At 39.1% G+C, this 144,179-nt stretch overlaps 2 protein-coding genes across 7 annotated transcripts; one reads left to right on the forward strand and one right to left on the reverse strand.

The window, feature by feature from the left end:
* Nucleotides 1–27,322: 27,322 nt before the first annotated feature.
* On the reverse strand, nucleotides 27,323–65,142 carry TMEM63B (transmembrane protein 63B). The gene is made up of 24 exons (XM_012549082.3): nucleotides 64,980–65,142; nucleotides 56,936–57,109; nucleotides 56,469–56,548; nucleotides 56,095–56,133; nucleotides 53,240–53,330; nucleotides 43,136–43,173; nucleotides 40,107–40,249; nucleotides 39,812–39,863; nucleotides 38,339–38,447; nucleotides 37,686–37,756; nucleotides 37,438–37,518; nucleotides 36,890–37,013; nucleotides 36,158–36,291; nucleotides 35,749–35,886; nucleotides 35,347–35,500; nucleotides 34,308–34,414; nucleotides 33,691–33,777; nucleotides 33,366–33,431; nucleotides 31,676–31,838; nucleotides 30,854–30,959; nucleotides 29,067–29,234; nucleotides 28,559–28,674; nucleotides 28,272–28,343; nucleotides 27,323–27,605 (listed from the first exon to the last, which is right to left on the reverse strand). Exons 1-24 carry the CDS (start codon nucleotides 65,094–65,096, stop codon nucleotides 27,336–27,338), a joined length of 2,700 nt encoding a protein of 899 aa, XP_012404536.2. The 5' UTR covers nucleotides 65,097–65,142; the 3' UTR covers nucleotides 27,323–27,335.
* MRPL14 (mitochondrial ribosomal protein L14) lies at nucleotides 64,005–106,045 on the forward strand. Of its 6 annotated transcripts, XM_031964773.1 has the most exons (4): nucleotides 64,273–64,362; nucleotides 67,385–67,477; nucleotides 86,513–86,606; nucleotides 105,503–106,045. In XM_031964773.1, exons 3-4 carry the CDS (start codon nucleotides 86,533–86,535, stop codon nucleotides 105,867–105,869), a joined length of 441 nt encoding a protein of 146 aa, XP_031820633.1. In that variant the 5' UTR covers nucleotides 64,273–64,362; nucleotides 67,385–67,477; nucleotides 86,513–86,532; the 3' UTR covers nucleotides 105,870–106,045. The 6 variants fall into 6 exon arrangements, with proteins under 6 accessions (XP_031820634.1, XP_031820632.1, XP_031820631.1 ...); XM_031964774.1 differs by lacking the exons at nucleotides 64,273–64,362; nucleotides 67,385–67,477 and adding an exon at nucleotides 64,005–64,169; XM_031964772.1 differs by lacking the exon at nucleotides 67,385–67,477 and having other exon boundaries at nucleotides 64,257–64,353.
* The last annotated feature ends 38,134 nt before the right edge of the window (nucleotides 106,046–144,179 follow it).

The raw sequence follows: 144,179 nt of genomic DNA on the forward strand, positions 1-144,179 counted from the left end.
TAGGACATCTAGTGCCTAACCCACTTTCAGTAAACATTGTTTTTCCTCCCTATTTCCTTCCACCTTGAAACTCTACTTTATACTTTCCTTCAGTAAGCATTCCCTGATTAACCTAATCTGTTCTGACACTTTTCTCCCCAGAACTAGTATATACGAAGTTTAGAAAGTGAGCAGCAAGACTTTGATTGGCCCAGAGAACTACTCTACAGTTGAGGGAGAGGGAGGAATGTGGGCAGAAAGACAACGAAACAAAATACTTTTGGACTATTATTCCTGATTTTTGAGGCTTAAAATTTTTTTCTCCCAAAGACTTTGTGAAAACCTAAGTAATGTGGAAATATGTTTACGTGATTGCACATGTGTCACTTATATCAGATTTCTTGCCATCTTGGGGGATAGGTGGGATGGAGATTAAAAGAAAAAAAATCTGAAACTCAAAATCTTATTAAAAATGAATGTTAAAACTATCTTTGCATATGCCTGGAAAAAAAATACTAAATCTCCCCAAACCCCAAACCAAAAAAACCCCCAAAACACAACTACCAGAAATAATAACGCATTACCAAAAATAAAAAACCAATGACTTTTTGCAATAGAGAATTCCAATATTATTTTCTCCATTCAGTTTGAAACGATTTCTGTACTTTATGCAGGTACATAATCCTTTTTCTCTTCCTTCTCTTGTTTCCTATAACACAGACAGTTCCTATCTCCTTGCATAGGAGCCCTAAAATACCTGCTACAGAAAATGAGGGAGAGGGACAACCAAAGATAGATGTGGAGAGTTCAGGCTACAGGATCAAATGCATAATTAACCCAAATTAGACTCAAGTTCACAAAATCTTAGATTTAGAGTTGATTGGGGCTTCAAAGACCAGCTAGTTCAGCATCTGAATTTTATAAATAAGGAAACTGAAGCCCAGAGAGGTTAAGTGGCACATGTATATCAGAGCCAGTTCACACCCTGAACTGTGGACTCCAAATTCAGTGGGTTTTTCACTATAACATGAAGCCTTTCATTCATTCAATTAATCATTCAGTTCCATTCAATCATTCAACAATTAAGTAGAGAATTCTATAGTATCCTCAGCTAGTATAGCATCAGATCTCCAAAACCAATTTTCTGTCTCTGGTGACATGGACCCCTCCCTCATGCCCTAAACCAAAACCCACCCTGCATCTTTAAACTAGTGTATACATCATTGAAAGAGGAATCTTTTTATCTTATTTATTAATTTATTTATTTTTAAAAGTTTTTTATTTTCAAAATATATGTATAGATAGTTTTCAACATTCACCCTTGCAAAATCTTGTGTAAGGTGAAATCTTTTTAATATCCAGTTCTTTTCAAATTACTCTCCTGGTCAAAAAAAAATGTTGTCTTTTTTGTCTATAGGATTATAAACAAATTCCTTAGCCTGACCTTCAAAGCTCCTCAAAATCTGTATATTCAACTTAATTTTCCAACCTTATCTTTCACTTCTTGAACACCATCCAGCCTCAAAGGCTCACCATTCCCAGAGTTCCTGCTGTCTATAGTCAAATTGTTCTTTGTCCCTAGAATGTCTTTCTCACCTCCACTGTACAATCTTAGCCACCTTAAGTTCTACCCATTTGTTAAGACCAAGTTCAGATGTCACCTTGTCCATAGAGCTTTCCCTGATGACCCAATCAGACTTTCCTCCTAGAATCTCTGGTTGTACAAAGTTCCCATTTTTCATATATGTATATTGTGTTCTATTTTGTATTAGAGTTATTCATGTGGGTGCCTCATCTTCCTGCCAATCAAAGTCATAAAATCCATGGAGGACAGGAAACCAATTTTATTTGTCTACATTTCCCTCAATAGTCAGCATACTATTCTTCACATAGTAGGTACTTAACAAATCGCTCTTAGTAGTCTGCACACAGTGGTGTGCTTAATAAATGATTCTTATATAAATGGACCTTAAATTGAAGCTCTTCCTAAGTATATAAAGTGTAGCAGATCCAAACAATTAATCAATCCTTATTAAGAACTTATTATGTGTTTACTCTGCTAAACCCTGGGGATACAAATAAAGGCAAAAGCCAGTCCCTTCCCTCAGAGAACTCACAGATTAGTCCAATTCTCTGATGATCATAGCCCATGCTAAGCCATATGATACAGTCTTTGACCCTAGTCCCTCACTCATCCCTGCCTATTGTTCCAGGTCCCTCCTCACCTCTGAGTAAAGTTCTGAAGAATCAGTTTCTGGCTCACTCCTCCCTTTCTGGGTCCTCTGCTGCAGACACAAAGGTAACCGCTCAGGACACCCAACCAACTATGCCCTGCCCTTTTTATTCTCTAATCTGCCACACTTGGCAAAGACCAGCTCCCTCTGATTGGCTGCCTCTTTGCCCTCTTTGTCCTACCCACCTTGGGCACCTTCTGTTACTACTTCTCGTTCCCCCAATCTGGTGGAGGAGCCAGTCCCTGGGCAAAGAAGGCGAATATTGTTGGTAGAGCAAGAGGAACTTTATATGAAATGAAGTAGTCAGGCTTGGTCTCAGAACAGGAGATGGAAGCCACAGGTGTAGGTTTTGGCTGGAATATGAGGAACAAACTATTCAAAAGTGGAATAGTCTATCTCCAAAGACAGTGGGTTTCTCCTGATTAGAAATCTTAAAGCAGAGGCTGAATCATGCTAGTGAAAATAATAACAGTAGTTATATCATTCCGAGCAAATCACTTAACTTCTGCCTCAGTTTCCTCATTTGCAAAATGAGGACAATAATAAATAATACCTATCAGGGTTGTTGTGAGGATCAAATGAGATCATAATTGTAAAGTTCTTAGCCCACTGACAAACATACTAAATGCTATATAAATATCAGCTAATATTATTATTATGGAATAGCACTTTAGGGTTTGCAGAGGGCTCTACATAAATTTTTATGTGATCTTCACAATAGTCCTGTAAAGAAATACTATAATTATCCCTCTTTTACACATAGGGAAATTGAAGCTGAGAAAGGTAAAGTGACAAGACCTGTACATGGCACGTCCTTTCAGAAATAGAAGCATCGAATGGGATTTATTTCCAGTATAATTTCTGAACCTCCATAGTAGTAGTATCCCTATCTCTCATAAGGAAGTGCAGATGTCTCTTGGTTCAGTGCTGATGGTGGAGAAGGCGCCTCTATTTAGATGATTCATTTTAGATTTACCATAACTTTCAAAAGGACATTGATCTGCTTTTGGATGGGGAGCACCTATCCTATGTGGTTCTTCCCCAAAATAATATGAAATAAATATTATATATACATATGTATTTACAAAGTACACATATATATTTAATATTTATAAATATGTATTTATATTTATAATGTTTGTATATATATTTCATATTCAATATTCAATAGATCAATAAATTTGTTGTGACTTATAGTTTTAAAAAAAAGAAAAAAAGAAAATGTGGTTCTTCCAAAGTGTCAAATTATTGTTCCAGGCATGGTAGGTTTTGGAACTGGAAGCAAAGAAACAGTTGTGATACAGGGGAAGGGCTGCTGACTGGAGAGTCAGAGGATCTGGTTTATCTGTGTCACCTAGGGATCTCAGTTTACCTCTCTGTAATGTTAGGGGATTTGATTAGATAACGTCTCAGATTCTTAGGTCATAGGATCATCATAAAATCAGAAGGACCTGAGAAGCCCCTCCATTTACATATGAGGAAATTAAACTTGGAATAAATGTAACTTGCCTAAGATCATCTAAAATCAGAATCAAATCCAGTTCCTTTTATTCTAAATCCAGCTAATTTTTCACTATATTATGTTTCTTGAAGGTTACTAAACTTTCTCTGAAGTTTGGAGTCATGCTACTAATTGTGTGACCTGAGGGAAATCATGTGACTATGCTGGGTTTTACCTTCCTCACTTGTTTTTTTTTTTTTTTTTTTTTTTTAAAGAGGGGAGATTGGACTCTATCAAGTACTGCCCAGCTCTAGAAGGTCTATTCTTCCTGAGTCTGTACAAAACATTAAGCAAATATCTTCTGACTGAAGGGACACCAGCGTTTTATGCCAGAATCTAAACGCATTTTCTTCAAAATCTAGTTTGGATTATTTTCTCATCAATGATCTACCTTTACTCATCCATGCTGAGACTCACCTGCCACCCTTTGTCTCCTTCCCCAATAAGCCCATCCAGTCAGCCTTCCTAGCCCTCTCAAGACTTGAAACCTTGCACATCACTGTCAGCTTTCAGGCTTGTCCAGGTTTACTATCCCTTCCTGACTCTGTATAAAAGATTAGCTGAAAAAAACTGGAGACTGAGTAAATGCCAAATAGTTGGAGAATGACTGAATAAGTTATGGTGTATGAATGTTATGGAATATTATTGTTCTGTAAGAAACAATCAGCAGAATGATTTCAAAGAAGCCTAGAGAGACTTACATAAATTGATGCTGAATGAAATGAGCAGAACCAGGAGATCATCATACACAGCAACAGCAAGATTATACAAGGATCAATTCTGATGGATGTGGTGCTTTTCAACAATGAGATTATTCAGGCCAGTTGCAATGATCTTGTGATGAAGAGAACCATCTACACCCAGGGAGAGGACTGTGGAAACTGAGGGTGGATCACAACATAGCATTTTGTTATAGTTTGCTTGAATTTTATTTTCTTTCTCATTTTTTTAAACTTTTTGATCTGATTTTTTCCTGTGCAGCAAGATAATTATATTAGTATGTATGCTTATATTAGATTTAACACATTTTTACCATGCTTAATATATATTAGATTATGTGCCATCTAGGGGAGGGGGTGTAGGGAAGAAGGGGAAAATGGGAACACAAGGTTTTTCAAGGGTCAATGTTGAAAAATTATCCCTGCATATGTTTTGAAAATAAAAAACTTCAATAAAAACAAAACAAAACAAAACAAAAAAGAAGGGGAAAATATTAGCTGAGTCTTGGGCCAGGATGTCCCTAACCCATCTATGTCAAAATCTGGTGTTGCCTTTTGGGTCCACAGCCCATGTCCACTAGTGATGTAATCTCTGCCTGGCCTTTGTCTGGCTCTTGACTCCACATGTCAACATTCTATTTGCCCTGCCTGAGGTCAGATTCTTGGGACTGTTTAGCCTCCCATCCCTTTTATTAATTTCTTGTACAAACCCTTCCTAAAAGAGGCTTTTGCTCCTATTTATTCACCCCAACATAATTACAGACTAATATTAATTGTCCCTGCCTAAGTGATATTTGTGTTCTGATCTTTCTTCCTTTTTTTCCCCTCTCTTCATGAATGGATTTTCTTGCTCTCTCATGTCTTCTTTTTTTTTTAAATTTTCTGGATCTTGCCTGATAACAAAAGAACAATTATTAAAGTTTGCATTTCTGTGTTGCTTTAAAGCTTATACAGTTATTTCTTCCCAATACTTTGTGAATGGGATACTGTAGTAGAGGCAACATGATGCCCATTTTGCAGATAAGGAAACTGATGTGCAAGAGGTTGTTAGTTGACTTAACCCACACGCACATAGCTGATTCTAATTCAGACCTATTGAACCCCAGCTAATTGAAGACTCCTTCTGCTGCACTTTGCTGTCTTCTATAACTAATGGATGATGGAAGAGTAGAAAAACTACAGTAGGCAAAAAGGCTCATGTACTCAACAGGAATTTTGGGAAGACACATTATGGGCAGAGCATGTACTTGGGACAGGAAAGTGAAATTTGTGAAATTATTCGTGAAATTATAAACAGCTCTTGCTGTAGGAATAATGGGGAGGAAGAAATCATCATGTCTGGGGAGCTAAGGTGGTCAGAGATCCTTCTAGAAGAGATACAAGTTCTTAGAAGAGAGGGTAATATAAGAATGAGAATTCTTAATGAATGAACAATGGTAGGGCAGGGCCAAAAGTGAGTCATGGGTGGAGGATGGTATAGAGTTGATGTGGTCAACTAAAGATTTAAGAATGTGGAAAGAAAGTGAGATGAGAACAGGGAGAATAGGAAGGAATAGAAGGTGAGGCTGTTACAGTGAGGAGGAAGAATAATTTTAAGAGGAGTGAGTGGGGAGGACAGCAGAGGAATTTCAAAGTTCAGGAAAAAGAGGCAGTAATTATGGTCCAGGTGTAAGGTATGAGCATCCTGATAGATGGCTGAAGTAGATACAAATGAGAGGTCAGAATGTTAGAGGAGGCACAGAGTCCTCAAGGATAAGATTGGAGACAAACATAGTGAGCTGAGTCCAGAAATCTTTGAGAAAGGAAAAAGAGTGCCAGTAGATCCTAGTAATAAGGGTTTGGATGACAAGAAGATTATATAATGATCAATTGTGATGGACTTGGCTCTTCTCAACAATGTGGTGATCCAAGGCAATTCCAATAGACTCAGGATGGAAAATGCCATCCACATTCAGAGAGAGAACTATGGAGAATGAATGTAGATGAAGCATAGTATTTTTACTTTTTTTGTTTGTGTCCTCTCTCCTCTTTTTTTCTCTTTTGATCTGATTTTTCTTACACAACATGACAAATATGAAAATATGTTTAAAACGATTGCACATACTTAACCAATATCAGATTGCTTGCTGTCTCGGAGAGGGGGGAGTTAAGGGAGAGAGGAAGAAAAATCTGGAACACAAAGTCTTACAAAAAGGAATGTTGAAAACAAAGGTCTGGATGGATGATTAAAAAAATGAATGAGTCAAACTCAAGGGAAGAGAGATTGATACGTGATGATGGCAAAGGAAGAATATGAAAGTAGTTGTGGAGAACAAAAAGTTCCCTATGATCCCATTGTGTAAGGGACATGAGTAAAGAAGCAACCAGCACTGGAGAGGGAGTTTAGAAGGCAGAGAATTCTGAGAGATAGATGGACAGGATGTTTAGACCTTAATTTGCAGGAAGATTTTATGTCCCTGGGCTTAGGTATTAAAATTGATACTTAAGACTTTGTATCTATCACAAGGAAGAGTTATGGTCAATATCCTCCCATCCATGTTCTTTCCCATGTTGTGGACATATGCCAATAGGAAAGGACTTCAGGGCTCAAAAAGGCAGCTAAATATCCTATTAAAAAGAATCAAAGGGAGCTGGATTTTCATGTGACACCATGGGACTAAAGTACATGAGCAACACAGAAAAGAAAAGGATTTATGGGAAGAGGAGCCATGAAAAGGCATTTGAATGACTGCAGAAATGATTTGTAATTTAGAACTGGCTCCTTAAGGCAAGCATGCCTCAAGTAGAGTGATGAATAATTCCTGTGCTCAGCTGGAGATGTGGGCAGCAGGGTAATCTGGAGGTGCTATGAAGAGTATAGGGCTGAGAGATGGGTACAGACCATGTATATGAATATCAGAGAAGATATTTCCCTTGCTTTCCATCCCATCCCATAACCCCATCTGGTGAAGCAGGCAAGCAACAAGATGTGTACATTATCTTTGTGAAGATCTCCAACTCCATCCATGTTTCTTTGGAAATAGGGAATAGGGAAAAGGGGATCGTACTCTCATTTTGCTGTTATTCTTTTAGTTGTGTCCCACTCTCTGTGACCCTATTTGGGGTTTTCCTGACAAAGATACTGGAGTTATTTGCCATTTCCCTTTGCACATGTAAAATGATGCATAAAATGTAAAATGTAAAATTTTACAGATAAGGAAAGTGAAACAGAGGTTAAGTGACTTGTCTAAGATCTGATTTGAATTTAGGTCTTCTTGACTCCAGGCCCCAACACTCTATTTACTGGACTTGTTGACATATTAGTATGTTTTCCATATTAAAGAGGTACTATACTTATTAAGTCAGAGTGACTCTACAGGTAACCAAGGTTGGTGGGATAGATCATAAGGAAGAATTTTCCTAATTAATAACTCAAATACAAGTCACTTGGTGTTTTTGTTGGTCTAAATAGAGCCTGCATAATATTTGATGTCTTGTTAGCCTGAAAGTCTAAGTGGAAGCTGCAGACTCTTTAGGGAGAAAAACAAACCATATTTAGCAATGCCCAAAGGAAATCCTTTTTATTGAAGAATTTCAGAGCTGAAAACGATCGTAGTAGCCATATTCCCTCAAAAAATTCTCAGTAGAATATACCTGAAAAGAGGCTATTCAGCTTCAATTTAAAGACCTCCAGTAACAAGCACTCACTACTTCTTGAGACAGCTTATTCCACTTATGAATAATTCTAATCATTAGGAAGCTTTTCCTTTATTCAAGTCTAAATTTGTATTTTGGTAACTTTCATCCATTACTCCCAATTCTGACCTCTGAAGTAAAACAGAACAAGCTCTTCAGCTTCTTGAGGAGAGTGATTACATTCCTGATGAGCCTTCTCTTCTTCCAGCCAAGAATCCTATTCTTTCTCTTATGTTCCTTCCTCTTAAGCCATGATCTCAAGTTCCTTTCACCATGCTGCTTATTCTTCTCAAGGTCTTTCCAGTTTAGCATCATCTTTCCTCACTATATTGTCTAGAATTAAACATAGTATTATGGATGTGATATTACCAGGACAAAGTATGGCAGAACTATTCATTTCTTATTCAATCAATCAATCAATCAATATTTATTAAGATCCTACTATGTGTACTGCCAAAGTTTAACATATAGTATACACTGATATATACAAATTGTTGTTAATTTATATCCAGTTCTTTGTGTTCCTATTTGGACTTTTCTTGGCAAAGACAGTAGAATGGTTTGCCATTTCTTTCTCCAGCTCATTTTACAGGTGAGTAAATTGAGGCAACAGGGTAAAGTCCTCAAGATCACATAGCTAGTTAGTGTCTGAGGTTAAATATGAAATCAAGAAAATGAACTTTCTTGAGTCCAGTATCCACTATGCAATCTGGTTGCCCACATATGGTGGGAATATAATAAATGTTTATTTCATTGAACTGAATTGAACTATAGGAAACCAAAGAAGTGAGTGAGCAAAGTTGAGAAGGGAGCATTTCAGGCTGAAGGGGGAATCCAGAGAAAATGCTACACAGTAATGTCTCTATTATAATAATAATATAACTCCTATTATTATTATATTAACATAACTCAGATTATTATATTAATATAACTCAGATTAAACATTCAGAATATTAAAATCCAGATCATTTTCATATAAATGAGCTGCCTAGCCATGCATCTCCTATTGTGTATTTACAAACCTGATGCTATATTTTCCCCTATTAAATATCATCCTGTTAGATTTAGTTCAATGTTTTAGCTTGCCAGGTTTTTTTTTGGATCCTGATTTTGGGTTAGCTAACCCTTTTAGCCGTGTCATTTGTAAATGTGATGAGTGAACCATCTCTGCCTTTATCTACATCATTGCTAACATTGTTAAACAGCACAGGACAAAGCACAAATCCCTAAAACATTTTCCTGGCAACCCACTTTCAAGAAGACCTGGAACCAGGAATGATTACTCTTTGCCACTGACTATTCAACCAGTTCCAAATATATAACATTGCCATCCTGCCATCTTTTCTCCAAAAATAGCGTGAAAGATTTTTTTAAACACTTAAATATAAGTAAAATCTATGTCAATCTCCTCTTTCATAAGTTTAGTAACTGTGAAAAAAAGGCAATAAAGTTGGCTTGAAATATTCTTGACAAAGGCATGTTAGCTTCTTGGGAATCACTACTTCCTTATCCCTTATCATCTTTAACAATGCATTCTAGGATTGTCCCAGGAATGGAAGTCAAGCTTATTGGCCTATGTGAACTGCAGATTCCATTCTCTTCTCTTTTTTGAAAATTAGGACATTAATCTTCATCTAGTGGTATTACATTTATTCTCCATGATAAGACAGATATTTATGAGATATACCCTTAAGATGGATCTCAACCTGCAGTATCAGGTCTTGGAACCAATTAACCAACAGGTTATATAATTATTTATGTTTGCATCTTTGTCAATCAAAAAAACCCTCTCTTTTTTCTTTTATACTTTTTTAGAAAAATTGGGGTTTTTGAGGGGAAGCAGAGATATGTTGATATTTTAAAATGTTTTTAATATGTTTTATTAGTGTTTTTTGTATCATCATAGATACCTAAGTGTCTCTGTTCTCTCTCCCAGAGTGTCATTTCATATAACAAATGACTTTTTTATGGAATAAAGAATTTTGTTTTTTAAATTAATATTTTAATTTTCCAAATACATGTAAAGATAGTTTTCAACAAACATTTTTGTAAAACTTTATATTCCAAATTTTTTTCTCTCTTTCCCTTATCTCTCCCTTGCTCAAGACAGCAAGCAATCTGATATAGGTTAAATATGTGCAATCCTTTTAAATATATTTTTCTATTTGTCATATTGTGCAAGAAAAATCAGACCAAAAGGAAAAAAAAACCTTGAGAAAGAACAAACAAAAAGGTGAAAATACTATCCTTTGATATATATTCAATCTTCATAACTCTCTCTCTGGATGTGATTGGCTTTTTCTATCCCAAGTGATTGCCTTGAGTGATTGCCTTAAATCACTGCATTATTGAGAAAAGCCAAGTCCATCACACTGATCATTACATAATCTTATTGTTACTGTGTACCATGTTCTTATAGTTCTGCTTATTTTACTCAGCATCAATTGGTGCAGACCTTTCCATGCTTCTCTGTGTTATCACATATATCATTTCCTCCTCTTTCTTTGCAACTATTTACATTTAAATAATGAATTTCAATGCAGATGTCATTACTTTTCAGTCATTTCAGTCAGGACTCTAATTGTCCATTCTTTTTATATTAAGTATATTCCATTTTTCTAGTTTTGCTTTTTATAGTTTCAATTATTTCATAAAGGCCTATTCATATTTCTATTTTGCTCATATTTGTCAGGCTTAATATCATTATAATATTTCATCAAACAATGTAATACAATGTACTTAACCACTTCCCTATTGTCAAACTTTAGGTTGCTTCCATTTTTTAAAAATAATTTCCAAATATTCTACTATGAAAATCTTTGACAATTTTGGGTAATATTTTTAGGGTATATTCCCAACCACAGATTATGATTCAAACGTATTATTACTTCTGTAACTTTTCATGTGAACTGACAGATTGCTTTCCCCCCAAAAAATTCTACTAGGTGAACAGTATGAATTCAGACAGGTGGTCTCGAGTTTAAATATTATCTAACTTGAGCAAATAAAGTCACCTTAGGTCATTTTCCTCTAATCTTTTATTTGTAACAAGAAGTTTCTGAAGCTTATTTTGCTAAATAACATTTGAGTGGACTTACTAGAGAAATAGCGGTAAATGGTAGTGGAAAATATTAAATCTGGAGTCAGGAAGACCTGGATTCAAATCCTCCCCACTTTTATTGTTTTGTGATGGACAAATAAAATCTCTGGGTCTAGGCTTCCTCATTTGTAAAATACATAAATATCTGTAGTAATTGCCTCCCAGGTTTGTTTTGAAGCTCAAATGAAATAATGACACATCATTTTGATTGTGATCCACTACATTTATGGATCATAATTTGGCTATTCCTCATTTATTGTACATCAACTTTGTTTCCAATTCTTTGTTATAGCAAAAAGTATTGCTATTGATATTTTGGAGCATATGGGGATTTTTTTTCTTATCAATGGGTGTAAGCTTGGGGTGTAAGCTCAATAATGGAGTCTCTGTTTCAAAAGGTTATAAATATTTCAGTTACTTTATTTACATGATGCCAAATTGCTTTCCAAAATGGTTGTATAACTTTTTATAACTTTACCAACAATGTATTACTGTGCCTATCATTCCACAAACCCCTTAATATTGAGTATTTTATATTTTTCTCATCATTTTTGCCAATTTGTAGGGTGTGAAATAAAATCTCAGGATAGTTTTGATATGCATTTTCTTATTCTTACTGATTGGTAGTATTCTTTTAGGTGGTCACAAATACTTTGCAATTCCTCTTGAGAACTGTTTGTACAAGTCCTTTGATCACTTATTTATTGGAGAATGATTATTAATCTGAAATATTATTACTAATTGTTTCTATATTTTGGGTATTAAATCCTTTTCAGAGAAATATGATTCAAAGTTTTTTTTTTCCCATTTCACCACTTTTCTTCTTATTTTGGATGCATTAGATTTGTCTGGGCAGAAGTTTCTCACAAAATTAAAATTTTTCTATTTTACCTTTTTGTAACTCCCTTTATCTCTAGTTTGATACAGCTCCTACCCATAGCAATGAGAGATCCATTCTTTTCTATTTTTTATAGTATTAACTTTAATATTAAGATTACAATCCATTTGGAATGTATTGTGGAATTTGGTAGAAAATAAGCCTAATTTCTGCCAGCCTGCTTCCCAGTTTTCCCTACAGTTTTTTTTTTTTTTTTGATCAAATAAGGATTTGTTTTTTTTTCCCTAGGTAATTTATGTTTTCTTATTTATCAAATATTGGGATATTGAATTCCATTTCCTCCCCTCTGATGCTCTTGCAAACTGTTCCATTGCACTCTCTCTCTATTTATTTATTTATCAATAATAGGTGGCTTTTGTGGGAAAACATTATTGCATTATTTGAACTCTAGCTCAAACAATGAGCAAGGCTGAGTAACCAGACTGGTTTCTTAGAGACCAGATTTGTTTAATGCTTAACTCAAGACTCAGGATATGCTCACCTGACACCTTTTAGAACTAAAGATTGATGTGCAGAGTTTCCTCCCACTAAGTATCTCCAACCATTCAAATGACCTATTAATTGGCAGTTACTAGCCTCCTTCTTTGTTTGAATCTTATATAATGTGTATCTTACAGACACTTTGGTAAGAGCAGACTACTCCTTTTTTTGGTTCTCCCCTTCTGCCAGATGACTTAATAAACTTTTTTAAAAAATTGTTTCTGGATTTTGTTTTTTCCTTCCACATAATTTTGATGATTACTGTTTTATAATAATATAGTTTAAGGTCTGGAAGTGTGAGTTCTCCTTCTTCCCTATTTCTTCTCATCTTTTCTTAATATTCTAGGTCTTTTGTTTTTCTGATTGAATTGTATTATCATTTTAACAAGTTCTAGAAAGTGTCCCCTTGGTAATTTGGTATAGCATTAAAAGTATAGAATTACTTTAGTAGTATTGCCATTTTAATTATTTAGTATAACCATGAGGACTGACTATTTCTCCAGATATTTAAGTTGCTTGCCATTTCTTTAAAGGACACTTTGTTATTGAAACTTTTCAAGTCTTTGTGTGCTTCAGTAGCTTGATCCCCAATATTTTATGCATTTTGTAGTTATTTGAAATGAATTTCCCTTTCTATTTTTCTTTGTGTAGTTTATTAGTATGATAAAGAAATACTATTGATTTTTGAAGGTATATTTTGCAATCTGCAACTTTGTTAAAACTATAGAAATTGTCTCAATTAGTATCTTTGCTGACTCACTTGAATTTTCCAAGTAAACCATTATATTGTCAGCAAATAGGTTTTGTTTCCTTTTACAAATCTTTATTCCTTTAACTTTCTTTTTCTTGTTTTATTGCTATTTCTAGCAACTGCAACACTATATCAAATAATTCTGGGGAGTGTGGGGATCTTTGCTTCATTTATTTATTAGAGAAGGTTTGATATATCCCCTTTTCATATACTGCTTGTTTTTGATTTTAGATAGATAATTTTTTTGATATTAAAAAAAAATCCTTATGGCTATATTTTGTCAGTTTTTTAGCATTAAAAATGCTATATTTTCTCAAAGGCTTTTTCTGCTTCTGTTGAGATGATTTTGTGGGTTTGGATGTTTTGATTTTTTTCTTTTTTTCTTTTGCTGAGGTAATTAAAATTAAATGACTTGCCCAAGGTCACACAGCTAGGAGGTGTTAAGTGTCTGAGATCACATTTGAACTCAGATCCTCCTGACTTCAGGACTGGTGCTCTATCCACTTCACCATCTAATTGCCCTGGATGTTTTGATTTTTAATATGATTAATTATGTTGTTTATTTTCCTAATATTCAGCCTAACTTTGTATCCCTGGTATAAATTGCACCTGGTCATAATGAATGATTTCTTGGATAAATCTTTGTAGTTTGACAGGATTTTGTTTAAAATTTTCAAGTCAATACTCATTAATGATTTTATTCTGTAGTCTTCTTTCTGTGTTTTTTCTTTCCTTGGCTTAAATATTAGGTTCATATTTATTTCATAAAGGGATTTTTGTAGGGTGCTTTTTTTTCTCAATTTTTGAGGATAATTTCTCAAATGTTGGTTTAATAAAATCCTCCTGTGAATACTTCAGGACCAAGAGTTTCTTTCTTTCTTTCTTTTTTTTTTTTTTTTTTGGTGGTTCTTTAGTTTGTTAGCATTGTTAGCAACTGATAGTTGTTAGCAACTGTGCATTGCATGCTTCGATTATTCTTTTTCTTTCTTCTTGTTTTGTTGTGATTTCACCCTGTTTGTTTACTATTTTATTTGTTTGTTTTTCTACTCTCTTCTTTTTTTTTTTTTTGTGGGGAGTGGTAATGGAGAGAAGGCTCTGAGAGACACAATGGATAGAATGCTAGATCTGGAGTGAGGAAGATTCATCTTCTTGAGTTCAAATTCAGCCTCACACACTAACTAGCTGTGTGACTGGGCAAATCACTTAATTCTGTTTAGCTCAGTTTCCTCATCTGTAAAAGTGAACTGGAAAAGGAAATGGCAAATGATTTATGAATCTTTACCAAGAAAACTTCCAGCTGGGTTGGATACAACTGAAATGACCCAATAATAACCAAAAAATATAATAATAAAGACAAAAAAAATCTTCAGGCTCTGCTCTGAAGGAATTTATATTCTAAGGCCCTGTGTTAAGGTCTCCTATGTCTCACAACTAATCTGCTTCTGGAGCAAAGTTTCATATTTATGTTGGTTATTTGTCTATGGTTCCTTTCACCATAATGTAGTTTCCTTGTTGACCTTTTTAATCTTTTGAATGTTTGTTTTTGCTTTGCTAGATAGTATGATTGCAATTCTTGCTTTTCTTGTATTCACTTGATGATATATAATAACCTTTTTCCTATTCCTTCAGTTTTATTTTTGGTTTTTGAATGTTTTTTGTTTCTTTTAAGCAATAGATTATAGGGTTTTGCTTTCTTATCCAAGCTGTCAATCATTTTCATTTTATTATTTTATCCATTTATATTTAAAGTTATGAGAGATATACTTATATTTTTTTCTATTTGTCTCTAATAGCTTTCTGTTCTTTGTATTCCTTATAGAATCAAAACTTTCAAGGAATCCATGATAAACTCTTCCCTCTAGATATTTTCTATCACTGCTTTGTTGAGCTTGTCTTGTACATTCTCTTTTTTTATTGTTCCTTGCTGCTAAAACAATATCAATCTTTGCAGATGACATAGAGATCACTCCATGGCAGGTGTGTTAAGCTTTATTTAAAAGCCAGACTCGTGTCTTGCCCCTTTCCCTCTGTCCCTCCACTTACCTGCAGAGATCTTTTGTAGGATAGGGTGTTGTAGCATAAGATATTTTGGCCTCAGCAAATTGTAAGAGCTTAGAGCTCAGATCTCCATGATCCTAGAATGACAGAAAGGGGGAAGGGTCAAGGTATGGGGCTGGGATTTGGTATAAAATTGTGGATTAGTTCCTTGGATTGGATAGTGTGGCTTTTCTCCCTGTGGTAGGAGGTGCTAATTAAGCTCAGGTTAATATTAGTGGTTTAAAAAATTTCTTTTGGGTTCCTAATGTTCTAGATCATGGAAAACAAGTGAATTTGCTTTATCTTTGGTGCATAGTTTCTGTTTTGGAAAAATTTGGAAGGTCATGGGGATCATAGAAAATGTTTAATCCTGCATCTTTTTTTGTCACACAGCCAGAAGAACATTGTACATGTGTACAATGCGTACATGTGTATATGTATATATGTATGTCTATGTATACATATATATATACGTGTAAAACCATGTGATGTATACTTCCATTTATCTTTGGGAATGGATACTTCCATCGTGTGTCCTTTGTAGTTGATTTGAGTATTTACTACACTCAGAATAACTTAATCATTCACTAGTTATTTATTTAACAATACTGCTGTCATTGTATACAATGTTATCTTGGTTCTGCTTATTTAATTCTTCATTATTTCATGCAAGTCTTTCCATGCTTTTCTAAAATCAACAAGGTCATCATTTTCTATAACACAATAGTATTACATCACAATCATATACCACAACTTCTTCAGCCATTTCCTAATTGATGGACATTCCCTCAATTTTTAGTTCTTTATTACCACAAAGAGACCTGCTACAAATACTTTGGAATATGTAGGCTCTTTCCCTTTCCTCCTGATCACCTTGGGAAGCAGACCTAATAGTGATATTGCTGGGTATACATAGTTTTATAACTCTGGGCATTATTCTAGATTGCTTTCCAAAATGGTTGGTTCGGTCCCAGCTCTACCAACAGTGTATTAATGCTCCAGTTCTCTCACATCTTTTGCAAAATTTGTCATTTTCTCCTTCTCTCATTTTAGCCAATCTGATTGGTGTAAGATGAGATCTCAAAGTTGTTTTAATTTGTATTTCTCTAATCAGTAATGATTTATAGAATTTATTTTATGTAATTATATATAGTTTTGATTTCTTCATTGAAAAACTGTTCATTGCCTTTGGAAATTTATCAATTGAGAAATAACTCATATTCTTACAAATCTGATAAAACTCTCTATATATTTGAGATATGAGACTTTTATAGCAGAATCTGCTTATAGTCCTTCCTGATTCCCACATCTCCTTTCATTTTAATTTTGGCTACATTGGTTTTATTTGTACAAAGCCTTTTAAATTGAATATAATCAAAATTATCTGATTTACATCTCATGATGCTATCTCTTGTTTATTCATAAATTCTTTTCTTATTCATAAGACTTATAGGTAACATGTTCCATGTTCTTCTAATTTTCTTATGATATCTCCCTTTATATTTAGGTTATGTATTCATTTTGACCTTATCTTGGTATAAATAATGTAAGATAGGTCAAGATCCAATTTCTGCCAAACTGCTTTCTAGTTTTTTCATCATTTTTTTAAACCAAATAGTAGATTCTTATCCCTCAAAATTAAACCTTTACATCTATGAAATACAAGATTACTATAATCATTTGCTATTATGTGTTGTACGTATACTCTATTCTACATTTCTATTTCTAGGTAGTTTTAATGCCTTATATTGTTTAAGATCTACTACTGTTAAATTTCCTTCTTTATATTTTCCTCATCAATTCTTTTGATATTCTTGACTTTTTGTTCTCCAAATGAATTTTGCTATTTTTTCCTAGCTCAATAAACTTCTTTTTGTTAGTTTAATTGGGGTGGCATCGATTAGGTAGAATAATCACTTTTATTTTTATTTTATTTTATTATATTGGCTTTATTCACCAATGAACAATTAATATTTCTCCAATTATTTAAATCTGACTTTATTTGTATAAAAAGTGTTTTATAATTATCTTCATATAGTTCTTGGGTTTGTCTTGACAGGTATACTCCCAGATATTGTTTCAACTACCTTTTCAGTTGCTTTAGGATTTTTCAAGTATGTTATCCTTTTATAAGTAAAAAGCAATAGCTTTAACACCTCATTGCTCAATATGATTCCTTCAATTTCTTTTCCTTCTCTTACTGCTATTGCTAGTATTTCTAATACAATATTGAATAACACTGGTGATAATGAATATCCTTGTTTCACTCCTGATTTTTTTGGGAGGATGGTTTTCAGTTTATATTCATTATAAATAATATTTGCTAATATTTTTTTTACGTAGATGCTTTTCATCATTTAAAGGAAAAATCCATTTAATTTCTCAGTATCTTGATCTGTAAAAACAGGGATAAAACAGGTTTCACAGTACTTTATAAACCTTAAGCCATTATAGAAATATGAGCTGTCAGGACAGCTGGACTTTAGCTCTAGCTCTGCTTCTAATTAACTCTATGACTTGGGGCAAGTTAATTTACCTTTTTGGTTTTCTTATCTATGAAATGAAAGGACTCCATTAGGGCTTTCTAACCTTTTTGTGAAGCCCTACTTTTCCATTTCCCACAAGTCTTGGGCTGAGCTTTATTATACTTTCTCTTTTTTGTCATGGATTCTTCCTGAGTTAGGAATATCCTCAAACTGCTTTGATATATCGTGGTAAAAATCTATCTATCTATCTATCTATATAGATATAGTGTGGTATCAGCAAGCTTAGACCTGTTCTTGTTAGGCTTCAGATACATCAGTCCTATTCAACAAACATTTATTAAGCACCTACTATGCATTAGGCAAGGCAGTAAGTTAAATTATGAGGATACAGAGAAAAAAATGAAATAGCCCCAACCCCTGAAGGACTTATATTCTACTGCGGTGGGACAGTGAATACACCCATGGAAATATAGGAAGCATTTTTAAAAATAATAATAGCTTTTTATTTTTCAAACTACATGCAAAAAGATAGTTTTCAACATTCATCCTTGCAAAAACTTGTGCTCCAATTTTCTCTCCCTCCCTCCCCTTTTATTCCCTCACCCATACAATGCATAATCCAATACAGGTTAAACATGTGGATTTCTTCTAAACATATTCCCACATTGATAATGCTGCACAAGAAAAATCAGATCAAAAAGGAAAAAATAAAAAGAAAAAAACAAGCAAGCAAATAATAATAATAACAAAAAAGGTGAAAACACTATATTGTGATTCATACTCAGTCCCCATTGCCCTCTCTCTGCATGCAGATGACTCTCTCCATCACAAGTCTATTGGAATTGGTCTGAATCACCTCACTGTTGAAAAGAGCCACATTCATCATAGTTGATCATCACATAATCTTGTTGTTGCTGTGTACATTGTTCTCTTGGTTCTGCTCACTTCACTTAGCATCAGTTCATGTAAGTCTCTCCAGGTCTTTCTGAAATAATATTGATGATCGTGTCTTATTGAACAATAATATTTCATAGCATTCATATACCATAACTTATTCAGCCATTCTCCAATTGATGGGCATCCACTCAGTTTCCAATTCCTTGCCACTACACAAAGGGCACATTTGTGCACATGTGGGTCCTTTCTCTCCTTTAAGATCTCTTTGGTATACACACCCAATAGAGATACTGCTGGATCAAAGGCACAGTTTGATAGCCCTTTGGGCACAGTTCCAAATTGCTCTAAAGGAAGTAATTTAAAGAGGATGAGTGAGCTATCAGTGGGGGTGGAGGTGAGATTGTGAATGGATTCACTGAAGAGGCAGCCACAGAGTTCCAAGAGCTGGTAGATGTGAGCGTGTGTGAGGCATGGAGATGGGTTAAAATTCACTCACTGGAAAGTAGTATGTGTAAAAGCATTATGAAATAAGGTTGTAAAAGTAGGGTTGTGGAAGTCAGATTGTGGAAGACTTTCAAGGCCAAGCCAGGCTTCATTAATACTTTATCCTAGAGTCAATAGGAAGCTTATGAAGATATTTGAACAAGGGAATAACTTGTTCCTTAAGAAGGTTATCTTTGGAAGTTATGTTTTAGATGGATTGAATAGAGGAAAGATTAAAATCTCAAAGACCAATTCAGTAGTTAATGTTGTAGAACAAGTAAGAGAATTGAGGGAAAGAAATTGGGTTTGAATACACAAATTTGGGAATCATCTGGATAGAAAGATAATCATTGATTTTATAAGAGGAAATGAGATTTAAATTTTATGAGATGAAAGAAGAAATATATATAGAAAAGAGACGCCTACAGGAAAACTTTGGGGAATGAGGCATAAAAATTGTAACAAAGGACCTGAGAAAGAGAGATCAGATAGGAAAACCAACAGAGAACAGCCAAATAAGCCAAGGAAGGAAAGAATATCAGGGACAGGGGTGGGCAAAAGGGAAGAGATAATGAGGGCTGAGAAAAGACCCTTGCATTTATAAGTTAGGAAATTGTTGGCAAGCTCAGAAAGTTGTTTCTGTCAAGTAATGAAGTTGTTAAGAAGGAAATGGGAGGTGAGGAAGAGGGAGTAGCCAGTGTAGACAATCTGTTTTCAGAAGTTTTGTCTATGATCATTACATAATCTTGTTGTTACTATGCACAATGTTCTCTTGGTTCTGCTCACTTAACTTAGCATCAGTTCATGTAAGTCATGATTTCTGAAATCATCCTGCTGATCCATTTCTTACACAATAATAATATTCCATTACATTCATATACCATAACTTATTCAGTCATTTCCCACTGATAGACATCTACTCAATTTCCAGTTTCTAGTCATTATAAAAAGAACTGCTACAAATATTTTTATACATGTGGGTTCTTTTACCTCTTTTATGATCCCTATAGAGACTCTGCTGGATCAAAGGGTATGCACAATTTGATAGCCCTTGGAACATAATTCCAAATTGCTCTGGAGAATGGTTGTTCCATTTCACAATTCTACTAACAATGCATTAGTATCTCAGTTTTTCCACATCCCCTTCAACATTTAACATTATTTTTTCCTGTCATCTTAGCCAATCTGAGAGATGAGAAGCGGTATCTCAGAGTTGTCTTAATTTTTACTTCTTTAATTAATAGTGATTTAGAGCATTTTTTCATATGACTAGAAATGGTTTCAATATCTTCATTTGAAAATATTCTATTCATATCCTTTGCCCATTTATCAGTTGGGGAATGACTTATATTATTACCGATTTGAATCAATTCTCTATATATTTTAGAAATGAGGGCTTTATCAGAAACATGGGTTGTAAACATTGTTTCCCAGATTTCTGTTTCCCTTCTAATCTTGGCTGTATTGATTTTGCATGTGTAAAACATTTTTAATTTAGTGTAACCAAAATTATCCATTTTGTATTTCATAATATTCTCTAGTTTTTCTTTAGGCATAAATTCCTCCCTTCTCTACAGATCTGACAGTTACATTATTCCTTGCTCTACTAAATTTGCTTATAGTTTGTCTAAATCGTGAATTCATTAAATGAGATATTTGTAAAATGCTTAGTATAGTAGTTCACACAAAATAGATACTTAATAAATCCTCCCTCTCTCCTTTCCTTCCTTCCTTCCTTCCTTCCTTTCTTCCTTCACCATTTTCAAACCATGTTGCTTACACTCCTTCCATCAGCCTTACTACTCCTCTCTCCTCCTCCCCATATTGTCCCCAGTCTTGGATTCTGCCCTCTGCATGTTAAGTTCTGAGAAGTGTTCTTTTATTATATTTTTACCTGGAACCAGGCCTCCACGTCACTTCCTGGGCATCATTCCAAGCTATCTATGCTGCTTTCTAGCTCTTCTTTCTTTGTGGCCTTTCCCTATCAGGTTGGAAGATCCAAGATGGCAGGAACTGTCCTGTCACTTTGCATCCCTAATGCCTCCTCTCATATTTATTTGATAAAAACTGAAAATGTGGCAAGGTTAAATTAAGGCTCTTTATTTTTAAGTAAAATTTAAATTGATATCTTTTGTTTTTACATGAATTCTTGTTTTTCATTCACATGACATGTAATCTTCCCCAATACCTTCTAGGGAACCATCCTTTTAAACAAAGAATAAAGAAAGGGAGGGGGGTGGAAATTAGTTCAGCAACTAACCAACGGTTGAAAAAGTCTGTCAAGTGAAGGTATACCTAATCATATTTGTAGGTGTGGGGAAAAAGGAGAGATTGAAGATGAAAGAGAAAGGATGAGAGAGAAGAAGAGAGGATAATTGAATTAGTTAGCTCCCCATTGTGCAAAAATGGAAGGGATAAACAGAACAAAGAAAAGGGTTGGGCTTCACTTATTTGTCTCCAAAAATGTCCCTTCCGGGAAGGTTTTTATGACCAAAGCAGAACTAGAGATCATTACTGATCACAAAATAGAAAATTTCGATTATACCAAACTGAAAAGTTTTTGTACAAACAAAACTAATGCAGACAAGATTAGAAGGGAAGCAATAAACTGGGAAAATATTTTTACAGTCAAAGGTTCTGATAAAGGCCTCATTTCCAAAATATATAGAGAATTAACTCTAATTTATAAAAAATCAAGCCATTCTCCAATTGAAAAATGGTCAAAGGATATGAACAGACAATTCTCAGATGAAGAAATTGAAACTATTTCTAGTCATATGAAAAGATGCTCCAAGTCATTATTAATCAGAGAAATGCAAATTAAGACAACTCTAAGATACTCACTACACACCTGTCAGATTGGCTAAGATGACAGGAAAAATAATGATGATTGTTGAGGGGATGGGAAAACTGGGACATTGATTCATTGCTGGTGGAGTTGTGAACGAATCCAACCATTTTGGAGAGTAGTTTGAACTATGCTCAAAAGTTATCAAACTGTGCATACCCTTTGATCCAGCAGTGTTACTACTGGGATTATATCCCAAAGAGATTATAAAGAAGGGAAAGGGACCTGTATGTGCACGAATGTTTGTGGCAGCCCTTTTGTAGTGGCTAGAAACTGGAAACTGAATGGATGTCCATCAGTTGGAGAATGGATGAATAAATTGTGGTATATGAAAATTATGGAATATTACTGTTCTGTAAGAAATGACCAACAGGATGATTTCAGAAAGGCCTGGAGAGACTTACACTAACTGATGCTAAGTGAAATGAGCAGGACCAGGAGATCATTATATACTTCAACAACAATACTAGATGATGACCAGTCCTGATGGATCAGGCCATCCTCAGCAACGAGATCAACCAAATCATTTCTAATGGAGCAGTAATGAACTGAACTAGCTATACCCAGAAAAAGAACTCTGGGAGATGACTAAAAACCATTACATTGAATTCCCAGTCCCTATATTTATGCACACCTGCATCTTTGATTTCCTTCACAAGCTAATTGTACAATTCAGAGTCTGATTCTTTTTGTACAGCAAAATAATGTTTTGGTCATGTATACTTATTGTGTATCTAAGTTATATTTTAATATATTTAACATCTACTGGTCATCCTGCCATTTAGGGAGGGGTGGGGGGTAAGAGGTGAAAATTGGAACAAGAGGTTTGGCAATTGTTAATGCTGTAAAGTTACCCATGTATATATCCTGTAAATTAAAGGCTATTAAATAAAAAAAAAAAATAATAATAAAAAAAAAATGTCCCTTCCAGACCTAAAATTCTAATATTCTATATTGCTTCTTGGGATTGTTGTTGTTCAATCATGTCCAACTCTGTGACCCTGTGGACCTCTAAGATACTGGAGTGATTTGCCATTTCCTTCTTCAGTGGCAGGGTTAAGTGATTTGCCTAAGGTCACAATGCTGGGAAGTTTCTGAGGCTGGATTTGAACTGAGGTTTTCCTGACTTCAAGCCCACTGAGCCACCTAGCTTCCTAAACTTCATTTCAGCAATCCCCTCCTCCAGATAAGTAATTCCACAGACTTCATTGCAAGTACATTTATGTGTTTGTGTCCACTGGAAAAAGCAAGGATGGGAAAAATGCATCAAAATACTAAAAGGGAAATTTAAATTAAAATCATTTTTATTTTTCACCTTACAAACCCAGAAACATAAGGATCCTTTCCTCTCTTTTATACTCTCTTTGAGATATAGACTCAGGAGTGATACTGCTACATCAAAGGGTAAGCACAATTTGATAGCCCTTGGGACAGTTCCAAATTGCTCACCAGAATGGTTGTATCATTTCACAACTCTACCAACAATGCATCAGAATCTCAGTTTTTCCACATCCCTGCCAACATTTAACAGAAATAGTTAATATTAGAGGTGCAATGAGAAGACAAGGCAAACTGACATACTCTTGGTAGAGTTGTAAATAGATTTAATAATCTTAGAAAATAATTTGGAATTATTCAAGAAAAGTTATTCTTTGACCTAAAAAATTTTATCCAATGACCAAATAGCCTAAGAAAATCAAAGATAGGAAGGTTCCCATATACATTAACGTATATATGTATACATAACATAATACATATAATAACTGTATATAATATACAATTATATATATTATATTATATATAATATATTAACATATAATAACATGTACATATAATATACATATAATATATATTATATATTATAATATATAATATTATATATAATAACATATAATAACAATGTACGTATAAGACATAATATATATTTATTTACAGTGATTATTTTTGTAGTAGTAAAAAAAATCTGGAAATGACGAGGATTCCCATGGATTTGGAGAATAGCTGAATAAATGACAAGGACAAGATGGTGCAGTGAGTAGAGCACTGGCCCTGGGAGTCGGGAAGACCCAAGTGCAACTGTGACCTCAGATACTTATCAGCTGTATGACCTTGAGCAAGTCACAATCTCAATTGCCTTAAAAACGAAAATAACCGGCAGGACATGACTGTTATGAAAGATTGTAATATTCAATAATTCAGAGTCTGATTCTTTTTGTACAGCAAAATAACGTTTTGGTCATGTATACTTATTGTGTATCTAAGTTATATTTTAATATATTTAACATCTATTGGTCATCCTGCCATCTAGGGAGGGTGGGAGTAAGAGGTGAAAAAATGGAACAAGAGGTTTGGCAATTGTTAATGCTGTAAAGTTACCCATGCATATATCCTGTAAATAAAAGGCTATTAAATTTAAAAAAAAAAAAAAAAAAAAAAAAAAAAGAAAGATTGTAATATTAGAAATGGTGAATATAAGAAGTTCAGGGGCAGCTAGGGGGCGCAGTGGAGAGAGCACCAGCCCTGATGTCAGGAGGACGCGAGTTCAAATCTGCCCTCAGACACTTAACGCTTCCTGGTTGTGTGACCCTGGGCAAGTCCCTTAACCCCAATTGCGAAAGGAAACAAACAAACAAACAAACAAAAAGGAAATTCAAAGGAATACAGAGCCTCCTATGAACAGTGTTGAAAAAGAGAGAATATGTCTGATAATCAGGGCAGCAAGTGGCTAGAACGCTGGGCCCGGAGTCGGGAAATGCTGAGAGAATGCGGAAGCCTGGAGACGGAACGGGAGCAACACAGGCTACATTTTTCCTTTTCTTTCCCCCCCCCCCTCCCTCTCTTCTCCCCCCTCCCCGTCACGGTTTTCCCTTTTGTTGTGATTTTTTCTCCCAACGTGGTTCGGAAAGAAAAATGTAATTAGGAAAAGAAACGTATGGGGATAAGCAGGAAAGAGGGGGAGGGGGAGGAAGAGTCTCGGCGGCCCGCGAGCCAAGACCCCCCTTCCTTTTGACAAGCGCGGTTCGGTTTTTCTTTCTGCCCCGCGAAAGGCCTCCTTCGCCGCAGTGCGCGGCTGGCCCATTGTCCAGGTATGACGCGCTCCCCGCGGGCCCCTCGGGCTTTTCCGCCGAGTCCTCCTCCCGCTCATTCTGTAGCGAGGAAACTGAGGCAAACGGGCCGGGAAGGGTCTGAGAGCTCCGCGCACTCTGGCGCCGCCTGGCGGCCCGCTCGCACACCGCTCTAGGCTCAGGATGCTCCTGGTTTCCCCGGTCCCTTGGGGCCCGCAGGGGTTTTTCCTGGGATGCTCGGGGAGGTGCCCAGATCTTCCAAAAGCAGCCGGCCGGCCGGGGCCCGGGTGCTGCTCACTGGCTTGGGGAGGGGGAGGGAGGGGAGGAAGCTGCCTGGGTCTCCCCTCAGCCCGCCTCGTCCCGTCGCGGCCGGGCCGGGTTTCTCGCGGCCTGGGGGCTCGTTTCCGTCCCTGGGGTTGGGAGCGCCCTTCCCCCTGGGAAAGCGTCCGAGGCCAGGTGGGAACTGGGGTCGGCACCCGGCCTCCTGCAATTCTTCTCAGAAGTTCGGGGAAATGGCGGGGGCCTGAGGGAGGGGCGGAGGGCCCCATTTCGTCAGGCGGCGGCGGCGGCGGCCTGGCTCCGGGAGAACGGCTCTGCGCCCGTCTCTACACACCTCTCTCCCGGAATAGCTCTAAGAGAAGTTGCGTCTGGAGAGGCGCCGGAACCGCGGGTTTGTTGGCTGGCTGCGCGCGGGACACACGCGCCCTTTCCCGCCCAGCCAGACTAAGGACTGCCCGGCTGGCGCACAGCTGCCTCTGGCCGCGGGTCTTGCCGCAGTTGGTTGCCCGGGACGCTACCTGCCCGGACATCAGCATCTCCACCGCCAGGGAAGCACCGGGCGCGCTTTCTAGACATGCGTGATAGCCTATCAGATGCTGCCCACACGGGCGGGTAACCGTGAAAATAACCGGCATCTATGGACAGAAAGTAGCCTTTGTGAAGAGCTTGGGAAATTTCTTAACTGAAAACGAACATATGTTGCTCAAATTACGTTGGTCAATTCTGCCTTGCCCGTCTGCAGCAATGTGGCTCATTTTTTAACCCTAGAAGTCTCCCAGGGGCACGATGGGGCACTCAATCTCGGAGGGCCCAAGGAGGCTGTGGCCCATTACTGGTGATGACTCAATCATGAGAAGTGGCGTAAAGGTGCAGAGGAGAAGGGAAAAGGCAGGGCTGGCATGTAAGCCTGGGTGGCCAGTCTCCGCTACAGCGCTCAGTGGTAGCTGCCATATTTGAAAAGATCCATTAGGCCTGTAACACTTGATGGATCCTCGGAGAAAAGGACAAAGGGGGTCAGTCAAGGGATTCCTGCAACCACTCCCCAGATCCCCCGAAGCACTCAAGCCCAACTGAAGTCTGCCCCACTTAGGCTGGTGGCCTCCCCTCTAGTCCTTTGCCTTCTTTTACATGGAAACCATAGGCAGCCAACTGGAAAAAGATAATGGGGAGTGGGCATGAAGGGGAGAGTGCTGAGGGGTATGAATGGATTTAGGGACCATCTCCATAGACCAGACATACAAGCTAACCAGTTTTTCATTTTTATTTTAATGGAGAAAAAAAAGTGCAAAACCCCATTTTCCAGTGTCAGCTGTGCCCCTTTCTCCCAACCCCCTCCCCCTCCCAGACTCCTTCCCCACTATCTGGGGGACAGATAGGCTCCACTTCCCACTTGGCCCCCCTCTCCTCTCATGCAACCCCCAAATGGGGTAGGTAAGGATAGAGGTGTCCCCGAAGCATACAGGCCTGGTGGGGGATCGGGGGCTGAAAGGGTATAGGTCCCATTGTCCACCCTGACCCCCACCAGATATCCAGTGGCCCCTCATGGCTCTCATTAACTCCATTCTGGCCATTGCCCTGGGTGGGGAGGAGAAGGGCCACTGGTTTTGTCCTGGGGGGGGGGACACACTTCCCCTTTGCCCTCCCCCTCCACTTTGCCCCGGGGCCAGCTCGGGGCCATTCTTCTCAGTTGGGCAGGGGAGGAGGGCTCTCAGGGGAGAGGCTGGCCTCCAAGGAGGGAGGCAGTGGGCAATATTCCCAAGGTTGAAATACCTTAAAGCAGAGTGGGGGAAGGAAGAGGCTTTAAATCTAATAAATTATTAGCGTTTTAGTGTCCGTTGGGGATGGGGTGGGGGAAGAAGGGTCAGGAGCAGGGGCTGAGCCACCAGGGCCTCCCCCACCCCCTTTACTGGTGGATTTCATTCTCTATAAGGCTCTCCACATAGGATTGGAAATCTGTGTCTGAGAGCTCCTCCTGGGTTATCAAAGTCTCCTCATCGTGCTCTAAGGATAATGGAGGCTCCTCCTTCATAGATCTGGAATTCACGGAGGCCCCGGATATCCCAGAGACCCCAGAGACTTCAGAGGTTCTGGAACCCCCAGACCCGCCAGAACCAGCAGAGTCTCCAGAATCCCTATCTTCTTCTGAGTCCTGCAGCACCTGTGCAATGTACCTCTGTGGGGGGCAGGGGGGAGAGAGAGAGAGTGAAAGGTAGCATGGAACTGTGGGAGGGAGGGGAGACAAGGTGGAAGCAATGGGATTGGATGAAAGGTCTCTGGGTGAACCCATTTCCATAGTAGGGGTGAAGGCAGAGAGAGACTTTAGACATCATCTAACCCAACTACTTAATAGATAAGGAAAACAGCTGCCTGGTTGAGGAGTAACGCCTATGGTCACACAGTACTAGTACTAACAACAGAGTCAGAATTTGAAACCGGGTTCTCTAACTCTAATCAAAACAACAAGCGTTTAATAAACATTTACTACATGCCAGGCACTGTGTTAAGTGCTGGAGATACAAAGAAAAAGCAAAAGCAAAGCCACACCCTGCCCTCAAGGAGCTCATGCTCTTGCCAATACACTACAGTACCTTGGAGAACTCCTGCCATTTGTACATCTTTTTAAGGTTCCCAAAGTGTTTCCCTCAAAAACTTTGTGGTCCTTGGTGAGAGCCGGAGTGGCAGCATCCTTCCTCCCTTGACTTGTGGAGGGAGGAATATGGAAAACTGCCATGAATCTCCTATTACCAACATGACATTGATTTTTCTCTCCTTGTGGGCACTTGGTAGGGAAGGGAAGGAGGGAAGACCATGATGAGAGGTGGGAAGAAGGAATACTCACTGCAGATTTGATGGAGGAGCGATTACCATTGATTCTGGAGTCAGTGACATCCCCTGTTTCGGTGTGATCGATCTAGGAGATGAAGGTTCAATTGTGAACAATGAGGAGAAACCACTGACCTCCAGGACTTGTTAGTCTCCCCCTCCCTGGGAGTTCCAGTTGCTTTGTCCAACAATGCCCAGAGAGCCTTCATTGTCATCTGGCTTCCCCAGCCATCCCCAAATTCCTCTGAGGCTTAACTTGTAGTTCCTACGATGGATTTACCTGGATATCCTCTCCCATCTCACCTTGTAGTTATGAGCACTGAAATATTTGAAGTATCCAAAGCAGAGGTGACAGAGAGAGATGACAATGGTGATGATCAGGACCACAAATGTAAACATGGAAGTGGGAGCCATGAACCCTGTGGGATTTGGAGAAATGAACAGGGTTGGGGTAGGGAGGGATGTGGCTTCTCTGTAACAGCTCTGCCTTCTTTCCTCACATTTCCCCATCCCTTTGCTCCTTTCTATATCCTTTAATCTCTTCCTGCAGTGTTTTCCCCACCTTTTCAATCCCATCCCACTCCATCCTCTTCTCCCATTACTTGACTCCCCCAGAACTTGGGAAAAGCTGTGCAAATTGAGTTATGGTATATTTCAATCCCAAAGGGTCCTGGGCTTTTTCCTTTCCTCTTTCCAACTGGCTTAGACAAGTCCATGGGCATTACTTAGCTTCCCAACTTTAATGTCTCAAGACCTCCCCCTACCTCTGTTCCCACCCTGGTCACCCCATTTCTCCCCAGGCCTCCCTCACCAGCACGCAAGATAGAGAAGAAGAGGAGCCAGAAGAGACAGAGGATGGGTGCCGCCACCACCTGGGTCACAGCCCCAGCGTGGATCTTCTTGTCCAGTTTGGCCGGCAGGTATGCATAGTATAGGTTGTATCTGTCCACCAGGTGCTTCAGCAGCATGTACATGAGCCCTGGGGGGGACAGTTAGGCCAGTGCCCTGACCTCTGACCTCTGACCAACCCTCCCTCCCCTCCCCATTGCAAGCCACAGCCCAACAGGACAGTAATTTATCAATCACTGACCCAATAAGAGCATAGTTTACTTTGTAATGATTAATTTGGAATTACTCCCTTTCTGCCTCCCTCCCTCCTCCCACCTCTGAAATTCTATCATGTGGTCAGTTCCTTTAGGGTAGGGACTTTTAGCCTGGGGTCTGCGAACTTTTTGCTGTTGTTGCTGAAATATTCTGAAAACTGTATTTCAATATAATTGGTTCTGATTCTGAAAATGGGGCCCATTAGCTTTCATTAGATTACCAGAGGGGTCCATGACACAAAAAATTTTAAGTAGTTATCTGGAAATTGAGCTACTTCTTTAGAATGTAAATGACTTCAAGGTAGTTGGCCAACTCCTTAACTTGATCAGTCATTCACATTTAGTATGAATTAACTTAGACTATGGGTCTTGTCCTTGGCTAAACACAATTAAGTACGTGCCTTGAAGGTCTAGGAGTTCTAGGTAAAGGGACAGGAAGGGAGAAGAACTATGGAGGACAATGCCTAAGGAGAAGGGAGACTCCAGAAAAGGGACTGGGGTAGGTTAAAGAGAAGGGTGTCTGCGGGAGGGCTAAAAGGCTAGGCCAATTAAGACAAACCATTATTTTTCAGTTGGCTTTGTCCATGGGTCCCTGGGAAAAGGATTAAGCTGAAATCTGCATTGCTGGGCTATTTGCATAACAGCTCAAGGTAAGGTTTTTTTGGGTGACAGTAGGCAGGAGGAAACCAATTATGAGCATAGACTATTCTACTGTGTCTGGCAGTTCAGAGCAGGGAGGTCTGTGCAAGTTAGGCAAAGTGTGACAAAGTGTAATCACATGCCCTTTGCTAGTTTATCTCCATGATACTAGGGAGACATCAGCAAAAATATCCTCGTACCTTGAGGGGTTTTGCCGCTAGCAATATATGCATTCATCCCAAGGATAGGAGATCTCCATAAATATTGTCTCTGAGGTGGCCAAGTCCCTGCTTCATCCCAAGGGCTGTCTAGCCCAGCCTACCTATAGCAGACATCTCAGGCACAGTCTTCCTCGAGGCTTTCACTTCGGCATCATGACTCATACTTTCCTCTGGTGCTGTCCCCCAGTGCTTCCCCACTAACTCTAAGGTTCCTCTCCTGGTCCTGAGGACTCTTTTAAATGTGCCTAAGTGTGTGTTTGTGTGCACCGATAGATGGAACCTGAGTGCATCTGGGAACGTGCCTAAGTATTCAGGGGTTTGAGCACTTCAGTCAGAGTCTCTGATTTTCTTTCCCATTGTCCTCCCTCCTCCCTCCTTTTTTGCCGGGAGCCTGCAAGGGGCAGACCTGGGTTGGGCTGTTCTCTCCTCCCACCCACAGGCCAGGTCCCAGACTGAGGCAGAGACCGGGTGGGAGGATCCAGGGGCTCTGTCCTCCCATCCCAGGGCTCTGTCCACTCCGGGCCAGGCCTGACCTAACCCTCATAGCCCAGCATAATGTTTCCCAGGTTGAGGAGTAGCCCTGGCTAGGGAAGTCCCCCTCAGCAGGGCCCAAGTCCCGGCGCGGCGCTGCCTACCGAAGGGTACGATGATGGGGCAGGTGATGCTGTAGGTCATGACCACCGTGAAGACGCACATCATCCAGGCATAGGCCGCGCCAAACTGGAACTCGTAGGCCTGGTGCTGGGGGGGAGATGGGGCAGGGGTAGGGGAGTGGGTGGCTCAGAGACTTCTGGGGACCCAAGAGGCAGGGAAATAGGACAGAGATGGAGAGCTGGGAGACCAGGGTGACAGGAGCAGAGCAGGGGAAATGACGCACATAGGGTAAAGAAAGATGAATGGAGCAGGGAAGTAGGGAAGATAAGAATGTAGGGGAAGGGGAAGGAATGAGGGAGGCGAGGAAGATGTTATGGACAAGGGAAAAGGTGATAGGGATTGAAGGAAGGATTGAATGACTGGAAAGGGAAATGGAAAGGGTGACAGAAGATGAAGGAGGATGGAAGGCAGAAGAAATGAGGCAGATGAAAAAGGATGTAGAGGGAAGGAAGGATAGATGATTGGAGTAGAAGACAGAGGGAGAAGGGGACAGAGGAGCTGGGGATGTGTGTGCGTGGGTAGTTGCGTGAAGAAGTCAGAGGACAAAAGCACGAGAAGGAGAAACAGGCTCCCTAGGTTTATCTCCTTAGAAAAAGGATGGAGTGTCCCCTTGTGGGGTTAAGAGCAGATGGCTGCCAATTCTGTTCCCTTTCCCCACTCCCAACCTTGTCTGTTTCTGTCCTTCCCAATGCCCTCCCTTAAGCCCCTCCTCTCCCCCTAACATCTTTTCCCCCTGCTCTGCTCTCCCACCAGGTACCCAGGACCAGGGCCTGAGGTATTTATGGGGGAGGCCCTCACCATACCCGCTTGACGTTGCGCCTTTCGGCGGCGGAGTGAGCGAGGAAGAGGCGGATCATGTATAAGAGCAGCCCTGGGATTCGCAGCAGGTCCATGGCATTGCCGATGAAAGCCGAGGCAATGACGTAGTTGACAAAGAAGGCGCCGTTGTCCGGCAGGAACACACACCTGTGGGCACCATTGGTGCTCCACTACCATGCCCAATGGCGAAGGGCACTACGAGGTTCAGCCCCCAATCCACATACTCACTGGCCCTTCCTATCCCAGCCCTCAGGAGCACTCTCTGGGCCTCCCTCCCACTGTGTCCCTCTGTGTACTCTAGCCCATATGGGGCCCTGTCCACCCTGAGAGATGACCTGTGTAGTCCTACTGTGGGGATCTGATTAACATCAGACCATCTAGCTCCAAAGGAAAATTAACAATTCAAGGATAGTCAGTGCCCCAGAGACTGCAGTTTGGCTTCTCCCACATCCAAGAGTACATCCCAGATGACTAAGTCTCATGCACATGTCATCCACAGGAACCCCCAATGTCCCAAAAGATGGTCCCAAAGCATGTCATCTTTCTCACCCCACCATAAAAACTACCCAGAAAGGCTTGTTGCATGGAGACAGTGTGTTTCCATGGGTAATATACCCATAGAGACTTCCATGGAATGTACTCCACAGACATCCCAAAACATGTTCCTTTGAGCACATTCCCACAAGCACCTTGCCCACTGAGAGCACCAGGGAATGTGGACAATGGACACACCAGAGTGTGTGATCCTATAACCATGGCAGGGGTGCCACAAGACAGCCAGGGGGGCCTCAAAAAATTCCCATGAGTGTTTCCCACAGATGGTCCACACCAACAGTTTAGAGAGTGGGTTCCCAGGAAGGCCCTCAGACACTGCTGAAGCAGGTGTTCCTACAGCTACAGCTCAGCGTGGCTTTCAGATTCTCAGTACGAGATCACTAGAGGATAGGTCCCCAGACACCTAAAAAGTACCCTCAGAGAGACTACCACACCCACATACCAGAGCATGTTCCTAGACCTCCTACCCATAGAAACTACCTGATTAAGGACTGTCAGAGATACCCCTACATATGCCGGAGTTTGCCTCTCCTATATTCTCCTACCTTCTGCTTAACGCTTAATAAATGTTTATTGATTATCTCTCTCACTGACACTACAAGAATATGAACTCCCAATCTAATTAGACCAGATACCTTTTGCCCAGTGCATGTATTCTCAGTGTGAAAATGTCTTCTAGAGCATGTGTCTCTACAGATAGACACCTTAAGTGTGGGTCTCAGACTTACAGAGCATGACTGGCCCCTCAAACCCAAGATAACCTATTAAATAGGGATTACTAGAATACGTGTTCCTACAGAAATTCCAGAGCTTGTCAGCAGGGATACCCTGTACCTGTTTGAGGGCAATCTCAGCATTACCACTACCAGCGACTCGTCCATCCCCCGTTCTGATCTAGTCATCCTAAAGTAGACAATAGAGTCTATCCCCACAGACATATCAGCCACAAAGACCCACAGAAAGTGTGTCCCAGGAACCCCCCAATAAGCAGTAGAGCCTACCCCCTTGCTGATGCTACTACCCTATCCCCATGAGAGGCTGTCATTCTGTCATCCCCTCCACATTTGCTGTAACTTAGATGTCCCCCCATCACTCCTGTGAGTCCCCCTGGTCACTCACTCAAACCGAATAGCCCCTTCAGCCAAGAACTTCTTGTCGAAGAGCCAGCGGAAAAAGAAGTCCAAACTGCAGGGAGGATGAGGGGGAAATGATGTGGGTGAGGGCCAGTCCAGACCACTTCCCCATTCCCTTTCCTTCACAACTCCCAGGGATCAGTCTTTCTATCTTCTTCCCTTCCCCTCCAGAAGAGCTCTACCCCAGGGAGGCAAGAGATCCAGGAAGTAGGTGCCCAATCTCCCTTTGCCTCCTCATTAGGGAGAAGCAGAGAGGGGAAAGTGAGGAGAGGGAGCTTCTCCCACCCCCCCCACTGAGCCGCACATCCTACCTGGTCAGGCCCAGAGAGGGCAGCAGCAGAACCATGAAGATCAGGAAGGTATAGCATTTGTGCATGGTGGTTCTGTTTTCTCCAGAGCTGGGGTGGGAGAGGAGAAAGTTATCACCTTGGTCATCATTATCATCATTAGTCTGGGACAGCAATGCCCTCCTCCCCAAATACCTCTCCATTCTTTTCTTTCCCTTCTCTTCAAAGAACTGGAAACTTAGCATTAGGGAGGACCTAGAAACACTCTCCTTCTCAGTTCCCAAGCCCTTCCCTGATGTCCTAGTTCTCTCTCTTCTCAAAGAATCTTACATTTATTTATGTCTGTATCCATCTCCATCCTCCACCTCCATCTACCATTCACCTCTATTAGGAGAATGTAAACTTCTGGAGGATATATATATATATATATATATATATTTTTTTTTAAATCTCAGGGCACCCTCACTCATGGGCAGTAAATTGAAGTAAAAGGAAGAAGGGAAATGATTTGCTTAAGCTGTCCAAGAGAAGTGGAATATGTGGGATCTGAAATCAGGGAGGGCTCCTCAGCTGAGCCACATGGCCTTCTCCCCAGGGGAGCACAAGCTGAGATGAGATAGAGCTGATCCTGGGTGTCTCACCGTGTCCAATGACTCTCTAGGAAGGTAGAGTAGTAGACAATGGTCGGCAGCAGGGCTGAGAAGCACCACAGCAGCAAAGTGGGGAAGAATTGGGTAATGATAGGGTTCTGCAGGAAAGACAAGGGAAAGAGGTGAGGCCATCATGAAGCTTGGAGTCACCCATCCTGGCCTGTTCCACTGTCTCTATCCACCCTTCTCCTGTTTTCCATTCTGGAGAATTCTGGGAATTCCAATGCAAGATCACGTGCTAGTATGAGCAAAGAACCTATGGAATACTAAAGATGTGAGAGGATCTTGAAGACTACTTCATCCAGACGGTGGTCTTAAGGAAAGTGACTTGCTCCCGGTCACACAGCTAATTAGCAGCAACATTAGGATTAAAATGCAGGCTAGCCAATTCCCCAGTCCAGTATGTGAACATGCATGGGTGAGTGAATGCATGTATGTCCATAGTTGGCTCTCAGGAGAATATTCTCTAGGCGATAGGAGAGAAAGAGGAAGAAGGGCACCAGAGAGGGTACAGATGGCAAAAACAGAGCTGAGCAGGGAATATTTCATTGTACAGAGAGCTGGAGAGGCTCATATGGAAACTGTCCGTGGTGGCAGAGCTGAGGTGTCTCGTGGTAGGGATGAAGGAAGAAATAGCTTACTAATTTAAAAAGTTAACTTATCTAGTTAAGATTTTGAAAATAAGCACATAATCTGTTTTCCTTGGTTCACAGCACTGTCCATAGTAAGTACTTAATAAATGCTTGTTTTTGAAAGTATGTGTAACATTTTGAGGGTGTTCCAGAAAGAAAACCATGCAGTTGACTTCTCACAAAGAATTTATGCTCTAGCTAGACAAGAGGGCTTTAGGATTTAGAAATGGAAAGCATCTTGTAGATCATTTAATGCAACTCACTCATTTTAAAGATGAAGAATCCAAGTCTAGATATTGTATGGAGAGGGGAATAGAGGCAGCAAGTGGGAGTTAGTGTTGTGTGCTAGCTTCTACGTGTGCTGAGGAAGGACTGATGTTGGGGAAAAGGAACCTCACATTGAGAAATTCCACAGGCTTGGTGACATTGAACTTGTCCATTGTGGTGATGATGATGGCAGGAGTGGTGAGGAAAAACAGGAGGATGAAGAGCACCACGTTGATAATCAGGCATCGAAACCACCAGGTAAAGCCACGGATGGAGAGATTTTCCCTGTATGTGTAGTGGATATGAAGGGAAAGAATGTCATCTCCCAGTCTACTCTTTTCAGGACCACCCACTCCCCTCTTTGGAGTCAGTCCTCTCAGCTTTCTTGCCCTATTATTCCATGTTTAATTGGGAGTGAAGGTGGGGTCTGACTTGATAGATTCCAGATATCCTGCCCTCCTTATCCTCTTAGCTTTCTCTGACCCTGCCTCTTTAGCAATCCCCATACACACACCCAAACTTCCTCCTCTCACCAGTAGATGTTCTGAGGATCAGGGGCAAAAGATACTGTCCAGTTGGTGATGTTCAGGGAATCACTGCAGGATGAGCTTCGGGGTTCCCCCTGACATGTACAGCCTTGCCAATTACACGCATTAAAGTCCTTTAGGATACTGCGGAGGGGAAAAGGTAGCTAGAATATATGACTTAGGATAGGGAAGATGACACTGGAAAAAAAGGATACTGGTCACTGAGAGAAAAGACCATAGGGGAGGCAAGACAGAGTTGGAGGGCACTGGAAGAGAGACATATGCATATTTTGTATATGGGATGGTGTCTTTAGAAAATGCACCTGGTAGTCAGAAGTTCTGGCAAGGTGATGGGGTGAGGGACTGGTGGTAGGGTTTAGGGATGTTTGAGGGGCACGCTGTCCACGGGACTTACAGGGCAGCAATGCTCTCATTGTGGAAGGTCACAAAGGCCATGCCCAGCGGCTTCTGGTTCACCTTCTCCTGCTCCTGCTTATATTCTTCTTTCAGCCTCTGTTCCAATTGTGTATAGTACTGAATGGCCTCCACCTGTAGGAGGGAGAAGAGGTAAGGAGTTGAGAGAGAGAAGAAGCTCAAGGTTTTGGGGAAAATAGGCATAAACCAGGAAAGATGGACATTTTTAATCTAAGTTGGGTGAAGATTGGAGGGACCTTGGGGAAAGAGAGGTCCCTTTTCACACAAAATAGCCCTCTATGACAGGCACTGCAAGTAGAATTACTTTACAGATTAGGCAATAGGCTCAGAGATGTCAAGCAGCATTCTCTCTTATCCCTCTCCTGTGCTGAGTCTTTTGGATGCCACAAGGAAGGGAAAGCGATTGGAGCACACAGAGGTGGTTATGTCTGTATTCTGTTGGCATTAATGGGCATGAGCCTCTCTTGGGGGGTGGGAGGGGATGTGCACACGTGCATGCATTTATATCCCACGTTCCCAGCTCATTTTATATATATTTTGGCATTTTTGTAAAGCTGGGTTTTCAGTAGTCCAGACCTCTATATAGGTCCTTGTATATGGCCTCTCAGTGTGTCATCTAGTGTACCCTCCTGTTTCTCTTCTCCTTCAGGACTGCTCTGGGGAGCCCCCTGCCCAGCTCCCAGACACTTCCTGCTGCCTGTCCTCCCTCTACCTCTTCACAGCCTCGAACAGCACAGCAGCAAAGGTGCCCACAAGGCTTGGGGTTGATCATAGTGGGGACGTTTTCTCTGGCCCGCAGATTACTGAAGTATATCCTTCCTCGCTCTGCCTCCTTCCTGTGGGACCGAAGGGGACAAGATCACCCATCAATAGTGAGGCAAGATGAGGACAGCACCCTAACTTTTCACTTTGCTACTACTTCTCATCCTTAAGGGACCTTTGTCTAGTCCATGTGTGGGAGAGTTCAGTTGGCTTTGAAGGTGGAGACCATGCGAAGTCCTCTTCTCTATGTACCTCCCTCAGAACAGAATTACACAAACAGACAGAGAGGAAGAGAACATGTTTTCTTCTGTAGAGCCCTCCAAGAAAGGAGACAATCACAGTCCTTGTCTCTCTATGTGTCAACTCTCAAAGTCCTTCCTAAAATCTAACCAGAGTTCTTCAATCTATCCCCAAAGCTTGTTTTCTTCTAAGATGTTTTGCCATCAGAAGGGACAGGAAAATGGAATCATCCTATGACCCTCCCTCAGAACCACTCACCTCTGATCTTCCAGGGACATCAATTTTGCGACATTGTAGCAAGGCCGGGCTTCAAGCACGGTGCAGTTGGGGTACGCCTCCCTATGACATAATCCCCCATCACCAACTCTGAGGGACAAAGCCCTCTACCAATGTGCCCAACATGTCTTTCCCCCTCCTCCTTGCCCCACACTGGCACTCGGCCTCCAGAGGTAGGGAGGGCAGGCAAGGCCCCACCTGGTGCAGGCAGGACAGGAGGGCCAACTCACTCAAAGTGCTTCTTGATATTTTCTGACTCTGCGTACTTGGAAATGCCATTGATGAAGAGGGTGCGCTTAACCTGAGAGGGAAAAGAGACATGGAGGAAGATGGTTCACTTCGATAGATCTTAACAGTTCCAAGGGTGGCAGAACACTCAAAGTGGGGGGACACAGAGTCTGGAGGGGACTGAGGCCAAAGAAGGTCCCAAAGAACAGCATATGGTGGTAGGGATAGGTGGTGCTAGGAGATCATAATAAAGAGGATGGACTTTGAAGACTAAGGATATTCAGTAATAGACCTGGATTGGAAATAGCATTGCCTCATCTGTCTCATTTCACAAGGATTGTCATGAAGAGATGGCATTTGTTGGATGAAGTGGAGATGGGGAAAGAAGATAGGAAGGGGGGGGGTAAGAAAAAAGAACACGAAAGAGGAAGAGGATGCTGCAGATTTGGGAGGAAGCAGAAGATGAAGGGGGGAACATAGGGGAAAAAGATGGAGAAGAAGATAGGAAAAAGAGAAAGACAAAAAGGAAGATGAGGAAAGAGGAAGTAGGATTAGAGATGAAGAATGAAGGAAATGGACGGTGTGTATTTGAGACTAGGGAACAGGAGCTGAGCATCAGGTGAACTGATATGGAAGTGACATAATTTCTGCTTACCATGTCATCTTCTTTATAGCGCATTTTAGAGGTATGTCTTCGCATGGTATACACAGTGAGTAGTAGGTACAGGAAGGCGAACGAGGTGTGCAGCCATAGCAGGTTGTTACTGCAAAAGAACAGGGCTTTGAAGGAGAACATGTCTAGCTGGGAGCAAATCCTCTGTTTTCATAGCACTAATCTCTAACCTGGTCTAACATTAAATAATTCACTTTGGGATCTCTACATTTCTGACCCTCCCATTGACTCTCTTTCTCCTGTAACCAAATCTTAGATTCTATAAATTCACTGTCTAAAAGGTCTATCACCCTATACTGGTCTATTGCAGTGGTTTTCTAGCTGGGCTCCCTATCTCAAATGTTTTGCTGCTCTGGTCCTTCCTTCACTCCACTATCAAAATGAACTTCCTCAAGTTCAGGTTTGACCATGTTACTCTCCTATTTAATAAACTCCAGTGATTCCCTCTGGAGCACCTGCAGGATCACATACAAAACTCTGGCTTTAAAGCCTTTCCTATTTTTCCAGTTATTCCCCTCTGCCCTCAATGAGTCAGTGTATTGGCCTCCTGCCACCTTTCTCATTGTACTCCATCTCCTGGCTCTGAGCATTTTCTCTGGACTGGCCCTAGACCTGGATTTTTTTCCTTTCTGGTTTCCTTCAGGTTTCAACTTAAATCCTACCTTCTGCAGGAAGTCTTTCCAAAACCCTTTCAGTGCCTTTTCAAGACTATCTCTGTTTTATTCAGTCCATATCTTGTGTCTCTTAGTAGACTGTGAATCCCTTGAGAGCAAGGACTGTTTGATTTTCTTTGCATCTCCAGTGCTCAGCAGAGTGCCTGGTACACAGCAGGCATTTAATAAATGTTTGTTCACCTGACATCTCCTAAAAAGCAGTCTGATGTAGTAAAGGTTCCTAGAGTGAGGAATCAAGAAACTTGGAGGCTAGAGGCTTGACTTCACCACTTACTGGCTGTATGACCTTGAACAAAATCCCTTTACTTACCTCCATCACAGTTATGTTTGTAAAAATGGGGAAAATCTTTGTACTATGTGTCCTACAGGCTTGTTGTGTCTGGGAAACTCCCTTCACTCCAGAGCCCAAAGCCTTCCTGCTGGTGACATATTCCAGGTTAAGTGTCCTTTTCTGATGTGGTTTAAGGCTATTTCCTCTTCTTAGATGACTCTGCCTCCCCATGGTTCTTCCCACAATCCTCTCACACACCCCCTACAGTCTCTGTCTGCCCTTGCTCCATTCCCCACTCTTGTTCCCAACCTCTTCTATTTACTAAGCAAGCCTAACTTTTTCCTGCTGCTCTATTATGTCCGATTCCCACCCATTCATCTCCTTACCTTCTTACCCATGATCATGGTTGTCTTATTTCTTCTCTATCCTCCATGTTACATTGCCCTTTCCTCTTCCCCCCTCCAGCTCCACACTAGTGTATATCTTTTCTTCTGTTTCCCATATCCTTACCTTGAGTCTAGGTTGGCAATGGTAGTTCTCCCAAAGCTGTAGGGGTTGTTTTCTTGGGGTAAAGGGAGAGAGAAAAGAGGGACAGGAGGCTGTGAGCATCAGGAACTGGCCCATCTCCTGCTGCCCAGTGCTTAGCACACAGTAAGAGTTTAATAAACATTTTTTAATTCAGTCACCATTCATTCATTCAGTCATTCAAGCCATTTCCCTCCCCTTTTCCTCCACCCTCCCACCCCCACCCCTTCCAGCAGGTTCCTTGAGAAATTGATAGGAAGCACACCTTCCCCCTACTGACCAAGCAGGTTCCCTGAGAAGTTGACAGGAAGCACAATGCCCACGGAGAGAACACCTGCGACCGCAAGCAGCCCAATGATGTGCCGCTGGAATGTCAGGTAGTGAACTGCATCAGCCCCACACTTGTCCAAGATCTCCTCATCCCTGGGGAGCAGGATTGGAAAGGATAGGCAAGCAGGAGATGGGAAAGGACATGGAATCAGAATCAAGGGAGGAGGGAAGGGCAATCGCCATTCCCTTCTCCTAACTTCTGACCTTCACAGCTATATTTTTCCAACTTCCAAACAAGGAAATATAATCCCCTTGGCTTCTCTTCTCTCTGCAAAGGGATGCAAAATGGAATGAAAGCTTGTTTGTGCATATTGAAAAGTATAGAGGAGGATGGGGAAAAAAAGTGGGAATAGAAAATGAGCAAGGATGAATAAGAAAAAAGAGGTGAGAATGATGAGGGAAGAAAGAGGTATATGTTGATGTCACTTCAAATACTCTGGTCTTCTAGTTGATCAACTCCTGCAACTCCCATGATCTGTATCTTCTTCATTTAACCTCAACCAACCACAAATATCAGATTTTACTTCTTGTCATTGCTCAAATTATACCACTTCTGTATCCTATCTCATGCTTGCTAAAACTGTTTTGTCCTCATTGAGGCCTCTAGTCCCTCTACGAAAACCCCATTTAGTGAGTGCCACTAGTCTCGATTTTCTCTCTTCATTCATGACCCTTGCAGTTGACCACTTCAGTTATACTCTTCTCCTTGCCTCTTTTTTCTATCACTGCTCACACCTTGCCAAAGTGCATACTAGGTTTCCTTTTACCACAGAAGCCTCCTCTGATCTACCATATGAGGTTTATGTGGGCCCCCACTCTTGCACAGCCAATTCTTTCTTATTTGATAATTATATTGCTTGTGATGTCTGTTTCAAATAACTGCTTCTTTCTGTAAACTTCAAGCCATTCCTTCCCTCTCAGTGGAGAACCTTGCCTCCTACATAACTGAGAAAATCAAAATCATCTCTCACCTTTCTCTCTCTAGTCACTATTTTCACTTCTCTTTTCCTTTAGTTTAGCCTCCTCTGGTGCTATGGTCAAGCCCTCTAATTACCTTTTCTCTGCAAGCCTGCCCTTTAAAAAAAAATCATTTCCTCTAGTCTCTGTCATCTCAAGGTCACAGACAAATGCTAGGGAAGAATCATCTGCTCTGTCTGCCTTCCTTCTTTGGTTGCCACAACACTACTCCCTTCTGGCTCTCTTTCTTTATGTCTGACTCTTCTTTCCAGTATTTGCTAAATGAATGAGTCCTTTGTTGGATCATCATCCATGTCCCACCATATAGGTGTGAATGTCCTCAAAAGCTGGGCCCTATTCTCTTCTTTCTCTATACATTTGTACCCTTGGGAATGTCAAAACCTTTCATAAATTTAATATTAACTGTACCCAGGTGGTTCCCCAAATATATATTTGCCAATCCCAATATATATATATATATCTATATATCTTTACATATCTATTTGCATATACACACACACATATATATATTTGGGGAACCACCTGGGTACAGGTAATAACTGGCATTATATATTTTATACATTGCATATTATATAGCCTCATTTCATATTATTATACTTCTCCCTCTGTGCTTCCTATTCCAGCCCATAGTGGGCTCCCAGCTATTTCCACAGGGGCTGAATATGCTCCACTCTGTCCCCAACTTGCATAATTCTTCTTTTCCTTCAAAGTGAATTCAGGTACCCTTCTCCCCTGTGAAATCTTTCCTGACCCTTCCAGTTGAAAGCATTAAAAAAATTTTCCTAGACTATAACACTTGGTTTTGTTTTCTATTTCAGGCTTATCACACATGTCTTGTGTGTTTTTGATAAGGAGTATCACCTCTGTATGACCACCAGGCACAGCTTGAACATGGCAGATGAAGCAAGAAGGGAGAATGAGAGTGGAATGGGAAGAAAATAGAGGCAAGCAAAGAGGAGGAACAAAGAAGGAAGGAGGCAGCAGTGCAGAGTGAAGAAGACAATTTAAATAGGAATGAGAGAAGGTAGTGTTGGTGGATCAATGGTACCTTGGAGTGTCAGAAAGGCTGAGTTCTGATAAGGGGTTCTGTCCTTCTGACTAAGGGATTGGTTGAACAGCCTGCTAACCTCAAGAAGAAAGCATTCATTATTGCCTGAATGCCTGTTTTTTTTCTCTGTATCCTTGATTCCGTCATTGAGTTTGTCTGCCTTGTGGATGCATGCTGCTGCCAGCTGATGGCTTTCTCCTTCCAGCTGAAGGATTCCTCCAGCCAGCTAAAGGCTTATTTCTACCAGGAGGAGGACTGGTCCTGTCTCCTGGTGTCTTGCCCCTTCCTCTTGAAGTCACTCCTTACTATTGGTTAGCAACTCCTGCCAACTGGGTGCTGACACCTCCCTGTTATACACCACCTTCTGCTGGGGGGACAGTGTCTTCCAGCACACTAGTTCCTGCCAGTCGGGCAGTAGTTTCTCCCTACTGTGCACTGGCCCATGCCAGCTGGACAATAGATCCTCCCTGATGAGAGGCAAGTGCTGCCTACTGAGCAGCTCCTTTGTGTTTCTGGGTAGCTGCTCTTGCCTTTTGGATAGCTGCTCCTGCCTGTTGGGTAGATTCTCTGCGTTTCTGGATAGCTGTTCCTGCCTGCTGGGCACTTGCTCTTGCCTGTTGTATACTTCATCCTGCCTGCTGGGCACTTGCTCTGGTAAGTTGTATACTTCATCCTGCCTGTTGATAAATAGGGAACTGTTCTACTTAACTGCCCTACCATTTTGGCCAGCCAGACCTGGTGGGTGGGGAGGGAGATCTTGATGACAGGATGGGACACTGATGATACTAGACAGGAAAATGGGGATAAAGGTAATCCCTATCTTAGATGAGTTCCCAGTGAGTTCTAGGAAGGATCAAGCCAGAGTCCTCATAGGCTCTAGTTTTGACATTATGGACATTGACTGAGGATTGTGAGATGAGGGTTTGGGAAACCTGAGGCTCCATTATACTTACTTTATCCTGAAGATTGCTGTCAGCCAGGAGCAGAAACCCTGTTTTGGGGGAGGGAAAAGGACAGAACAAAAGAGATATGTCACCTGGAGCTGGTTCCCTGCTTATGATTTTCCATTAGATAATTAGGTTCTACCTAAGGCATTCCCTAGTCTTTCTGATACCACAATTTCCAGCTTTGCTCTTCTAGCAAAAAAGACTATGGAGAAAAAAAAAAAATCAAAATTCTTTCTAGTATTTGTTTTCTGGAAAGACTCAATAGAGGAATGACTGGACTATAATGGAGATTTATTTTCAAAACCCATGTTCCATCTATATTCTTCTCCCTCCAATTTCCCACAATTGGGATCGTTTCATTGTTCTTCATCATTTTCATCCTCTTCACTAGCTCCATCCCTGATGCCTACAAACATATTCAGAATTTCCCTGTTAAAAACTCCCACAACCCCCCCCCCCCCCCCCCCCCCCCCCCCCCCCACCTTCCCTAGGTTCTGCCATACCTATGAACCTCTCTTCTTCACTGCTGAGCCATAAAGAATGGGCTATATTGGAAACCTCACTTCCTCCTCTACAATTTGGCTTCTGCTACTATAATTGTGTTGAAACTTTTGTCACAAAAGTCTCTATACTGCATTCCTAATCAATAAAATCAATGGCCTTTTCTCATTTCATATTCTCCTGGATATTTCTGTAGTTGTAATACAGGTGAATATCTCTTCCTTCAGTTCTTCAATCTCTTTGATATAACCTTCTGTCTATTCTCTTATTCTTTTAATGCAGCCATTCTCCAAAGTCTTGGTCTTGTCTCTCTCCTTTCTTCTCTTAGCCATTTTATATAATCCCACAGATATACCTCTAAATAAATAATCCTCTGATCTATTAAACTAAATCTCAATATATCTGGATACTCAAGAACCTTAAATTCATATCTCAAACTGAGCTTACCCATGTTTTCTCCCCAAAACCTGTTTTTCCTTTTATGGAACTCCATTACCCAGCTCAAAAGAATAAGGTTACTTTTTTGCTCTTCAACATCTAATCACTACACTACATTCACTCAATTCTACCTTAGCATTTCTGTCTGCCCCTTTCTTTCCATTTCCACAATCTTAGTGAAGACTCTCATGATTACTTGACTGGTTCATTCTATAAAGATTCCTAATGAAATCTTCCACTGTCCATTTCTCCCCACCTGTACTCCATCCTACTCGTTTAAAGTTTTCTTTAAAATTAAAAAAAAAAAAAAAAAAAGCTGCAATTACAGCAGTTCTTTAGTTAAATAACTTTTGGTTCCTACTGTGTATTGAATCTAATCTAAACTCTCCAAGGTGGCATTGCTCTGTACAGGCTGGCACTAATTCATCTTTCCATTCTTCACTCAATCTATACTCCACTCAAATTAGTATCTTTGACGTTTTCTAAGTCCATTTCACCTGTTCCAATCAGTCTCTATGACTGGAAGTCCCCAGGCATCCTTATCCATTCTTTAAGACTCAATTAAAATGCCATGTGTTACAAAAGGCCTTCCTTTCCTCCACCTGCAGTGGTATCTCCAATGGCATGGCTGTTTGTACCTCTCAAACTGTTGTACTCAATTATTTATAAGTTATTTGTATATGAGTCAGATGTCTACTGGATATCCCCACCTTTTGAGCAGGGGCCACATCTTATTTAAATTTGTAGTTGACTTGACACCTAGTACAGAGCTTTTCTTGCATGTTTGGGGACTGAATGTGGTCAAAGTTAGATTCTGATGCAACTGATGTCTCTTAGGGTTCTGGAAGAAAAAAAAAAGGGGGATCTGAGTGGGTTTGGGTTCCATAATGAATAGTGAGAGGGAATTATTTAAAGGAAAGGGGCTGAGTCCATAGGGAATCTGGGTTAAATTTCTAGTTTTCTTCACAGGAAAAAGAAAATATGTCTCTTGGGATCCCCATAGTTGACACTAACAAAAATGTGTGACACTGTTGCAAAGAAATCTGTTGTTCTATTATGTCAAGAGGTTGTTTTTCAGCTATTACTAAGAGCTTGAGGAGTATCCTTTCCACCTCCCTTACTGACATAGCAGTAGCTAGAAACAATAGGATGAAGATTCTAAGGACAGAATCTTTCCCTACTGTTAGACTTTAGTGCAAGGGCAGAAAGAAAAAGGCTCTGCTGCATTAGATGGAAAGTGAGCTCCACTCTCCAGCAGTGTTGACTAGGACAATGGGAAATAATATGCAATTGCCTCACATTAGTCTTGGCTTGATTCTGCCCCATCTGGTTACTTGTGGCTTACTCCTTTTTCACACGCAGGAAGTCTTAAGGTTTAAGACCTACATATACTTGACTTATAAGCCACTTGTTTGCTGCTCTCCTTCTTGCTGGTACCAGGCTCTCGTGGATCTCTGGAATCCTTGCCTACACCTTCTCCTCTCTCTTCCCCAGCACCTCTACTACTAAAAGAGCACCAATCTCCAAGTTTGGGGAGAATGATGATTAGGGAAGCAACATGTCATAGAGGAAATAACACTGGATTGGGGATCAAGAGGCTCTGTGTTCAAATTTCAAGTTAGCTTCTTACTAACCCTGAAATAGTGGTCGTTTCAGTTCCTAGACTCAGCGTTTTCTTTTGTGAAACTGATGGGAAAGAACACACTGAAGTCTTTAAGTTAGAGGTTGAAATCTACTATGAATAGATAGATGGATTAAAGAAAATTTATTTTGTGAAATGGGGAGATCCTGAGATAGAGCCAGTCTGGTGTTCCCTTTGAGAAGAGAATACATTTTTCCAAGTAAAGTGGGGCATACACTGGGCAGGGAAGAAGTACAATATAAAACCAGAGGGATGAACTGATGACAGGCTATGGAGGACTTTTTAATGCAAACCTGAGTTTAAATTTTCTTCACTAAATGAGGCAGGGTCAATCTTTAGATATACATTGTTAGGCAGTACTTAATCTTTTCTAAGTCACTGTACTAGACACTAGTTGTGAATACAACACATAAGTGCAAATAGTCCATTGCTTACAGTATAACAACAGGAGAGCTAAGACATATAAAGAAACTGGAATGCTATTAAAATATAAACATTTAGGGTAGCTCCAAAGTATTAGTGGAAGCTGGAGAGAGAGAAAGAGGGGGGAAGGATGTGGGGGGGGGGGGGGAGAGAAGGAGAATTTTTGGCCAGGGAATCAACCCCAAGAATAAAAGGATGAAAAGGTTAAATACAGCTGTTTTTCGGAGGAGAAACAGATGAAGAAGAGTGAATGAAGTAGGAAAATTGAACGCTTAACTCAGTATGCTGGCCAATGAATGCCATAATTTTTATTGAGATTCTGAAAGACTCATATTCAAATTTTAAAATGTTGTATGCTCACTTCTGGGGTGGGCAAGAATGAAAAACAAAAACAAAAACTGGGAGATTGTATTTTTGCTTCCTGGAATGGTCCAGAGAGAAGAAAAACAGGAATGGGAAGGAGGAAAAGAAGATGTGTTATGAGATGATAAAACCTCAGGGGACAACATTATTCCTGTGGCTCAGCTTCTTCAAGCTCCCTTACACACTCTGGCATCACCCTATTTTCTAGTCTTCTTTCGTATTAATTTCCTCTGTGTGTTCTATGTTCTATGTCAAACGGGTCTTCCTTGTATTTCAAATATGCCTTATGCTTTCCTACTTCTTCCTCGCCTTTTGAATTCATCCCTATCCTTCAAAGTCTAATTCAAAAGTTATCTCCTTCATGAAGCCTTCCGTGGTTCTGATAAAATCTCCCAAATACCATAAGGTACATTATTCTGCTCCTCTAATACACATCCTATATAATATATGCATTGCAGTTATTTTTATTTGTGTTTTAGCTCTCTATTAAATATTATGTTCCATAAAGGGAGACAGCTAGGTGGCACAATGGATAGAGAGCTAGACTTGAATTAGGAAGACAAGTTTAATTCCTGCCTTAGACATTTACTACTAGAATAATCTTAGCTAATTAGCTGAATATCTCTCAGCCTTAATTTCCTCATCTACAAAATAGGTATAATAATACTATCTGCCTCCCAGGGTTGTAGTAAAGATCAAATGGGATAACATGCAAGCCACTTTGTTGTCCAATTGCATTCAACTCTTCTTGACCCTGTGGACAATAGTCCATGGAGTTTTCTTGGCAAAGATAAATTATAAGAGTAGTTTGTTACTTCCTTCTCCAGTGGATTAAGACAAACAGAAGTTAAGTGACTTGCTCAGGGTCACAAAGCTAATACGTATCTAGGGCCAAGTTTGAACTCAGGTCTTCCTGACTCTAGATCTGGTACTCTATCCAATGAACCACTTGCCTGCTTCCAAATCAGTTTATAAACCTAAAAGTCCTATGTAAACACTAGCTATTACAGTTATGAGGGGAAGAAATAGTTTATTTAAATGTTCTATTTTCCCTAATGCTTAAGCATTAGGATATGCACAGAGTAGAAGATAGCTTAATAAATGTTTGGTGAGTCAATAAATACATATCAAAAAATGGAATCACCTTTTCCTAAAAATGTATCCTCTGCAGAATATGGCCCTATTACATTAGGCCAATATGTTCAAAGACATATATAACAAATCAATATAAATACTTAATAATATGTATCTAATAAATAATGTGAATTTAAACACTTAAAGAAAAAATAAAATTGAAAGGAGAAATAGTAAAACTATAATGGTGTTAATAAGGGCTATTTTGATATATCTTCTTTTGTTCCAATTGATTTGGTTAGAACAAATCTATACAAAATATAAAGAAGAAAGAAGTTAAGTTAATGACTAGAACTTTAGAAACATTAGAGATGATAAGTCTCTGGCAAATATTCAAAGGGAATAGAAAGGAATTCACATACCCAAAAAAGCTAACTGTACAGGGCATAAAGACGCCACTAAAAATGTCCCCCCCAATAGTCAACACATTATTTAATGATCATAAAACAATAAAATTATGATCAATAAAGTCTTTAAAAAATTTAAAAGGAACTAAACAACATAATTCTAAGGAACACATGGTTCAAAAAACAAATTATAAAAATAATAGAACATATCCCTGAAGAATTAATATGAGATGATATACCAAAACTTAAGGGAAGCAGCCAAAAACATTCTGTGTACCTCTAAACATTTTCATGATCATACAAGGCAAAGAAGAAATTAATGAATTGAGCATGCAGTTTCTAAATGAACAAAAACAAACAAAAGTTCACCAAGAAGACAGAAAGTCTGAAAATTATTTTCTCAAAAATTTTTTCCATGTCTTACTATTCTTGCTAGCATTTCTAGCAATATATTAAATAGTAGTGGTGATAATGAGTATCTTTGCCTTACCTCCAAGATAAAGTTAAAAGCAAAAAAGCTATTAGATTGATAAATAAATCTAAAAGCTAGTCTTAAAAAAGTGATACAATCAAGAGCTAATCTGATTTTTTTTTAACAGAGATAAACCAAACTGTTTAAATCAAAAATGAAAAAAGAATTCAGACCATTTATAGGGGAAATAAAGGAAATTATTAGAAACTATTTCATCCAATTAATTATTTGCTAACAAACCTGATTCACTGAGGAAATATATAGTTACAAAAGATATAATGGCCAGATTAAGACAAAAAGAATAGACTATTTAAAAAAAAAAACTCCTTATCCAAAAAAAAAAAAAGAAAGAAAATGAAGACAATGAATTCTCAAGAGAAAAAAACTTCAGAACCAGATGGATTCACAAAATCCTTTAAAGCATTTAAAAAAACAATTAATTCTAATACTAAACTGTTTGCAATAACATGGAATAATGTACCTTTTCAATCTCTTTCTATGAAAAACATAGTTTTGATGCCTAAATCAGTAATACAGTAGAAAACTACAGAATGTTATGCCCAATGAATATTGACTGTCACAAGTTTTTTTAAAATAAAAATTAGCAAGTAGACTACAACAACATATTAGAAAAACCATACACCATCACAAGCTTGGGTTTATATTAGGAATGTAGTATTGGTTCAACATAATTTTAAAAATCTAAAACTTTGTTTTTTAACAAACTATGTTAATAATATAATAAAAAAAATTAACCAGTATATTCTGAAAGGCTTTTAACAAAATCCAATGTTTATTTCTATGAAAAACTTTAGAAATCATAGGAATAAATGGACTTTTCTTTAATATAGAACATAGTATTTCTTCAAATTCAAAATTAAATGTAATGGAGGAAAGTCAGAGGTTTTCCCAATGTGAATAGAGTTGGTAAGGCAAAGATACTCATTATCACCACTACTATTTAATATATTGCTAGAAATGCTAGCAAGAATAGTAAGACATGGAAAAAATTTTTGAGAAAATAAGCACAAACAAAAATGATCTCTTTTTGTAGATATGATGGCATATTCCTAAAGTCAACAAAAAATTAAATGAAAGAATAACTTTAACAAAGTTGTAGGCATTCAGAAAAATCCACACAAATCATTCACATTCCATATATAATTAACAAGAAATCAGCAAGAAAAGTTAGAAGGAGAAATTCATTCAAAACCATTTATAGAAGTTATAAATACTTGAGAGAGTGTCTATTCAGATTCATCCAGAGACTACATGAATCAACACATAAAACACTCTTTGCAGAAATAGACACAGACCTAAATAATTAGAGAGACATTAACTACATAGGTAGGTCAAATTATTATAACAGAACAACAATAATACTTATGCTAATTTATTTATTAAGTGCTAGTCAAATTCCCAAAAGAGCTATTAAAAATAATAATGAAATTCACATGGAAGAACTTAAAATCAAGAATCTCAAGGGTAATATTGAAAAAAACAATAAAACAGAAAGGAAGAGGGTCTATCAGAATTAGATTTCAAATTGTACTACAAAGCAATAATAACAGGAATGATTTGGTATTGGTTAAAAAAAAAAAGGTTGATCAGTGGGATAGATTAAATGTAAAGAAGCAAAAGGAGTAGCATAGTACTCAATAAACCCAAAGACCGTAGTTAATAGGGGAAGGATTCTCTATTTCGCCAAAAAAAAAAAAAAAAAAAAAAAAAAATGGGAGAAATCCTGGACCGTATTTTGGAGGAATTTAGGTTTGGCTAACATCTCACACCAAGGTAACTTTCCATTTGATGTGACCTTGATATAAAAGGTTACATTGTAAACAAATCAGAGAAGCAAGGAAGAATTACCTTTTGGATTTAAGCATAAGGAAGAATCATGACTAAACAAATGATAGGGAGGATCATAAAAGACAAAAGATAGCTGATAAAGTTTTTGTTTAAACATATGTAAGATAATAAAATTTAAAAGAGAAATAGGTAACTTGGAGAAAAAACTCACTGCAACAAGTTTCTTTGATAAAAGTCTCATTTACAAGAATATATGGAACTCAAAATTTATGACTAAGAGCCGTTCTCTAACAAATGATTAAAAGATATCAGAAGGAAGTTTTGAAAGACATCCATAATGCTGACACGTATATATTTTATAAAATACTCTAAATCACTAATAAATAGAGAAATGCAAATTCCAGCAACTCTGAGGTTCCATCTCATAATTATCAAACTGGCAAGAATGATAAAAGAGGAAAATGACAAATGATGGAAGGACTTGACAAAACAGGTATAGTATTTGGAGGAGCTGGGACTTGGCCCAGCCATTTAAGAAAGCAATTTGGAACAAAGCCCAGAAAGTTATCTATCTTTGAGGATCCTCTGACTCTGCAATACTATTACTAGGCCTGTACCTCAAAGAAAGAGGAAATGGATCCATGTATACAAAATATTTTTAGCAGCTCTGGAAAACTATGAATGTGTTGCCATACTGGGGAAATGGCTAAACATATTGAAGAATATGTATGTTGTAGAATATTATTGTGCCCTAAGAAATGATGAAATGGGGGCAGCTAGTTGGTACAGTGGATAGAGCACCAGCCAAACTGTGTGACCCTGGGCAAGTCATTTAACCCCAACTGCTTGAGCAAAAAACAAAAAAAAAGATGAAATGGATAATGTCAGGGGAAACTAGGAAGAACTTTATAAGCAGATGAAGAGTGAGCAGAACTAGGGTAACAATTTATAGTGATCATAACATTATTGAGAAAAATAACTCTGAAAGACCAGAATTCTGATCACATGATGATGAACTTTGATTGCAAAAGAATGAAGATGAACATGTCATTCACCTCCTGAAAGAGATGTGATGAGCCTAAGATTCAGAAAGAGATAAACATTCCTGGACAAAGCTAACATGGGAATTTGTTTTGTTGGATCATATACTAGGGGATTTGTTTTTCAGGTTTATTTTAAAGTTTAAAAAAGTTAAAAACTACTTTATTTCTCCCAGGTATCTAGACTAAACATCTTGGAATCATTTTTTGACTCCTTCTTTCCCACATTCCTGTCTCCCTTCCCACCTCCAATTCCACCGATTGTCAAGCTTTGTTCTCTAAAATTCATTGACTTTTCTTTCTTTGTGATAACACTGCCACCATCCTAGTTCAGTTACTCATTCCCTCTGACAGACTGTTATAACAATGATGCCCTGATCTCCAGTCTCTCTCTTTATTCTCAAATGTCTCTCTATTTATAACATTCCCCAAAACATTTTTCTATCACCTTGCTCAAAAAAATGACCAGTGGGTTCCTACCTTTTCCTGTATGAAGAACAAACTTTTTAGCCTGATATGGAAAGCCTCCCACCAGTTAATACTAGTTTATCTTTCCAATATTACCTGAACTTGACTGTCAAATGAGTGGAAATTCACCAAAGTGACAAGAAAATTACTCTAGAAGATGTTTTACAATTATGCAACTTTAGTTAACATCTAACCTGCCATTGACCACTCTGCTTTCCCATCTGGAATAGTAGGCTTTCTGGATCATGTCTCTATCCCTGGCTAGCCACAGATTAGATCCATTTCAAACATTTTGTCATCTGCCCAGCCATAACATGGATATCTTTCCCTCTCTGATATTTGCTCTGGAAATAGTAATCAGTAATCCAATTACTCTGGGAAAATGACTGCCCTTTGGCTTCCTTTGTTTACAGACAGATGACCTTCTCTGGTCATCATTCCTTTGTATAGAAAGGCTTCCCTTATTAGAAGGAAAGCTCTTTTAAAAGAGCTACTGCATCACATCTGTATTTTATCCTCAGCACCTAACCAAGGGCCTGTTATTTGCATTTTCATTCACCTAACACTATTTTCTTGTCATATTAGGCTCCGGCCAAACTGGATTGTTAAAGGTTCCCTGATCTGTCTCATCTCACCTTTGCTCCTGAAAACCTAGGATGGATTTCCTCCATCTCCAAGTCTGTTGAGATCCTTTCTTTCCCTCAAGGTCCTCCTCAGACGATACCTCCTACTTCTTTCTGATTATCCTGAGGTGGAACTGGTCCCGCTCTCTCTTCTAGAATTACTCACAGCACTTTGTAGTCTTAAATCCTTGGCACTTAATACTTAATTAGCATTATTATTTATCAACATGCACATGTTATGTGCTCCCTCACACACACCAAAAGGCAGTAAGCTCCTTGAGAGAAGGAACATGTCTCATTTTGGTTTTTGTAGCTCTAAAACCTAACATATAAATGTCTGTTAAATTGAATTGCTCTATTAGTCAACTGTAAGGTAATCCTGAGTTAATTTGTTGGGTGATGAGACTTTTGGTCCCTGGGTGAGCCACTGCCACACTATATTCTTATCAGAAGAAAGAACCCTGGCTATCATCTCCTGGTCAAGGACCATGAGTAATTAAAGATGTTACAGGGTGTGGAGGAAGTCACAGACCAGGAGTAAGAATGCCATCTGGCTGTTGGGGCATGTTCTTTGGTGGCTGTCTGCCCTGTTTTCTTTTCCCCCATTGGGGAAGAAGCATCAGGACCCTGACATTGCAGGGGAAGAGAGTGACTGGTCAGCTCAGGGAAGCCTACCCAAGGAAGGATCAAGTCAAAGCTCCTAAACCCTCCCATAAAACACCCACCTAGGGCTAAGTTAGACAGTTTTTAAAGCGTTAATGGGGTTGAATTCTTGCCTTTCTGTGCCTTACAAATAAAGATGAGATTGTTGGTCACCAATGTTCATGGTGGTTGAAAGGAGGTTACTTACATTGTCTCTCTGCTCAAAGTCCACGGAGCTGGAGACAGAAGTGAGGCGCTCGTAGCGGTCATGGCTGTCTGCCTGCATTGCTGAGGACATACTGAAAGGTGGGGATCAGGGTTGGGGGAGGGGGGGAGAAAAGGGTTAGAGAAGAGATGCTTGATGCTTTCCCCCACCTGAGACAGGAGGGAAGATGTTACTAGCTCTGTGGGCCAAGGAAGGCACAGGGCAACAGAGAAAGGCCAAGCAGGGATGGAGGTGGGGAGTAAAAGACAGGGATGGATGGAGTGACTCCTCTTCCCTTTTTCCCATTTCTGTCTCTTCTCTTTCTCAAGAAGGCCTGGGGATGCTTAGTACAGGATTGTGAACACAGTAGGTACCCAATCAATGCTGCATGAAGAGAATGGGGTAGTTAGAAGGAAGAGGGCAGGAAGAAGTCCAGGCAGTGGTAAGAAAAGGGCAGGGGCTATCCTTAGGGAAGATAATGGGGGTGAGATGGTCAGGCAGGGGCTGGAGTATAAATCTATTTGGAATCCAATGAGCAAACTGAGTTGTAGTAATTCTGGTGGTGTTTAGTCATTTTCCAGTCGTGTCTGACTCTGTGACCCCATTTGGGGTTTTCTTAGCAAAGATACTGGAGTGGTTCATTATTTCCTTTTTTCCAGCTCATTTTATAGATGAGGAAACTGAGGCAAACAGGGTTAAGTGACTTGCCCAGAGTCATACAACTTGTATGTTTCTGAGGTTGGATTGAACTCGGGAAGATGAGTCTTCCTGACTCCAGGCCCAGCACTCTATTCACTGTACCATTTAGCCGCCAAGTTGTAATGACTTTCTATTTAGTGTTGGTAAAATACTTTCTTCACGACTACCCTATACTAGGAAGTTTCAAGTATCACTACTCCCATTTTACAGATAAGAACACTAAGGCCCAGAAAAGTTAAGTGACTTGCCTATCACCATATAATTAGTAAATGGGAAAGCTGGAATAGGGGAATGTTATGAAGAGAGAGACATTTGAGAATAAACAAAGTTTATTGTGCTGGGAGTGAGGATACCAGAGTTCTAATACCCTGTGACTTGAATTGTTTTATTCCTCTGGATCTTAGTTTCCTGACTCATAAAAGCAGAAGGTAGAGGTCAGTGATCCCTCAAGTCTTATCCAGCTCTTAGAAATGGAAGTTGTCTTGGAAACCAAAGTCTAAGAGGGAGCCTGAGTGGGATAGTGCCGAAAGCCTTCTGAAGCCTGGAAAAGGAGACTGGTCAGGCAAAGAGCCAGGCTGAAGGCCCAAATTACTTTCTGTTTTGCTGTGGCCCCTCTCCTTCGGGGCAATATTTCTTTAGCAAGGCCATTTTCCTCATCTGTCAGAAATGAGGAATGGACTAAATAAGCTCCAAGATCCCTTCTAGCTTTGGCACTACTAAGAGATTATAGAAGAAATGTCTGTATATTTATCCTTACTTCACAAGGGCTGATGTGAGGAAAGTTCTTTTTAAACTTGTGAGAGTGCTATATAAATGTGAGTTACATGATTATTAAAGCTGTGAGTATGGGGAATGCAATGGCAAGACATAGTTTTGTGTTCTAAGGGAGAAACTGAAGTTAGAAGTGAAAAAAACTAGAGAGCAGAGGAAAAGTACTAGGGCCTGGAGTTAGGAGACACCTGTGTTCAAATCCCAGCTCTAACACTTACTAGCTGTGTGAGGATGGCCAAGTCATTTAACATCTCTGAACCTCAGTTTCCACATCTGCAAAATGGGAATAATAATGTTTGTACTACCCATCTTACAAGGGAATTGTGAAAAGCTTAAAAGACCATAAAGTGTGAGTTGCCAAGCATTTCCTGGTGGTGGGTGTGGACAGGATACTCTGGACATTGGTCCACAGGAGAAGGCAGCTGAGCCAGCTTCTGCCTGACCTCTGCTGCTGCAGGAAGGAGGGGCTGGTCCTGACTAGAATTAAGGGCCTGAAGAGGCCTTGGAATATCTGCACTGCAGTGTGACGAGCTGCCCAGCAGGGGGCAGTGGTACCACTCTCATGAGAAACTGCAGGCTGTATAAGGACTCCAGCATCGAGTCTGACAGGGGGAAAGATGGTTCCCAGTTTCTATGCTGCGAGAGGGTGTGTGTGTGTGTGTGTGTGTGTGTGTGTGTGTGTGTGTGTGTGTGTGTGTGTGTGTGTGTGTGTGTAGACATCTCCCCCTCCCCCCCAGTAGTAGCAGGAGCAGCAGCAGCAGGAGCAGCAGCAGCAAAGCGGCTTCTATCCTGCAAACAGAGACCAAGGCAAGAGGGGCAGGTTCCTGAGAGGGGCTGGGAGGAGGGGAGGAGCCGGTGCCCCTTGGACAGTTCTGATCCTGCACCTGGGGGCGGATGCACTTCCTGGCCACCAGGCCAAGGAAGTAAGGAGGGGACCCTGGAATCTAAAGAATAGGGATTTGAGGGAAGGAAGCTACAGGGAACCTCCTTCTTGTCTCTGCAGTTGAGGGGGATTTTGAGTGTGTCCAAGTAAGAGCGGTTCGATGTCCCATGGACCCTCTTTCTTATTAATAAAATATCTAGAAGATTGCCCCAGCTCCAGTCTTATAATCCTTCTGGTGCTCAATTTTGGGAATGTGTATGTCACGAGTCCCCTGTGTGTATGTGTGTGTGTGCATGTCTGTATATGTGTGTGTAAAACCCAGAGACAAGCTGAGGAACTCCCTGCTTTGCAAAGCACACCGCTCGAGTTAATCCCGAAACCACCATGAGACTGCAGAGAGACAAACTGCAAAAGAAAACATCAAAATGGCAAGAGATGAGAAGTGAGAAAGCCAGGGAACAAGGGAAGATGGTTTGCAGGGGAGAGGGGCTGATGCCCCACGTACTATTCCTGCTCCACTCGGTCTCTCTGCTGGCGTCGCAGCCTGAGGACAGAGAATAGAGAGCATTAAGGTCTGCAGGGGCGGGGGTGGCAGCACCCCTTCCATGACCCTCCTCCCCCTGGTGAGTATCGCCTTCTAACTGAAGATCACTTCTTAGTGCAGTATTTTCCCCCAAGACCCTAAAGCATATGCCCCTCTCCAAAAAAAAAAAAAAACCCAATAGATATGGGAGGGACAGGAGAATAGCATAGTCATGTTCATTCAGAAAAGAGAAAATGAGGGGACCTCATAAGGGGAAAGGCAAAGGTTTAGAAAACAGGGGCAACTCTTGTCTGTCTCTTCCCTTCCTACTTCCCTCCCCGCTCCTCCATCCTCACCTGTCAACATCGGTAACCAAGGCCAGTCGTCCATAGTCCCAGGCCACCTTGCGCAGAACAGAGAACAGGAACAGCAACAACTGGGGCAAAGGATACAGGGAAGAGATTGGCAAAACTAGGGGTTCTGCATGTCCCCCACATGGAAAAGGACAATGTTGACAATTTAGGGGTCTTGGAGTTTAGAGTAAGTGGGAGGTCCACATAAGATGGGGGTTTGAGGCCAAAGATATGAGCTGGGCACATCAGCAGAAGAGGGAAAGAACATGGGGGAATCCCTTAGTTATGTATGAACAGGAAGGCTGGGGCTTTGGTTAGGAGGTCTGAAGCTTGAATAGGTATCTGTGTAGCATCCAAGGGGAAATTCAAGGACTGTGGGATGCAGTGATGGAACTATGTCTCTTCCCAATGATGTTCTGGGATTAGAGCTAAGGGACTTCTTCACAGAAGGGACTGGAGGGAGCACTCACAAGAAAGCATAGGAAGTCAAGTGCAAGTACTGTGGGAATCCCCCCAAAAGGCAGCCCTTGGAGTACAGTGCTTCTGATCCGGGCTTTGTAACAGTAATCCTTGGTTTCTGAGTTGTTGAGTGTCGAGTCGCCCAGCGGAAAGGGCATCGTGACTGCTATTGCTGCATCGTCCTCCTGTGGGGGAGGGGGGGGGAGAAGAAAAGGGTCAGCTGAAGTTTGTAGGGTTCACCTGCTTTCATCTCCCAGCCTTAAGCAGCAGTATGAATGAAAAGAAAGGGGTGCCCTTAGTTCTCATCCAGAGAAACCAGTGGGAAGGATAAAGACAGATTGAGGAACTCTGGGAATGGGAAGATCTGACTGAGGAAGTCATGGATTTGTTGGGGAAGTAGGGAAAGGGGATAACCTGAGATGTACGGTCTAACTCATGTGTCCTGCTCCATCCTAAACCCCATAGAATTGCTTCAGAGTCCTTTCCTCCTTCTATCTTTCCTTAATAAGAACAGGATTGAAGCTCCTTGCTCTTCATTTCTCATTTCCTTTTCCTTCCAATTCTTTCCTGCCTCCCATCCTCTAAGGCCTAGACTCTTCTGAAGATCAGGGAAAGAAAGAACAGAATTGGGCTTTTGGAATATCTGTGAGAGGAATGGATGATGATGTTAAGTGGAGACGGTCTTAGATTAAACCACACAGTGTGGCTGCCTGTAAGAGGATACAAAAGAGTCAGGGTAGGCAATCTATCCTGTTCATACTAAATTCCTCCATCACAGTGTGGAGGTGATTAGGTTTGAAGGCTGTGACCAAGTAGCTGGAACTGTTGAGCCTCCTGCTAAATTATTAAGGCTTCAAACGCAGTCTAATTATAGCTTGTATATATGTTTATATAAGAGAGGTTCACTGTTTGGAGGGCTGACCACTAACCAATTAATACTTTTGGCCAATGGAACTAGAGAAGACCATTAAAGAATGCAGGTATTTTACTCCAGTTGCAAGGGCGGAAAGATGTAGCCATCTCCAGGAAAAATGGGTATCAATTATAGACTAGGTGTCACATGCAAAAAGGATAGGTTGAATGAAAATATCCCTTTTAGTTCTAAAATTTCTTATTGATTCACTTATCCAATAAATATGTAGCAAGCACCTACAGTCAAGACAGAGTATTAGGTACTATGACACATTTAAATGGCATCAACAAAAACGGATCATTAGCTCACCTTGATACTACTTGAGATTTCTTTTCCCTACCCTCACCCCTATCCTTGTTAAGGAAAGAAGGGGAGTCTAGGTTTCAAGTGGCAGTATGGATTTCTGGATCCGCTTCACCAGAGTATCTCCATGCATGGTCACAGAGATGGAGGGATTCTGGTAATATACTAAGTCCTGTGACCTATTCTTTCTTCTTCCCTTTCCTTCCAACCAAGCTTTCTCAAGCTGCTCTTGCTGAACTGTTTCTTACGTAGGGGCTGCCAAGAAAATCACAGAATTAGTTTCAAGGGACTTCAGTGACTACTTAGTCCAATCCATACCAGTAGAGGAACCCACAACCCCTAAACAACCCATTCTATCTACCAACAGATCTAAATGTTAGGAAGGTCTGTTTTTTTTTTTTTTAAATATCATGAAAATTTTGTGTCACTGTTTACATAGCCATTCAACAACGGATGTTCAGGGTATTTACAATCTTTTAAAATCCCATATAATATTGCTATATATTTTAAAAAGAGAATGGTCTTAATGCTGTTTTAGGCTATATTTTAGCCTATATTTATTCTTATAAAAATTTTTATTTCTTAAATCTTACAAAGAAATTCTTTTCTTCCCATCGTTTTCTCCTCTTGTAGCCCATATTAGACTACAATTCCCGGAATGCTAAGCTTTTTTCATAGAGCAGTGCTATCTGGGAATGCCACACCCTCAATTAGGTTGCACCATTGGTAGACCAGAGGGGAGAGTAGGAGGTCTTCAGGTTTACCCTCTCCAATAAGTCCCTCTGAGGGTGGGAGGGGGCTAATTTCAGAGGAAACAATAATATGACAGCTTCCCCCCCCCCCCCCCTCTTTTTTTTTTACTCAGCAGGCCTGGCTTCACCTCTGTTATTTATAGACCTCTTTAAGCTCCCTCTGGGAAGTATGTTAGGGTGGGGCAGATAGTACCCTTATCCCAAGAGAAAGCCCAACCAATCTGTGGCCTAGACACCTGGGCTCTAGGAGAGCTTGGGGAATGGGAGGCAGCAGCTGCAGGCAGCCTGGGCCCCAAAGGGATAAGGGGTGGGGGGTGGGGTGTCAACCTCAGGCTAGAGGAGAAAGCTCTAAGGAGGCCAAAGTACCAGCTTCTTTGCTCTCCCTCCTCCCTCCCCACACTCAGTCACTTGCTAGCTTCCCAAGAGGGGTCTCTGGGAGTAGAAGAGGAGACTGCTAGAGGCCTGGGGACAGGAACTGCCAAGCCTGAGGCCAAACAACAAGCGCAGGGGCGTGTCAGGGAAACTGGGAGAGAAGGCAGCCTCTTCTCACCTGCCCCAGACAGGACTCAGTGGGAGTCTCTGCTCCCCCACTCAAACCCTTTGTCATTCCCCAAGGGTTGCCTCTTTGTGGAGGGCAAGAGACCTTCCTGATCTAATAAACTGGAGGTTGTAGCAAAAAGAGGAATGATAATAGATCTGAAGTTCACAGGATCATTAGAAATCAAATAGTTGAAATTTCTCTAAATTTACAGGGAAATGAACCAAGGTACAGAGTAAAGAAGTCTGGTGTAGGATCACACAGGTAGTTAGTAGTAGAACAGAGATTCAAACTCCAAAACCAGGATTCTTTTCACCATACCATATGGGGAAGTTTAGGAGGGAAGTAAAAGGGAGAGCCAATTGACAGAGACCACATGGATTGATGTTTGTATCTATGTAAATGGGTAACACTAGGGGGGAATAATAGGTAGTAGTAGGAGAGGGGGGCTCCTAGTGCCTAGGTAAAAGCCCTGTGCATGTAAGGGCAATTAATAAATGATTATTAAATTACTGAACAACTGCTTTGTGTATGAGGATGTGTAATGTCAGTCCTGGTGTGAAAATGCAACATGTCAATTATGGCCTGTCTCTCAGGTACATGAAAGTGTACATTTCTGTCTCTATACATTGTATACTTGGGTAGTTGTGTGTGTTATGAACCTGGGTATGTAAACAGAAATATACAGAAAACTGTTACTTTTAAGTTAGGGGTACAATATTGTTTCAAGGTCCCTCTTCATCCTGAAAGCATTCCCCTTTACTCCAGAGTTTGTTGCAATACCCTTCTCCTATGCCACAGTGTATTCTGAAGTCAAGATACAAAGACAAAGTCCCCTCAAGCTCCAATTTCCAGTCTCCCTTCCATTTCAGGGGAGCCTGGCAGTTTGTGTGGCACCATCCACACCCATTCGCCATATCCTGAAGGGCAAGAGACCTTTCATGACCTAACCACCCAACCAAGGTGAGTAGATAAGAGTCATGCCAGTTGCTTTGCTAGTTTATGGAACTGAAATTGAAAAGGAGCTCTGCTAGACTGTTAGTCTAGCTATAGTTGTAAAATCAATGAAAGTAAAAGAAATGAGCAGAAGGAAGAGAAACATGGCAGAGGTTATGGTGGGAGTTAAAGGAAGCAGAGGAACAGGTTTTATGCAGTTTAGGATTTTGAAGAGGATTGGAGTAGTAATATAATAGTTCATTTACTTATATAACACTATATAATTTGTAAAGACCTTTAATATACAATATTTAATTTGATATTCACAATAATTCAAGGACTAAAGATGATTTCCAAATTCCCTCTCATCTAGCTCTAATCAAACTTGGTTTTGTAAGTTTGTAAATTATTACCCACATTTCACAGAAGAAATAGGTATAGAATAACTTGCCCAAAGTAAAAAGCTAATATAGTGCAAAACAAGGAAATTTGGTCCTCTGATAACCAAATCAGTATAATTTTCATTACAGCCTATGCTTCTATAAGAGACAAGAGTTGAATTCTTATAACAGGTAGCAACTTTCCTCCTCTTATGAGGGTGCCAGTGGTATCAAGAAATTTCCCTAGTTTTATTGAGATGCTTAATTTAAGTTGCAAAACAGTTTATGTTTAGCCCAATTCAGGATTTTATTATTGTGAGGTAACAATGAGTAAAGAGAAGAGGGTCACAGCTTAAAGTTTATTATTGTAGAACTACAAAAAGGGAAATTGTAATTTAGGACTTGTAATTACAGTCAGACAGTGTATTCATTGAAAGGATGCTTAACTTGGTATATAAGAGACTAGAGCTCTAGTTTTAGTTAGGTAACTATGACCTTGGATAAATCCCTAATGCTCAGTCTTTCTGTTGATAACACAGAGATGTTAACATCTTTGCCTTCTGCAAATATGTCCTAGTAAAGACAAAACTTTGAGAAGGGGCCTGAAAAGTACAAGTAATATGAGAATAAAAAAGATAATTTATTATCAAAGTAACTTGAAAGGAGTGAGGGAAGGGATTAAGCATTTTAAATAGCATCTATTATGTGCCAGACATTGCGCTTTACAAATAGCATCTCACTTGATCCTCACAACAACCTTTCTAAGTGGGATCCCATCTTACAAGTGAAGTGACTTGTCTAGGGTTACACATATAGTATGATTAAATCTGAACTTAGCTCTTTCTGATCCTTTATCCACATTATACCAATTAGCTGCATTGGGGACTGGGTAGTGATGGTATAAAATTTAATTCTCCCTCTGGTAGATTTCTTTTCTCAACCTCCAATTTCTCCATATCGTCTAGAACTTCAGGGTTAGCCCAGGGGGTACACACATATATCAAGTGTGGACATTTATGATTCAGGGTTTGGAGTGTAAATTTCTCCCACCAGTAAGCCCTGGGTTTAACATGCAGGTTACTGTAAGTTATTATTCATAGAAAAAAGGCATCTGGACTAATAGCTAAGGAAATTGAGGCTGTCACCTAGGACATAACACTTTCTAGATCTCACTTTTCACATCTACTAACCTGGGATGTGTGTGTGTGTGTGTGTGTGTGTGTGTGAATAATGATCTCTAATCTTTTTTCTAGTTCTAATTTGGCTTTTGCTTTCTTAAGAGAAACTTTGTGGCATAACAGGGACTTGTTATTGTCAGGTTGTTTAATGGGAGAAGGAGCTGGTAAAAAATAAAAATGACAAGAAACACAAAAACAACAGGGTTTATTTTGGGGCTTCTTAAAGATAGCTATGACTAAGCTTATTTTGAAAATGTGACTTAGGGTCTTTCCTGTGCTATCCTTCGAGGCTTCTCCAGAGAGCTATTTCCTGATCTACTCTTTCCTTTGAGTGATGGTGGGGCTCCTCAGGACCAGGAGAAGGTAGTGTGGTATAAGGATAAGCGCTCTGGCCTGGGAACCACAAGACCTGGGTTCTAGTGTTAGGTCTGCCACGAATTAGCTGCGTGACCTTGGCCAAGTCACTTTGCTTTATCTGTCTTCTCTTGTGTGAAAACCAGCGTTTGGCTAGATGATCTTACAAGTCTCTTTCAACACTGAGTGACCTCCTGTGTTTCTATAACCTACGGGGGTACATGACAGGGGGATGCCAATCTATACAGAACCCTCAACCCATGGGAAGCAGGCTGAACTACAGGTCCCAGCATGCAATCCTTTGGGCATGCCAGGACCTGGACTCTCATGCCACCCCGGTGCCCTGCCAACCTTTTCTTTTCACGCAAGGGAGGGAGGGCAGTATGCCTCAGCACTGGAGCAGACACTCCCCACTCCAGTACCTCAGTGTTGGTTGGCATCAGCACTCTTTCTCTAGTAGGCAGAAGCTTCCCCCCAAAAAACACATACACACACATACTCCCTTGCTACTGGAGGAGCCAGAACTGTGGAGAGACGTCCCCCGTGGATGCCAAGTCTATGTCCACAACGACCCAGGCAGGTGGCAGCACCAAGGACAGCCAGCGCTCCCCCCACCCTCTCGCCATTCCCTGACATCCCGCCGGCCTTCGAGCAGGACAAGGGGCAGCAGCCCAGTGTGACTAAATTCCCAGCTCGGCCAGAAAAGGAGGGTCCCCGAGAAGCCCTCGTTCCCAGGCTGCAGCCAGCCCAGATCTTTCTCCACTGCCGGCTCCAAGCCCCGGGCTAGCGCCGTGAATAAGCCTGCATTGTGCCGGGTAGGAAGGGCACGAGCGAGCAAAAGCTGAGACACACACACACACACACACACACACACTCACCCCCCCCCCCCCCCCCCCCCCCCCCCGGCCAGGCCCTCTCGGTCCCCCAGCCTCCCCCACTCCCCGGCTCAGTCCCCCCAGTCTGGGCCAGGGGGCACAAAGCAGTCATACCGCAGCCTGGGGCCCAGCGCAGGGAAAGATTCCACTCGTGTGTGTATGTGTTTGTGCGCGCGCGCGCGTGCTCGCGTGTTTGTGTCTGGGGGGGCGGCGGTAAAATCCACGGAGTCTATCAGATCATGCGACACTTCCCTCCTTTCTCCTTCCCGCAAACAAATAAAATGGAAAACCCCAACAAATCCCCCCAAACAGCAACAAAAAACCCCGAACCACCAAACTCAAGCCTCATCTGTGGGAGGAGGAGGAAAGGCCACAACATCTGGATCGCCGTAAAAAAGAGTGGGCAGGGGAGGGGAAAGGAACCCCGGAGGGTGCATGGGGGGGCACACACGTGGAATGGGCAGGTGGGGGGAAAGGCGGGGTGGGGGCCCCGAACACCTGGGTACTCCGCGGGCGGGGGTCCGACACAGTGCGAAGCACATCTGGAACTCTGGTGGGGGTCGGAAAAAAATTTTTGGGGGGCTCCGCATAATTACATTCCCCGTTTTTAGACTGGGGTGTATTTTCAGGAATTGGGGGGGTGGGGGCGAGGGAAGGGGTCGCCTACTCACCCTCGGGCGCAGACTCGGCTCCCGCTCCGAGGCTCGAGTCGGGGCTCCGGGCCGGGGTGGGCGGGGGCGGGGGGAGGGGATGTGGCTGGGCGGCTCGGGCTCCGGGCTCCTGAGGCGGCCGCGGCTCCCGGCTGGGGGAGGAGGGAAAGAGGAGGAGGGACACGGGAGGAGGGAGGGAGAGATTGGGTAGGAGGAGGAGGAGGGGCGGGGAGAGAGCAAAGTTAGGGAGGGGGGAGAGGGGGAAAGGCGGAGGAAGGGGGGGGAAGCTGGAGGGGGCGAGGCAGCGTCGCCGCCGACCGTCAGGGGCCCACCCCTTAACGCACCATGGCGAATGCACGCACATAGGTACGCAGGCGTGGAATGGGGCCCGGGAGACCCTATTGCGCAAGCGCTCTTTAAACGCGGTGGGGCGGGGTGTGTGTGTGTGTGTGGGGGGGGGGGGTGCTGTGGAGTCGGAGTGCCGGAGAGGTGGGGGCGGGGTAAGGCGCGCTTTTAACCTCTGGGACCCGAGGTCTCCTCTAGCTCGGCGGTGAGAGCGGTAATGGCGGGGAGAGTGTTTTTTTTTTTTTTTAAAAGTTTTCCTTTATTCCTGCGGTCCTTTACCTAATAGAGGCCAGGAGGGAGGGAACGCGGCGTAGTGTAAATGTCTAGGTCCTGTTAGAGGGAATAAGGCCGGGGTTCTGCTCTAGCGGGTGGGGAAGGGGACCTTGTTAGGGGCGAGGGAGCGGAGAATGGCGGGCAGAGGGGCCCTGCTGAGGGTAGCGGAGCGGCGGAGAGGAGAGGGCTTTGGGGCGGGGGTGAAGGGACGGAGCGTGGTAACGGAGAGGCCCGGTTGGGGGAAAGACCTAGGGAAGGGCTTCTAGAAGGAAGAGTAGGGGACAAATCGGAGAGAAGGCCTCCTTGGAGCAGGATGATGGGGGAGAAGTCACAAGTAGGAAAGGGTGTAGGATGTGTCCTATCCCACTGCGCCCCCCTACCTACATCCCTTTAATGTAGCTTCCCGGCTTTTTCTCTGCCCTTCCACCTTGGGACATGGTGGTGCTGCCGATGGTGGGGAACTGACAGAACTGAAGGACCTCAGCCCATAGTTGCTCCTAGAACTTTTTGCTCCAGACTTGTGTCCCCCATTACTCTTGTTTGGAGATGAGGACTCACCTGTCTTCCTAGGAATGAGTAACTGTTCCGTTCCCAGGATGCTTGTGCATAGGTGGGCCTGCTGTAGTCAAGTATTGAGGCAGCCGATCCTGGCCTTTTCTTCTGTTCTTCCGGCATCAGCCTATGACCCCTCTGGAGCCGCGCTCTCTCTTTTCAGGCAGTGTGGTTTCTTTCCCCTCCTCTTTTCTCTCTCCCTCCCCAACTCTTGATTTTGGGGAGGGAGTGATATCGCTTCTTTATGTTCTTGTTCAGTGTGCTTGTGGAATAGGGATCAGTCTTTTGCTTTAAATTCATTACTTTTTTTTTTTTTTTTGAATGCGTGTCTAATTTTATTATCCTTCCCCAAATTAATCCATTTTCTTATTGATATATTGCCTATGCATATAAATTCATTACTCTTGATGAACCCGTTAATTCCTTATATTGGGCTTACTTCTCCGCATTCTCATTTTACTAGAAATAGAGAATCTATCTGCCAAGGACTGAAATAGAATGTTACTGTGAAAAAGACTGGAAAGTCCCAGTTTGTTCATCAAATCCAGAGAACCACACAACTGTCCTGACTCCATCCTTTGAATTTCTATGGAAGTAGTTTTAGGACTAATGAAATTACTACTTTCCATAACAATTGGTAATTGGTTTGTATAATTTGAAAATGTTAATAGCTTCAAGTTTTTAAAATTGCAAACCCTAAAAACACTATATAAATGCTGTTATTACCATAATTAATTTCAGGCTTAAAGTTCTATAAGGAGTCAACATTCATTCAACAAATATTTATTAGAACATGTTGGGTAGTTATAGAAAGAGCCCCAGAATTGATCTAGTCCCATCTTTGCCACCTACTGCTTGTATGCCCTGACCACTCTGAGCTTGTTTTTTTTTCTTTGAGGAGAATAATATATGTGAAAAACAAGTGAGACAGTAAAATACTTAGTCACCATATGGCATGCTTTGTGAATATGTTATGAACATTTTATTGAGTTCAAGGGCTAGAGATATTAAAACTACAGCCCAAATCTGGTCAAATGGCATCGGAGAGTAACTGCTATTCTCTCTTCCAGGTAACCTTTGTTACTTCAGATAGTGCTGGGCTATGCTAATTAAATATTCCAGCTTATAGCAAATTTTTTTGGAAACCAAATGTAAGATTTACTTTTTTGTCCTTTAAATTTTATCTTGTTAGATTTAACCCAAGGTTCTAACCTGTTAAAGACGTTTTATTTTTTATTTCTTTTAATTTCTTATTCAATCACAATTAGATATGTTAGCTGATCCCAGCATTAAGTCATCTTCAGATTGATAATAATCTTTGTCTTTAAGTGATTGATAGTGCAGAATCAAAAGGAAACCCTAAAAGAAACAGTGGTATGAAAAAAAGAATGCTGGATTAGAAATCAGGATTTGTATTCAAATGCTAACACTGGTGTTTGCTACTGTATGACCTTGGTTGGGCAAATCTGTTGCCTTACTGGGCCTTAATTTTACATCTTAAAACTGAAGGAGTTGGATTAGGTGATCTCTAACCTAATGAATATATCATCCTATATGATGTCTCCTCAATGTCCCTTTGACCCTTTAAATGCTTGCTTCCTTTTAGAGATTTGTGATATTTCAGTATCTCAGTGTTTTGGCCTTTTTTCCCCTTCATCAGTAGGTTGTGATAAGAAGCAAGAATATTTTGTCTGTTACCCATAGGAGACATTCTTTAGATACATTGTCAAAAATATTGGTTATTAGGAAGCATGAGGAATAGTGGAACGATTTCTGAGCTTGGAGTCAGGAGATAGAGATTAAATCCTGGTTCTCTCTGTGTGTATAAATGTATATATACATGTATACACATATATGTAATATGTGTGTGTGTGTGTGTGTGTGTGCATTGCCTTGGCCATATCATTTAACTTTAGGCCTATTTTCTCAGCTTCCAAATAGGAGTATATCTTTCAGGTTGTGGTTGAGGAATTTCTCTCTATATCTGGACTCCATTTTTCTGAGTACAGAATCTTGTAGTATTTTGTGCAGCATTTTTTATCATTGTGTAACCCAGCTAACCCTGAGCTCTTTAAAGAAAATGTAGCAATATTAATTGTGAATCAGCAGATCAACAAACATTTAGTAATTGCCTCCTGTGTGCCAGGCACTGTGAATATAAAATGTGTTGATTTCTGGATTATAAATATTTTGTATCTATGCTGTTTTTCTTATTTATAAACTTTGAGGTTTATGATGTGTTGATAATGCAAATATTGCTATCTCCATTTTACAGATGAGGAAACTGAGGCTCACATATGTTGTTCCTCAACTGCTAAATGTGACTAATATACTCCTATATTGTAAAGAATTGAATGCTCAAATTGCTCTGAGAATATTATTATGACCTATAACATAATGTTTTCAACTAGAGAAGTGGCTCAGTACACCTGGAGGAAAACCAAGGAAAGAAAGCATTAAGAAAGAAAAGTGCCTTCTCAGAACACCAGGGACCAACATAAGAGGTATCTGAGAATATAGTTGAGATTCATTTTCCTTTACTAGGCATGGATACTGAAGCTCTGTTACAAGACTGTCTCAGGCACTCTACTGAACAGTCTTGTGTTCAGACAGTGCTGCCTTGTCTATAGTGACCTTATTCTAGATTTCCTGGGGTAGTCCTCATTTCAGGAGATGAAGGTGTATTTATAATTAAGCTTCACATGAAAAAAAGGATTATTCTTTGTCAAACTACATCTACTGATTTTTGTTTCAGAATATATCACAATCCCTGTAGGAGCTTAGGACCTTTAAGGTTAGAAGACTCCTTCAGAGATGAATTAGTAGAACGCTTTCTTTGTTTTGAGTGATGTTATATCTACTTATCAGCATTTGCCAATTTTCTTTCTTTTTTTTTTTTTACATACAGAGTTTTATTATTATTATTTTTTTATTATAATAACTTTTTATTGACAGAACCCACGCCAGGGTAATTTTTTTACATTATCCCTTGCACTCACTTCTGTTCCGATTTTTCCCCTCTCTCCCTCCACTCCCTCCCCTAGATGGCAAGCAGTCCTATATATGTTGAATATGTTGCAGTATATCCTAGATACAATATATGTGTGCAGAACCAAAGAGTTCTCTTGTTGCATAGGGAGAATTGGATTCAGAAGGTAAAAATAACCTGGGAAGAAAAACAAAAATGCAAACAGTTTATATTCATTTTCCAGTGTTCTTTCTTTGGGTGTAGCTGCTTCTGTCCATCATCGATCAATTGAAACTGAATTAGGTCTCTTTGTCAAAGAAATCCACTTCCATCAGAATATATCTTCATACAGTATTGTTGTTGAAGTATATAATGATCTCCTGGTTCTGCTTATTTCACTTACCATCAGTTCATATAAGTCTCTCCAAGCCTCTCTGTATTCATCTGGTCATTTCTTACAGAACAGTAATATTCCATAACATTCATATACCACAATTTATTCAGCCATTCTCCAATTGATGGGCATTCATTCATTTTCCAGTTTCTGGCCACTACAAACAGGGCTGGCACAAACATTTTGGCACATACAGGGCCCTTTCCCTTCTTTAGTATCTCTTTGGGGTATAGGCCCAGTAGTAACACTGCTAGATCAAAGGGTATGCACAGTTTGATAACTTTTTGGGCATAATTCCAGATTGCTCTCAGGAATGGTTGGATTCGTTCACAACTCTACCAACAAGCATTTGTCAATTTTCAAAAATATTTTTGATCCTTTTGAAGGTTTGGGAGGAGGAAAGTTTTATTTTAAAATTTGATCATAGAGTGTTGTTCTAGTTATTTTTCACTTCCAGAAACTCATTAAATGCTCACTAAGAGCAGAACACTGTGCTAGCATCTGGGGGAGATTGGAGGCTATCCAGTTAATGCCACATTAATTTATAATAAGAGCATTTTGTTTTGTACCTCTCTTGTGAGGACAGGATAGAGTGGAAGTTGTTTAGTAGTTGTAGAGTAGGAAAAGACAGAAAAAGCTTAGTGAAAGAGGTGGTATTTGAGTTGGGTTTTAAAGAATAGACAGGAATTTTGGGGGTGTAGCTTGCATTCTAGGAGTATGGAAGTGTCAGTAAAGATACAGAGTTGGGAGCAGGGAGAGTGGGAAATGATGAATGATCCTGTTTGCCAGGAGCATAAAGAAGTGTGGCAGCCATTCGAATGATGGACTGTAGGTAGGAAGACTTAAAATCATGTTTTTATAGTAATCAGGTAGGTGGCAGTGAGCCTATGCTGGGTTGGAGCAGTTAGGATAGAAAGGAGGGAATGTGAGAAATATTGTGCAAGTGGATTTGGACAGGCCTTTTGTGACCTATTGGATATTTTTATTGGATAGATTAAAGAAAGAGGTTTTGAACAATGCTCATTGAATTGATGGTGGTGACACTGATAGAAGTAGGATTACTGGATCATAGAAATTATTTCAGTCCTCTCAATTTATAAATGAGGAAAGTGAGTTTCTGAGAAGATATAACTTACCCAATGTCATAGTGGTAAGAAATAGACCTAGAATTGCAGTCTAGGTATTCTGACTCCAGATGGACTCTTTATATATCACAGTACCTTACTAGAAAAGTTTGCTAGGATTCAGAGCTTGAGAGACCCTCAAAGAAATCTTAAATTCAATCTCCTCATTTTTTAGATGAGGAAAATGAGGTCCAGAGAGACAATAACTTGTTCAAGGTCATCGTGAAATTCTATCCCAGATTTTCTGAATACAAACTTGATGTTCTTTTGTCTTGATGCTTAGGTGGAGGAGCAAGTTTAGGGGAAATGTAATCTTGATTTTAGATTTGAGTTTGAAGTGCTGTTGGGACACTTTTAGATGGAGGCTTTAAAATTCACTCAGATCATCTGCAAATAACAGATTTCAGATTCACCTAGGTGGAAGTGATAGATGAAACCAAGGGAACTACTTAGAAGGGTTGGTAGCTTGTTTTGGGTTTTTGTTCTTCTTGGTGCTTGTTTTTGCATGTTTAACAAGTACAAATCAGTGTGCCAAAGAATCTAATTTAGAACTAAGAAAAGTTGTAGGTCAAATGTTCTAGTCCCCTCTTAAGGAAGCTGCCAAATAGCATGCTTACTGTAAATTATTCATTTGTGAAACAAGGTTCAGATTAGGGAATAATTTTTTCAAAAATCATAAGGGCCTCTAAGGAGATTGGGAATATAGTGCTTTTTTAGCTCCCTCTTAACCTTAAAAACATTTTTAAGTGATTTCAATCATCGTATTGATCCAGAAGCAAAAGAAGAGAACAGAATGTGAGTAGGATAGGATGTCAGTAAATTCAGCATTAAAATTGTCTTTTAAATGAATTTATTTACTACCTTTTGTTTTTACATGCCCTAAATTTCTTCTACTAACTTTTTCTCTACTTTCTTTCAGAGAACTAGCATAGAATTCTTTTAAAAATGAAAAAAGAGAAAGAGTTTGAAAAAATCAGCAAAAGCAGTCATTGAAAAAAAAATCAAAATATGTGGAATATTCTGCATTTATCGACCTCTAGTTTCCCAATCCTTTCTTCCTCCTCTAAAGAATTTGGGGGAGCTATCTTCTCAAGTCTCTTTGGGAATAAGCTTGTTCATTTTATTTTTGGAAAATTCTTTTTCTGTTGTGTGTTTTTGACAAATATTCAATGCCTACTATGTAAAGCATTTTAAAACCACCATTTCTGGAGGAAATACCCTTCTTCCTCACCCCTACCTCCCATTTTCAATAAACTTTCAGTCTATTAATTTTGTATTGCTACTTTTGGCTAAGAAGGGTTTTCCACATTTTAACACCAGTTTGAAGTTTGCTATCTTATGGGAGTGGTGGTATCTGTGCTTTATTCTAGTTAAATTCAAGCTTTCTCAACCCTAAACCGATCTCCTATTTAGAATTTAATGCTGTCTCTTCCTTCCCCAGCTTTTCTATTCTCCTACCCCAACCAACACTTCTCTAAGATCTTTCCATTTCTTTAAATGCTGTTATTAATTAGTTCCTCCCACAGGTACTAACTCCCTACCTTTTTTAGCCTTGGGCATATATACTTTGGAGAGCCAGATGTATATGTTGTGAAATATGGGCTTTTCTATTTATATTTCTATCTATATACTTTATTCACAAATTTTGTGTTTTTTACACTAGCATTGTACTTTGCCTTGGATAAATGTTTAAGAAATATATGTTTGAATAAATTAGCTTCCACACTCCACTTTAAATCTTTGAAGCATTTTTTGGTTGCTTGTGTTGCAAAGACCACCAAAACTTTTTGCTTATTTGTAAGTACAGCTTGGTTTTAGGATATGATAAATACGTGGGATTGAGAGATGGGGCTGTGATTGTTTAGATAAATGAAATTCACAGTCCCCAACTAATCATTTTTCATTATATTCAATACTCAGTTTTTTGGAATTATAAAAAAGAAGTTATGAAAGCCAAGCCTTGTAAAGTATTGGGACTTATTTTCCCTTTTTTTTGATGGAGGAAACCAAAAAGCCAGAAGGAGAAACATAATAGAGCCATGCTTTGGGCCTTCTGGCTCACTGAGGATCCAGTATGGATTGTATGCATACCAAGTCCCAGATTTTTTGCTATGCAGTGGGAATATAAAGATAAAGATTGAAATAATCCCTTTTAAGGTGTTTTGATTCTGTTAGGGGGAACATGTACATAAATGAGTATAAGGAATAAATGTAAACTAGTTCAATAAAGAGTAGTTTGGGAAGAGGATAGTTGCAGTTGGGGAATCCCATCCAGAAAGCCTTAGTATAGAAGAAAGTGCCTTAAACATAGTCTTAAAGAAAGTGAGATTCTGTAAGATATTCCAAGCATGGAGGGTGACCATTTCAGAGGGGAGAGATTGGGGAGAATTGTAGAAAATATTCCAGCAAAGCCAGTTTCTTATTTCTAACTTCAAGAAAATGCATTGTATTTCATTTTGGAGCTTGCGGATAGGCTCCTGTATTTGCAGACACAGAACCTTATTTTTGAAGAAGGGACCCTGAAACTCTAAAACTCCTTGAAGGAGAAAATCTTCAACTCTGCATCAGTGAGGGACCCTGCCCAAGAGAAACTAAGACAGTTTCATTCATCTAGCAAAAGGAATTCCAATCCTATTGAAACTCATTGAATTCTATTCAAATTTCAACTCAAGCTGAAACCTAGCAAGTAGATGAGCCATTTTGGGACTCCACCCATGAGCCTCTTTCAGCTTGTAGCCAAAGCTCCTGTTATAAAAGAGCCAAACTAAAATCCTCTCTTTGCAGAGGTTCCAAAAACATGCCATGCTATGCCATGCTAGGCTATGCCATGCGATGCCAAGGAAACCTGGATAATATTCTTTTCCAGTGCTACCCTCTCTTTATCCTCACCTATTTCCCTAATCAGACTTTATACCTCTCTGTCAGGATTTCTAACTTCCCAATTCCTATAATTAATCTCTTATCAATCTAGGTTTTTGGGTCTGTAAATTCCTTTACAGAGAATATCAGTCCTCCAGAATCTGCACAAACTCCCTAACCTTGTACTGAATCCCAAGGAGGTGCAGGAGAACCAAATATCTCCATTTGGTTTCTTGAACCCCCGAACCTGCCACTAGACCTTATTTTAACTCCCTGACAACCAGAAACCCTAACCTGTTTTTGGTTCCATAAATCTAGACCTCATCCTTTGGTTCCCTACTAAAGGGAACCCCCAAACCTAAACCTTATCACTTTGAATCTCTGCTCTACCACCTACTATTTTGGTTAAATTGCTTCATTTATTTGGGCCTCGTTTGTAAGGTGGATTTGGACTTGATGACTTCAAAGGCCTTTTCAAGCTCTCAGATCTATGAACCTCATGAGTTTATACAAAAGGAATATCCTTTTTTATACCGTTGTTGAATTTGGTTTGGAATATATGATACTGTAGCTATAGAAAAGGATCTCTGAAAATACAGTACTTTGTCCATAGGTATTTCATTTTTCCTTTGTGGATCATTGAGAAAAAAAAAAAGATTTTAACTAACTGTAGGTCATAGGATCAAGAGTTAGGAAGGATGGACTTTGGAAGTCATATATAGTCTAATCTCTCATTTAATACATGAAGAAACAGGCTGATTTTGCATGATTTCACATGTTTAATGGATATCATTGCTTGCCTTCTCAATGGATAGGGGAGGGACAAAAGGGAGAGAGAATTTGGAATTCAGATTTTAAAAAATGAATGTTTAAAAAAGGGGGTGAGGGGAGTTGTACAAGTGGTTCAGAGCTAGAATTCAAACCAAAATCCAATGGGTCTATAAATTGTGTTCTTCATCATATTTTTTTTCCTCCCCTCAGTGTGTGTATAGATTTGAGGAGATAACTTTCCTTTTCACATTACTGAAGGAAAAAAAGGGCAGTTAGGGGGTTGAGTAGATAAAAAAGATAAAAGAATTTGTTTACAGATAATGAGAATTGGGCTTGTTTGCTGATGGATGCTATGAAAAAAAAAGTTCAGTTATTGAGAGACCCATCAGTTTTAGCTTCAGCTTTTGACCAGCTAGTTTGTAATAGTGGATAGGGCAGCCAGTGATGGTAAAAATATGTGTTGGAAACCATAGAGTCTTTTTTCTCTTGAGGCTTTTCTTCAAATAAGATTATGTGTGTTCTGCAAAGAACTAGTTTACGAATGAGAATGAATTTTCTTATTTCATGCCACTTATATGTCTTGGTGTTTAAATAAATGGTTGTGGCAAAAGCAGCATTTTGCCATTGTGATCCAGAAGAATTTCATAAAAGGATTGTTGGTTGTGGGAAAAAAAGCCTTGTTACTTGGCATAGTATTTGGCCTTTTAAAAAAAAGTTAATTTGAGGTGGTTTAGTTCATGATCTGCCCATAGGTTTTGGGAAGACCTGAGTCATCACTAAAAGAGTGGCTGGGTTTGATTCTGAGTTAAAAATAATCTGTCTATAAATCATCATTGTTGTTGATCAGTCTGGGGAGTTGCTTTCTGGTTCTAGCAGGATCTATTAATATTGCTTTTCCTTAGGAAGGGGAAATAAGTATAGAGCATCTTGATCTCTGGGAATTTTTTAAACTTTCTTCTCTATTTTTTTAGACCCCATTAATTTTATGGATACCTAGTAGTTGGAAAAAAGTCTTTTGAGGAGATATAGTAAAAACCCTAAGATCGTATTAATATATTACCTTTTTTTTTTTTTTTTTTAAACCAAAAAGTCCTATGGTTGTAAAAATCTTTATATGTGGATTGTATAGAAAGAAGTTTGTTTCACTTCTGTGCATACATAGGAATATCTTTGGAAATTTTCCTGGTTGGCTTTCAAAGAGCTGGTAATTATTCTAGTTTTCTATTGAACAGAAGAGGTACAGATTCCTTATATCCTATTTTCTGTTCTCATTGCCAGTGTATTTAAAATAGCATGCTCGATTTAGTTGTTTTGACCTAGAATGATTCCTGGAGCCTTTGGGCTCTAGAGTATGTATAATGAATTTAAGAAAAATCTTTACTCAAAAACAGTAGTGAAGGCAGTTTATGTTGTTTTATCTAACCTGGATAAATTCTTGAAGTTAGAGAACTAGTGAAACAATCAGTCATCTTTTGACTACAGGCTAATAATAACTCGCTTGACTTGCTATTGTTCCCTAAATACCAGTAAGGAGTTTTCCATTAATTAGTTAGGATGAAAAAGATATTCTTTTAATTGAATAAATTTATTTCATTGTGCTTGGGATTATGAGGAGAATTCTAGTATAGACTAGGAAGTGGTTTAAACAAATACCCTGGGAATAGAAGTCACGTTATTAGGAGTCTTCCTTCCCCCTTCTCTTCTCCCCCCTCCTCCCCCCCCCATTAATGGTATTTTACTTTTTTCCAATTACATATAAAGGTAGTTTTCGACATTCATTTTTGTAAGATTTTGAGTTCCAGATTTTTCTCCCTTCCTCTTTCTCCTCCCCTCCAAGATAGAAAGCAAATTGATAGAAATTATACATGTGCTTTCATGTTAGACATCTTTCCACATTAGTCATGTTTTAAAAAAGATCAAAACAAAAGGGAAAAACCATGAGAAAAATAACACAGAAAAGTGAAAATAGTATATTTTGATCTACACATAGACTTCATAGTTCTTTCTTTGGTTGTGGAGAGTATTTTCCATCATGTATCTTTAGGAATTGTCTTGGATCCTTGTATTGCTAGGAAGAGTTGAGTCATTTACAGTTGATCATTGCAGTGTCATTGTTACTGTGTACAATATTCTAGTTCTATACACTTCACTCAGTCTCAGTTCATGCAAGTCTTTCCAGGTTTTTCTAAAATCTGTGTATTCATTATTATAGAGCCTACAGTATTCTATTACATTCATTTACTACAACTTGTACAGGCCATTCCTCAGTTGATGGACATCCCTCAATTTCCAATTCTTTACCACCATAAAAAGAGTTATTTAAAGTAACTTTTCCTTTTTTTATGACCTCTTTGGGATACAAAAACTCTTACTAAGACTCTTTAAAATCATCTGGTTCATCTTTCTTCATAAACGCTTTTTTGAGTAACAAAATATTATATAGATGGTCTGAAGTGATTTAAATTTGCTTCCAAGTCACTTGGTATGTAATTATAGAATCAATTTTAATCTCCAATGGTATAACCTAATTTTCAGCTCTCCTGTTTAGAATGAGTTTATAGAATTGGGGAATTTTATACAATTGAGTATGCATAGATTTGGAATGTTAGTGCTGGAAAAGACATTAGAAGTCATCTATTCTTGCCCATTGATTTTGCATATAAAAAACAAACCCAAAGAGATCAAGTATATTGCTCTGCACTTTACCAAGTTTGAATGGTGGATTTACTAAGTACTAGACTTGGGACACAGAAAGCTCTAAGTTCAAATCCAGCCTCCGATACTTAATAGTTGTTTGATCCTGGACAAGTAACTTAACCTCTTAGTATCTCAATTTTCTCATCTGCAAAATGGGTATAATAGTACTGAGTCATGAAATAACATGTAAAATTCTTTCTAAACATTAAAGTGTTATAAAAATAGTAGCCATTATTGGTGTTACTTTTTTAGTGACTTCTCAAGACCACACAGCCAGGAAGAGGAAAGTAGAATCGGGTAAATGATCATAGATTATAGAGCTGTGGCAGTTGTTTAGCAGTCTTGATTTTGAGAGCAAAAAATATATTTTTAAAATACAAGTTTTACTGATATCTTCTGTTTCTTGCATCATCATAGTTATTCCAAATACCTCTTTCCATTTCCCTCCAAAAGAGCCATCCCATTTAATAAATATATTTTTAAAGAGGGGGGAAAATCAGCACAACTGGCCCAAATAGCTAAAAAGTGTGAAAATATATGAAATGTGTGAAATGTGTCGACTGCCCTTTGAAGAGTTAAGTTGGGGATTTTTGTCTCATGTCACTTAATTTGAGTCCTGCTTGATCTTTATAATTTTGCCACATTAACGTCTAATTTTATGATATATGGTAGTTCTTTCCATTTATATTGTAGTTATTGTGTGTTCTTTTCTTGGCTTTACATTAGTTCCTGTAGATCTTCTCATGCTTTTCTGTATTCATCACATAGGCATATATGGGTGTTCAGGGAAGACTAGTACCTCTGGTATGAAGGTTGCCAAGTTCTTTTCATGGCTGCTTTTTACCTTTGGTATCCATCTGATCAACCAACTTTCATCTGAGGCTTCAAGAAACATATAGCATGTGTAGCACTCTCCCCCTGGTTCAGCAGATGATCTAGACCAGGTTGAGGGTAATCTATAAGCTTCAAATCTAGTGAATTAGGGGATTGTCTTACTTCAAAGATGTGAAGACTTCCCCCAGCATGATGGGTGGATGAGAACATTTTGTTTCAGGAACCATGAAGGTGGCTGAATCAGAGCTGTGGAGCACCTAGAACTTGATAGACTTTGAAGGTCATCTACTGCAACCTGAACCATTGCAGTTGTCTTGACTTTTTTCTTGCCACTGAAGGTCCTAACATAGCAGGTGAATGTCCAAGCTCACCCCAAGGGCGTAGTGGCCAGGCCCCTGGCTCAAGAAGCTTGGAGTAATGCCTCCAGTATTTCAGGAGCAAAGCTCAATTTTAAAAGTCACGTAGAAAATGAGCAAAAACAAAAAAGAACTGTGACCATAGAAAGCTACTATGCCAACAGAGAAGATCAAAACACAACCTTAGAAGAGAACAATGATAGTGCCTGCATGTGAAGCTTCAAGAGAAATATAAATTGGTCTCAAGTCCCAAAAGAACTCATGGAAGTGCTCAAAATATTTTAAAAATCAAATAAGAGATATAAGAAAAATTGGGGGGGGGGGGGAATGAGTTATGTAAGAGAATCATGAAAAGAGTCAGTATCTCAGTAAAAGAAGCACCAAAAAAATGGAAAATGATGTACAAAAATTTACTGAAGAAAACAACTCCTTTAAATATAGAATTGGCAAAATGGAAAAGAAAGGACAAAAGCTAACTGAAGAAAATAATTCCCAAAAATTACAGCTGGGCAAGTAGGAGCTAATGACTCCATGAAACATTAAGAATCAAGCAAGCAAAATCAAAATAATGAAAGAAAAAAAAAAGAAAATGTGAAAAACCTCATTAGAAAAATAACCAGCCTGGAAAATGGATCCAGGAGAGATAATTTAATATTATTGCACTGCCTGAAAGCCATCATCAGAAAAAAAAAGCTGGCTGGGCAGCATCTTTCAAGAAATTATCAAAGAAACTATCATTATTTCCAAGAACGAGAGAGTAAAGGTAATTGAAAGAATCCACTAATCACCTGAAAAAGATTCCAATATGAAAACTCCTAGAAATATTATAGTCAAATTCCTTTTTATTTAAAGATCTTTTTCCTGATCTCCTTGCAGAATTTATTGTTTTCTTATTTGGTTTATTAAATCTAGCTATTTTATGTCTGGGAGTTTGTGACTTTGAATGCTTTTTTTTTTTTTTTTCTATTATTTCAGTTATTTAATTTTCTGTGTTCTGAAGTTCTGGGTAATGCTTTTATTACTTTTATTATGGTATTCAGGTTTTTTGCCTTGTCATATTCTTCTATCAGCATATAATGCTGATCTTTAGCTTGTTTCTACTAAGCCAATCTTTGAGATCAGTATGTTTAGCCTAGATTATTGACCATGTTTTCTTTTTGTTAGATTGTTTTTTGCTTTTCTTTTTATATAGTCCTTTGCTTCTGTGTATTTGCAATCACAATCTGTTCTCCTTTTTGTTTCTTTGGTGAGATTTGCCATTGCAGATTTTTTTTTTAAATGATTGTGTTTTTTTGTTGTGTAGGTCATAAATTTTCATTTTTTTCTTTCTTTTTTTTGGGGGGTACTGCTTCTTAACAGGATGTTGTGGTTCATGTCCTCTTCATGTTCCACAGGGTTCTCTGTTTCACTAAGTTTTGTATTGTTTTCCTTTGCTTTTCAGTATTTATTCATAGATTCTGAATTTGTTAGCTAGATCATCTGAAGACCATGTTCCTTTATTGTTAATGTTTTCCCTGTAGGTTTATCTGCTTATGTTCCTGGTCTTTGAATCTTCTTCCTGAGATCATTGGGAGTTTTTGTTTTTGTTTAGAGGAAGACAGGAGTATGGTGTTAGGTTTTGCTGCAAGCCTGTGCATTGGGTCATTGGGTTTTTACAGAAAGTCCATTTTTTACGTCCTTAAATCAGCTACTATGGGGAAGTTGAAGGAGTTCAGGTTAAGTGGCCAGTTCCTGGTTTTTTTCCTCTGATTATTTTAGATTCTAGATATACTACATTATAGAGATACCTGAACTTGCTTTTTATTTGGCATATAACTTTTCTGTTTTAGGGAGATTGAGGGGAATCAGATAAAATGTCTAGTCTATTTTGTTGGTCATGTGACTATACTTTTCATGAGAGTTTGCAATTAAGTGTCTTTTGTGTCCTGAATTTCCCGGTTCCTCTTGATGTTAAGGCATTCCCACTGAGACTGGCTCTAATTTGCTCTCTTTATGTATGTTGTATGTACATAATTGTTTTCTCTCCCTTTGTAGTGTGCACTTGTTGAAGGCAAACTGATTTTTCCTTTCTGTCATATTTTAGCACAGATCCAGGGTACATAGTAGGTGCTTAAAAAGTGACCATTGTTGAATTTTGTTTCAGAAAAAGTATTCAATCTTGGATTGAGCCCACCATGATAATACTTCTTCCACACACACACCCAGAATAGGTATTGTAAATGTATTCCTCTCATTATCATCTTATTAAAACCTTATTAGGTGAATTACTATATGCTTATCTACATAGGTCACTTATAAAACACATGGACCAGAGATTTAAAATTAAAAATAAAAATATTTTTAAGTATGAGAGAACATTCTTTGTCCCTTTTTTCCATTGTCCCTTCCCTTCTCTACTCCTTCCAAAATATGTTGTAGGAATTTTTATGGGAAAGTGTAAATATAATATTATGTAATGTTTGTTTGAATACTTTCAGTTCTTTAATGGTTCTTCAACAGCCAGTTTCCAGCCTTCATCTCTAAAAAAACCTTTAGATTTGCACTTAATCTGTTCTGAGCTCTTTGAGCAAGCAGGATTTTAAGCTTCTATTTCCTAATCTCTCCAGGAATTAACTAGATACTGTGGCTACTCTTCTCTCAACTTCTAGTCCTTTGAGGCCTAATTAGAAGTGCAGGAATGTTTCCCCTAAATTGCTAGTTCAAAAAAAGTAGTCTTCCTCACTTAGAGGAAGTACTCAAGCAAAAAGCCCTTAAGTCTCTTCTTTCTCTTATGAAAATGGCCATGCTTTTTGAGATAGAAATGTATTTATTTTGTTCTTGTGTTTTAAAGTTACTAATGTTTGTACTGAGTAGTTGTATTATGCTTAGAATTATACTTTCATGACATTGTAGATAGATTGATGTAGAAATCTTCCTACTTCTCATTTTAAAAAATTGCTTTGGGGGGGAGTAAATAGCTTGGTAGAAATACATAAACACCTTTCAAATATCTCAAATATTTTATTCTAAAGAAATTTCATAATCCCCAGGGTTGCAGTTTTTCATGGAGAAATCTCTTTTGGGGGAAAAAACCCTACATTTCTCTTCCAATTCACATACTATGACACAGATACTTTTTTAGGAAATCTTGTAATATACAAGATATATGTGTCCATATAAACATATGGACATGGATGCAAAGATACTTTGGTTGTATGGTATTTTACTTGGAGAAATGGATCTTGTTTCATTGAATGAAACTCAAGTATAGCATACATTTCTTGAATGAAATTCAATGGTTGTTGCTTGAAATAGTGATTTCTTTCCTAGAAGGTTGAATGGTATAGGTGGATCTAGAGTCAGAGGATTTCAATATAAAATTTGACTTGTATCTTTAAGTATCTTACAACATGGGTCTTGTTAATTTCTCTTAGCCTCAGTTTTCCCATCTATAAAATGAAGAAGTTGGTTTAGGTGGTAGTTGGTCCCTTTCAGCTCTTAAATCTTTGTTTTTGTGATTCTGGTGGGCATTACTTTTTTATTTCTTTTTTGTTTTTATTTTATTTGTTGAAGAGAGCCACGTCCATTGATCATCATATAGTATTGTTATTGAAGTGTATAATGATCTCCTGGTCCTTCTCATTTCACTTAGCATCAGTTCATGTAAGTCTCTCCAGGCCTTTCTGAAATCATCCTGCTGGTCATTTCTTAGTGAACAATAATATTCCATAATATTCATATACCACAATTTATTCAGCCATTCTCCAATTGATGGGCATCCACTCACTTTCCAGCTTCTAGCCACTACAAACAGGGCTGCCACAAACATTCTTGGACATACAGGTCCCTTTCCCTTCTTTAAGAGTTCTTTGGGATATAAGCCCAGTAGTAACACTGCTAGATCAAAGGATATGCACAGTTTTGAGCATAGTTCCACATTGCTCTCCAGAATGGTTAGATGCATTCACAATTTGGTGGGCATTATTTGCTAGCATTCCCACTCCTTCCAATATATACAACAGACTCATTTAAGAGCCTGCTTTTAATTATGAGATGATTATGTTAATATCTTGTTAATTGTGAGTAAAGATACAAGAAATTAATAATAGGTGACATATTAGTAATACTTTAATATTTAAAAACTAAATTTTATGGAAATGTTAAAGTAGAAGAAAAGGTAATATGAGAGGTATTAGGACAGGCTTGAGCTGGATAGATGTGAAATAGGTTGAGAAGAGAAGTTTGAGGAACAAGTAGGAAAGTGGGATTGTAGTAAATGACTATGGGCTTAAGGCCCAGTTTTGTTTGTGCAAAGGTCTAAAATAGTGGGTTCAATCATGTCTCCCCCAGTTTGATCTAAATCCAGTTTCTGGGAATCCCAAGAGCCCATTTGTAGTTCTTGAATGAAATGTAAATATCTTGAGTTTTTATTTGAAGCATTGGACTGGTGGAGAATGTTGCAATGCTCTAGAGAGAAGAATGTGGATGGTGATGTAGTAACCCTAAATATTTCTTAGGTGACATTAAGTAGTTGCTTTCTGTACTTCCTTTTAAGTTTTCATGAGGGTCTGCTTTTTTTTTTTTTTTTAAGAGGAAACTTTGTATAATTTGTTTCAATTATACTTCTTGGTTTAAAGCAGCTTCAAATTCTTCTTGCCAGAGAGCTCACCCTTTGAATTACTGAATTTGGACAATAGACATTTAAAGAAAGTTGTTTTGGATGATCATTCTCCCTAGATCTCCCTCTTTAGATTACATTTTAACTGACAGTACAAACATGAGTAAAATGCATGTCTGCTGTCAGAATGAAAACTGGTTTGGCATCTGTAACATGAATGATTTAACAGTTGGAATAACATTCATATTTGAATTTTAAACAGCTCTAATAGTTCTGAGAGTTAATCTAAGAGAAATGGCAATCTTTTATAGAAGTGGCCAATTCTTTGTCAGATATTCAAATTCTAGAGTTTTTTTGTGGCACTTGATTTTCCTACCACTGCTTTTGGAATGAAGATTTCTGCTTATTCTTAGGCTGTTTCGGGTGTTTCTCTGGTTAAAAATTGAATGGTAAGAGGTATGGATTTGGAGTCCAGTGGCTAGATTGAAATTCTGGTGCTCCCAAGGGACTTATCCGTGTGATTTTTAACTTCTTTGGCTTCATTTTGCTATCTGAAGAGCAAGGATATTGACTAGGTGACTTTTTTTTTTGTTTTGTTTTGTTCTGTATAAGCTGTTTCCTTAAAGAATCTGAGATAATTGGGTTAGGAATTGGGGAGGGGAAGAGATTTAGTACTCAATAAATATTTAATGAGTACTCTGGTAGGTATTCTTGTGGAGGTAAGCTGTGATTTTTTTTTTTCACCCATATTAGTAAAAACTTATCTTTAGTGCTTTGAACTTGTGGGAAGAAAGAGGTTATGTGTAAATACTGTAGCAGTGGAAACTTGGATGTTTAATCGCTTGAATCCTTTAAATTTGTCAGTGGTGCAGTTTTCTGGTGGTAAAGCAGGCCTGTGGCTGTGCCTTTGTTGGACACTTGGTGGGGATTTCCTTTCATCCCAGCCCTAAAACTGTGACCTAGGTGAGGAAGAAAGAAGAGATACCATTGCTGCATGTGATTAGGATTGCTATATTGAGTGCTGTGAGGCAGCTAAGTCACGATTGACTCTTAAGGGTACAGGACCAGGGATCGTCAAATCAGTTTGTATAGAACATGAGCTTTGAAAAGGCCATTTTGTTTTGTTGCCCATTTTTATTTTTTTCTAAAGGTTTTTGGTAACCTGTGGGACCAAACACAAGTCCTTTACTGTTCTGTAAAAACAATTTACGTTTTAAAATAGATTAAAAAATTTTTTTTGTCTCCATTTCCACTTTCTTCTCTCATCCATTCCCAGAGAGTCATTCCTCATAATGAATAACAGAAAAAGAAGAAATGGGAGGAAAAGTTCTTTAAAAAACTATACAACATTTATAAAATCTATATGCATAATTTTATACTTCTGGTCCCCTGCTTCTCAAGTGGGGGAAATGAAATGTCTTATCTCCTCTTTGTGGTCAGGCTTGATTATTGAAGTTTTTTTTTTTTTTAAATTATTATTATTATAGTAACCTTTTATTGACAGAATCCATGCCAGGGTAATTAATTTTTTTACAACATTATCCCTTGCACTCACTTCTGTGATTATTGAAGCTTTGCAGCACAGTTTCAATTATTTTGTTGCTGTTATTCTTTCCATATACATTGTAATCATTGAACATATTTTTTTCTTGGTGTGGCTTACTTGATTTTGTATCAGTTTATATAAGATTTTCCATGTTTCTTGGTGTTATTCATATTAATTATTTCTTGTGGCACAATAATAATCCATTACATTGATGTGCTACTGTTAGTTTAACCACTTTAGTCATTAGGCAGTTACTTTGTTTCAAATTCTTAGCTACCTCAAAAAATTCTATAAATATTTTCGTATATATGAGATCTTTGTTTTTCTCGTTTGTTTTTTATTTTTTGTTTTTTATAGTTGTTAAATTTCTATAGGTGATCTTTTTAAATAGCATTTTATTTCCAAATACATGTAAAAATGTAGCTTTCAACTTTTATTTTCATAAGATTTTATGTTCCAAATTTTTCTTTCTCTCCTTTACCTCTCCCCTTCCCCAAAATAGCAATCAGTCTGATAGAGGTTAAATATATGTAGAACTTTTAAACACATTTATATATTTATCATATGGTACAAAAAAAATCAGACCAAAAGGAAAAAAAAACCCACAAGAAAGAAAGAAATAAACAAAAAGGTGAAAATACTATGCTTTGACGTAAGTCTCCAGTTCTCTCTCTGTATGTGATTGGCTTTTTCCATCCCAAGTCTATTGGAATTGTCTTGAATCACTGCATTGTTGAGAAGAGCCAAGTCCATCATAGTTGATCATCACAATAATCTTGAATTTTGTTCTTCTGGTTCTGATCACTTTACTCAGCATCAATTCATGTAGGTCTTTCCAGGCTTTTCTGAAATCAGTTTGCTCATCATTTCTTCTAGAACAATAATATTCCATTACATTCACATACCAGAACTTATTCAGCCATTCCTCAAGTGATGGTCGGGCATCCACTCAATTTCCTTACACAAGGTTTTGCAAGGGCTAATGTTGAAGAATTGTTCACGCATATGTTTTGAAAAATAAAAAGCTTTAACAAAGAAAAAATTTTTCAGTTGCTATCACTACAAAAAGAACTGGTACATAGTTTGCTTTTTTAAAAATATTTTATCTGTCTTTCTGAATATTCTTTCAAGTTATTTAGCCAATGTTGTGCAAGGCACATACTTAGTCAATATATGCTAATAATGTGGTTGGTCTTGTCAGGTTATGCCCATATTTGAGAGTTCATCTTAAGTCTCTAGTATTCACTATTTTGTCAGTGACTTTGCAAACAAAATTAGCTTCTTGGCACCTAGTTTTCCTAGGACTACCCTATGATACAAAGAATTGCTTTGATTTTTCTTCTTCAGAGGACATCCTATGAAGAAGCCAGTGATTATAGAATATAAATTCCTTTACTTTATCTTGTTAGTTTATTTTTAAAATTCTTATTTTTTTCCTTTCTGAAAAAAAAAAAGTAAATAATTACAATAGCTTGTTTTTGATTAGCTCTTCAAAGTTTTAAAAGTACTTTCACATGTACTATCTTTTTGACCTAAAGACAAACTTGTTCCCTGCTAAATAGAGTAATTATCTTCATTGGATGAGGAAAATAATGTTTAGAAAAATTAAATGATTTGCCCAAGGTCACATGTCTTATAGATGACAGAATAAGAACTCAGACTAGGATGTGCTCACCCCTAGATTTTTGCTGGCATATTCTTACGAAATGAGCAATAGCATTGGGGAAAAAAGGAGCTCTGTTCCTTTTTCTTGACCAGGTTCAAAAATTGAGTAGACTGGCTTTTTCAAGTTTCTGAGGGATCTAAGTGAAAAATGGCCTTATAAGTTTACTTTGTGCCTTTTGTTTTCTTTAATTTCTTAATAAAGTTTTTTTAAAACCCTAATTATGTCTCCTTCTGATAGTCTAGCTGCCTATTTTAGGGTTCCTGATTAAACTGGCGATTTTGAGAATTAGGTGTTAAAAAATGCCCTTTGGGGAATTAACTTTGGGGTTTAGCTGAGGAAAACTATAACTGCCTTGAAGTAGTCCCTGTTATACATTCCTCTGCTACTTAGAATTCCTACCTCTTAAACATTTAGGGGAAAAAGTGACAGTAATCAGTTTGGTCATACTATTTGGTGCCATTATTTAACCATTGCTGGATAATTCTTCTAGCAGAGCCTAGTTCTTTTTCCCCCCCAAATATTTCAAATTTATTTATTTATTTTTAATAATGGCTTATTATTTTCAAAATACATATAAGGATAGTTTTCCACATTCACCCTTGCAAAACCTTGTGTCCCAAATTTTTTTCTCTCTTTTCCTTCCACCTCCTTCCCTTAGGTAGGGTAAACATATGCAATTCTTCTAAACATTTTTCCACATTTACTATGCCACACAAGAAAAATCATATCAAAAAAGAAAATAAAAGGTAAAAATACTATGTTGTTATCCATCTTTAGGCCCCACAGTCCTCTTTCTTGATGCAGATAGCTCTTTCCATCCCAAGTGTATTGAAATTATCCTGAATCACTTCAATTTTGAAAAGAACCAAGTCCATCAGAATTAATCGTCGTATCTTTTTGTTGCTATGTTTAATGTTCTCTTGGCTTTACACTTAGCATGAATTCATTTAAGTCTTTCCAGAGCTTTCTGAAATCATCTTGATAATTGATTCTTATAGAAGAACAATAATATTCTATCACATTCATAAACCATAATTTATCCAGCCATTCTCCAATTGACGGGCATCCATTCAGTTTCTAATTTTTTACCACTACAGAAAGGGCAGCTACAAACATTTTTGCACATGAGTATTTTCCCCTTTTTTTGATCACAGAGTCCAGTTCTAAGAAAGACATACACTTCTGTTCAGAGCTCAAGGTATTTACAAAATCTCTTTCTATGGAGAAACTGGGAAATGTTCTCTAACTAGGTGTATCTAGTAGTTTTTTTATCTGTAAGTAGTGTAACTGAAAATAACCCAGGAACTTGTTTCCTGCTAGATTCCTTTGAGCTTTGGTAGCTGCTTAGCCCTTGGCAAACAAAATAAAAGAACATTCCTGTCTCTCTGACCCTACAGCTAAAATATAAGTTCTGGGAATCTAGGTTGGTAGGGTAATTGTTGGAACCTGGGAAGCATCTTTTAATCCAGAACTTTTTTAGGTACTGTATGTTGTGTCAATTAAGTAGATAAAAGCTTGTACTTTAAGTGCTGTCTATCTGTCCATCTTCAACATGTGTCCCTAGTCCTTTTTCTTTTCTTTTCTTTTTTTTTTTTTTTTTTGCTGAGGCAATTGGAGTTAAGTGACTTGCCCAGGGTCACATAGCTAGGAAGCCTAGTCCTTTTCCAAAGTGCAAATGAGCTATTAGTAAAAACTTTGTCTTACAAATATATATTTTCTTTTTGCAGGATTTCATCCCAGAATCCCTATGGCTTTCTCTATGGGGCCTTGGGGGAGCCTTCTAAACCTTGCCAGCAGGGCACTAAGTCAACGCTATTTCAGGTAATTTTTCTTTTCTTTCATTTCTTCCTCCTTCCTTATCTTCCTCCCTTCCTTTTTCCTTCCCTCCCTTCTTTCCTCTCTCCCTCCCTCCTTCCTTATTTCCTTCTTTCTGCCTGGTTCCAGAGAAGAGATTTTGAGAAGACACCTCCCCCAACTCCTTTGCAGACTTGGGAAGTTTATTCATGTAAAATATTGCATATATTGTCAGACTTCTTTCAATATAGTGATCCCTTTTGCTGAATTTTTTTCCTCTTTTCTTTTAATTATAGAAGTGATAAGAGAAGGATACAAGGGAAATTTATTATTAAATATATTTAAATCAGTAAAATATCTTTTTAAAACCTAAGAAAAATATTTTATTGATGGTTTTTACTTTTACCTCACAATCATTTAGTATTCCCTCTACAGATTGAACCCCAATGAATGACATAGAAAAACAATTAAGCAAAAAATATTTGCTGTGTAAACTTATTTGATTGTATGTAATACTCTATCTTAATATTCCTCTACCTCTGCCATGAAGGAGGAAGTTTGTTTTAATACTTTTCCTGTGCCTTCATCATCCTTCCCTATTACTCAGTTTAATTTTATTTTAGTGATCTTTTCATTCATGTTGTTGTCATGTTTATTGTCTTGATTCTGCTTATTTTATTTTGCATCACAAATCTTTATACAAATCTTCTCTTTCTCCAAATGTCACTTTTTTAAAGGTGTGCATAATGTTCTTTTTAAAGTTATTTTCCCCAGTTACATGTAAAGAAACAAGGGGGAGTTGTACGTGTACATTCTTTTTTTTTTTTTTTTTTTTTTTTTTTTGCACATGTCCTTATGAATCATGTTGGGAGAGAAAAATCAGAACAAAAGGGAAAAACCAGAAGAAGAAATAAAAATAAGAAAAAAAAGGGAACATAGCATGTATTGATTTACATTATCTGTGTAGTTTTTTTCTCTGCATATGGGTGGCGATTTCTATCTCATTTATTGGGATTGCCTCTGAACCTTCGAGAAGAACCAAGTCTGTCATAGTTGATCATTGCATAATCTTGCTGTTGCTATGTATAGTCTTTTCCTGATTCTGCTTGTTTCACTCAGCATCAGTTCATGTAAATTTTTCCAGGCCTTTTCTAAAATCAGCCTGTTCATCATTTTTTTTACAGAACAATATACCATTACTTTCATATACCATAACTTATTCAGTCATTCCCCATTTGATGGGGATTTACTCATTTTTCAATTCTTTGCCACTATAAAGAGAGCTGCTACAAACATTTTGTGCAGTATTATTCCATTGCATTTGTATTCCATAGTTTTTCAGCCATTCTTCAATTGAAGGGCAGACACATACCCAAATAACCTGTTTCTCTGATTTCATTGAAATAGGTATGTAGTAGAACTACAGTTCAATAGGGTTCCCTTATCCCCCAACAAAAGGGATCAGGCTAATTTTTTTCAAGACTTGATTAATCCAGAAAGACAGGGCTACACTTTATTTTCCTGGCCATTCATTAGCTTAACCTGAAGGAAGATGGAGAGGAGGAAACTCCTGGTAGGAAGTAGTTCTATTGCAGACAACTTAACTAATTTAGAGGATTTGCTAGGTATAAGGGTATGGATGTTTTAATTACTTGTGCATAATTCCAAATTGAAATGCAGTATAGTGGGCTTCTTTATCCCCCAGTAATGCTGTAGTGTCTCTCTCTTCTTAAAACTCTTCCACTATTGACTTCCCATCTTTTATAATCTTTGTTAACTTTTTTTTAAAATTGGTACTTTATTTTTTCCCATCACAGTAATTTCGTAATAATTTGCTTCTGCCAAAGACCTCTACCTTGTAATAGAGAAACAGTATTCTACATCCATTTTCCTTTTCTGATCCCTCAAATTTTAGTACCTTCTCTCCCAAACTGCCTTGTATTTAACTTCTTTATACATATTTGTTGGTATTGATTTATATTTATGTTGCATTTTTATAATTACATTCTTTTTCATTAGACTATAAACTCATTCTGAATAGGGATTATTTTCATTCTTTGTATTTGTATTTCTAGCCCTAGCACAGTGCCTGACACATAATGAGTGTTTAATGAGTATTTGTTGATTGGTTATTACTTCTCTATTAAAAAGAGGAAAATTATTTTACCCACCCTCTGGAATCAAGCTTGGTCATTACATTAAACTGAATTCTAACTCTGTTGTTTTTCTTTACATTATTGTGGTCGTTTATATGTTGTTCTCTTGGTTCTATTTTCCTTGCACTGTGTACACTTAGTTCTTAATAGTCTTTCCGAATTCCCCTGAATTGTTTATATTTGTCTTCTTTTAATGAACCTTTCTATAATAGTACTACATGGTATTGTTCTATTACGTTTTAAAACCACACTTTATGCAGCTATTTGGCACTTACTCAGCTATCAGGTTGATAGCTGCTTCCATAAGCACAGGGTTGACTATATCACCTTCCTATTCAGTAAACTTAAGTGGCTTCCTTTTTTCTTTAGGATCACATATATCAATCCTTTTTAGCATTTGAGGCTCTTCATAATCTAGCCCCTTCCTGTTTTTCCAGATTTCTTATACCTTACTTACTAAATAAGTAAGTGTACCTTCTGTATACCTTGTAATTCAGTGACACTGGCCTTCTTGACATTTCTTGCAAATGGCACATCATCTCAGTTTGGACATTTTCTCTGTCCCTGGTTCCTGGAACTCTTTTTCTCTTCATTTCTACCTATAGGCTTCCCTGGCTTCTTTGAAATCTCAGCTAAAGTACTGTCTTCTACAAGAAGCCTTTCACAGCTCTTTTTAATCTTAGTGCCCTCCCTTTGAAATGATCTCTTTATTTGTCTTGTTTATTTATAGTTGTTTGCATGCTGTTTCCTCCATTAAATTGTGAGCTTTATGGGAGCAGAACCTGCCTTTTGCTTTTCTTTGTAACCCTAGTGCTTAGCCCAATGGCTGGCACATAGTAGATACTTAATAAATGCTTTGTGATTGACTGACCTACTTTGTTATCACAAAAAATGCTGCTATGAATATTTTAGTATAAATGGGACTTTTTTTAAATCTACATTTAAAATTTTTTTATGTATTTTGTTAAATATCCTCCAGTTATATATAAAAACATGTAACTTTAACATTCAGAAATTTTGAGTTCCAGATTTTCTCTTTTTCTACTACTTCCATTTCAGTTATACATGTGAGGTCATGCCAACCATATTCCCATATTAGCCATGTTATAAAAGAAAACACAAAATAGTACATATCAAAAAAGTAAAAAAAAAAAAAAAAAAAAAAAAAAAAAGGATACTTAACTCTGCATTCAGAATTCATCAGTTCTTTTTCAGGAGTTTTTTTTTTTTTTTTTAATCATAGATTCTTGGTCATTGTCTTGAAATATTGTCTTGAACATAAGAGCTCATCCTTACAATATTGCTGTTATGGTGTACAGTGTTTTCTGGTTCTGCTCATTTCACTTTGTATGAGTTCATATAAAGTCTTTTCAGGTTTTTCTGAAAGAATTATAACACAATAGTATTCCTTTGCAATCATATACCACAACTTGTTTGAGCATTCGCTAATTGATGGACATCCTCTCAATTTCTAATTCTGTGTCACCACAAAAAGGACTGCTATAAATATTTTTGTGTGAATAAGTCCTTTTTTCTTTCCTTTGAACTCTTTGAGATGCAGACCTAATAATGGTATTGCCAGATCAAAGATATACACAGTTTTTAGAGCCCTTTGGGCATAGTTCCAAATTATTTTCCAATATCAACAGTGCTTTAGTGCTCTAATTTTTCCAAATCTTTCCTAGCATTTGTCATTTTCCTTTTTATATCAGAAAAGGAAATTGTTAGCCAATTTGATAGATGTGAGAGGTAGTATCTCAGAGTTTTTAAAATTTGCATTTCTATAATCAGTAGTTTATTTTGAGCATTTTTTCTTGACTATTGATAGTTTTGATTTCTTTTTCTGAAAACTGCACGTTCATATCCTTTGACTAAAGACTATTTATCAGCGGGGAAGTGGCTCTTATTTTTATAAATTTGGATCAATGCCCTGTACATTTGAGAAATTAGGTATTTATCAGAGAAACTTCTTGCAAAAATCTCTATTTCCTCTTTTCCTTCTAATTTTGGTTGCTTTAGTTTTGTCTGTGCAAAAGCTTTGTAATTTTGTATAATGAAAATTAGCTATTTTACTTATTGTAATCTCTATCCCTTGTTTGGTCATTAATTCTTCCCTTAGTCATAGATTTGACAGGTACATTTCTTCATGCTCTCCTAATTTACTTATGATATCATCCTTTATATCTAAATCATTTATCCATTTTGAACTTATCTTGGTATACAGTGTGAGATATTGGTCTGTGCCTTGTTTTTGTCAAACAGCTTTCCAGTTTTTCTAGTAATTTTTGTCAAATGATGAATTCTTACCCCCCAAAGTTTGGATCTTTGGGTTTATGAAGCCGTAGATTACTATGGCAATTGATCACTCTGTATTGTGTCTATTCTACTGATTCACAACTTAGTATCCAGATTGTTTGATGATTACTCCTCTGTAATAAATTTGAAATCTAGAACTGCTAGGCTTCTTCCCCTTTCATTTGATAACTAGTAATGTTTTCTTTTCTTTTTTTCTTTTTAATCAAATTAATTAGTGGTTAGTGTGTTTCATAGTTGGTTCTTTTAAAAAAAATAAAACCAGGTTTCAGTTTTATTTATTGGTTCAGTGTTTTTTGTTTTTACTTTTAATTTTTATTAATCTCCTTTGATTTTCAGTATATCTGTTTTGTGTTTAATTAGGATTTTTAATTTGTTCTTTTTCTAGGTTGTCTTTTTTTTTTTTTTTTTTTAATTTTCAGTTGCATGCCCTGTTCACTGATTGTTTTCTTTCTGTTAGAGATATAATTTTCTAATAATTGCTTTAGTTGGATCCCATAAATTTTGGAATATTGTCTCATTCTCTTTCTCTTTAATGAAATCATTCTCTTTAATGAAATAATTGATTGTTTCTCTGATTTGTGATCCATTCATCCTTTAGGATCAGATTATGTAATTTCCATTTGGTTTTTAATCTGTGTTCCAAGACTCTTGTCTAATAATATTGTATTATTGTATGAAAAGGGTGCATTTGTGTATGTTCTATAACCTGCTGGGAAACAGATGTATTCATTTCTGTTTTCATTTAGTTTTCTCTAGAGGTCTAGCTTATCTGATTTTTCTAAAATTTTATTCATTTCCTTAACTTTTTTTCTTGTCTTTTTTTGGTTAGAATTATCTAGTTCTGAAAGGGACAAGTTGAGGTTGTCCACTAATATGGTTTTACTGTTTATTTCTTCCTGTAATTCATTTAACTTTAGGAATTCTCCTTTGAGAATTTGGATACTATGCTGTTTAGTGCATGTGTTAATAATATGCATATTGCTTCTTTGTCTCCAGTTTTTTTTTTAGCAAGATATAGTTCCTTGCTTATCCCTTTTAATTGGATTTATTTTTGCTTTGGGGACAGCTTATAGTCACAGTGAATGGAGTGTTGGGCATAGTGTCATTTTTCTGAGTTCATATCACTTAACTCTATTTGCTGTTTCCTTATTGTACAATGAATGAGTTGGAGAAGGAAATGACAGATCACTTAAGTATCTTTGTCAAGAAAACCCCATATAAGGTTATGAAGAGTTGGACATGACTGAAAAACAACTGAAAGTGTTTGCTTTTGCTTTGTTTGAGAACATGAATACTATCCCTCCCTTTTTTTTGGCTTCAGCTAAAGCTGAAGTAGATTCTGTTTCAGCCTCTTATTTTAACTCTGTGTGTGTGTCTGTTCAGGTGTGTTGCTTGTTAATAGCATATAGTTGGATTCTGGTTTCTAAACCATTCTTCCATCTACTGTTGTTTTATAGATGAGCTTATCCCATTCACATTCACAAATATGATTACTAAATGAATTTTCCTCCATCCCTTATTCTTCAGTATATCCTTCTCTCTCTTTATCCTGCCCCTCTAAAGAATGTTTTGCATCTGATCACTGCCTTCTTTTATCTGCCTTCTCTTTTGTCATCTTCCTTCTCTTCTCCCTCTCCCCAGTTCTTGTCTCTTGTCCCCTTAATTAGATATAAATCTTGTTGGGTAAAATATCTATCTACAGTTGAGTGTATGTATATATCTATATCTATATCTTCCCTCTTTGAACCAATTTAGATGTGTGTGGGGCTCAAATGTTGCCCTCTGCATTGCCCAGAGTGCATGTCTCCACCCCTCCACCCCGAGTTTCTTCATTCTTCTCTCTTATCCCTTTTCCCCAGGCCATCCTTCTTTCTGATCTATTCATTTTTTTTTTAAGCATCATCCCAACATAATTGATTCACTTCTACACTCTATGTTGAATCCTTTTAACTCCCTTAATAATGATAAAAATTCTTGGAAGACACAATGCATCATCACATGTAGAAAGGAACACAGTTTAATTTTATGGAGTGCCTTATGATTTTGTGGAGGTATGAGAAATGGGAGGTGAGAGATGCCCTTATAGCAGTGGAGTCCCCTGGCCGGTGTCGCAGGTTTTTGTGAAAGAATTTGCAGTCCCAATCTGCAGGTGAGGTTTTGACAAAAAAATTGGGTTTATTACACTGAGAAACAACTTCCCAGTGGGCCAAATCCTATAGGAAATTAGCAAAGGTTTGGGATACAGCCCTTGATTATATTAGGTTTCTATGGGCCTGGGTTAGGGAGTGATTTCCAGATAAATTTGAGGGACTAATCAATAATAGATGGTAATTATGCCCCAGGCCAAGATCTCCAATTGAATTATAGGTGGAGATTATTATGGGAGTTTCCCTTAGGAACACAGGAGGATTGAGCCACTCCCAAAGGTTGGGAGGGGTTGTGATTTAGCGTTTTTCCAACCCAGGTCCATTTCTTCCTCCCTCCCCCCCTTGCAAAGATCAGGGGGACACAGTTTGCATCAATTTCTCTTTTATGTTTACCTTTTTCTACTTCTCTTGAGGCTTATATTTGAAAATCAGATTTTCTATTTAGCTCTACTCTTTTCATCAAGGATGCCTGAAAGCCCTCTATTTCATTAAATAGCCATTCTCCCGGAAGGATTTTAGTCATTTTGCTGAGTAGGTTTTTCTTGGGTGTAATCTCAGATCTTTTGCCTTCTGGAATATCATATTCCAAACTCTCTGCTTCTTTAATCTGGTAGCTGCTGAATCTTGGGTATTCTTGACTCTGGTTTCACAATATTTCGTTTCTTACTTGGTTTTTAAAGTATTTTCTATTTGACCTGGGTATGAATGAATAACTGAGGACCAGATAAAAGATATGCTATGCAATCTTTATTTTATTAATCTGAGTGTCAGTGTTTTATACTTTTCAGTTTGTTGTCACTAGCATCCTTTGCTTTTCAGAGTCAATACACAATTCATACTTTGACATACCTGTATCCACCTTAACTATCAAAGCCTGTCCACAGAATTGCAAATAGCACAGTTGTGGTGTTCACCAATAACAATAGAATTGTATTTACCTCAAGTATGTCTGATTCTTTACTGTCCTAAATTTACCAAGAAAGTCTTTGATTCATTGGATTGTAGTATGCCTTTTCCTGTCCTAAGTTCACCAAGTATTTCTTTAATTTATTGTATAGTAGTTAATCTTTTGTTCCAGTCACAAGCAATCTCTATCAAGTTTTTTAACAGGTCTGTCTCTACAATTGTTTATTGGAAAGGATGGTGAGCCAAAAGCCTGAAATAGCCCTAATAGAAAGTTGGTTTCAAGTGAAACCTAAAACCATAGAGGGATAGGATGTTGGGATTTTGAACACTGATAGAGGAATTCAGATTTTTGCACTAAAGTGATTTGGGTATTAACACGTAAGAGAAACAAATTGGCTTAGTGGGGAGAGATGGGCATCCGAGTCAGGAAGATTTGGGTTCTTACTGTTTAAAAACTTATTTCCTCCTGGCTCTCTACAATATTTCTGAAAATTTTCATTTTGGGATCTCTTTCAGGTGCTTATTGATGAATTCTTTCAATTTCTATTTTGACCTATGGTTTTAGATTATTAGATTTTTCTTCATAATTTTCTTGAAATAGTGTCTAAGCTCTTTTTTTGATCATGGCTTTTTAGTAGTAACCCAGTGATTTTAAAATTATCTCTGCTATATCTATTTACCAACTCAGTTTTTTCCCCCATAAGATATTTTATATTTCCTTTTATTTTTTTCATTCTTTTGATTTTGTTTTATTGTTTCTTGATGTCTCATGGAGTCATTAGTTTCCCACTCACCCTAATCTCAATTTTAAGGCATCATTGTGTGTGTGTGTGTGTGTGTGTTTAACATTTTTTCCATTTGGCCAATTCTGGTTTTTAAGCAATCTTTCCTCCCCCTTCCCCAGTATTGTGTGTGTGTATGTGTGCTTCTTTTACAAGGCTGTTATCTTTTCATTATTTTCTTCCTTTGTTTTCATTTCTTTATCTAATTTTTCCTTTTTTACTTTTATTGATTTTGAAAATAAATTTTTTAGCTTTTCCAGAACTTCTTGTTGGGCTTATGTTCATATTTTTCTTTGAGGCTTTGTACCACTTATGATTTTATATCTTGATCTTCCTTGCCACACAGTAGCTTAGTAGTTAGGGTTTGATGATGTTTGCTGTTATTTGCCCTTTTTTCCTCCTGTATTTCTTCACTTGAAACTTTATATTAAAGTTGGACTTTGGTCCCAGGGGGCTAGGGTGGTATTGGTAGTGTTGGGTTATCTGTTTCACCATTCAGGCTTTTTCACACTGCTGTTTTCAGAGTTAGTTTTGGGGTTGGGGGCTGATCTGGGGAGAGTTGTGGTCACTGTTTTCTTGATCTGCACTATGGTCTTTAACCGGTAAGGGACCCCTTGGGATTGTAATTACTACTATTCCTCAGGGTCCCAGATCCCTTTGGGCTGGAAATGATATTGCTTTTTTGGGTTTCCATTCTCTCTCCTTTCCACCCTTGAACTGTGAATGAAAATGCTTTTCACCATTTAACAGAAGTGGGTATTGTGACAAATGAAAACAACTCCGAGAGACAGATTTTCTGGGTAATTAATAATCAACTTATTTAGTCTCATAATAAGTAAGTTGATGCCTACTGGTTTTTCTTATCAACCAAAGACAACCAATGAAGACACTGAATGTATTAAGTACCTTTGCAAAAGGGAATGCCCCTGACAAATGAAAATCAATCCTTATTGGCAATTTAATGAGATGGGCTTGAAATCTTCAGGTTCTCCTGCTGAGAATGTGGCTTGATCCCAACACTCAGCTGCCTCCAGAAATCTGGACAGGGGAATTTATATCCATCCAGACCACTTTGGTTATTTTTTCTCCTTCAGGATCTGGGTTACTCTAATCTGTAATGGAGGGGTACTAGGACAGGTTTTCTTTGGGATAGAAACTTGTCCAGACTGAATTCTAAATTGAAGTAAGGTTTTCTAGTTGGGTGGAGTCCAGCCCAAGGTCTAAGAGCATATTCCTTGTTCTTAAGGTTAGTGGTAATTGCAATCAGCTATGTCCTTCAGAGTCTGACTTTTCAGAGGAGTTGGGCCACAAATGAGGAAATAAAGAAAACTTGTATCCCAAATTAATAATTGGTTATTAATATAATAGTAATTCACTCCTTTTGTTTTTTTGAGGGACACAGTCTCCTCAATGAATCACTAATGAAGGAAACTGATAAGAGATAAAATAGGCACCAGAAGTGATAATATGAAATAGATTCATGAGAGCAATAGATTGTAAAAGATTATATAAAAAGAGTATAATAGCAATTCAATTCATGACAAAGATTATGTCATAGGTATTTTGATGAGGTCTAGATATGGGGTACCTAAATGAAATTAGGGTTTAGTTGAGGTCTAGTGGCAGGTTCATGGTACAGGAAGTCAAGCAAAGGTCCCCTGCAACCCCATTGGATTCGGTGCAAGGATACGGCGGTAAATGAGGTCTAGTAGTTCCCAATAAAAGCAAGTATCTGCCTGAAAAGCTAGATTGATAAGAGGTCTATTATTGGGATTGGAAGCAAGTTTAAAGTATAGGCGAAGGTAGAGATAAGAAGGACACTCGGACAGAGGGTCCAGTGGACAGAAAGTCCTGACATGGCTAGCATGTTTGGGACCTTGGCAAAGAGGGGGTCCCAGCGTGTCCCTTGTCCCTTTTATAATGGGAGATTTTGCTAGAGGGCCTTAGCCCCGAGTTGGCTCAGATCTGGAACAGGTCCGGATCTTCTATTGAATTCAGAGGGACCAGGATTTGTGAGTCAAAGGGTAATTACATTAACTAGGGGGGTTGGGAGTCACAAAGAAAGGAATCTTTCCCTCATCAATTTGTCACTGGTTATTAAGGTTTTGCTATTTTATTACGTGATTAGCACAATTAACAAGGGGAAAGACAAGTTCCGTAGTGGAACTCAGAATCAGGAGAAAGAAATTATTAAAGGGAAAATGCCCAAAAGTAGAAATATGCAAAAAAGCTTAGCAGACTATATCTCAGAAGGGGAAGAGAAAGATTTGATTACACGATTGATTGGTGGGTTTACCCTAAAAACGATTTAGCCATAATAAGGAGAAAGATGCCATAAGAAGGGAGTACCCCATCGCTGGCTCACAATTAAGGAGAAGGAAGAAATTATTAAAGGGAAGATGCTATAAAGTGGAAGAGAATACCTCATAGCTGGCTTAGTCTTGCAAAGCAGTCAGTCTAAACCATGAATGGATCTTTTCTAAGGGGAAATATAACCTGGGGGGGGGGTGGAGTTGACATATCTTGGCTTTCTGATTGGATAAGTAAAGGATAAATAAGTTTTTAGAGTCCCTCACCTGGGAGAGATTATAATAGCTGTCAATTTGAACAGAAGACCTACTTAGGAACAAAAGGTTCACTAAAGGCTGAGAAGATTCCAGGGAGACCTTCAATGCTTGCCCTAGGGAGTATTAAAATCCTATCAGCGTTTCTGATGTTTCTCTTCTAACCCCACCTAACTACCTAGAACTTCTTCTGAGGCAAACAAGGTTAAATGTCTTGCCCAGGGTCACACAGATAGTAATTGTCTGAGGCCATATTTAAACTAAGGGAGGTTAATCTTCTTGATTCTAGGCCTAATACTCTATCCACTGTACCACCTAGCTTACATGATAATACCTATGTTATCTTGGGCTAGATGAATGTTCTACTCTAATCTTTTGTTGGCTTTCCACTCCAGAGTTTAATTTGATTTTTAAGTTATTTGGAGGGGAATCTTGGGAGAGCTTTAGGTGAGTGCTTCTTTACCTTCTCTGCTCTATCCCTAGATATTGTGTTAAAATATTGCATTAAAAGATTAGTTGGATGAATTGAGAGCTCCACCAACATTTTTTTTTTTTTTTTTACATTTTAATAGCCTTTTATTTTCAGGTTATATGTATGGGTAACTTTACAGCTTTGACAATTGCCAAACCTCTTGTTCCAATTTTTCCCCTCCTTCCCCCATCCCCTCCCCCAGATGGCAGAATGATCAGTAGATGTTAAATATATTAAAATATAAATTAGATACACAATAAGTATACACGACCAAACTCTTATTTTGCTGTGCAAAAAGAATCGGACTCTGAAATATTGTACAATTAGCTTGTGAAAGAAATCAAAAATGCAGGTGGGCAAAAATATAGGGATTGGGAATTCAGTGTAATGTTTTTTGGTCATCTCCCAGAGTTCTTTCTCTGGGCATAACTGGTTCAGTTCATTACTGCTCCATTGGAACTGATTTGGTTCATCTCATTGCTGAGGATGGCCAGGTCCATCAGAATTGGTCATCATATAGTATTGTTGTTGGAGTATATAATGATGCCTTGGCCCTGCTTGTTTCACTCAGCATCAGTTCATGTAAGTCTCTCCAGGCCTTTCTGAAATCATCCTGTTGGTCATTTCTTATAGAACAATAATATTCCATAACATTCATATACCACAATTTACTCAACCATTCTCCAATTGATGGGCATCCACTCAGTTTCCAGTTTCTGGCCACTACAAAGAGGGCTGCCGCAAACATTTTGGCACATACAGATCCCTTTCCCTTCTTTAAGATCTCTTTGGGATATAAACCCTGCAGTTACACTGCTGGATCAGAGGGTATGCACAGTTTGATAACTTTTTGAGCATAGTTCCAAATTGCTCTCCAGAATGGTTGGATGTGTTCATAATTCCACCAACAATATATCAGTGTTTTCCCACAATTCCTCCAACATTCGTCATTATCTTTCCCTGTCATTCTAGCCAGTCTGACAGGTGGGTAGTGGTATCTCAGAGTTGTCTTAATTTGCATTTCTCTGATTAATAATGACTTGGAGCATCTTTTCATATGGCTAGAAATAGTTTCAATTTCTTCATCTGAGAATTGTCTGTTCATATCCTTTGACCATTTATCAATTGGAGAATGGCTTGATTTCTTATAAATTAGAGTCAATTCTCTCTATATTTTGGAAATGAGTCCTTTATCAGAACCTTTGACTGTAAAAATATTTTCCCAGTTTATTGCTTCCTTTCTAATCTTGTCTGCATTAGTTTTGTTTGTACAAAAACTTTTCAGTTTGGTATAATTAAAATTTTTTATTTTGTGATCAATAATGATCTATAGTTCTTTGGTCATAAATTCCTTCCTCTTCCACAGGTCTGAGAGGTAAACTATCCTGTGTTCCTCTAATTTATTTATAATCTCATTTTTTATGCCTAGGTCATGAACCCATTTTGACCTTATCTTGGTGTATGGTGTTAAGTGTGGGTGGATGCCTAGTTTCTGCCATACTAGTTTCCAATTTTCCCAGCAATTTTTGTCAAATAGTAAGTTCTTATCCCAAAAGCTAGGGTCTTTGGGTTTGTCAAATACTAGGTTGCTATAGTTATTGACTGTTTTGTCCTTTGAACCTAACCTATTCCACTGATCAACTAATCTATTCCTTAGCCAATACCAAATGGTTTTGGTAACTGCTGCTCTATAATATAATTTTAGATCTGCTACAGCTAAACCACCTTCATTTGATTTTTTTTTCATTAATTCCCTTGAAATTCTTGACCTTTTGTTTTTCCATATGAATTTTGTTGTTATTTTTTCTAGGTCATTAAAATAGTTTTTTGGGAATCTGATTGGTATAGCGCTAAACAAATAGATTAGTTTAGGTAGTATTGTCACAGGGACATTCATTGCTTTATTATATTTGCTCGCCCAATCCAAGAGCATTTAATATTTTTCCAGTTAGTTAGATCAGACTTAATTTGTGTGAAAAGTGTTTTGTAGTTTTGCTCATAAAGTTTCTGATTTTTCCTTGGCAGATAGATTCCTAAGTATTTTATTACTATCAGTAGTTACTTTATTTTTTATTTTTTTTTTATTTATTTATTTTTTTATTTAATAGCCTTTAATTTACAGGATATATACATGGGTAACTTTACAGCATTAACAATTGCCAAACCTCTTGTTCCAATTTTTCACCTCTTACCTCTACCCTCCCTAAATGGCAGGATGACCAGTAGATGTTAAATATATTAAAATATAACTTAGATACACAATAAGTATACATGACTCAAAACATTATTTTGCTGTACAAAAGAATCAGACTCTGAATTGTACAATTAGCTTGTGAAGGAAATCAAAGATGCAGGTGTGCATAAATATAGGGACTGGGAATTCAATGTAATGGTTTTTAGTCATCTCCCAGAGTTCTTTTTCTGGGTATAGCTAGTTCAGTTCATTACTGCTCCATTAGAAATGATTTGGTTGATCTCAAGTTGTTGAGGATGGCCTGATCCATCAGGACTGGTCATCATCTAGTATTGTTGTTGAAGTATATAATGATCTCCTGGTCCTGCTCATTTCACTTAGCATCAGTTCGTGTAAGTCTCTCCAGGCCTTTCTGAAATCATCCTGTTGGTCATTTCTTACAGAACAGTAATATTCCATAATTTTCATATACCACAATTTATTCATCCATTCTCCAACTGATGGACATCCATTCAGTTTCCAGTTTCTAGCCACTACAAAAGGGCTGCCACAAACATTCGTGCACATACAGGTCCTTTCCCTTCTTTATAATCTCTTTGGGATATAATCCAGTAGTAACACACTGTTGGATCAAAGGGTATGCACAGTTTGATAACTTTTTGAGCATAGTTCCAAACTACTCTCCAAAATGGTTGGATTCGCTCACAACTCCACCAACAATGAATCAATGTCCCAGTTTTCCCACATCCCTCCAACAATCATCATTATTTTTTCCTGTCATCTTAGCCAATCTGACAGGTGTGTAGTGGTATCTTAGAGTTGTCTTAATTTGCATTTCTCTGATTAATAATGACTTGGAGCATCTTTTCATATGACTAGAAATAGTTTCAATTTCTTCATCTGAGAATTGTCTGTTCATATCCTTTGACCATTTTTCAATTGGAGAATGGCTTGATTTTTATAAATTAGAGTTAATTCTCTATATATTTTGGAAATGAGGCCTTTATCAGAACCTTTGACTGTAAAAATATTTTCCCAGTTTATTGCTTCCTTCTAATCTTGTCTGCATTAGTTTTGTTTGTACAAAAACTTTTCAGTTTGGTATAATTTAAATTTTCTATTTTGTGATCAGTAATGATCTCTAGTTCTGCTTTGGTCATAAAAACCTTCCCCTTCCACAGGTCTGGAGAGGTAAACTATCCTATGTTCCTCTAATTTATTAATAATTTCATTCTTTATGCCTAGGTCATGAACCCATTTTGACTCTTATCTTGGTGTATGCGTTAAGTATGGATCAATGCCTAGTTTCTGCCATATTAGTTTCAATTTTCCAGCAATTTTTATCAAACAGTAAGTTCTTATCCCAAAAGCTGGGATCTTTGGTTTGTCAAAGACTAGGTTGCTATATTTGTTGACTGTTTTATCCTTTGAACCTAATCTATTCACTGATCAACTAATCTATTCCTTAGCTCAATACAAATAGTTTTGGTAACTGCTGCTCTATAGTATAGTTTTAGATCTGGTACAGCTAAGCCACCATCATTTGATTTTTTTTTTAATTAATTCCCTTGAAATTCTTGACCTTTTGTTTTTCCATATGAACTTTGTTGTTATTTTTTCTAGGTCATTAAAATAGTTTTTTGGGAGTCGATCAGTAGTTACTTTAAATGGAAGTTCTCTTTGTAACTCTTCCACCAACAGTTTAAATGAATTTGCCTTTCCTCACCCCTTCAATGTTCCTTTTTTTTTCCCCATGTGTCTGTTTGATGGGTGTGGAAAAACTTTTGGTTGTTTTAATTTAAATTTCTCTTTATAGCAGTTTTGAGTTTGTTTGTTTGTTTGTTGATAGTGATTTTTTGCTTGAAAATTTTTACATTTAATATCTTATTCTTAAAAAGTCCAAATTTCCCATAGCATTCCTCTAATCTTTCTCTACCAGATCCTTTTATGAGGCATCCTTTATAAAAAGAAGAAAAGCAAACTAACCATCATATCAAAAAAAAAGTCTGACTCTGTGATTAGTTCCCCATATTCAAATTCTTCCATCCCTTTAAAAGAAGTGACAGAAGTGTCTTTTCATGTCTCATCTTTGAAGTAAAAGCAACATTTAATTTCAGTTGGTGGTTGCTCTTTCCATTTTCATTGTACATATTGTTGTCTTGTCTCAACTTAACTCCGTTTGTATCAGTTTATGTCTTTCTATGTTACTCTATATTTATCTACCATGTTTTCTGTTTCTACAATAGTGATATTCCATTACATTCATGAACCATACTTTGTTTAGTCTTTCCTCAATCAATTCCAGTTTAGTGCTATCAGTAAAAATACTGCTATGAATATTTTTATATAAATGCAACCATTCCTTCTGTCTTTTTAACCTTTTGTGTAATATGTGCCTAATAGTGGGATCACTGGATAAAAAGATATGGACATTTTAGTCATTTTGCTCTAATAATACAGAATTGTTTTTATGCTTAGTTGGGCAAATTCAGAACACCAACAATGTGCATAACGAGGTCTTCTCATAGTCCCTTCAACATTGACTATTGTGAGGTTTTTTGCCAGTTTGGTGAATGTAAGACAAACCTTAGATGTTTTGTTTTGCATTTCTTATTAGTGCTTTGAAGTATTTTTTTTTTAAATCATGGTTAATTGTTATATTTTTTTAACTGCTTCAAATCCTTTGACCATTTGTCCCTTGGGAAAGTGCTTGATCTTAGAGTTGGATCATTTCCATATATACTTTGAATATGAGTTTTTTATAGGATTTTTGATATAACTATTTTTTCTGGTAATTTTCCAACTGAAAACATAAAGATAGTTTCATTTAAACATTCTTTTAAATCAAGAAGTTCAGCATGCTAAATTTTTTATTACTAGAAATCTTGAGTTTAGAAACTTATCTATTTGGAAATCAGCAGGATTCTAGGAATGAGATAAGTTTATGAGTAGAATAATAGGTAAGGATATTGAAGGTCTGAAAATGAGATTGTGAATACTAGACTGAGCTGGGTGGTAGGGTTGGAGGAGAGGGTAGCATAAGAATGAGGAAAAGTTCCTGAATAAGAATTTGATTAGGTCATGATGATACTGATATATTGAGAATCTTGATTTTATTAGTGTGTGGTTTCCCTCCAGAGATGTGAATCATAGCATCTCTGTGATTTGGTAAATTTTCTTAAATAATAGAGAGTAGATGGGGCCACCTCTCACCATCATATTTATTTGACTTGCTTAGTCCTCACACAACAAATATTGTGAGATCCGTACTTGATCCTTTTCAAAGTGATTAGGCATTTATACTCAGCCTTTGAGAACCCAGGGTCTCCTCTCTACCATGAGAAACTATTGAAGGAATGTTTTAGTGGAAGGGTAATGACAAAAATGCCATTTGTCTAGCAGTTCAAGGTTTACAAAGCACTTTACATCCATTATTCATTTGCTAGATAATGATAATAAGTGAATGGCAGTTGGGTATGTGACATTGTGCTGGAGGAGAGGTGGTGGAGAAATTTTATTTGGAACCATTTATTGCTGAAATCAAGGGTGCACAGTAGAACTTCTGTATTCAATCACTTACATTTCTAGAATATTTTAAGTTTCTAAAATGCCTTTTTTTCCAACAAACCTATAAGGTAGATTGTTTATTTACCATGATACCTGCCTTGTCTTTGCCAGAAGTATTGGTGAGTGGGAGTTCATGTATTATAGTCAGCTGGGGACTTTTCCCATGCGTCTTTTCCTTTACTGTCTCCCAATGTTTTTTTCCTTCTTGCCTATCATAGTGTTGCTTGAGGAAAATAATTTATAAACTTGAAAGAGCTATATATGAATTACTATTAGTACAAAAGAGTAAAAATTGGGAAGAAAACAAAGTGAAGCACCATTTGTGAATATACTCTCTTCTCGCAAAAGATTCAGTTTTTTAAAAGTATATCCATCATTTCATTTAATAGTTAATAAGTGAATGAAAGATGGGCTTATGAAATTGGACTAGAGAGAAGATGATATGGATTAGGAATGTAGTTTTAGTGAAATTGGCATTCTAATTGAGGAGTTAGCAAACTTTTTTTTTTTTTTGTTAGTAAATTTAGAGTTTAAGTTCTTTATTGTATTAGAAATATCTATTTTGCTGATACATCAAAGTTAGCTGTGGGTATACTTCTTCCCAGGGTGGGGTCCATGATTTCAATGAGGATCTTAAAGATAGTGTCAAGAGGTGAAGAAACTGAGGTAGCACTTGTAGCACTTGCTCAGTCACATAGGTAAGTTTTAGGAGCTCAGGGTTCCTGATCAAGGATTCTTATTCCAAATCTATTGCTACTTTGTAGCAAAAATATGATAAATGACTAGTTAGAGGGATCCCTCTAAGGTTTGCCATTTGGAAGAGGTAGTTTTCGAGTTTTCTCTAAAGTAATAGATTTGAGCAATTTGGTTGGAATGGTTTTCAGAAATTATGACTTTGCCATAATCTTTTTTTTTTTTTTTTTTTTTTTTTTTTTTGGTTCTTTAAAATTCCATCTTAGAAAAGGAAGACTTCGAGATAGGACTGGAATGAAGATACTTTATACTAGACAAGTCTGATTCCCTTTAAAATGAATCTAAAGGCATTGTCCAGTTTCTTAGTTGAAGAACATTTTGTCATATCTGACAAGTTGGGATTTTTGAACACTGATAGAAGACTTCAGATTTTTGCACTAAAGTGACTTTGGTATTGACACGTAAGAGAAACAAATTGGCTTAGTGGGGAGAGAATGGGCATCTGAGTCAGGAAGATTTGGGTTCAAATTCCAGTTCTGACACATTTTGGACAGTTACTCCTCTCAGTGCCCCAGTCCATTCTGTTAAGACTAAGTTCCAGGGAAAGTGCAGATTTTCCTTGGTAGCAGGAGCATCTATATCATTACAGATAGTTTTCAGTGAGGTCATAGGTCAATCCCTCTTCCTTCTCTCTCTTAGACCAAGCAACTAGAGGCAGCATGATACAGTGAATAGGGTTTTGACTATGGAATCAGGAAGACAGGTACAAATCCTTCCTTTAATGTTTTTTAGCTTGTGATTGTACAAGTCAGTTAATTACTTATATAGTGACCTTGATCTATTTCCTAAGATTGATTTATTAAGATTTTGGTGATAGAAATTTCCACTCAGGAGATCTGAAATACTGTGAGCATGGACAAAGTATTTTATATCTTCCTGTTCTAAATTGAACCTCTTAATTTTCACAGGGAAAAATCAGGGTTGAATTATGATCTAGAGAATTTGTTGCTAATATGTAGTCTTCATCTTGGGGCCTCCCAGATCAATTGATAGTGAATGTAAAGCTTCCAAGAGTTGCTTCTTGGAAGACAGTGTCTAATTTTAGATTGTTTTCTTCTCTTTCCAGCACCACGGAGGCTCTTGGAGCAATACAGAAGATGACCAGAGTCCGTGTGGTGGACAATAGTGCCTTAGGCAACACTGCATACCATCGCCCACCTCGATGCATCCATGTGTACAATAAGACTGGTGTGGGCAAGGTGGGAGACCGGATACTACTGGCCATCAAGGGGCAGAAGAAGAAGGCCCTTATTGTGGGGCACCGAATGCCTGGCCCCCAAATGACACCAAGGTTTGATTCCAACAATGTAGTCCTCATTGAGGACAATGGAAACCCAGTGGGTACTCGCATCAAGGTACCAATTCCAACGAGTCTCCGGCGGCTGGAAGGCGAGTATTCCAAAGTGCTTGCCATCGCCCAGACCTTCGTATGAGAGGCCAGGCACTCTTGACTGCAGGAAGTGCCCTTAGAGGGAGAAAATTCACAGATCAGTCCCCAACTGAGAATAGGACTTAGGGGAAATGGAGACTTCCTCCCTTCTATCTCCTTCTTCCCCCAGGAGGAAGGGAGAACCAAATTCTGTGAAGTAATAAAAATATTTTATGTATATTTCCTTTGACACTTTTTAACTATGTGATTCTAGATAAGTTACTTCACCACTATATAATGGTTTCCCTATGACTTCTGGGACACTGACTTCAAGCAAATGACACAAGCCTTAGTTTTGTATCTTCAGGAATTTTTTAATTCAGGAAGTTTCCTGCCCAGGGAATATCCTTGGCCCTGAACTTTATTCAGGGGATTGGGTGTTTTGAGGAATAGTATCTCCTTCCCTGCTTCCTTTATATTTTGGGCATTGACGAGTCTCATAGTAGCAGTAGTCAATTTGTTTTATAATGTTTGTGCACAGCTAAGGAGGGGGAGTCATTAAATTGGCCCACTTGTTGCATCCTTTGCAAGAAAAGTGTTACTCTTGTGGCTGTTGCCAGCAGATTCCATTTATTGCTCTCTGAATTGGTTTAAGGAGGTCTGTGGAGAAGTGAAAGAAATGATATGTCCTAGAAGAGAAGACATCCAAATAGGTTGTTCTCAGCTTATCCCCTGCAGCACACTTCTGTGTATACTCTGGTCCCCTGCATTTGAGTTCCAGCTGGCCTTTGACTTTGAGGGCAGTGATTCTAGGCCCAGAGCAGCAACATCCTGCCCAGGGAGGACTGCTTCCCTTGTAGCTACACCTTTATTTCTTGGAGTTATCATTTCCTCTTAACCTTTATGTCAGCTGGAAGTATTTTTTAGTCTCACACACTCATTGTGGAAACTTAGCATTTCATACTCCTTTGTCTCCACCCTGGGTTTCTTCCTCCAACTCAGTTTATAGTAACTAATGTTAAGACTTTCCAAAGCCAATCTCACTAACTCTTATTGTCCCTTTCTCTGATTTCCCTTGAACTCAGTCTTTCCTTCCAAGGTGTGCTTTGCTGAGCTCATAACTGCTGTGGTTTCAGCAGGATTGGGCAGCCAGAACCCTCTCCCCATCAGTGACGCAGTTGCCTACAATACACAGCACAGAATAGCCTCAGCTTTGCTTTTCTTCCAGCTGTCCTATCACTTTGCAAACTGGAATCTAATTTGCTGTCCACTTTCCCTCTGCTAGCTCTTAGCTGGTACAGCTTTCTTTTACCCATGAAATATTTATAATCGCAGATTGTGTTTCTTGGTGTTTATAAACTTGCCCTTTTTCCCCTCCATCACTTGAAGACGCATATCTTATCCTCTAATCTTCCTATGTATATCTTTGTTATTGTTGTCTCTTTGAAGCTATACACAGCTGTTCCCATGGTTGCAATCTACCTTTCAGGTCAACTTCCAAAGTCTGAGGCCAGTTACCATAGTGAGTGAGAGCATGCTGCTCAAAAACTGGACCAAGATCATGGGCTTGATCCTTGGATGGGCACTAACTACATCATCACAGTTCTTGAGTTTTCCGTATGTTGCTTTGGTTTGGAGGACTATGATGGAAATGACCTGTTGCTCCAGTGTGTACTTTGCACAGATTCTTTACTTTAAATTTCTTGAAAACAACATATAGATATATTGTTTTGTCATAGACACTTCCCAGTAAACACTCAAGCAAATCTCAAGAAGTGTAAACCCTAAAAAGAAGCTAGTTTATCATTGTCTAACAGAAAGAAGGGCTGTGTCTTTTAATATTGACAGTGCATTACTAACCTTGACTATTGAATTTGACCAGAGCTTTGTTACCTCATAGTGATGGCTTTATTCTCATTGTTGTAGTCATTATGTTTATTGTTCTTTTGTCCTAGCTTGTATCATTTCATGTAGGTCATCTAGTGCTTTTTAGAATTTTTCATGTTCATCACTGATCATCATCCCATAAGGTATTCACATACCCTAATTTGCTTATCATTTCCCATAGTCCTTGGGCATATCTTGTTTTTAACCTTTAGTTATCACAAATAATGCTTTTACACAATTTTATTTATTTATTTATTTTTGGTGAGGCAATTGAGGTTAAGTGACTTATTCAGGGTTACACAACTAGAAAGTGTTAAGTATCTGAGAACGAATTTGAACTCAGATTCTCCTGACTCCAGGACTGGTGCTCTGGCCACTGCAACATCTTAGCTGCCCCCACAGTTCCTTTTGACCACATTTCTTGCCATAGTTGTACTGCTAGAAGAGAGACCCTCAACAATCCAATACATAAAGTGTCTCTTATGTGCCTGGTATGAAGATAATAGAGATGAAAATGGGCAACCCCTTTTCCCTTAAGGACACTAATGGGGAGGAGTTAGGATACAAAATATGGTATACAAATATATGTGATCCAAAGAAAAGAGCTAGACAAAGTTCTCTTAAGAAAATTTCAGGAGGGAGACTTTCTGTTGTAAGAAGTAGGGAATGGCCTCAAGAGGAGGTAACATTTAAATTGAACCTTGAAGGATGAAGATGGGATTAGTATTTAGAGGGAAATGTGTAAAGAAAAGTTATAGGTATTAGTTCATATAAATGTGTGGTGACTGCTAGTGAGATGAGATGTGATAACAACTAATCCAGTTTTGGTGTAATTTAGAGTGGAAGAAGTTGGAGAGAATGGGAATTGAGACAGGAAAAAGAGGTTTTAGCCAGATTGTGAAACTTTTTTATTCTAGATGAAAGGATTCTTTCATTCTTTGATGACTTAGAGGTTTTCTTAGCTATGGGTGAAACTCCAGTGAGAAAATAAGAAGACTATGAGGGTAGAAGAGGAAGGTGACCATGACCAGTAGAACATATATACTTGATAGAACAATCTATGGTTGCAAGTCCTGGATTTGAATCTCATGCTTGTTGCTTAGTTATTTTATGAGTGAAAGTCATTTCAATTTCTGCCTCAGTTTCCTCCTTTGTGAAAGTGGGGGGATAAATTATACTTGTAGTATTTTTAAGGGCAGCTAGGTGGTGCAGTGCATAGAGCAGTGCACTTGGAACCAGGAAGACTTAATCTTCATCTGTTCAGATTGGACATCAGACGCTAGTCATGTGACCCTGAGGAAACTTGTCTGTTTCCTCATCTTTACTATTACTTTATTACATTCTGACTCCTATACTAACCTTGTTTCACTTATTGTGAATTCTTATTTGCCATGACTTTTTGTATGACATTGAAATCAGCCACTTCTCTGGAATCCAAATCTGTCCTAAGTAGCTTTTACTCCCACTAATTTTACAGTTCTGTCTTAAAATTATATTTTAAATTGGCTTATTTTGTGGGTTTTTTTTTTTTTTTTTTTTTGCACCATCCTGGTAGGTATTGATCATGATTCATTTCTTAATGTAGGGACTGATTTTCTTTCCATACTGTTTTACTGAGTATTTTACTAAGTCTCTTGGATCTTCAGTGATTAATGGGGTTGACAGATTTGTTTTTCCATTTTCATCTTCATATAGGGTTTCCATGATTCCCAGTAATTACTAACCTTTGTTAGATTTGTCATACTCTAGAGTTATAAGATGCTCTCCCTTATATGTGGTGCTTTGTGATTATGAAGCTCTTTACATATAGTACTTTAACTTGTCTTCACAGCTTCTTTGATTCAAGTTGTGCACTCAATTATAAATATCTCCTGATGAGTTTGAACATTGAGTTCCCTGAAGTATTTGAATGTTAATTTTTTTTATCATTCATTTTTTTAAAAATTAAGTTTCAAATTCTCTCTTCTCTCCCCTCCCCCATTTATTAAGAAGGCAAGCAATATTAATTATGTATGTAAAACCATTCAAAACATATTCCCATTTTATCCATGTTGCAAGAAACCAGGACACTTAATATTAAAAAGCAAGAAACATAAAGTGAAAGAAGTATGCTTTAGTCTCCACTCAATTCATCAGATCTTTTTTCTGAAATCCAATTCTGAAATACTTTTTGAAATGCAAATATTTACATGAAATATAATTTATCCAATGGAAGTATGCATTGTGTTTTAGAATCTATACAATTACTTTAGGAGATTCATTGTTTGTACTAATAAAGACTGAATTATCCTGTTTTACATCTGAGGAACTAAGACACACAATTTTCAACAGGCCAAGGTGCCACAATGACTAGTGAGACTTAGAACTGAAAACTGTTTTTCGGACTTGAGATGGCATTGTTTTTTCCACTAACTTTCTTTGTTTGATGGGTTTGTGTGGCCAAAGAATCCCTCATCAAGAAGCCATTCTACTAGTGATGGTTCTTTCCTACTTAGCTTAACTGCTTCACAGATTGCTGGGAGCATTCAGTGTCTTCCTAGCCCTTAGAAACTGCCAAAGCTTGTACTCCATGGACATGGAAAAGCCAGAGTCTCCCCAACATTATTATCAGAGTCAAATTTATTGGAGTTTATGACTCCTTTTCTCAGTAAAAATGACTATCATCTGTGTATGATTGCTTTTTAAAATGTGGATTGAAGTTAATTTTTTTTGAGATTTTTGTGATACCACCTCCAGAGATGACTAGAACACTCTCCAGCACTGTGAAAGCAGGATTGCAAATCTGTTCTAAACTAAATATGGCACATGATAAATATAGGTATCATTGGGTAACTGAAGACCTGATTATCTGGTTTAAGTGCTGGTCATTTGTGTTCTACTTCTTTGTACCCTCACATTTGACCTCTTTATCACCACCAGAAAGTAGGTTGGATTTGGGGCAGGGGTGGGGGAAGGGTAAAGCATGGTATGGTGGAAAGAACACTGGATCAAGAGTCAAAAGATCTGAGTTCTAGTCTTAACCTATAATTTAGTTAATTTGCTGGGTGGCTTTAAGGAATTCACTTTACTCTTTCTTCTCTAAAAAAATTAAGATATTGGTACCAAATGAGCTCTAAGATCTCTCCCAGTTCTAATATTTAAAGATTTTAGATTGGCCATATATCTGTGACAGTTTGGAGGACATTGAGTTACCATTATTTTGCTGTAGATAGGGGTTATGTTGATGTATACCCACACATTCAGCCAGATCCCTTTGTGAATATAGCATCCATTTGCACCATGGATTTGCCTCAGCTCTTGGTACAACCCAAGGCCCCTGAAGAGTTTTTCTTTGTATGTTGGCTTCATTAGCATCCTTCTCCTCATCAGCTGAGCTAATTAATTAGCTTTTTACAATTTCAGCTTTGGTTTAAAGGTTTGGTGGAAGAAGACTGAAACTGAATTTAAATGAACTTCTTGGTTTACTTGTGTATGGATTTCAGTTGTCTAGACTTAACTCCTAACCAGTGATTTGGAGTTTTGTGTTTCTACAATAAATTGCCTGAAGATCCTTTGTTATGTAACATTTGTGCCTAGATCTTTTTAGATTTAGTATGGAACTCTTTGGTCTCTTAGTGGGGAGTACTTTCAGTCAACATTGATGTCTTTTAAAAAAAAACTGTGTCAATTTTATTTTAATTTAAAAAAAAAAAAACAGGTATTCAGATACATAAAGAACATATGAAGAAACCAAAAAAATACTACCTTGCCCCCACCAAAAAAAAAAAAAAAACCATGAAAAAAGAAACAAAACCCCCCTCAAGGAGATAATAAATGATTGTAAAATATATTAAAGCAAGTTTTGCCATTTCTCTTCCCCTTCCCCCATATTAAACAGCTTGCCAAATCAAGAAAAAGAAAGTGAAAAACACTGTTTTAATTGGCTCTAAGTTCAGTTTCTCTGCCTCTGTCTCGCCCCCCCCCCCCCCCTCCGGTTTTTCCAGAGTTGTTTTAGATCATTGTATTGATCAGAATAGCTAAATTTCATGGTTGATCATTGTTACGATATTGCTTTTGCTGTGTACAGTATTTTTCTGGTTCTGCTCACTTCATTTTGCATCAGTTAATATAAATCTTCCTAGGTTTTTCTGAAATCATTCTCCCCACCATTTCTTATAGCAAAGTAATATTCCTTCACAACTATACCACAGCTCAGTTAGCCATTCTCCAATTGATGAGCATCCCTTCAATTTGCAGTTCTTTGCTGCTACAAAAAGAGCTACTATAAATATTTTTGTACAGAAAGGTCCTTTTTCTTCTTTGATACCTTTGGGACTCAGACTTAGTAGTGGTATTACTGAATCAAAGAGTTTTTTATATCCACAGTTTTATAGCTCATCGAATATAGTTCCAAACTTTAACATTGCTATCTTAGTGAACTCAGCTTTTTTTTTTTTCTTTATCTCTCCAGATTCTCTTCAGATATAAATGATCACCTTTGCCTATTCTTTAATTTGATTTTAAACGCACATCTGAGTATAGTTAAAAAAAAAAAAAAATTAAAGGATGCCTATTCAGTTGTTTGGATTCTAAAACTAAAATCAAATTTGAAATGAGCCATTATTGTTGTTTTCCATGGTATTCTCTGAGCTGGTAGTGAGAGCTACAATAAATCAGCCGAATTTTTGTCTTAGTCTGGATGGTGAATTGTTAATCCTTCTTGCTGCTGTGAAGGTTCTTAAATTTTTGATTGTTGTCTCTCCCTTTTGTTGTCACTGTGGATAGTTGTGTTTTCTCCCTTTCTTTCCCTTTCCTCAGATTAGAGATAAGCAGGTAATTCATTTCTAGGTCCTTGAAGTACCCTGTTAACCTTGTTAACTTTTTGAGAAGAAGGGGGAAGGAGGAAGTATAGTAGTATGATGTCCCTCATAGCTCATGAACAGAATGAAGTGACCTTGGGATTTCTTTAATGATAAAAGAGTAAATCATCAGAATGGTAGAGAACTGGACTTAGTCTGAAAGACCTGAATTCAAATTCTGCTTTTTATACTTAATAACTATGTAACCTGACAAGTTGTATAGCTTTTTTCTGTCTTGGTTTTCCTTATCTCCCAAGATGGGGAGAGTGCCAGTAATTCCTAGGTTTCCCACACCACTGGTTTGGTGAGATGCTAAAGAGGTAAGCATCAAGAATTGTTGCAAACTTTAAAATGCTCTATAAATATCATTAAGTGCATTTTCTTACTTGATCAACATTCTACAAATATTTGGTTCTCATTGTGACCAAAAGCCTGATTTTTCTTTAGCTGGCTGGCTAGCTAGAGGTAAGGTACAGTCTATGAAGGGGAACAGTTTTTTTAAGTCCAAAGTTATGCCATGTGACTGTGGATGAGTGACTTCCCTGTATGGAATGCGAAAATTGCACATACTTAATCTCTGAGATCTTTTCTAGCACAGGATTCCAAGTGGTCTGTGATAGATTTCAAATTTAAAAAAAAAAATATTTTGTTAACTATATTATAATAATTGGTTTCCTTGAAAATCCTATATATTTTATTTTGTGCATTTAAAAACATTAAGAGAAAAGTTCCATAGGCTTCACTAAACCACCAGAGAAGTCCTTGCCTCCTCAAAAAACAAAATAAAACAATAACTCCTGGGTTAGATGGGGTAGAGACCAGCTTCTAGAATTAATAACTTTGTTGGCTATTTGTTATGTTATTTTGTCTATTCACTTTAGCTCTAACTTTATGAAAATGAAAACTTTAGGTTTCATTTTATTTGTAAAATCCATTCATTCCACAAACAAATGTTAAGCTCCTAATATATAGGATACTCTGCTAGGCTTCAGGGTTTAGATGAGAAAGTTTTAGAAAGTTTAGATGAGACATAATTACCCTTTTGGAGCTTTAGTCTATCAAGGAGATTAAGACAAACACAGATATGTAAAGTATACTCTATTATGTGATTTGAGCATCAGAGAGCTGCAGAAATATGTGAAGTACGAGGAGAGAGATCGAGATCGGTACTAACTACGAGAAATCCAGAGAAGCCTTTGTAGAGGAGGTGAAGAATAGGAGAGCATAATCATTCCCCTGCAATGCACCTTTCAGAGGGTTGGGATTATGACCTGCCAGATGCCTTTCTGTTTAGTTTTATAAGTAAAAAATCCCCTATACAGTGGTGGTAAATTCATAAAGAAAATGACAGATTGGTGATGAGCTTAGTTAACACGGGAAAAAGTTAGAAACTTTGAACTTAATTGGTATTTCAGGAAAGAAAATAGTCTTGGCATCTTTGGAAGAAGATTCATTCTAATCAGATTTTTATGTGCCAGTTGGCTCCTTTTCCTTCAAGTGCCCTGTGGAATTGAATTGGAAGTTGCTGTAACTATTGTCTCTTCTAGTCTTTTCATTTTATAATATAGGTATGGAAACTGAGGCCCAGGGAGAAGTTGCTGTTCATCCAAGGTCATATAGGAAGGGGGTAAGGAGCAGAGCTCTGAATTCAAATTCAGTTCTTTTGGGTCAATGTTCTGGGCATTCTGGTATTTGAATCAGTTAGTGTGATCAGGCAACTTCTGTGTGCCAGGTCCTGGATTAGTGTTTAGGGAAGGTACAAAATAGGATAAAACATAGTCCTAGTGTTGAGGTTGGGAAGGGACTGCAAAAGGTTTGGGATCACAGACTGGTGTAGTGAGCAGGCTCCGGGCAGCTAGGTAAAGCAGTGGGTAGAGCACCAGTCCTATAGTCAGGAGGACCTGAATTCAGATGTGGCCTCAGATACTTAACATTTCCTAGCTGTGTGATCTTGGGCAAGTCACTTAACCCCAATTGCCTCAGCAAAAAAAAAATAAAAAAAAATTTGCAGGCTTGAACTTATATCTAAGTCAAGGGGCCAAGTTTATTGTAATTGTAATACCATTGGAAAAGAATTTGGCAAAGAACCAGAAGCAAGGAGACAAATTTATCTAGTTCTTCATGTTATTGATATGCTAATTTTATGGCCTAGAAATAGAACTTAGAGCAGTGGTCTCAGGAATTTGGTTATCACTGACCTGTAGACCTAGGACTACCAGAAGACTTTTGAATCATTGACAGAACAATAATATTCTAAGGTTAGAGTGTTTCAAGATCACTAATATATATCTTCCCTAAACTCTAAGGGAAGAAATCTTATATTCCTAGGCCAAAAGACTTTTTGCAATCATTGACAGATTGTTAGAACAGAAGCAGACCAAGGTCAGGGGACCTTAAAATTATACTCCATCATGGTTATTCTTCTATTTGAACCAGTTAGTGTGATTGGGCAACTTCTGTGTGCCAGGCCCTGGATTAGGATTTAGGGAAGGTACAAAATAAGATTATAATAATATTATTATATCATAACATTAATATTAAGTCTGTTTGCAGTCACGGAGTATGTGTCATGTTTTGTTCACTTAAGCTGTCTTTGTGTTTTGTTGTTCCTCTAGTCATCTTGGTGAAGTGGATAGAGTGAATAAGAATCAGGAAGACCTGAGCTCACATCCTGCCTCTGATATTTAGTAGCTAAATGTGGACAGTGACACTTAAAATCTCATATCCCCAGTTTCCTTCTCAGTAAAATGGGGTTAATACCCGCTATACTTATCTCACTAACTTGAGAGGGGATTCAAATGATAGAATGTATGTAGTGTGCTCTGCAAACTTTAAAGCAAGCAAGTCAGTCTGCCCTTTAGGAGCTTCTGTCCCACGGGAGAGATTGCATGATTAGGAGAGTAGTAGCAAGGGAAGAGTGTGTTTGTCTGGGAATTCTCATGGATGGTTGGTGAACAATTGGTCACTCCATTAACAAGCCTTTTCCTGAGGCAATAATAGTGTTGGTGTGGTAGTTCTTGGAACAAAAGATACCAAGGATTAGGAAGAGGCCAGGTTGAAGATGAAAATGCTCGGTCCCAGGGAATACAGAGTGTGTGGCTTAGCTTTTCCTGGTGCTCTGGTCAGGAAGATGGAGCAGCTACAAGAGTAAAAGAGTGAACTGAGGAAGGTGAAGATGCATGATGTGTCCAGATATAAAAATAGTTGTGGTAGATGTAAACTATTTTTAAATCCAAAGAACAATAAACATTTTGTGAATTCTTAAGGGGGAAAAATACAAGGTCCCCACAATGGACATCCAATCAATACTGGCTAATATAATGCTTCTTGTTTCTTAGGCTGTGTGGAGGGGGATTGGAGTGAGACCTAGAATCAAGGTTAGAGCTTTTTTTTTTTTTTGGACCCACTGATTCAAATATATATACATATATTTATTATTATAGTAACGTTTTATTGACAGAATCCATGCCAGGGTAAATTTTTTACAACATTATCCCTTGCACTCACTTCTGTTACGATTTTTCCCTCCCACCCTCCACCCCCTCCCCTAGATGGCAAGCAAGGGTTAGAGCTTTTTAAGGAAGAGCTTAGAGTGTCAGAGACCTTGAAGATCATCTGCTTCACAATAGGAAGTCACTTGGGCAAGGTCAGTGTCATCAAATCATAGAGAAATGGAGACTCAGGGAAGGCAACGAACTGGTGAAATGGAAGCTCTTTGAGAACAGGCGCTTTTTGTTTGTTTTATTTCCCAGTGCCTGGCATATAATAGGCCTTTAATGAATGATCGTTTATTGTGTAGAAGCTTTTGTTCAGTGGTATTTGGGGTAGATTCATAGCTCCCTGGAATATTAGAGCTGGAAGGTTGCTTTTGTATGATCTACTCTAGCCTCTTTGTTTTACAGGTGGGGAAATGATGCTGCATATTTTCATTGGTACTCTTATGGCAATGTTTCTTTAGCATAGACATAGTTACTTGCACACTGGAGTGGTTTGTCATTTCCTTCTCCAGCTCATTTTATAAATGAGAAACTGAGGTAAACAGGATTAAGTGACTAGCCAAGGGTGACACAGCTGTTAGTATCTGAGGCCAGATTTGATTTTATGAGGATGAGTCTTTCTGATTCTAATCCCACTGTTCTATTCCCTTCTGCCACATATCTTTCCTTCACACAGTAGATAATTAAACAGTATTTGTTGAATTTATAATCATGTTTTAAGATCTAGAGCACACTTAACATTTTTAAGATTTATCCCTCACAATAACTCTGAGAAAACTTTGCTTGCCTAAGGTCATACACAGCTAAAAAGCATCAGAGGTTGTGGTATTGAACCCTCACCTTCCTTATTCCAAGTTCAATGTTCTTCTTGCTTCACCTGATACCCTGAATTTGTGGAGGGGTAAGAAATGAGAGGTGAGAGATACCCTAACAGCTATGGGGTCCCCAAAGCCAGTGTTGCAGAATTTACAGTCCTGATCTCCAGCGAGGTTTTCGGCAAAAAATGAGCTTATTTTCACACTGAGAAATTATCCAATGGGCCAGTTCCAAGTAGAAATTAGCAAAGGTTTGGGGTACAGAATTGGTTTTTATTAATTTTCTATGGTTTGGGGGAGCAATTAAAGGCTAATTTTCAAATCAATAAGGGTGGTGATTGTTTCCCAGAGCAAAGTGATTCACAGATGATGGGAGATTCCCACGGGAAATCAGGTAGCTTTCCCAAGGGAGATCCAGGTGTTTAGGGATCATTTTTAGGAATTTCACCAAGCCAAGTGGCCCACCCTCCACAAAGATCAGGAAACACAATTCTATTACATCATTTCCTCTCAAGCAGTCATCCCAAATTCATTTGGGGCAAAGGGACAAAGGTCTCATCTTCTAGAGCCGCTTCAAGCTGACAAGGGCCATAGAGCTGTCCTTTGCTCAATGGGGGTTTAGGCCAGGAGGGGAAGAGATCTGAAGGTGGTAACGGCAACATCTAGGGGTTGGTGAGTGTCCAAGTCAGTTGTCCCATGATCTTCAGACTGAACGACTAGTTGGAAGTTCATAGCTTGGAGCCTGGAGGAAACAAATCTCACAAGTAGGTTAAAAGTGGGGTGGCATCCAGAGTAGAGATGGAGACATTTGGAAATGCGGTCCTTGCAAATAATGCATCAGGTCCCATCTGTGGGCTGCCTTGAGGATGCTGATGGCCCACCCACCAATCTTGAATGCCCCCACTGCCCACAGAGCTCCCTAGCCTGAAAGGCTAAGAAGGTCCCTACTGGCAGGGGCTACAGAATGATATCAAGAAAGTCGTAGAGAAAATGCTAGGAGCAAAATTCTCATCCTTGAAGTGGGAAAAAGTAAAGCGGAAGACTAGAATGAGAGAAAGAAGGACAATTTCACCCTTCATTCACCAGAATGTTTTCAGGGGTTCTGCTGAAGAATAGTTTCAGATCCTCTATGGGTTCACAGGAATATTCTGAAATATCTGAAGGAGAAGTGACAGAAGCAGCTCTTTTAATCCTGGAAATATGAGTCCAGCTGGGGAACCATTCCAATTTGACTGACGTTGGAGTAGTCAGAATGATCTTATATGGTCCTTTCTACTTTATACAAGAGAGTCAGCACCTTGAGGTTTCCAAAATTTCAAGTATACCATGTCTGGATTTACAGGGGAGGCAGTCTGAGTATGAGTATCTGTAGGTTTAGGAAGATGCTCTGTTTGAGTATTCAGAAAGGGCTTTCTGGACCGCACCAAGCTGTGTGGCAAACTGAGTGACCAGATGCTGTTCTGGATCTACAAGAATGTCAGTGGTTAAGAAGGGCCTCCCATACAGAAGGTCAAAGGGGCTCAGCTTAGTATTCTCCAGAAGTGCAATGAGGACTCTAAGAAGCCCTAATGGGAGATTCTTCACCCAATCTTCTTGAGTTTCTTAAGCACAGTGTATTAAGGACTCAATTGAGGGTGTGATTCATTTTCTCCACCTTCCCAGAAGCCTGAGGCCAGGCAGAGTGGAGGTGGTAAGTGATTTTAAGTGCCTCAGCCACATTTTGGGTTACCTGAGAAGTGAAGGCCAGGCCATTGTCGCTCTGCAAAGAGCTAAGCAGGCCAAAGTGAGGTATGATCTCTTTTAGCAAGCACTTTGATACCTCCTGAGCTTTCTCAGTCCTACAGGGAAAAGCTTCTTCCCAATTAATAAAGGTGTCAACAAAGACCAAAAGCCTCTGCAAGGAGGCATATGTGTAAAGGCTATTTGCCAATCTTCCCCTGGGTATGTGCCCCTTCTCTGAACAGGCTTCAGGAGAGGGGGAGGTTTAACAGCTCCTTCAGGATTTACTTGGGCAAATTGGGCAAGCCAGGCAGACCTACCTGATTGTTTCTCCCAGCTTATGACCAGCATTTGTGTAAAAATGTATTTCACAAGGGATTGAAGAGCATTTCTCCCCAAGTGGGTAGCTGGTGAAGACCAAAAATAAGTTTCCAATGACTTGCCTCTGGGATTAAAAGTTGACTGGGGGGTGTTTGAAACCAACAAGAAGGAGAAAGAGTGTATCCCCTTTCTTCTGCAAGGGCTTGTTCCTGTGAGCTATATGAAGGGATATAAGAATCAGGGAGCCGGGGCATTAAAAGTGCCATAGTCGGGGGTGAAAGGACAGCAGCTCTAGCAGCTGAATCTGCAAACCTATTTTCCTTGGCCTGAAGTGAATCTTCCTTCTGGTGTCCTTTACAAAATATGACTGAAACCTCTTTGGGTTTGGGGACAGCTTGCAATAGCTGTACAATTTCTCCTGCATATTTAATAGGAAAATTCTTTGCTATTAAAAGTCCCCTTTCTTTCCATGAGCATGCAAAATATGAAAAGCATATTAGAAGTCAGTGTAGATGTTCACTCTCATTCCCTTCCCCAGTTCCCCAAAGCTCTGGTCAGGGCAATGAGTTTAGCTTTTTGGGCAGAAGTCCCAGGGGATTCTAGGATACTATTGAGTGTCGCCACAGAATAACTTCCCTTTCTTTCCCCATTTTCAAGAAAACTGGACCCATCTGTAAACCATTCACCATCTGGGTTGTCAAGAGGAATATCCCTCAAGTCAGGTCACCGGGAGTAAACAGAATCTAAAGCTTCCTCACATTGATGCAGGAAAGATTCCTCGTGTTGAGGTCTACATTTGGGGTACCTAAATGAAATTAGGGTTAGTTAAGGTCTAGTGGCAGGTTTGGGGTACAGGGAGTCAAACAGAGTTCCCCTCTAACCCCCTTGGATTCGGCGCAAGGATACGGCGGTATATGAGGTCTAGTAGCGGTGTGGATTCCCCAATAAAAGCATTTATTGGCCCAGAGAGCTAGATTAATAAAAGAGGTTTATTACTGAGTTTAGAAGTAGGAGATAGGTGAAGGTAGAGATAAGGAGGGGCACTGGACAGAGGGTCCAGTGGACAGAGGGTCCTCACATGGCGACCATGTTTGGAATCTCTGCAAAGAGGGGTTCCCAGTGTGGTCCTTTTAAGTCAGAGGCTTAGCTCGAGGGGCTTTGGGGTGTAGCCCCAGAGTTGGCTCAGATCCGGGTGGGGCTGGGACAGGTCCGGACCTTCTATTGGAATTCAAAGGGACCAGGATTTGTGAGTCAAAGGGTAATTTACATTAGCTAGGGGGGTTGGGAATCAAAGATTGGAATCTTTCCTGCATCAACATTATGAGTGAGGTCACCTGACTGCGTGTTGTCAGGGAGCAGATTGGCAGGTTAAGGGTGTGACACACCCATACCCAGAGAGTCAGGTCAGGGGTGTCTAGCAGGAGAGCCTGATATCTAGTACCACCAAGCCACTAATGCCCCTTGGCTTCTAAAATACTCTGAACACAGAGGGAGATGAAAATGTCCAATGGCTGCCCTAAGGTGAGTTTTGAGACTTCTTCAATCAGAAGGGCCATAGCAGCCACTGCTCTAAGGCACGAGGGCCATCCTGGGGAAACTGAGTCCAGTTTCTTTGAGAAGTAGACAGGCTAGAATTGGGTCCAAGAGCCTGAGTTAAGACCCCCCCCCCCCCCCCAAGGCCTGCTTCCCCCTTCCTCCCCCCACTTCATCCTTGTACAGAGTGAAAGGCTTTTCTAAATTAGGTAGAGCCAGAGTAGGGGCAGAAGTCAGTTTGGCTTTCAGAGTCTTGGCCTGATCAGAGCCTTGAATGGGAGTTAGATTGTGGCCCAAATATTTGACAGACTGGCAGGCAAGATGGGCTTTGGATTAGGAGAAGGCCAGGAAATCAAGAGTTTTTATGGTTGCATTTAGGGAAGCCTCTTGGCTGGGGCTACAAATCAAGATACCATCCACATACTGGATGAGATTGCTATCAAGCAGCTCCAAATCCCTTAAATCTAGCCAAAGTTAAAAGTTTGTGTTTAAGAAACATTTCAATCAGGGATTACAGTCCCTCCCTAGCCTCTGGCTTTATTCAATATGGCCTTTAATATACTGGGGTCCTGCAGCCTGAATAAGGCTGGAGTGGTGTGAATGGCTCACCCAGGGATTCTTTGGTCCCAGACAGAGGAATCTGTTTTCTTCCAGATTTCAGAGGGAATATGGGAAGGTTTTGAAAGAAGTACAAAAAGATTACTTGGAGGTCTAAGCAGAAAGATTTGGCCCAATTTTGCCATTAAATTACACCCCATTAAGGGAGCAGGGCAGGAGGAAATAAGAAAGGACTATTTAAACAACAGGTCATTAATTGGCAAGGCAGAGGGAAAGTCTCAAAACAATGAAGTTATCCTTTGATTCCCATTATCCTATGGGGGAAGGGTGCCTGAGACCATAGTGTTGAAGCAAGACAGAGAGGCTTCCATAGCAAAAAGAAATTCGATCGTCTTACCTGCCACATCTAAAGATACCCAAAGTTCGCCTGTCCAGGTGGAGCAAGGCGGAGCTTGACCAAGCCCCAAAATCCTGCTGGGAGGCAGTGCCTTGTGGGCAATTTTTTAAAGCCCAAATCATTTTCTCTGATTTCCTAAGTTGTTATTGCTTTTAATCTCACACCTCAAAGAGACTTATATTTTTCAAGTCTTTAGTGTGTTTCCCAGGTAATATTATATATTGTAGTTACTATAAGTGACTGTAAATATTAGGATGAAAAGAACTGTGTCTTAGGTAACCTGGAGATCTCTTTCAAGTCTAAGAGTTCTCAGCACCCAATGTAGTGTGTGTTGATTCTTAACTTCCTTCAAGTACAGGGAATATTAGGATCATTTATCAAGAGGGGAAAGTATAATGTTCCGGCTAACTCTTTAATGTTCGGGCTAGCTCTCTGGAGGACCTCAGGATCAGAGTCAGGATCAAAGTTCTTGGTCTTTAGGGGGAGAAGTAGAGGAGGCAGGCAAGCTGCCATTAGGCTTGGCAATGATGTATCCTGGATCCTGGAGTCCAGAGCCTGAACTCTCCTCCTCATCCTTCGTCAGAGCAACTCTGATCTCTCTCCTCCAGCCCTCCAATCCTTGCCTACGACTACCTCATCACCACCCACCCATTCAGCAAGCACCAATGGTGAGGAGAGCCATCACATCACCATCTCATCTATCTCACATCTTACACGTAATTAGCCTTAAATGCTCTGTGGTCTCAGATTCAAATACACCTTTTCAGAGTTTCAGCCCTCTACAGGAAAGAGCATCATAACCCCCTTATTTTACAGATGAGAAAATGGAATTCATGTAAAAAGAGGTGACATGCTCTGTTCAAGATAACACATGAAGTCTCAGAGGTGGGATTTGAACCCAGGTCCCATGACTCCCTAGACAGCGCTTTTTTTTTTTTTTTTTTTTTTATTTAATAGCCTTTAATTTACAGGATATATACATGGGTAACTTTACAGCATTAACAATTGCCAAACCTCTTGTTCCAATTTTTCACCTCTTACCCCCACCCTCCCTAAATGGCAGGATGACCAGTAGATGTTAAATATATTAAAATATAACTTAGATACACAATAAGTATACATGACCAAAACATTATTTTGCTGTACAAAAAGAATCAGACTCTGAATTATTGTACAATTAGCTTGTGAAGGAAATCAAAGATGCAGGTGTGCATAAATATAGGGACTGGGAATTCAATGTAATGGTTTTTAGTCATCTCCCAGAGTTCTTTTTCTGGGTATAGTTAGTTCAGTTCATTACTGCTCCATTAGAAATGATTTGGTGTCTTGTTGCTGAGGATGGCCTGATCCATCAGGACTAGTCATCATCTAGTATTGTTGTTGAAGTATATAATGATCTCCTGGTCCTGCTCATTTCACTCAGCATCAGTTCGTGTAAGTCTCTCCAGGCCTTTCTGAAATCATCCTGTTGGTCATTTCTTACAGAACAGTAATATTCCATAATTTTCATATACCACAATTTATTCAGCCATTCTCCAACTGATGGACATCCATTCAGTTTCCAGTTTCTAGCCACTACAAAAAGGGCTGCCACAAACATTCGTGCACATACTGGTCCCTTTCCCTTCTTTATAATCTCTTTGGGATATACCTAGACAGCGCTTTTGCCCCTTTACCATGATGTCTCTTGCACAGTACTAGACATCTAGCTATGACATTTCTCGGCCAAGCAAAAAAAGTAAAGATAACTCAAAGTCCCTCAGAAATCTTGGGTTTTTAATTATTTCTAAATCCCTTCAAACTCACTTTTTAAAGGAATACCCAGAGCCCATTCTTAGTCTCCCTCATTTCTTTAAGAGAGCGAATCTGTTACCAGATCTCCTTCTCTAATCCCAAAATTGGTGTCTAAAGGGCAGTTCTATTGACATGATTTACTATTGAATATCTGACAAATGTTTGTTGATTGACTTTTTAAAATGTTACTTATTGACTGGCTTGGATTTTAAAAAGACATGTGTAAAAAGAAAATGGAAGCCATGGCTGAAGGGGAAGGATGATAATCCTCTGAATTCTTCCCCCAGTTCTAGTTTTGTTATTCTCTCAGTTTAATGGAGTGGCCAAGTCTTGCCAGAAGAATATCATATCAGGAAGAGCGATACTTGATTGAATTCGGTGATGATGAGTGCTAAGGATAACCAAACAGGACTTTTTTTTTTTTTTAATTATAGCTTTTCATTGACAAAACCTATGAATGGGTAATTTTTCATCATTGACCCTTGCAAAAACTTCTGTTTCAACTTTTCCTCTTCTTCCCTCCACCCCTCCCCTAGATGGTAGGTAGACCCATACATGTTAAATATGTTAAAGCATATGTTAAATGCAATGTATGTATACACATTTATACAGTTATCTTGCTGCACAAGAAAAATCAGATTTAGAAAGAAGATAAAAATAACCTGGGAAGAAAAACAAAAATGCAAGCAAACAATAACACTCATTTCCCAGAGTTCTTTCACTGGGTGTAGCTGGTTCTGTTCATTGCTGATTAATTGGAACTGATTTGCATCCTCTCATTGTTGAAGAGAGCCACATACATCAGAATTGATCATCGTATAATTTTGTTGTTGCCATGTATAATTGTCTCCTGGTTCTGCTCATTTCACTTAACATCAGTTCATGTATGTCTCTCCAAGCCTTTATATTTATAATATTCCATAACATTCATATACCATAACTTATTCAGCCATTCTCCAATTGATGGGCATCCCTTCAATTTCCAGTTTTTAGCCACTACAAAAAGGGCTGCCACAAACATTTTGGTACATACAAGTCCCTTTTAAAACAGGACTTTTTTCAAGCTATGCTGGAAGAGAGGACAATCAAAAGAAAGTTAAGACACTACCCAGAGAACATGAAAAGGTGATAACTAAGTGATGGAGATTCTTCTATTTCCTCTGCCAGAGAGGATGGATAGCCTTCAGGCTGAGCATGATAGAAAAAAAATATTTATTTGTGAGTTTATTCCCAGACTCAGAAGAATTACATCTTGGATCTCAGATATAAATGTTTATCTACATATGTATATACATACACTATACATATACACACTTGTATAGATGCATGGGATATATATTTATCACTTTATAGACATTGTATCACTTCAACCTGAAGCCAGAACTGGGAACAGTGAGTAGAAATGGCACACTGAAGCTCTGTTTCAGGTAAATCTTAATGATGGAGCAGGTTACCTCCAGAGGTAATAGGATAATAAAAATTATCCAGAGGTAATTTTTAATGGTGGGGATTCCTAAAAATCATCAGTAGCTTTTTAAAGATGTTTCCAAGGGGATTCCTCTTCAGATACATATTACACTAGATCTTTTCTTTACAAGGGTCCCATTAGTTCTGAGAATTGGCAACAAGGGAAAACTGGATTCCCAACTCTTCCCCCAAATTCCCAGTATTGTTGTCACCACTATTTTGTAATTTCAGAAGCTCACTAGTGTTTTCATTTTTTTCTGTGTCTCATATTTTCTCCCTACTTCACGCTCACCAAGCCCTGCCTTCTCTTCCTTCCTTAGCACTGAAGAGCTCTCTTTTCTCAATTCTAGAGCCATCAGTCTCCTTCCTGGATTACCACATGAGCCTAATGAGCTACTTTCTGCCCCCTCCTTCCCCTCATTTGTCCTTGACTCAGCAGCTGAGTCATCTTTCAGCATCATTTGGATCATCTTAAGCCTGCCAAAGTCCCACATCAACTCTTAGTGACCATTTAATATGTCATATTCAAAATTCTGACATTAGTCATCAATATTTCCCATTAATAAAAACCTCCTTCAAAAGGAGGGTTACCCAGGTAAAGTAATCAGCTCTAATTTAGAGATGAAGAAATTCAGAGAAGATAAATGACTTTTTCAAGGTCATCTAGCTAGTGTCCAAGCTAGGGTATAGCCAGATGACATCTCTGTCCCCATTTCTAAAATCCTCTCTGCCATGGTTATGCTATATTACCTTAGCTCACAGGGTCACAGATTTAGATCTAAGAAGGAATCCTCTCATCTTTCAGAACAAATCCCGGCCCAGACAAGTTAAATGACTTGCCCAGGGTCACTTAATGACAGCAGTGAGATTTGAACTCCATACCCAATACTGTCTTTTTCCATCCTCACTGCCTGTTTCATCCCAATTTGGGCTTTGTTTTTTTGTGAACCATTAGACCTAGAGCTTTTTTTTTGGGGGGGGGGGGGATAAAATTAATTTTGAAAGTTTTCTGGGCCCAGATCATTCAGAAAATCACTCATTTAACCCAATTTCCTCAAAGTACAGAAGAATAAACAGATCCAGATATATAAAATGATATGGCTAAGGTTCTCTGGGGTTTCAGCAGACCAAAATCCAGATGCCCACAGTTTTTCAAATTATGTATTTTTAAAGCTCTTCTTTGGTTATATTGTAGAGCTAAAAATATTTCTCTCGTCTATTGAGATTTATTTTAAATTATAGCTTTTTATTTATAAGATATATGCATGGGTAATTTTTCAGCATTGACCCTTGCAAAAACTTCTGTTCCAACTTTTCCCCTCCTTCCCCCCACCCCCTCCCCTAGATGGCAGGTAGACCTAAACATGTTAAATATGTTTAAAGATATAAGTACAATATATGTATACATATCCATACAGTTATTTTGCTGCACAAGAAGAATTGGATTTTGAAATAATATAAAATTAACTTGAGAAGGAAATAAAAAAATGCAAGTGGACAAAAACAGAGGGAGTAGAAATGCTATGTTGTGGTCCACACTCATTTCCCAGAGTTCTTTCACTGGGTGTAGCTGGTTCTCTTCATTATTGAACAAATGGAACTGATTTGGTTCATCTCGTTGAAGAGAGCCACGTCCATCAGAATTGATCATCCTATAGTATTGTTGTTGAAGTATATAATGATCTTTTGGTCCTGCTCATTTCACTCAGCATCAGTTCATGTAAGTCTCTCCAGGACTTTCTGAAATCCTCCTGCTGGTCATTTCTTACAGAACAATAATATTCCATAACATTCATATGTCACAATTTATTCAGCCGTTTTCCATCTGATGGGCATCCACTCAGTTTCCAGTTTCTAGCCACTACAGAAAGAGCTGCCACAAACATTTTGGCACATACAAGTCCCTTTAAAGACTCTTTGGGATATAAGCCTAGTAGTAACACTGCTGGATCAAAAGGTATGCAGTTTGATAATTTTGAGCTTAGTTCCAAATTGCTCTCCAGAGTGGCTGGATTCATTCACAACTCCACCAATGATGCATCAGTGTCTCAGTTTTCCCTCATCTCCTCCAATATTCAGCATTATCTTTTCCTGTCATCTTAGCCAATCTGACAGGTGTGTAGTAGACCTGGAGCTTCTTAAGGAAACACATCTCCTTCCTCTGAATTTCCTTATCAAAATCTGCAGTTATATGTGTCTCTACTCATAAATCCACAGTCTTTTCTATTAATTGACCTGCAAACAAACAACAGAGCTTTGAAAGCTATTTGTTGAGTTTGTTATATTTTTAAGGAATAAATGCAAGGTTTTTCTTAATAGTGATTTGCAGTTTCATGTATCCTGTTTTTTTCTCTTCTACTTTTTATTTTTGTATTAAATTTAAAATGAGAAAAAAAAATTGGCCATAAAATCAGAGAATGTTAGAATTTGAAGATGCCTTAGAGCTGATTTCATAGGAACCCCTCATTTAACATGTTGAATTCACTTGAGCAAGGCAGTGTCAAAAGGATGGATCAGTGATATTGAGGAACAAGTAAGTGGCGCAGACTCATTTTTCAGGGTTCAGATCCAGCTGCCAACACTTACTAACTGTGTGATACGGGCAACTCACTTTACCCTATGTGCCTCAATTTCCTCCTCTGTAAAATAAACTGACGAAGGCAATGGAAAGTTACTTCAGGATCTTTGCTAAGAAAACCCCAAATGGGATCATGGAGAGTTGGACACAACTGAACAATAGTGAAAATTATGTTGACCAGATAAAAAGTGAAAACTTGTTTTGTAAGTGAGTAGATCAACTTGGATGGATATGTCAGAATGGGTGAATATGTAATATGAACCATAAGTACTCAGAAGAAGGTAGGAAGTTATTTTAAAGGGAAAAAAATGTTAGAGAAATAACTTTTTAGAAGTGGAGTTTGAGCTTTACAAAATGGAAAAGATGAGGAAGGACAGCAGAGAGAATTCATGAAGTTGCTGTGAAGCTGACATGTTTAGATAAGCTTGGTACCCTTTTTATTATTCCCCTTTTTATAAATGATGAATTTTAAGTTGTGAACTAAAGAATAGGTCATTCAGTCATTTCAGTCATGTCTGACTCTTCCTGATTCCATTTGGGATTTTCTTGTCATAGATACTGGAGTGATTTGTCATTTCCTTCTTCAGCTCATTAATAGATGAAGAAACTGAGGCATATAAGGTTAAGTAACTTGCCCAGGGTCACACAGCTATAAATGTCTGAGGCAGATTTGAACTCAGGAAGATGTCACACTTTCTGACTCCAGACCTGGCATCCCATCCAGTGTACCAATTAACTGCCCTCCAAGGCATAAGATTCATAAGGAAACTAAGTCCATCTGGAGAAAAGAAGTTTGAAGAACTATTGACTATTAGTCTTTAAGGTCAAAGGATTATTCCTTATTAATTCAATTCAGTTTAGCGCATTTATTGAAGACTTGCTCAGTGTTGTACTAGATGCTATAGATACAAGGTCAACAAAAACAATCCTTGTCCTTAATGAACTTAAAATTTTACTCAGAATACCTAAATAGGTATATACAGATCATAGAGGATAAATGGGGCTGAGGAGAATACTAATGACTGGGGAGGTTAGGAAAGATCTGTTGTGGAAGCTGATATTTAAGCTGGTCTTTAAAGGAAGCTAGACATTCTACAAGTGGGTAGTTAGAAGGGAGAACATTCTAGGGATGCACGAAAGTAGAATGAGAGAAGATGAAACATTAGTGCAGGGAATGGCACACAGACCTTTTTGTCTGAGTGTGGGTGAGGTGGAGTAATAGTTCAGTTTGGAAAGATGGGATGGAGCCATATTTTTAAAAGCTTTAAATGACAAAGAAAGGAGTTTGCTTTTTATCCTAGAGGCACTAGGGAAACTCTCAGTTATTGATATCAGTAATACTTTGAATTTATTTCATTTAATATTTGTGTCTACCCCTATAATTTCACTGGTATGGATGAGCAAATGCCTAGATGTTCTACAACTTGTTTACTTAGAGCGATGGTATCAAGCTCAAATACATTCCTTCAGCTGTCTGTTGACTTAGAAAAAACAATTATTAACATTATCTATGTTCTGTTGTAGTTTTACTTATATTGTTTAATATTTCCCAATTACATTTTCATCTGGTTTGGCTATAATCCAGTGTTGTGATTCTATGACTCAGAAAAGAACCTGGTTCCTTTGAGGTAAGTGATTTCCCCAGATTCACTGAGGGCAGTATGTGTCAGGGGTGGTCTTAAACCCAAATCGTTATGGTTCTGAGGACAATCCTATGGCATGCTGTCTCTGTAAACATTCTCACCCCATGCTTTAAGGAAGGAATGCTCCGCCACAGGTTGCACACAAATAGATCTTGGGAACATTTGGGGTGACTTGTTTAACTTTGTGCATCTTGCATTTCTTCTGAGCTGATTCAGTTCTGCTTTGCTTATAGAGTACAGCACCTTTTCTGATGAGGGCCCAACTTGCTGGGCAGTAGTATCTCCCATGTCATACAATCAGTTTTAAAGTTGTTAAGGAGACCTTGAGGACAGTGTCCTTGTATTACTTTTTCTGACCACCTTGTGAGCACTTGCCCTGTGAGTTCTCCATAAAATAATATTTTTGGCAAGTGTACATTTGGCATTTGAACAATGTGGCCAACCCTGTGAAGTTGTATTCTCTGCAGTAGAATTGGTGTGCTTGGCAATTTAGTTTGAAAGAGGGCCTCGGTATCTGGTACCTTAACCTGCCAGGTGATCTTCAGAATCTTCCCAAGACAATTCACCTGGCATAGTGCTGGGATGCTGTTCAGGTTATACAACAATGAGGTCAGCACAAAGACTGTAAACCTTCAGTTTGGGGGTCAATCTAAAATATCCTCCTCTCCCACGCTTTCCTTCGGAGCCTCCCCAACACTGAGCTAGCTCTGGCAATGGGTGTGTCAAATTAATTATTAATGTGGACGGCCTTGGAAAGTGTACTGCAAAGGCAAGAGAACTTATCCACAGTATTTAAAACTTCATCATTTGCTCTAACTGATGGTTCCACGTATGGATGGCTTTGTGCTGGCTGATGGAGGACCTATATTTTCTTGGTGTTAATTAAGCTGAAATTAGCACAAGTAGCAAAGAAGAGATCCATCCATACTTTGTTGCATCTCACTTTCAGAGACTGCATTGATTGCTGTGAACTGCAGATAAAAAATTATGTACCAATATTCCCTCCACTTCAGTTTGGGCTTATAGCTTTTTCAAGTTGAAGAATTTACCATCAGTGTGGTAGCTAACTTTGATTGCATATTTGTCCTCATTGAAAATGTTTAGCACCATATTAGTGTAAATGTGTGGGTATATGTGTACATCTATATCTATATCTTCACTGTATACATATACATATATACACATGCACATACACAGGCATATATATACATGTCTATTACCCCCCCCCCCCCAGGAGATGTGTTTTTAACTCATTCAAAATTGATTTAATTGTAAGATTTGCAGTGTGTATGTGGATTTGGATATGTATAGAACTCTCTACACACATACATTTAGTCCTCAATGTTTTGGAGTTATGTTCCCAGAAGTAGTAAACACAAATGCTGATAGATTGAACCTATAGGAGATAGAGATTTAGGTTCTCACAATCACCAAAAACTATAATCTTTTAACTAGAAATTGCTGAAAATAAACTTTTTGGCATACAATTCTTTATTACAAAACATTAATTCTGGTAATATGTACTTTTCCTAATACAGTAACCATGAAATAACTCATAAAATGCAGTACACACAATAAAATTTGTAATATGCAAAATTTTTTCTTACTGGTTATTCCCTAAAAGTCTGTGACCTTTAATGCTAACATCTCAATTAAAAAAAAAAATCAAAACACATTGAATGCATACAATACTATAGTACTGTGAACTTCTTTTAATTGGCCATTCTCTGAAAACCAAGGGAAAGGTCGCTAGGACCTTAGCTGCTGAGTTCTTGATATTATGTCTGACACTTGAAATGCACAGAGAGCTCTTTATTCTGTAGTACTAGACCAGTGAAATGCCTAGCAGGATGTTGGTCACTTCTTAAACTTGCATGGTTGCTCGCCTCCTTTTTTCTCTCTTGTACGTAGCCACAAATGTACACAGTTGTCACCGTGAAAGTGTGAAAATGCTAGATGTCATGGAATGTATGAATGTTGAGGATTGACTCAATTGTCAATCAGATATGAGCATACATGTGTGTATATGTGTGTGTGTGTGCATCCCATTCTCTCAAATCTTGTTACATATATATTCACATAATACAAGTATATATAAACACTCATATAACAATGCTTATAAGATAAATACACATATATGCCTATAAGTGCCTGTTAGCTTTTTCTTTGTATCCTGAGGTCCTAAGCACAGTGGCTGGCACTAAATAAGTGTTGAATAAATGCTCTTTGATTTGCTTGAGATCCAAATATGCATCCTCAGGGAAGCTGAGGCAGAAGAAATTGAATCCAGCTGGTAAGATTTTGGTAATACAAGGCTTGAGAGACATTGGGATAGGTGAAAAAGGTTTTTTAAAAAGCGTTTCTTAGGAGTCCTTTAAAGATGGGATAGATCTTCTGTTTTCTCTGTGAGCCAGATTACGGACAATGGATCTGCTTACCCATCATCCTTAAGGATTCCATGCTTTTTCCCCCTTTATCTGATTTCTGTGCTCACATCACCATCTAGTGGCCTTCTGTACCCTGACTTTGCTTTTTGTCTTTTCTGGTAGGAGATTGGTGGTTGTCAATCACTAGGCTTCAGAAGAAGCCCCACCATAGGCCCTGTTGCAGGGCAGGTGTTTACAGAAAAAAAAATTTCCTAGACAATGCTGCACATGCATCAGCGGTGATGGGAGAGAAATTATTTCAGGGGAGAAACAGCCCATTCAAAACTGACTCAATTGGAAAAGACCTAATGACTAGATTCTAGTCCAGCTGATTCATTTTTTCAAGTGAACGTGTTTGGGAAACTAAGTGACTTGACTAAAGTTGCCCAGGTAGGAAATAGCAGAGTCCTTTCAGGCTCAAATCCAAGTCCCCTGGCTACAGAGTGTTCTTCCCACTAGTTTATGCTGACTCCTAGTGGGACTTTACATCCTAAGGTTTGCCTTTGACTCAAGAGAAATCCAGGCTCTGGGTGCATTATGCTAGTTAGGAGAAAGTTTTAGGAATTTGGGGGAAAGAGATCTTATCAGGAGCTAAGTATTTTTTCCTGTTGGTCACAGAATCACTGAATTTGACAGTTGGAAGGGACTGCAGCAGCCATCTAGTCTAAGTCATTCTCCCTCTAAGTCCACAGTTTGAACATGCTTGCCGACTACCAGGGATGGGGACCTCTAAAACCTCAAAGATAGTCTATTTTACTTTTAGACAGCTGTAATTGTTAGACTGTTTTTCCTGATATTGAGCCTGAATTTGCTTTTTTGGAATCCCCATTCTATCTGATTTTCTTTTCTCTTTTTTTGCGGAGGGGAGTAGAATAACTTCCTCTAGGCCTGTTCTCCCTTTTCTGTCACTACTGGGGCACTGAAGCAGGCTTATTCTCTCATAGTACTGATTATGCTTAATGGTCCTGAGTGAGACATCACTTATGCTCTTTGGGACTGTTTGACATCAGATGCAGGACTGCTAAGCAGGAGGGGGCCAGGGAAAGGATGACTCCTAAGGGGATCAAGACCAATACTAGATAACCGCCAAATTTCTGTACATCTTTTTTCAAATTAAAAATAATTTTTTGTTCCTCTGCATGGATAGAAGACTTTCAGTAGTTTGGCAGATCTATTTTAAAAGAAAGTAGGAGAAAGGCTAAGAAGTAGAAATTCTCCCACTCCATATATTTTGCATGACTTCGTGTGTATAATTGACATCATATTGTCAATGGGAGAGAGTTTGGAATTCAAAATTTAAGAAGAAAAGAATGTGAAACTCTCCCAGTCTTACTGACAGACACCAAAACTTGTGGTGGTCAGATGATTAGTTTAAGGCTGCAAATCAATTGTCCATATCATAGAACAATAAATTAAATTTAGAAGGAGCCTGTGAGGCCATCTACTCAGGCCTTTACACTTTATAAATAAGGAAGCTGAACTCTAGGAAAATTAAATGCCTTGTTCAGGGTTACAGAGAGTGTGTAAACATCAGTAACTGAAAATGCCACGGCCATTCAGTTTGAGTTAGTGTTGTGCAGCTCGTAGTTAGGGTTAGAAGACTGGATTAAAATCTGATCTCTGCTCTTTATTTCCTGCATGGGGCGAGTCACTTTTCCTTTTCTGGGCCTCAGTTTCTTCATCATAAAGTAGCAAGTTTGGGCTAGATGATATCTCTTCCAACTCTGAATCTCATGAGCCCTAATTTTCAGTCTTCAACTTTGGAGAAATCAGAAGAGCATTTCTGAAAGGCTCTTTGTCCCTGGCTCTTTCCTCAGCTCTAAGTAGACTCAAGTCCTTCTGCCCTGGAGTAAGACTGGGACAGATTAGAGACAGGGTCCATCTTAGAGCTACTGGCTGAGGTAAGTCATGGATGGCTCTTTGGTTTTGTAGCTGAAATCCTTCAAGTCCCATCTCATAGTTTCCTCATGCCAGAAATATTGTCAAAGTTACATGGTTATGAGATCTATTTATTTTCTTTGTTTCTTTGTGATTCTGTTCTTGTCCAGCAGAGGACAGTCTATCCATTACTTATTGGGCCAGGTCTGTTTTTTTCCTGTTTTTTTTTCCTCCTTGAAAAAAATTAAATTTCTTAATAATATTGATCTTTCCTTTCTAATAGAGCAAGTGGTTAGAAAACAAACTTGCTCTTTTTACTCCCCACTTTGCAGTGAATAGAGTTTCAGAATTGGAAGACTTCCTAGGTATGTTATTCAGCCTTAGCTTGAAAATTTGGAGGGTAGGGGTAAAGGGACAGGAGAGGTGGGGGTGGAAGTCCACTCCTTCCTGAGGTAGACCATTTACTTTGAGATAGCCCTAAATGTTAGGAAGTTTTTTCTTTACATCAAGCCTAAATTTGCCTTTTCCCAACTTTTATCCATTGCATGTGGTTCTGCCCCAAGGTAGAAGTTGAATCCTTCTAAATAATAACCCTTTACATCCTTGAGGGCAGCTATTTTTTGCCTTTCTCTCCCACAAATTTTTTTCTTCTGAAGACCAAATATCCTTAGTTACTTCAAAGAGCAAGATCTTTTTTTTTTTTCTCCCCACATTTTTTTTTTTTTTATTTAATAGCCTTTTATTTACAGGTTATATGTATGAGTAACTTTACAGCATTGACAATTGCCAAACCTCTTGTTCCAATTTTTCACCTCTTACCCCCCACCTCCTCCCCCAGATGGCAGGATGACCAGTAGATGTTAAATATATTAAAATATAAATTAGATACACAATAAGTATACATGACCAAAGAATCAGACTCTGAAATATTGTACAATTAGCTTGTGAAGGAAATCAAAAATGCAGGTGGGCATAAATATAGGGATTGGGAATTCAATGTAATGGTTTTTAGTCATCTTCCAGAGTTCTTTCGCTGAGTGTAGCTGGTTCAGTTCATTACTGCTCCATTAGAAATGATTTGGTTGATCTCGTTGCTGAGGATGGCCAGGTCCATCAGAACTGATCATCATATAGTATTGTTGTTGAAGTATATAATGATTTCCTGGTCCTGCTCATTTCACTCATCATCAGTTCGTGTAAGAAAGAGCAAGATCTTGAGGCCCTGCACCATCTGAGTTGCCTTTCTCTGGATGCTCTCCAACTTAGGGAAACCAGAACCAAATTCAATTCACCAGAACTCCAAATGCTGTTTCACTGGGGAAGAGTGTGTTGGGACCTTGATTATCCTATATTCTTAGGTACTATTCCACCTTTAAAGTAACTTCTGTTTTCTCACCTGGGTGGGTGGTGCAAGTTAGGTCTTTGAGGGCTAGGGACTGTTTTGTTTTTGACTTTGTATGTCTGGTGCCTTGTTAAATTGTTTCAGTCCTGTTTGATTCTTCCTGACCCCATTTGGGATTTTCTTAGCAAAAATACTGGAGTTATTTGCCATTTCCTTCTCCAGCTCATTTTTCAGATGAGGAAATTGTAGCAAATGGAGTTATGTGACTTGCTCAGGGTCTCACAACTAGAAAGTGTCTGAGAATGGATTTGAACTCAAGAAGATGAATCTTGCTGCTATAGATATTTTTTCTCTATCTCTCTTGTCCTTGATCTTTGCCTTTTGTCATCCTTTTCTTCTGTTTAGCTTCTCCTAGCTTTTGTCTTTTCTATTGAAATTCCCTTTTCTTCAGGTGATAGCTCCTGGAATGGCTTCAGAACATTTTTTTAGGTTAGCTCATTGCCTGATCTTGAGCAAGTAAGTCACTTCATCTCTTTGCACCATAGTTTCCTCATTTGTAAAATGAATGTTGAGCTATTCTCTTATAGATACTTTAGTTCTCCCCTACTCAGAAAAATGTGAGGGCAGAAACTGATTTTTATGTCTTTGGTAAGTGCCTAGGGCAGTATTTCCTTTTGTGTAATAAGTACTTAATAAATGTTTTTAAATTTAATTGAAATTACAACATATGAATCCAAAAATTAATCTCCAGTCCCTATTTTTCTAAATAGAAACTTTGCAAGGTTTTTTGTTTTCCCTACTCCTGTACCATTCCTCTATTTATGTCTTAATGATTGTTAACTATGTTTATCTTATCTTATTTATCTATGTTTCATCTTTTTGATTGGAAGCTTTGAACAGAACAATAAGTAGGTTCAGAATAAATCCTTAAGCTACTTTAGTACTTTCCCCTCTTTAATTCCATCTCTCTTCCCCATTTCCTTATGGTCTACCTATGCCTGTGACTATCTCAGCCACACCTGTGACCCAGCACTGCTTTTTGTGACAAGTTGCCCAGATAGATCCATAAGGGATAGACCCACAGATAAATGCTTGTCACACCAATAATCATCATCCGTAAGACATACATAGAGAAATAAGGACCTTACCAAGTTCAAGGTTTGTACCAGGTACTGCAAGTGGTCAGAAGACAGTGCCCAGGGGATCCAGGTGCCAGTTGATTCAGGGCTTTTGTGATCCACTTGTTTTTTAATGGGAACAAAACTTTCAGAAAATAGCTGTGGTCTGACAAGAAGTCTTGTAGATCAAAGGGACTTGGGTGGGAGTTAGTGAATTCATTCCTCACTGCTAACTGAAATGGCTAGAGCATATATCTCATTGATACTTGTGTCTGTCTACAAAGGATGGGACACAAGATGAGACCCATTACTGGTTCCTCTTAAAGGGCTTCTCTTTAGCACTTCTGTGGGTTCTAGAGAGCTGCTGAGGGGAAACAGGGAGGAGTATAAAGGGCTGAAACTCTTGAGTTAATGCACTGAGGTCGGACAACTGAGCACTTAAGGCTAATTACCAATTGGACAATACTCTATGAGCATATGCTTGGAAAATGGCCCTTACCACTATTCTGTGCTGGCTCAGTGATTGGTGTATACAGAGAATTGTTGGAGGGACTAGGGAGGTGGAATAAGACTAGCCAGGGTCACTTTGGCGGTAGACGAGGTAGAAGGAGGTCGTGGAGATTCTGCTTCCATCCAATTCACTCCTACCTCTAAAGACTAAGAATAAAGACCAAGGACTTTTGCTTATCCTGACTCTGACTGATTCTAGGATATCCAGGGTGCTAATTTGGTCTTCACAGAGGAGATGCTAGAAGCAGTGGGGATTAGTGCCAGGTGAAGAGAGTTTAGGGAGTCTTCTTAACCCAGGTAAGCTTTGAGAAGCATCTGAAAGTAGAGGAAGAGCTAGGCCATAGATAGGAGCAATGTCAGGGTCCTTCACTAGTCAATCAGGAGTTAATATCTAAGCCACATGGATCGGGGGTTGATAGTACACTCATTTCCTAGGGTATCTAAAACTTGTAGTCAGGTCTTACTTCCCAGATTTAAGTGGTGTAGTAAATAGAGAGTCAAGCCTGAACCATGTTCTACGCGGGCCTCAAACATAAATTGTCTATTTGACCTTGAGCAAGTCATTTAATCTTTCTTTGCCTCAGTTTCCTCATCTGTAAAAGGGAGATAGTAGCATCTACCTCCCAGAGTTGTTGTGAAGGTCAAAGAAGATTTTTTTATTTTGTGTGTGTATATATATATATATATATATATATATATGTATGTATGTATTTAGTGCTTCCATTATACCTGGCACAGAGGAAACACTATCATCATCATCATTATTATTATCATCACTGAGTACCCTGACATACTGTAAGCATTCTGTAACTGTTAGCTGTGGCTGCTCTTCCTCCTCCTCTTACTCCTATTGTTATTGCTACTACTACACACTTAACACTGTATTAGAACTTGTGGGAGATGGAAGAATTAATAAAACAATACTTACTATTTCTCAAGAAGATAGATCTCTCTACTAGGGGGAATGTGTTACAGAGCTAACTATAATAAATTAGAACTGCAAAATAGAAATGTGAAGTGCTTGAGGGGAAGGGTCTCAGTGGGCTTTATGGAGAAGGTAGGCATTTTATTTATTTATTTATTTTATTTAATAGCCTTTTATTTACAGGTTATATGCATGGGTAACTTTACAGCATTAACAATTGCCAAACCTCTTGTTCCAATTTTTCACCTCTTACCCCCCCACCCCCTCCCCCAGATGGCAGGATGACCAGTAGATGTTAAATATAAGAAGGTAGGCATTTTAACTGGGCCTCGAAGGATGGGGAGATTATAAAAGGAATGAGGCAGCTAGTGGCTCAGTGATGGAGTGCTGGGCCTGGAATCAAAAAGACCTGAGTTCAGATTCCCCCTCAGATACTAGCTGTATGAACCCTGGGCAGGTCACTTAGCTCATATTTGTTTTAACCACTTCCCTGTCTTTGCCAGGAAAACCCCTCACAATATCATGAAGAGTCAGACACTACTGAATGACCAAACCATAGTGATAAAAGGTATTCAAGACACAAAACTGGCAATCACATACCTAAATAGAGGAAGGCGTGAGACTGGTACCATTATCTGCAACTTACTTTCTGCTCCAGGCATGATAGATGGGGCCAGAATGGAGAAGGGTGTGTGGTCAGCCCAAGAGCACTGTCTGCTTACTCACTGTTGAAGACTGAAACGTGGCAAATACAGAGAGGTTCTGCAGCTGTGGGCGGTCTGAGGTGGGAGTGGAGGAGAGGAAGGGTCATGGGGGCCCTCGCTCATAGCCAGGATAGGTGGCTGCCCATGAGGCCTGAGCAAAGTCAGGGCTCCAAAAGAGTTCCCTAGGAAATCCCCCAATTCTTCCTTTTGCTTTGTCATCCTGCCTGAAAACAATCATCACCTAGAGATTCATTTGGATTAGTGGAACTGTAGAGAAGGGCTCTCTGGAGGGCCTAGGGTATTTCCCCCTCCCCGGGCCTCAGTTTCTCTGGGATGCCTTCCAGCTCTAGCTCTCTGTGACACTATGTGATATTCTGTCTGCTTGTGTGAGATGTAATTCTAGGCCCTGGGGATGCAAAAGTGAAAAGTCATCATGTTTCAGAAGCTCATGTTTTTCGGGGCTGGAAAAGAAAAGAATGAATGAGTATCCAGACCTAGTAATGGGGAATGGAAATATATAGTGAACTCACATAGTATTAGGGTGGGGAACAAACCTTCCAAGGGAAGCCCATGTGCCCCAAATGGGACAGTACCCCAAGTGCCTCGGTGTGGTCACAGCCAATACCCACTGTTTTGTTTGTTCTGTAGAAAAACCTGAAGCTGAGAGAGGGCAGGAATTAGCTCGGATCATACAAGTAGTGAGTGACAGAATCATGTTCTCTGTTTTCTCTTTGTGTCTCAGCTTGCGTATATCTTCTCCTGCTTCACTTTATACACAGCCGAAAGCAAGATAATTTGTGAAGAAAGCAAGTCTTTGGAGTCTCTAGCCTGAAGCTGGGAGTAGAGATGCTGAACAACACAACTGATGCTTGTCCTGCCCTGGGCTGTCTTTCCTAACTAGCCCCCTTGGCTCTGAGGTTTTCAGGGGCAGAGTTTGGGGTGGGGGAAGATCAAGAAGACCTCAACATTTTTAACCTGCCACTTACTTAGTTGTGTAACCTTGCACACATCATTTCCCCTCGCTGGACCTTGTTGTGTACACTGTAAAATGAGGGTGTTGGACTCTATAATCCTCAGGCTCACTTTCAACCCTCTGAGGTGGATGCTGTTATCTCCATTTTACAGATGAGGAAATTGAGGTACAGAGGTTAAAACATGACTTGTAAGACTTACCCAGTGAAACACAACTAAGGAATATCTGAGGTAGGATTCAAACTTGGGTGTTCCAATTTCCAAGTCTATCCATTGCACCCCAGTTGATGTTGATACTTTCCTGGGGCCTCTGTCTCTCACTTGGCCCCCATTCTATTTCCAGGCTTTTGGTTTATATAGATAAGAGCTAGTTTATTCTGCTAAACTGGAGATTGGGGCTGGTCTGCTAGAAAATTGGGATATAGGCAATAAATTCTAGCTGGAACGGGGTTAGGAAGGCTTCCTGACAGAAGTGAGTTTTAAGTTTAAGTAGGAGGAGGATCATAGGAGCATAGATCTAGAACTAGAAGGAACTTTAGAAATTATCTAGACTAGCTCCCTCATTTTGCACATGAGGAAACTGAGGCCCAGAGAGGTAAATGATGTGCTCAGAATCCTGTAGCTAACTTGGTGTCTGAGGCAGGATCTGAATTCAGGTCTTCCTGAGTGTGAAGCCAGTGCTCTAGCTACTTGGATGCCTTTAACAGAGAAAGATGAGATCTGGAAAGGATGAAGAGCTCGTGGTTCGTGTCAGGGGCCTCCAGCTGGTTAATTATTGGTTGAATTTAGGCTGTATGGGCTTGTTTGATTCAGTAAATGGATTGAATTCCCTAAGGCTTGGAGAGAGGCCACACGGTGGGGGAATAAAGCCAGCCTCCATCCTGGGAAAATGCCATCGCAATCATTCCCTTCCTTCTTGTTTAAATACGTGATGTCCTTGGTGAGGGTCTTTCTCCACTAGTCCCTCTTTCGATCCCACCATGTCCTACAGATTATCCTGGGATCCAGCCTGGCAGCTCACTGAGCCTCGCCCTACTTAGCTGGGCCCGACCTGGGTCAGGAGAGAGACAGAGAGGTCATGGCCGAACTCGCACACAAGACGTTTCCACCTTGGTGGGACTTATTTGTTAGAGCTTATGCTCCCCTGAGGATCCAGGATTGCTTCTTGGGAAGGATGTGGCATGTGAGGAAGAGGGCCCTCCTCATAGACCAGAAATCCCTTGTGTGCTTCCCATGAAGAGAGGAAAGGGCCGGGCAAGGCAGGCATGGGGAGCGATTTGGGGGCATGGATAGGGAAGGGAGAGGGGCTGCCCCAAGGTCATTACCTTGGTGTTCCTTTTTTCCCCGGCAGCCCATAGCCTGGTTGTCAGCATGGTACAACCAAGGGGTCACTGGCTCTGGTGATGGAGGATCTGCATTCACTGACCATTTCTGATGCTTACTGTCAGTCACTTAACTTTGGTGTGAATTTCCTAATATGTAGAATGGGGGTGGTGAGGTTTGAACTTGATAGACTTCAGTTATGGGTGACTTAGAAGAAAAGGCTCCTAGGATCCTGGACTTAACACTGCAAGTGATCGTAGAAGTTAATTTGTCCAATCTCTTCATTTTATATAAAAGTCAAAAGACCCAGAGTTAAGGGACTTGCTTAAGATCACAATATGGTCAATGACAGAGCTGGGATTTGAACCCAGGTCCTTTGATGTCAGAACTAGTGCCCTTCCATCATAGCATCAAGACTTCATTGGTAACCCTGCCTCCCTCATCCTAACTCCTAGGGATCCCATCCCAGGGGAGGGAATTAGTGTGAGTAAGCTGTAATTACTAAATGGGATGCTCAGTGCCTTACCCCCATCAGTGTCCAGGGAACTCGGAGAAGCTGAGATTAGATCTGGGAGGAACCTTAGAAGTTTATGTTTCACCTTTCTGAGACCCAGAGAAATTAAGTGACTGACCTAAAAAGTCTGGGCAGCTGACTCCAAATCAAGTGTTCTTTCCAGAAAGACCTTTTGCCTTCTGCCTTACCTTTGTTGGTAGGGCCTAGCACCTGGCCATACACACATCTTGAGCACACTGACCTTCGGTACTCGCTTGTCTGATTCTTCCCACCTGTCTCATGTCAAAACAGGATGGGATCAGGGAGGCCTTCAGGTACAGCAGGAATAACATGGGTTCTAGACTCAGGATTTGGGTTCCAATCAAGTTCAAGTGGATTTTGAATGCAGATCCTCCATCACCAGAGCTAGTGACCTCTTGGCAAGTGACAGCCTCCTTAAATCTTACTGCCTTCACCTATAAAATAAGGGGGTTTGGATAGAGTACTGGCTCTGGAGTCAGGAAGACCAGAGACACTAGAGACTTACAAACAGGGTGATCCTAGGCAAGTCACTTCATCCCAATTGCTTCACAAACAAAAAATAAGGGGGTTGAGCTAGCTTTAAAATTGGAAGAGACCTTAGAAGTCAGTCTAGCCCTTTCATTTTATAGAGGCAGCTTATCTATAGCATAGCAACAAGTCAGGAAGACCCGAATTCAAATCTTGCTTCAGATACTATCTGTATGATCTTGGGCAAATAATTTAACTTGTTTGCCTCAGTTTCCTCAACTGTAAAATGAGGATGATAATAGCCCTTACTTCATAGGGTCATTGTGAGGACCAAATGCATTTGGTACTGTATCTGACACAGAGTAGGGGCCATTTAAGTTGCAGCCATTATTAACTTGTGGGTCAGACAGGTCATACAGTGGACGTAGCTCAGGGCTTAGAGGCAGGAAGACCAGAGTTCAAATTGGCCCTCGTTGTGTGGCCCTGGGCAAGTCACTTCACCCGTTTGCCAAAGTTTTCTCAGTTATAAAGTGAGCTAGAGAAGACAATATCAAACTACTTTAGTATCTTTGCCAAGAAAATCCCAAATGGGGTTACAGAGAGCCAGACACAATTAAAATGACTCAACAACAAAATTATTATTTCTATTATCATAGATAGAGAAGGAATCTTGGACGGGGGAGGGTGTGCGTGCGTGCAGGCACACATGCATTCCCTGTTATCCCGGGCCAGGCCGGGGACTGGCCAGCAGAGGGAAGCATTTCTCGAGAAATGGGAGCCCGGCCCCGGAGCTGGTCACTGGAGAACAAGGAGCATGTGAAAGTCAGCCCAGGGATTGACGTAGCTGAGGGGACACCGTCATGCCCTTCTCCCTGTCCGCGCCTTTCCGGCCCCCTCCCCTCTTGTGAAGGAGGGCCACCTGCCCTCCCAGGGTCAGTGGCGGGGAGTTGGGTTTCCACATACCGAGGAAGGCTGGATGGGGAGAGTGCCAGCATCCTTCCGTCATCCCCACCACCTCAGTTCCCCTTCTCTAGCTGTGGAGGGCCTAGCATGGCCCCGGCTCTGTCTGCACTTGGCACTCTGCTGTATTCCAAGATTCTGGATTGCATGGGTTTAGACTTGTTCGAGCTACAAGCATCCATACATAGGAATTAGCTGATCTCATTTTACTTGCAACCCCAGTGCTTCAGGCTTGAAATTTGGGCTACATACAAATAGGGAGACAGAGGCCAAGGGAGAGAGGGACTTGCCTAAGCTCATCCAGGTTACTAATAAGGATCAATAAATCACTTAATTTATTGTGAGCGTTTCTTAAGCCCCAGAGACCCACCAGCAGGGACAGGGCAGAGCAGAAGCAGGGTGTTAACTGTGTTGGGGGGTAGGAAGGCACTGGATTTGGAGAGAGCATTTCTTAAGCCCCTACTATGTGTCAAGTGCTGGAGAACATAGTATGAAGAAAACAGTGAAAGTCTCTGCCTTTAGGAAGTCAAGGACTCTGAGTCCAGAAGCAGGGCTGCTTCCCTATATGCATGGTAGAGGTCGCCTAAGCCAGCTGTTTTGTTTTGTAGCTGAGGAACCCGAGCCCCAGAAATGTTAGACTGATTGATTTTTAAGCTCCCTTGCAGCTTTGTCTAGGCTTTCAAGAGTGTCTGGGAAGAGAAGGGGATAGAAATCCTTTACCCTTCCTCTCCATTTCCTGGGCCCTCAGAACAGGCTCACAGAGCTTGAGCTGGAAGGAACCTCAAAGGCTATCTAGTCCAACTCTTTCATTTTACAGATGAGAAAATGGGTCTAGGAAAATTGTGACAGTTAGAATCAAAGGTGGGTCCAGGATTTATTTTTTCCCCATGTGCCACCAAGCTCATTTCCTCTTGTTTCTCTGTTCCTGCCTGTCTTTACCCCATTTCTCCCCAACCAGCCCAATCCTTGAAAGTGGGAACTATCTCCTCCTTCCTATCAGATGGGGTGCTTCCTCCTGTTTAAGGATCATTCCTTAGAGCTAGAAAGAAATTTCCCTCTGGATCCTCTGAAACTTCCATCAGAGGGCCCAGTGATAATCCTCAGTACAGGGCTACCCTTTGTCTCTTTTCGGAGGCAGAGTAGGGACCACATGGGTGATGGATTAGTCACTTTCCCTCCACAGATCTGCTTTCTCATCTGAAAAACAAGGGGGTTGAACTAGATGATCTCTTAACTCCAGAGCCCCTCAATATCTAAGATGTCCAGAGCTGCCTGTTGTGGCCATGAGGTGACTGATTGTTACCTCCCTCTCTCTCTCTGGCTTAGGGATCTTTGAAATTCAATCCTCCTCCCTCCCCCATGACCCAGCTTCCTCATGAGCAAGTGGCATTTTGAAGGCACAGGTGAGATGATTCTCACTGCTACTGCCCTTTTGGTAAATGCCAGGCAGCTGGGACTGGGTACAGGTTGAACCCATAGCCAAGCCCCTGCAGCTGTTGGCACTGAGCCTGAGGCATGGGGTAAAGGAGTCCTTGGGGATAGTGGAGTGAGATGGAGGGGGGGTGTAAAAGTACAGGTTAAAGCTGCTCTTGCTTCAGTGATTCCCACTAAAGACAGGATGGTGTGCTGGGAAAAATGCTGGAATTAGACTCAGGAGAGACTTGGATACAAATTCTGGCTTTTATTACACTCTAGGGGTCAAGGCCTGGGCAAATCACTTTCCTTTCTGAGCCTCAGTTTCCTCATCTGTAAAATATTATTTATCTTACAAGATTTTTATGAACAAAGAGCTATATAAATATAAGTGATTTGTCCAATGTCACACAGAATTGTTTTTGGCAGGATTCTCCTGAGCGTTGGTTGTTAAAACTCAAATAGATTCATAGATTTAGAGTTGAGAGGGACATACATATGTGTGTGTGTGTGTGTGGTAGAATTTGGATCTAAATCTTCTGACTCCAAATTCAGCACTCTTCACTATCCTAAGTAACCTCTATTCCTGGGCTTTAGGTAAAGAAGGAGCAGTTTCTTTCTGAACTGTGGAGGAAATAAGTTTTTCCTGCACATCTCACCCAGAAACCTGGGGCTTTTATGACCTCCCAATATTCACCCACGATTTTGGCCAATTAATTCTGGAATCTGTGGAAATGTTGCTTTTTTTTGAAT

The sequence above is a fragment of the Sarcophilus harrisii genome, chromosome 4 (assembly GCF_902635505.1).
Source record: "Sarcophilus harrisii chromosome 4, mSarHar1.11, whole genome shotgun sequence".
Lineage (NCBI taxonomy): Eukaryota > Metazoa > Chordata > Mammalia > Dasyuromorphia > Dasyuridae > Sarcophilus > Sarcophilus harrisii.

Coding starts and splice junctions, on each gene's coding strand:
- TMEM63B (XM_012549082.3), bottom strand. CDS start 65,096: ATGCCGGAAGAACAGAAGAAAAGGCCAGGATCGGCTGCCTCAATACTT. Junction 53,331..56,094: donor GACCGAGTGGAGCAGGAATA/GTACGTGGGGCA, acceptor CCCACCTTTCAG/TATGTCCTCAGCAATGCAGG. Junction 29,235..30,853: donor CCCCATCATCGTACCCTTCG/GTAGGCAGCGCC, acceptor TGTCCCCCCCAG/GGCTCATGTACATGCTGCTG.
- MRPL14 (XM_031964774.1), top strand. CDS start 86,533: ATGGCTTTCTCTATGGGGCCTTGGGGGAGCCTTCTAAACCTTGCCAGC. Junction 86,607..105,502: donor CTAAGTCAACGCTATTTCAG/GTAATTTTTCTT, acceptor TTCTCTTTCCAG/CACCACGGAGGCTCTTGGAG.